At 35.6% G+C, this 144,179-nt stretch overlaps 2 protein-coding genes and 2 long non-coding RNA genes across 4 annotated transcripts; 2 read left to right on the forward strand and 2 right to left on the reverse strand.

Annotated features, from left to right (window-relative positions):
* The first annotated feature begins 36,292 nt into the window (after positions 1-36,292).
* On the forward strand, positions 36,293-38,546 carry LOC137406382 (uncharacterized). Its single transcript, XM_068092958.1, has 5 exons — positions 36,293-36,470; positions 37,264-37,332; positions 37,598-37,663; positions 37,957-38,016; positions 38,125-38,546. Exons 1-5 carry the CDS (start codon positions 36,318-36,320, stop codon positions 38,173-38,175), a joined length of 399 nt encoding a protein of 132 aa, XP_067949059.1. The 5' UTR covers positions 36,293-36,317; the 3' UTR covers positions 38,176-38,546.
* A 13,867-nt stretch (positions 38,547-52,413) lies between these two features.
* Positions 52,414-69,680, forward strand: LOC137406641 (uncharacterized). The gene is made up of 3 exons (XR_010979929.1): positions 52,414-52,471; positions 66,560-66,781; positions 69,345-69,680. It is a non-coding gene; the product is annotated as an uncharacterized lncRNA (long non-coding RNA).
* A 12,182-nt stretch (positions 69,681-81,862) lies between these two features.
* On the reverse strand, positions 81,863-114,777 carry LOC137406639 (uncharacterized). The gene is made up of 11 exons (XM_068093246.1): positions 114,622-114,777; positions 113,103-113,310; positions 107,466-107,581; positions 107,128-107,327; positions 99,696-99,867; positions 97,696-97,867; positions 92,737-92,837; positions 89,317-89,458; positions 89,101-89,183; positions 86,394-86,559; positions 81,863-82,173 (listed from the first exon to the last, which is right to left on the reverse strand). The coding sequence occupies exons 1-11, from the start codon at positions 114,706-114,708 to the stop codon at positions 82,052-82,054; spliced, it is 1,569 nt and encodes a 522-aa protein (XP_067949347.1). The 5' UTR covers positions 114,709-114,777; the 3' UTR covers positions 81,863-82,051.
* Positions 114,778-125,845: 11,068 nt separating this feature from the next.
* On the reverse strand, positions 125,846-130,711 carry LOC137406546 (uncharacterized). Its single transcript, XR_010979896.1, has 3 exons — positions 130,648-130,711; positions 127,624-127,722; positions 125,846-126,310 (listed from the first exon to the last, which is right to left on the reverse strand). It is a non-coding gene; the product is annotated as an uncharacterized lncRNA (long non-coding RNA).
* Between the last annotated feature and the right edge of the window lie 13,468 nt (positions 130,712-144,179).

Genomic DNA, 144,179 nt, shown 5'->3' on the forward strand with positions numbered 1-144,179 from the left:
TCACACCGTCTGCCCTTTCATTGCAAAGTTTCAGATTTACATTCCTTATTTTAATTCGCCTCTCATTACCTGGCTCTTTAGCACACTTGTGGTCATCTTTTGTTGTGGTTCAGTACCTGTTGTTGCCGTGCTTTGATGTGTGTTTTATCATCAGCTTAGATATTAATATGATTAGCATGGTAATATCTTAACATGCCAACTTTTACATGGTTTTGCATTCACCATGCCAGTTATAAAAAAAATTAATTGTTCGAACAAACGACATGAAAAAGTACTTGATACCGTACTTTATTTACATGAAAACATGCCATAAAACCTTGTAGAACATTTTTCAATTTATTTTTGTGCTTCATACCAGTAAATATACCGGCCTACCATGCAGAAACTTAACTTCTTGTAATTAGATTTAATAGAGTGAAAGTTTTATGAAGTCGAGGACACACAAAAAGAAGATATGAACACTCAGAAACATGCCTGTATATCACATAAATGTTAAAAAGCACAAAAGGGTCACACTTATCATAACAGTAATGAGTAGTTTTACACTGCTATATATTAATAACATAAAGTAGGGTGGTGAACCTTTAAAGTATTTTTATGCAGAGAGTGGATGCTCATGTTAATATACTTTGGTGTGCTCATGTATGTCTGTATAATTTTTCATCAATATTTTTAATAATCATCAACCAAATTATGTCTTCACTACATTCCAAAAAATGGTAGATGTAGTATGTTGGTGTCACAAAATAGTAAACTATGTCTGTTATGTGTGTGGAAAGATAAACACAACTATCCTGGGCCTAGTTTACGCAGAGTTTAGAAACCTGTGATACAATTTCAGTTTGTAATAAGCCAATTTGTTCAAAGATTTGGCGATGTGATTTGGGAAGTGTGGTAAGCTAGAAGATAGAATACTAGTAGGCCTATATTAGTCTAAGTTTAGGCATTTGTAAGAGGAATATCCTTTTCCGCTATCGAAATGGTGAGACAAACAATATATTTATCTCAAACAACAATAATATGACAATGGACAGCTTTAAAGTAAAACAGCAGTGCTGACTTTCTGTTTATGAAGTATCTGCATTGCCTCAAAAGAAATGTATTTGATGGAAGCTATCTGCAAACATGATTAATATATTTGGATCATGTAAGATCATTACTTATGATGAAGCCGAGTCATTTATTTGATCTACTTCATGAATGAATGTTATTTCTCAAACAGAAATTAGAAAATACGGTATTCACATTGAGATGAGAGAGCAACAAAGTGTCAATTTTGCATATTGATCTTCATATGATTGGTGGTATACCACTAAAGAATATTATTGATATCAGAATCAACCTCTCGTTTTAGCGAGGTGATGCAGTTGAATCTTCGGATGAAAACAGTGTATTATGAAATCAGTGTATGCATACAAGATGCAAGACAATGATATTGTAAGGAAGTTGTTCATGTACATTAGAAAGAGTGTAGGAGTAAGACAACGTATTACCTGTAGCAGGTAGTTTCACCTGACCTGATTTGGTTGAGGCGCAGAAGCAAATGAGGCTGGATGCACCTTCTAACACCACCAATGATTCTTGTATGACTAAAAACGCTGACCCACTGATCCTAAAACAGTATGCTAACCACTTATCACCCTTTCAGGTTATAGTCATAGTATGAATATTATTGTTTTATCATCACTCGACGCATTTTTTATGATAAAAGCTGAGAGTTTTTCATAAAAGCACATTTTTAATGCATTGCTTGCTCTTTGGGTGTTTTGCTCAGTCAGGTAGTATGCAGAGACACCAAATGAAAATTTAGGAATTATTTAAGGAATCACACATTCCAAGACTGACAGTTCTGTGGACAAAATATGAAATATCTAAAGCACTTTGGCTGAAACTAGGAGAACAGTGTAGACTTTAACGAGTCATGTGTACCTTTTGTTCTCAAATCAATTTTATCTCATTTTAAGGCTCCGTAAGTGTAACAACTTTTCTGGATTCATTTGGATTAAAACATAGCTAAAGTTTATCCTTCTTTTGTTTGCTAGTCATTTTCTCTCCTATTCTCTATTGGTAGCTATTGTAGATTGTCTTTGTCTGCTAGCTGGACATTGGTAGTTATCTGGTAATTACACATAGATTGTCCATGACTTGAGCTTACTAGTCTGAATATGTACTCAGCTTTTAACTCTGACTGCAATGTGACTGCAGTCAGTCTTCAATCAGTTTATGTCAGTAACTCATCCAATAGGAAGAAAAGTCCTTTACAATAGTGGGCTTTTACTAAGTCTTTATTGTTTTTTGCAAACTGAACTAGTTTTAATACAGTTCATGCACTTTTATTTATTATGTTTAAATTTTTTTTGGTCTATTCATCTATCGCCATAGTTTTAATGTTTTAAATGCTTGAATAATCTACTTTTTTCTGTGTAGATTGAGTCATTATATGTTTACTCTCTATTTTACAAGTCTGTTAAGTACAAAATAACCCTGTGGATGTCAAATTGTGTATTGATATAATTATGATTTTTTATTAAATCCAATGCATTGTTCTAAATTGTTTCCACTGTATTGCTGGTGTTGTAACACTTCACATTCAGAGCGGAAAGAGACGGGGGGTCTTCTTCAGTTGTCGACAGAGATTTGACCGGAATACCTGCTGTTGCTGCTGAGCTTGCTGATTTGAGTACATCAGACGAATAGATGGCAACACCTGTTGATGATACAATGGTGAGTGTGTATTAGCGTATCTTTAGGTCGTGTATGTTGGCTTTTGCCCTTTTATTTGGCGTTTCTGATGAATTATGTCGTACTGCGGAGAAACTAGGAGTATGAAGTTAATTACAAATATATGTTAACTCTAACCCATTTCGACCATCAAAATTTTCAAGTATTATATTCCTACACAATATGTATGATATAAGGCAGGCTAATTTTAGAATAGTCCATCGTCAGTTATAATATCTCCTAGGTTTTTATCAAGTGTTGTACAGAATCTTATGAGACAGAATTTATGAGACAGGAATAATGAAGAGTCATTTGTTATTGGGTGTAGTTGGCAATATGTGTTGGCATGGTGAATCACTTGTTATTAATCATGACAAGTGCTGTAAACCATTCCCGCTGCAATCATTTTCCTGCTGTAAGGAGATGTGAGAACTTTTTTGGGACTTAATTTTCCTTTTCAGGTTTATTAGTTTTGCCTAGTATTATAGTCTTCTTACAATCTTTGCACTTTCCAGTTGTCTTGTGTAAATAGTTTCATGTCTAGTGGCTTTTTCACCAGTTTCACTTTTTCCATAAAACTTTTGTTTTGCATCATCTGTTTATATTTTATTACCAGTTGGAAGAGCTAAGACTCTCTCACCATTGACAAATCTAGAATCTCATCAAATAGATATATTGTGCTGCAATCTAGCAAATGCCGTTGTATTTTTAGTCATTACAAGAACACGTGCCTGAGGTCTCTGCATCAGCTAGACAGCGACCTGAGCAAGCGGAGTCTACTCTAGAACAACTGCTGATCTCGCATAATAACATTTTATCACTCGTACATAACAGACGTTCTCGTGTCTCTCATAGTTCAACACGGTACCACATGCCAGAGCCTTACAGCCGAGTTGCTGGGTATGTTGTTTGACTCATTTCGTTGTGAATATAGTTGCAAAATAGAACAGAGACGCTTAACTCTCCAACAAACTCAATAGCCAATATGATCAATAGGTAGGCGTTTGCTTCATTGAAGCTTGCTTACAGAGTTGTGACAGTACCTACTAGTTATGATGTTACCAGCTGTTTTTGCCTTACCTCTGCAACAATTTTATGTGTGATATACAGAGAAGAGACTCTACAGGCACCGCAACAGCAGCATAGATATGTGGAAAGCTTACCCGCAGAGTATTTGAACCAGAGCCAAAACCATGATGATTGTTCAGGGCCCTGGTATATAGCATTTTCGATAATTTAAACATGTTTGGTAAATGGCTTTTTGACTTTGATCTTGCATTTTTACAGTTTTATGATTAGCAGTATCTCGAACAGGAGCTCAGTTTCTAGGCCATCCTTCACATCAAGACAGACAGTATTTGACAATCCAAACACTAATACCACAGCTGAAAGCACTCCTATTGGCTACTTCAATGCCGGACAGATGCCTATTACTATCAACCATGCTGTAAGCAGTACAACCCTCTCTCTTTTGTTAATTACCTACCTAGACCATATTACTCGATGTCACTTGTATATTTACTTGTGTATTTAACTCCATTCACTGAGCAATAATTTCATTTCAAACAGAAGTTGTTTTCAAATAATGCCGTCCAGAGTCATAAAAGAAAAAAAGAAAAAAAGAAAAACAGGACACAGTTCGCTTCTAAAGTTATATAAATGGTTCGATATATAGGTCGAGAATCATAAAAGAAAAAAGCCAACAGTTATAGCTACATGTACCAAAATCATATAAATGGTTCCATATATAGCGATTAAAATACCTTTTCTGCTAAGAGGACTGAAATTGTGTGGATGATTATTAAAGCCTTAACTTAAAGCCTCAAACTTATTGTTAGATGTCGTATGTAATCTGCTCAATTGGTTTGAAAACCTTTAACGTTCATGTGAAAAATGAAGACACAAACCATCATCACCTTTTATATCACCCTTTTCATCCATTTAGCCTCAGGCCTACCAGCCTGCTCAGCGAGGTCGGACTCACAATCATTTGATGGGCCTTCTACACTATTTCCATGTTCAACACCAGCAGCCCGTCCACCGTGCTCCAACCCACCCTTTATGGACAACTATTAACATAAATATAGGTGCCTCACAGGAGATGATAGATCGTTTGACATTTGCTTATCAATATAGTCAGAGGGTTGATAGTGACAGTGATCAGGGCAGCTCAGATGACAAGTGCACTATCTGCATCAGTGAATACAAATCAGGTGAACATGTTCGGTAAGTTACAGACTTCTATCACAACAGTAGCTTACATATTTGTGGTCCCTATTTAACACCTTGAAGTCTGGTCTAATATAACAAACAGGAAACTGGATCCTATTAACAAATTCTATTGACTGTGTAACCAGTATGTTATTAGAAACTAATCTCCTGCCTGCAGACAATTTTAATTTCTACACCTGTGTGAAATGCCTTCAGTATTTCAGTGTTACCTCACAAGTTAGGTATTCACTCAATATAAAACTTTGAAACTATGCTAATTAAAAATCAAACACAAAGGATTAGAATTTTTAAAATCTATAAAAACCAGAAGTTTTTCTTGACCATACAATAAAAACGGAAAACAGCTCCTTTTCTGATTTTATGCCACAGCTTCAAAGAGTTAAAACTTGCTTGCTAAATTTAATCACCACTATATATGATTCAAATTACATCATCATATACACCATTGTACCGTATATAATTCAAATTACTCATTCTTAAAATTTATCAGCTGACTTGCAGTTGTTTATATTTTCCATGCTTAGTATCGAGTAGCTTAAGCTAGCTATCTCTGCTAGCTAGCTTAGGCTAGCACCTTATGCTAGCCTAAGCTAGCTGCCAAATGCAGAGCTAGCTACGTTCTGCGAGCATGGCTAGCTCTGCATTTGTAATTGATATACATCCCTATTCACATGCCAACTTGCCAAATAATTGAAACATATGCAAAATTACAAGAAGGCTTTTTTGTTAATTATTTTCAGCAATTTTATGAACTTGCTCACTGACAAATCTCTTTAAAAGGCTTATTTATGATCGAGTCTCATTAGACAGCCATAAGTTTCTGATTTGCAACAGCTCATTAAAAACACCCGCGTACAAGAAAACATAAACCTTTGATAATTTTTAACTCATCATTGATTATGATGTACATCATGTTATAGTTAAGGTTTACTTGCAACAAAATTCAAATTACAGTTATTTGATATCAAAAGATTCACCATGTCTTACTTCGCTGTGTTGTAGGCTCAAAATATGTGAAAATGTGATTAAAAGCTTTAAAAAGCTCAAAAACGAACAGTTAATCGTAGCCATCATGAAAACACCGTAGATTGGAATATGTTTATTTCAATGACGTACTCTAACGTTTTGATTATTTTTTGTGGTTTGGTTATTAGAATTTTGTTGCAAGTTAACCTTTAAGAATGCACCTATCTTTTTTCACCTATTTTACCTTTTTGTAGACGACTGCCTTGTCTTCACCTTTTCCATCGTGACTGTCTCGATCGGTGGCTTAATTCTAACAAGAGGTGTCCGATGTGTCGCCTTGATATTGAGGCGACTACACTAGAGGGAACTGGGATTTCTACTTAGCACACTATTCAATTCTGACGTGTTGAGTTAACATTGAGGCAACTTTACTAGGGGCAGCTGGAATTTCTGCTTAGTACACTGGTCAATTCTGATGTCCCGCGTTGATACTGAGACGACTACAAAAGATGAAGCAAGGGTGTCGGTTCATGACAGTTTTTAAATAACAAAAACTTGAGATGTCTTGTCTCAGTTTTTATATATAGTGATATAACATTTTTATATTAAATTAATTTTTAAATATAGCGAACTTTTTATGGTACGTTGTTTCTCAATTAGTACTAGGTGCTCACTTTACTTTAAAGTGCAATAATTAATGCATTTCTACAGGTTTCCATTTTGTCGTATCATTTTCCATTTTGTAAAATTGTAGAGTTTGATTGTGTGTAATAAGTTTTATCACAGTAACAGCGTTAGAAAAAACAGCATTGCAGCAATATCTTGTAACTTTACTTTATACTGTTCACATACATAGCATACTTTTTAGGACTTTGTGTCGTATAATATAGATGGTACTTGTATAATCAAACAAACATTAATATACCATAATGAGAGATCCTAGAATCATCTGATATGAGAACAATTATTTGTTCAACATGGCAGAGTTTCAGAATATTTATAATTATAAAGTTGTTTTCAAAAAATCTACAGCTTGCGATTTTAAGCAGAAAAATTCCCACCGTGGTATGATTAGAAGCTGTCCTCGCATCGATGTCACCCGCTTCCATTACACACATTAGTTAGCCTCTGAGCACAGTTGTAGCTTAGTTCTTGAACCTAGTCATTCAGGGCATGGTATACCCACCCTCACACACTTAGAAGCAAAAATTCAACAATGACTGAAACAGCCGTTCACAGAGGCACACAAAGTTTGTGGTCAGTTTTGTTGACTAAAAGAGACGTTTGGACTAACTTTGTTTAAAATGATACGCTAAAGGTTTGCACTTGTCTAAAATTCATTCCACCAACATAATATCACTTATTGACTTGAAGCACCTCTAAAAACTCTAGATTGGTTTGACACAGAAGGTAACACTGTGGGCCATAACAAAAAAGATGGCAACAAGATTCTTGATAAAGGTTTCAGTATGAAGAAACATTAAGAAGTCATCAGTGAATATCAAATCATGATAAATGTAGCATGAAAACTAAAAAGACATGCAGTAAGACACTTTGACTGGCAAGAATCGTTGTAACTTGTGTCTGAAGGATGAGTTTGATATACAAACTATAGAGATCAAGCTTGAGCTCTGTGTAGCACAAGTACCTTGAACAACTAGAAGGTTATTTTATTATAACCAGAAAGAAATATGCACTGAAGTAAGGAAGTTTATTAAATCTCACTTAGTTTTTTGGTCAAAGTAATTTACTTTCCGGTATAATCCAAAAACTTCATTAAAATATTCTTACTATTGTTATTTAAACATTGTTGATGATTTGCAAGACTGCTGTCATTTGGTTTTTACTTAAATAATTTTAATAAAAACATTTACCAGCGAATTATGAAAGACGTCACAAATGAAAATGTAAAATTTGCTGTTTCGTTTGACTAGTTATTAAGGATTATTTTATCGTTGTTAGCGGACAACTTTTGACATTATTCTTTCAATAATGAAATGTTATGAAATTTTCATGAAAAGATGCCTTTTCTTACATTTTCATCATAATTACTGCAACTTATGATAAGCAGTTGCTTCATATTTGTACAAACCATTATTCAGGAGGTTTCATTCAAGGAGCCAACCATACAGCATCAGTTTGAAAATCTCATAACTGTCCATGTCATTCCCCTCTTTTACCAAGTATCAATTTTACTTCTCTAAACTCTCACCATGCCACTAGAATACTTTATTCTATTTCAGGAAACCCACAGATTTTAGAAGCACTCAATCCAATTCTATAGAGCAGCCGTGCTATCTGGTCATCTGGTCTTTAAATGTAGTCCGTTTTCGAACCAGCAGTAAAAGATGATGACAAGGCAGAGAAATGAAGTTTTAATTTCTGATTTATACAAACCTGAATAAAATAATCATGAGCTAACTTTCCTCAGGTATTATTCTACATGTAAAACTTGTTCAGTGTTAAGAAGTTATGTTATTTCATCTCTGTTTTAATATATTGTAAAAAATATGCTGCTCTATAACATATAACTTTTTTTAGATGATTTGCCTCGGCTGGTTTTTAGTTCTGGTTTTTAGTTATTTAGTTCTGCGCAAAGTATTAATAGTAGTTGTCCGAGATAGACTTTGTCAGAATTCTAGGAAGATTCTACAGTTGTTCAGATTCCTTTCTGTAGCATATTTGTATCTTAGCTTTGTAAATTCTATTTTTACTCTCTGAGTGGTGAAACTAGAGTATGAGCTCTGGTAGTCTAGTGTTATGCAATCTGTCAGCATGTTGAATGTTACATGTTGAATGCTGAATATTGGGAGGATTTATTTAGTTCTGTTCTAAAATGTTAAGATGTGTAGTATCAGTTACAGCTCTGTATGTTGGCAGGTATTTATTAGTGTTAGTTATTATTCTATTGCCAGCTAGGTTCAAAGAGTGCTTAAGAACACAGACCATGACTTGACTGTGGAAATTCCCAGTTCAGCCCATGATGCGACACTGAGTGATGGACCGCTAGGCTACAGTTATACTGTTTATAAGATAGTTATACACTTTGGCAGCAAGGACACTCAAGCAGCGAGCATAGAAAAGAAGGAAAAGCCTTTCCAGCTGAGGTATGTTTACTGATAACTCGTTCGTTAGTTTGATTCTTTTTTCAAATACTTATGACTGTCACTGTTGCTATTATTCATACTCATCTTTGCAAAAGGATTTATTTCCTCTACTTGTGAGTAGACAACTCTGTTTAATATTTATTTAATTTGTTTAAAATCTGCTACCATCCTAGCAATAATCTACTGTAATCCTCTTCTTTCTGACTTGTTGCTTAAATTGACTCAAGACTCATTACAAAACCAAAATTATGACTACAATAGCTTTGTGAGTTTTGAACGAGTTATCGACCCAATAGACCCACTGCTTTGAAGTCTCCATTGATATTCAGTAAAAACAACTGCTACATATAAATACATGCAAATAATTATTGCAGAGGTTGCTGCTTAAAAAGACTAAAGATCAAAATTAAGTTGAAATTTAAGGGTTAGTAAGTATATTCTTTTAAACATTGGTATACTCTGTCATGATTTTGTGATGGCCAAGTTTAATTTTCATGCTGAAGCATATCTCTTTGAAACAACTGTAGTTTGTTTACAGTGGATTGGTATCATTCATGCTATAGCTGTTTAGACTATTGCTAAATGTAAGTTTACTTCAGTATAAAATCACCCTGTAAATAACAGCGTTGGCATATCTTAATGCAGTTATATATATAAGCTCATTTCGCAATTTCATCTAAAGTTTCTTCTCAGGTCCAGATCGTAGCCTACAACAATGATCTCTATCCAAACTCAACATCAGCTGCGAATGTACATGCTGACCTTGCTATCTTGTCTCTGATGATCGAGCTCAACAAAAGCAGTGTGACCAACTTGGGAGACATAATTGAGAGTGCCTCCAGCGTATAATATAAAGGTAGACCTCTCAATTGCAGTTCACAGGATGTTAAATAAAAAACCAATAATACTCCAGAAACAAAAAGATTCAAAATGAGTCTTGCCTTTGACATTTACTGACATTTGCTTACATATATTTTGCAGACACGCTTTAAATCATTAGGAACATCATTTCGTGTAGAATTTGCAACAAATTTAAATAAACTGCTAAATGAAAAACTTGGTTTGAACTTTGCTCTATATATGTTTTTGCTATAGTATCAGTAGAGACTTCAATGTAGTGTCTTTCTCGTGACTAAAACCATCCCAAGATTTTGGACTTTGGTTTAAATTTGCAACAAATATCCCAAACAATTTTTGAGGATTTAAAAAGTTTATCTGTACGATATACATATGTTTTGAATCTTCAAAATTATCAAATACTTTAATTAATCGCATTAAATCATTAAAATATATATAATATAATAAGATATATATTAAATATATATATATTTAATATATATATTTAATATATATTGAATATATACATACATATATTAAACATATCTTATAAATTATAACATAATTAAATGATACAATTTATAATAATTTAATGTATATATTTACATAGATTATATCAAAATTAATATAAATATATTTAGGTATACATTTCACAGACAAATACTTTAAATAATCATAAGTCAAAAAGCTTTGGAATATTTGTTACAAATTTGAACTGAAACACAAAATCTTGAGTAGGTATTTGGTCTCCAGATTGAATAGGCAGGTTTTACCTCCATGGAAAACCCACACTTCACTCCTGTACTGCATGAATAGAAAAACCGATTTGGCCAATTAGAATGCACAATCATGATGTCAAAAGTTCTCATTAAATAACTAATTTTGCTTCAATGCTGCTACATCATCACTACACATGTAAATTTTCATTAGTTTGTTACTTGTAGCCAAGATTGAATTACAAGCAAATGGCATCATTTTGTATAATGGCTTTTAGTTTGTTTTAGTTTTGAAGGTCTACTAAAAAGGTTTGCCTTGATAAAAAGCTAGGCATAGTCTAAAATTACTATGTAACTTTTTTACCTCATTGCGGACAATAGAAAAGGTAACTGCATTTTATGAAAAAACGTATGCGAATATATTTCCAATGTATTAAGCAGCAAAATAATTCAGTAACAACTTTTCATTTTATCAAAATGCTTGTCAAAGTCTACATGTGTTTGCAGTAAAAAATCACATATGAAAAGCCTGAGGTTTTTTATCACTGAAAACCGCAAATTGCTCTTTGGAGATATCTGCAGCAGTGCCAAAAGTTTAAAATGATAAAATGGAGGATAAGAAGTGTTTAGGCTAACACAGCTTGTGAATATTGCTCCGCAGGTGAATCCAAGTCATTGGTTAAGTTTTTGGTACATGATCTCCTACCTGACACCGATAATTACATGACATACGAAGGATCAGTGACTTGGCCCGGATGTCTTGAGATTGTAACATGGATTATCATGAACAAGCCTGTCTACATTACTCCTGAACAGGTATGTCTGTCTACATTAAACTTAAATAGGTATATGTGCTGACAACCACAAAAGAGGTATGTGTGTCTAGGTCAACCCTCAACAGATAGACATGTGTCTACATCACCCCTGAATGGGTAAGTGTGTCTACATCGCCCCTGGAAAGGTAGGTGTCTCTACATTATCCCTGAACAGGTAGGTGTGTGTCTAAATTACCCCAGAACAGTTATGTGTGTCTATATCATTCCTGAACAGGTCTGTGCGTCCACATCACCACTGAACTAGTGTGTGTAGTGTGTGTGGTGTGTGTAGTGTGTGTGGGTGTGTTTGGTGTGTGTGTGTGTGTGGTGTGTGTGTGTGTGTGTGGTGTGTGTGCATGTAGTATGTGTGGTGAATGTGTGTCTTCATCACCTTAAAAAGGTATGTATGTTTACATTACGCCTGAACAAAAAGGGGTGTGTTCTACATTCCCTCTGAACAGTTATGTGTGTTTAGGTCACCCTTCAACAGATATGCATGTGTCTACACCATCCCTGAATGGGTATGTATTTCTTCTTTAGCCATGAGCAAGTGTGTGTGTCTTCATCCCATTTGAACAGGTATGTGTACACCTACATTATCCGTAAACAGGTATGTGTGCCAACATTACCCCTGAATAGGTAAGTGAGTGTCTACATTACCACTGATTAGTTTTGTGCGTCTATATCATCCCTGAGCAGGTATGCGCGTGTTTACATTACACTTGAACAGTTATGTGTGTCTACACCATTACTCAACAGGTAGGTGTGTGTCTATATCACCCCTGAACAGGTACTGGTTTTGTGGCAACACTGCATTCATAAATTTGTTATGTAATCTTATAAGAAATCTAAAAAATTTGTGTAAAGATAAAAAATTGAGATCTGAGAAAATTTGTTTTGTCTAAATCGTCACTTGAATATGAACTCAGCAAACAGAAAACAAGCAACAAGCATAGCAAGATTTTTGTAGTTATTCTGATGTATTACTAGTCCCAAACATGTGTTCAGTGTTAATGTGCTGCTTCGTTAGGAATTCCAGTCCAGAAGTTTTTGTCGGCACGTTGCAGACCGAGTGAGATTTTACTCAATCTGACAAGCTGAAACATGTGTCATTGTATGCTTGTGTTATTGTGAGTAACATGTATCAGTGTAAGTATACATGCTGCAATCTTGTACGGTACAACAGGCAGCAAACAGCTGAACAATAGCCAGGCCATGTTTAGTAAGTAACAATGTTTGCAGCTAGGACTGCTTCGGCAGACTGTAAACACGGAGAAGGACTCATCGGTGAAGTCATCACACTATGACAACTACAGACCAGTGCAAAGTGTTAACAGGAGGGCTGTAAGAACAAATATCAACTTTCCACAGCAGGTCTGTTTATGATTGATAACATAACGAAATTACATAACATGTGCTAGCTGATTAAACATGGAATAAGTTGTTGCTTATGATAGAGACATATTCAATATTTCTAAATCAAGGTTTCTCTGGCAAAATATTACAACTTGGGATTTATCTTTCCTTTAAAATTATAGTTCTAACGCTTTTTTAAGTACTGATAACTCTTAACAATGAATAACCACACCGCAAATCCAAAGGCCTAAGCACACAGAGCTACAGGCCAACTAATTCTCTGTTACGCCACTTAGGTGCCTCTTGAACAAGCGTTGATTATTTCTTCCAAATACCTCTGGACAAGTCCTGCAAGTGGAAACCTATTTTAAGAAGTATGCATATGGCACACCTAGATCTATATTTGCTGAAGCTCTGAGAGTTTGCAGATCCATACCATTCCTTTCCTTTTTTATTTAAGACCGTAGTTCATTGCATGAGTTATAATGTTTTGTGTCTGTAGACAAGCAAGGCAGGTGCTTTGCCAAGAAGAGTTGATGACATGCTAAGCGCATTAATTCCCTCCATAACTCACACACTCTCTGTTTTTGTTACGGAAATCTACAGCTTGCGATTTTAAGATGGAAAAGTCCTACACCAGTATGATTAGCAGCCTTCTTGCATCGTTGTCACCAGCTTCATTTACACACATTAGTTAGCCTCTGAGCACAGTTGTAGTTTAGTTTTGGAAACCTAGTCATTCAGGGCATAGTATAGCCACCCTCACACGCTTAGAGGCAATAATTAACCAGTTATTGAAACAGCCATTTACAGAGGCAAACAAAGTTCATTGTAGGTTTTGTTGAGTGAAGGAAATAATTTTACAAACTTTGTTTAAAATGATATGTTAAAGGTTTGCACTTGTCTAAAATTCATTCCACCAACATATTATCACCTATTGACTTGAAGCACTTCTATAAACTTTAGATTGGTTTGACACAGAAGGTAACACCGTGGCCATAACAAAAAAGGTGACAACAAGATTCTTGATAAAGGTTTCAGTATGAAGAAACATTAAGAAGTCATCGGTGAATATCAAGTCATGACAAATGTATCGAGACAGTTACAAGAAAAAAATTCAGTAAAATACTTTTACCACCAAGGATTCTTCTAACTTGTGTCTGAAGGATAAGCCTGATATACAAACTTTAGAGATCAAGCATGAGCTCTGTAGCTCAAGTACCTTCAACAACCAAAACGCTCTTTCATTATAAATAATAAAACAAATTCCTCAATATATCCTAGTTTATGTTGTGTATTCACTCACCACGACGTAACTCAAAAAGCAGGAAAAAGCATGCCCTCATATACACCCTTCTCGACATCTTTTTAGCTGTTCCTTAGCTTTATCAATAAGCTGAAAAACCTACATAATCCTGCAAGCCTGTGTGAGAGGCTTTGCCTCCCAAAGCCTATCTGGCTTTCTTAGCCCAAGTACCTGTAACATAGTCAGGCGCACAAGAGACGCCTGCATATACAACAGTTTATTACATGGAGATAAGTTCCTTGGCCAAAGGAATCTACTTCTCGATACAATCCTAAAATTCATCAAAACATTATTATTATTGTTGTTGTTATTCAACCTTATTGATGATATACAAGGCTGCTGTCATTTAGCTTTTACTTGAATAAATTTAATCAAAAACATTTACCAGTCATTTATGAAGTTATATGTGATATTGCTTTGCCAATGAGGAAATAATATTAAATTGTCATGAAAAGATGCCTTTTCCTACATTTTCATAATAATTACTGCAACTTATGATGAGCAGTTGCTTCATATTTGTACAAACCATTATTCAGGAGAAGGTTTCATTTAAGGAGCCAACCAGACAGAATCAGTTTGAAAATCTCACAACTGTCTATGCCATTCCCCTCTTTCACCAAGTATCAATTTTAGTTTTATAAACTCTCATCATGCCACTGAAATACCATATCCATGGTTTAGTTTATCTTCTGTAGGCGGTGTCATCGTGTGGAAGCATTTTTATAACTCAGATTTCTCTGAGAACTTTTCATTAAATATTAGCAGGTGAGATTATTACTAAGTGAAGACGACTTCTACTACAGCATTTAAAAAGCAGGCATGCATGTTAAAAATGCTAGTGATTAAAAAATAAACACAATCTATTTTTGTGTGGGAAAGCTTAAAAAATGTTTAACAATAAAATTCAGCCGTTCAAAACAATGCAAAAATATAAAAAATAAATATATGTATATGTTTGCTGTACATATAAATATAAAACATTGTAAAATAAATGGCTGCCATAATCTGTCAGCATTTGCAAGTAAAGCAAAGCTTAGCAGTACTCATCAAAAAACAAAAATATGTTTCTATTTCAGGAAACCCACAGATTTTAGAAGCACTCAATCCAATTCTATAGAGCAGCTTTGCTGTCCGCTCATCTGGTCTGCAAATTTAGTCCAAACTTGAACCAGCAGTAAAAGATGATGACAGGCCGAAGATAGGAAGTTTTATTTTCTGATATTTATGAAACCCGAATAAAATAATTATGATCGAACTAACTGTCCTCAGATATTATTTAACACATAGAATTTGTTCAGTATTAAGAAGTTATGTTATTTTTTCTCTATTTTAATATATTGTAAGCAATTGCTGCGCTATAGTATATACATTTAACTCTCTTTAGATGATTTGCTTCACCTGGTTTTTCCATGGTAGCACCGACTTTCTACTCAGTTTTATAAATTATCCAATATAATTTTAAAAAGGTCGTTACATACAAAAAACATTTGCAAAAAGTGAAATGAAATATAAAAGGGCTTGTTAGCAATCAGCCAAAATACAATACGCACAAAGGATTCTTGTTCAACTTAGAAATGACCATGAAAAGACGACATTTTTTATTAGTTGAGGACAGTTCTAACTTTTTACTTTAATTGTTTAAACAAACTACATAAAAGGTACTTGTTACCGTACTTTATTTACATGAAAACATGGCATAAAACCATGTGACACATTTTTCAATTTATTTTTGTGCTTCATAACAGTAAATATGCCGGCCTACCATGCAAAACTTTGCGTCTTGTAATCATAGATTTAATAGAGTGAGAGTTTTATGAAGACAAAACAACACAAAAACAAGATATGAACATTCAGAAACACACGTGTATGTCACATAAATATTAAAACAGAAAGAGGAGGCCACACTTACAATAATAGGCTATGGGCCGAGCAGGCAAAAAGAGCTCTAGAAATGATATTCCATTGGCACCTGCTTTCAGTGGCAGTTTATGCAGGGATTCCGACTAATTTTGGTATGGCGATTTCAAAACTGAAGAGTTGCCGCAGCTGTCATTCCAACTTCTATGAGAAATTTAATAAAAACTATATTTTAGAATTTATCTCCCCTGTAAATAATATTTGTTACATAGAAGCGTCAGATTTGCAATTTTTTATCATCGTTATTTTGCAGTGACTTAGGATGTCAGTGGTGAAATCAAAATTTATCTTCTTTCTATTTTCGAAAGTTCCATATCTTACGATTATTACAAACACATGTAAACTATATACATGTATTTACGTATATGTACATGTGTATATAAGTGTATGGTTCAATAGCTTTATTTTACAAAAAAGTGCGAAACACTGTAATTATTTTTTTATAACCTGACACTGACCAGATTCACAGAACATGCTATCGGAGACTGACTAACAACAACAAAATTAGGCTTGCTAGAAGCTAACACAGTGAGGTGAGTATTTTTTTAGACTTGAGATATTTTACCACTTAAAAATTTAAGGTGAGATAACGGGACGTATAATTATTCTATAAACCAAGTAATATGTAATTTAATTACATAATTATTAATTATGATTAAGATGAAAGGAATGCTGACATGGTAATGTGTACAAACCAATAGTGGTGGCTACTGATCAAGATGCTTGTATTCAGTTTAAAAAAATAACTAAATTTCCATCCAGCTAGGCATTAATCATTAGTCTTGCCCTTGTTTATCAAATGGAAAAATCATGCATGTATTCACTCTAGTTTATTGGTCTAAACTGACTAAGTGATTTCCCCAGTCAATGTTGTCCTGGAATTCATTTAGCTACCCTAGCACTTTTTTTCTTACTGGTGAACCGAACATGAGGAATCTAATTATGTTTGCTCTACTGCATTTATTTTCACATCACTATATTTTCGCAGTCATCAGAGCTGTGAAATTGAGTTGCAGCAAAACTTTATTCTGTATGCTACTCACGAAACTAAATACTAGCGAAATATAAGTGTCCTAGGGTACATGAAGAAAGTTGGAAACTTGCTACTCATGATACACCTTGTAAAGATGAAGACGAGCCAAAGAAAATCACAAGGTCCAATTCTGCTGTCCACTTATACATGTAGGCATCAAAACCTACATTTACACAAATAAGCATGGTTTGTGAAAATAAGGTGCAGTACTACTCACACAAATCAACTACTTGCGAAGCTGTCCTTCATGTGGCCAAAACTGTGTCTGCTGGTATGTTCACCTACACTGTAAATTAACCTAAGATATGATTTCTTCAGTTGCTTTGACTATGATGAAGTAATTGATAAGCAGTGCCCTGTATAGTTTGCAGACCAACTTGTACGAGTAGGGCACCAATGACCATATCCCCTACAAGCAACTATGGCCCTCACAACGGATTTAAACTCCTATTGACATCTTCAAGCATGGTTTCCAGTAAACAACTTGATAATTTTGAGAGCGGTGCACCTGTCTGCATATGCAGATAGATTGAAGAATGCTGCTACCATCAAACAGGAAGAAAGTGTACTTTGTAGAACTTTGATCAAGATGTGGTTGCTTTAGAGATGGCCTCTCATAACAAATGTTATGACGAGTATATCTGCGTAATTCTCGATACACAACTGCGTAAGTAATGAAAATGTTGATCAATCTTGCCTCAACAGAATCAATTAAGATCACTACTTACATTTGGTATCTTAAAACTTTTTATAAAGGAGACAAGCGGAGAGCTGTGCCTCTAGCTGCAGTTTGTGGATATTACAGTCCAGGTTCCTAGAGGGCAACTGAGTTAAAAACCTTCTCAAAGGACTAGTTCATATCTTTGGCAGCCATGATCAAACTACCATAAATGCAGCGACGCCAAGCTGTTGAGGATGTGGGGCCATTTTCATGGATGCCATAGGGCTTATCCAAACCCTGCTTGCCAGTGCCCTTCCTTCAATGTTCCCTCAACTTGCTGATACCATTCTTGATGTGCTTATTGCTGATGCTAAGAAGTACAAGGCTGCTTGTGTGGATTTTGTGATCGAAAACTATTGCAAGAATAGACCTATTAAAGCTACTAAGCTCGGAGATAAACTTCCATTGTGAAAGTCTCATAGGTTTGCACGGTTTCTCTAGCTGTGATGCAGTTTCATCCTTTGCAGGTAAACGAAAAAATATTCATAGGAAACTTATTGAAACAGAAGTCAACTTTCAGCAGGCAATGAAAGGACTGAGAATAATCTAAGTTTCGGGGCAACTTTATTCTCTCTGTGAGACTTACACATGCAGACTCTATGGCCAAGAAGATAGCACCCAGGAAAATAACACAGACCTAAACTGACTAAGGGACAGGCTTTTGGTGTCTAAGTCTAGGCCAGTCAGTCCCTTCCTCCCTTCAATAGCTGAAAAAACATGTGCGTTGTGTCAATTATATATGTAGCAGCTGCCTACATGTATATGGAAAGAGGCAACAATACAACTTGCCACTGCACCATTTCAATCTTTACACGGGTGGATACTGGGTAAGAAAAACGATGAGTATGCAATAAAGTGTCATACGAGAATCCTCACCCACCTGATATTCTACCAGCAGTTCTATGGAAGTGTCAAAAATATAGGTGGCGAGGAAACTGATGTGCCGGTATCATGGCAAAGCTGCCTCACACAGAGCTTTGCACATGCACTAAAGCAAAACTGAAGCAGGAGTAGAAGAGTATGTCGATAGTGAGGACAATGACTAAAAACTCAACATATTGAACAAATAGTTAGGATATGCAATATTTTGAAATATCCCAACTCGTTTTGTAAGACTGTTGATATTAGCTACTAATAATACTACTAATAATAATGCTAATAATAATCACCAATTATTATCTTCGATGTTTCATCAGTGTCAGGCTATAAAGCATAATTATAGTGTTTTGAATTTATTTGTACAATCAAACTATTAAACCATGTTCAATTACATACACATGTACACATACGCATTGACAAGTACAGTGAAACTCGGATAACTCAAACTTCAAGGGACCGAGCAAAAGTGTTCGAATTATCAGAGTGTTCAAGTTATCAGAGCACTGTCACAAGTCCATGTATTCACTTATTTATTAGTAGATACATGAACATATACAAACTATAATATAAATCAAAAGCACAAATGGCTTGTTTCAAATTAAATGCTTCTAATGTAAAGTTTAAAACGTTTTTATCAAATAGTATAGAGATTTTTCTATCACTTGAGATTGGTTTGTTGTTTGAGGTGATGTTATTGCCAGGACGTTTTTTAGATTGACATTGGCAAAACTTGATCGTTGCTGAAATGCTCAAAGAAAAGACATCTTTTTCTTTTGAGCGTTTACCCACGATCAATTTTGCCGATCTTTCTTGAAGTTTATGGAAAGATTACCTTACTTTACCTGGGATTCGTTAAGAGCAACACTCCGAGGCAGTTCAATTAAAAGTTTTACGAGGTTTTACGGTACATTGTATATCACTCACGCTTTTTGAATGAATACTTATTGAATGTACACACGTATTTTGTGTTTAGGTCAAACGATGAATAGTTTTTTTGAGCTAAGATAACGTATACGTTTGATTACAACATTTTTAAGACGTTTTAAACATTCAACATTCCGACGTTAATTCAACACGGAATCAACGTCGGAAAACTAATCATCACGGGTTAGCCGGGTCACGCACTCAAGGATTTTCGCCGCGCAAATACAAAACAAAAACAACATGCTGTTTTTGTTTTGTATGTGCGTGGCGAAAATCCTTGCGCCCGTGGCCGGGCCAGTCCGTGCTATTCATCGTATAGCAGTATAAATCAAATTTCACTAAACCTTTAGAACAGTCGTTGACAAAAATATTTTGCCGATGGAGGTAATAACGACGCTTATGAATTACGAAAAGTTGAGGTTTACCTCTATGGCTTGGAATAAAGTGATTTTCTAAAGCGATAGCAACCGTTTCGGTAGCCGTTGGGCAAAAAACAGTTCGTTATAACAGTGTTGAATTCGAGTTATATAGAGCCATTTATCATTGCGTGGGAACGGACCAAGCAAATCCAGTCGAGTTAACCATGTGTTCGCTATATCCGAGGGCGAGTTATCCATGTTTCACTGTATATAGTTTACATGTGCGAGCAACAATCGTAGGATATGGAATCTTCGAAAACAAATAAAAGATGAATTTTCACTTCACCGCTGAGATCTTCAATTACTGCAAAATAATTATGATGAAAAGTTGCAATCTGATGCTTCTAAGGAAGAAATCTCATTTACAGGGGGGATAAGTCCTAAAAATATTACTTTGATTAAATTTCTTGTACAAGTGGGAATGGCAGCTGCGGGAACACTTCAGTTTTGAATTCTGCATACTAAAACTAGTCAAAATCACTGCCGAATGTGCCTCTGAAAAGAGGCCAATGGAAATGCAAGATAAACTGCATTGGCCCACTGCCTATAATAGTAATGAGTAATTACACTGCTATATATCAATAACATGAAGTAGTGTGGTGAACTTTTAAAGTATTTTTATGCAAATAGTTGATGTTCATGTTAATATACTTTGGTGTGCTCAGGTATGTCTTTATAATTTTTCTTCGACATTTTTAATAACCATCAACAAAATTATGTCTTCACTACATTCCAAAAATGGTAGATGTAGTATGTCGGTGTCACAAAATAGTAAACTATGTCTGTTATGTGTGTGGAAGATGTCAATAATCTGACACTTCACAATTTCAAAGTGATATGTTTCAAAAGTTTCAACTTCACCAACGATTATATGACAATGTACAATTTTAAAGTAAAACAGCAGTGTTGTCTGTCTGTCTGTTTATGAAATATCTACGTTGCCTAATAAAAAGTATTTGATGAAAGCTTACTGCAAACATGATTAATATGTTTGGATCGTGTAAGATCATCACTTATGACAAAGCCGATTCATTTCTTTGATCTCCTTCATGACTGAATGTTATCTCCCTCATAGAAAGTAAAAAATGAGAGATCAACAAACTATAACTTTTGCATATTGATCTTCATATGATTGGTGGCATACCACTAAAAATATTATTGATATCAGAATCAACCTCTCATTTTAGCAAAGTGATGCCGTTGATTCTTCAGATGAAAACAGCAGGTACCAATAGAGAATAGGAGAGAAAATGACTTGCAGATCATGAAATCAGTGTATGCATACAAGATGCAAGACAATGATATTGTAAGGAAGTTGTTTATGTACATTAGAAAGAGTGTAGGAACAAGACTACATATTACCTGTAGCAGGTAGTTTCACCTGACCTGATTTGGTTGAGGCGCAGATGCAAATGAGGCTGAATGCACCTTCTAACACCACCAATGGTTCTTGTATGAGTAAAAACACTGACCCACTGACCATAAAGCAGTATACTAACCACTTATTACCCTTTCAGGTTAGATTCATGGTATGAATATTATTGTTTTATCATCAATCGACGCATTTTTATGAAAAAAGCGGAGAGTTTTTCATAAAAGCACATTTTAAGGCATTGCTTGCTCTTTGGGTTGTGTTTGCTCAGTCAGGTAGTATGCAGAGATACCAAATAAAAGTTTAGGAAGTATTTAAGGAATCACACATTCCCAGACTGACAGTTCTGTAGACAAATTATGAAATATCTAAAGCATTTTGGCTGAAACTAGGAGAACATTGTAGACGCTTAAAGACTTTAACGAGTCATGTGTAATTTTTGTTCTCAACTCAATTTTATCCCATTTTAAGGCTCCATAAGTGTAACAACTTCTCTGGATTCATTTTGATTAAAATATAGCTAAAGTTTATCCTTCTTTTGTTAGCAAGTCATTTTCTCTCCTATTCTCTATTGGTACCTATTGTTGATTGTCTTTGTCTGTTAGCTAGACATTGGTAGTTATCTGGTAATTATACAGAGATTGTCCATGACTTGAGTTTATGAGTCTGAATATCTACTCAGCTTTTAATTCCGACTGCAATGTGACTGCAGTCGGGTCTTCAATCAGTTTATGTCAGTAACTCATCCAATAGGAAGAAAAATCCCTTCACACTAGTGGACCTTTACTAAATCTTCATTGTTTTTTCCAAACTGAACTAGTTTTAATACAGTTCATGTACTTTTATTTAGTGTATTCAATTTATTTTTTGCTTGTTTGTCTATTTATCTATCACCATAGTTTTAATGTTTTAAATGCTGGAATAATCTACTTTTTCTGTGTAGATTGAGTCATTATACGTTTACTCTCTATTTTACAAATCTGTTAAGTACAAAATTACCCTGTGGATGTCAAATTGTGTATTGATATAATTATGATCCGTTATTAAATCCAATGCATTGTTCTAAATTGTTTACGCTGCAATGTTGGTGTTGTAACACTTCACACTGAGAGCGGAAAGAGACGGAGGTCTTCTTCAGTTGTCGAAATAGATTTGACCGGAATACCTGCTGTTGCTGCTGAGCTTGCTGATTTGACTACATCAGACGAATAGATGGCTACAGCTGTTGATAATACGATGGTGAGTGTGTGTCAGCGTATCTTTAGGTCATATATGTGGACCTTTGCGTTTTTATCTGGCAGTTCTGATTAATTCTGTCATTCTGTGGAGAAACTAGGAGTATAAAGTTAATTACACTTACATGTTAACTCTAACCGATTTCGAATATCAAAATTTTCAAGTATTATATTCCTACACAATATGTATGATATAAGGCAGGCTAATTTTAGAATAGTCCATCGTCAGTTATAATATCTCAATTAGGTTTTTATCAAGTGTTGTACAGAATCTAGTCATTTATGAGACGGGAATAATGTAGAGCCATTTGTGGTTGGTTGTAGTTAGCCATATTTGTTGGAATGGTGAGTCACTTGTTGTTAATCATGACGAGTGCTGTGAACCATTCATGCCATAATCATTATCTTGCTGTAAAGAGATGTGAGAACTTTTTTGGGACTTAATTTTTCTTTTCAGGTTTATTAGTCCTTGCCTAGTATTATAGTCTTTTTATAATCTTTAAGCATTCCAGTTGTCTTGTGTAAATAGTTTCATGTCTAGGTGCTTTTTCACCAGTTTCATTTTGATCATAAAACTTTTGTTTTGTATCATCTGTTTATATTTTATTACGAGTTGGAAGAGCTAAGACTTTCTCACCATTTATAAATCTAGAATTTCATCAAGTAGACATGTTGTGCTGCAATCTGACAAATGTCATTGGATTTCAGTCACCACAAGAGCATCTGCCTGAGGTCTCTGCATCAGCTAGACAGCGACCTGAACAAGCGGAGTCTTCACTAGAGCAACCGCTGACTTCACATAATAATACTTTATCACCCATACACAACAGATTTTCTGGTGTCTCTCATAGTTCAACATGGTACGACATGCCAGAGCCTTACATTCGAGTTGCTGGGTATGTTGTTTGACTCAATTTGTTGTGAATATACCTTAGGACACTTTAATTTTGCAGGTATTTAGTTTCGTGAGTGGCACACAGAATAAAATTTCGCTGCAACTTAATTTTGCGGCTCTGATGAGTGCGAAAATATAGTGATGTGGAAATAACTGCAGCGGAACAAATATTAGATTCCTCAGGTCCAGATCGCTAGTAACAAAAGATTTTCACTTTAGGACTAGTTTTCATTTTTAAACCGCAGGTAGAAATGTGTGGGTGAGAACGATAATTCCATTTGATCGATTGCTGCTATTTGTTTCTTGGCTATCAATGACGTCTAGGTTCCTCCCGCCGTGACTTTCACATGTCATTCACACTCAATTCCCAAGAAAAAAAGATAGATAACAACTAACTTCACAACCAGAACTGTATAACATGGTTAGACCTGGTGAAGGTTGTATTTGTTTTTGGTTGGTAATAAAATTCACCACTACAACAATTATTATTCAATTTTATGATTTCACCTACAAGACTTTCATTTTCATCAGTTACAAATTCGGTGGCTAAATAGATATCATCATCTTCTTCATTTGTCTTGGCTTTTCCAAAACAAACTTGTTATCTTAATTTGCTTTGCCATGCTGCTCATTCGGTATTAGCTATACCGAGTTTACCAGAAATTTCCCAGTGAGCCCAACCACACCCGAAAATTACCTGCATTTCTAATATGACGATTCTATTGTGGATATCAATGAACAAAGCCATTTAATTTCGCATTGTCATTCGTTCGTTACGATGGTTTAGTTTCGATCATAAGATTTTCTCGAGAGGATGACTCCGCGAAAATGCGAAAGTTAGATGACACGAATCCATAAGTGTCCTAGGGTGGATGCAAAATAGAACAGAGACGTTTAACTCTGCAACAAACACAATAGCCGATAATTTATGATCAATAGTAACAATGGCGACTAATGATGTCATTTTGGCGCATAGTTTTCTTCTGCGCTATTTAGCCCAACTAGTTTTTGTCAATTTCAATCTTGACACATCCTTCCGATCAAATCACTTAAAATATCAACAACAATCGCAAATGAGAGAAAGATATCATTAATTGATGATAAAATATACTAACACTTTTGTGTGAGGTAAACACACTGTTACTTTAACAAAATAATTGGCTAATAAGAATATGTTTCAGCCACTTTTGACCATTGAGTCTACTAAGTCAACTTGTGACGAATGTAATCTTTCTGCCACGTTTTCAACATTAACATGTATAAAGTGTGTTGGTTTCTAAGACTTTGATTCATTAGAGATGTCAGTCTAGAAATTTCTGTAGGCACCTTGCAGACCAAGTGAGAGTTTGCTCAATCTGATAAGCTGAAACATGTGTCATTGTAGGCAACAACAGAATCGTGACCTGAGACCAATCCACCACTATTTAGCCAGCAGTCAGAGCCATTTTCAACCAGAGTGGTTCTCCAATCCTAATCATGACCCAGTCTTGTACGCAGCTCCTCATCTTGGAAATCACTCAAGTCCAATGCTTCCTAATTATTCTCCTTTCCATTATCGCTACTACAGTCTTATTAGACCAGTCGCTAGCAATGATCATCGTGTGCACCATGGTTACTATGGTTACACTGAAGGTAAGTCAGTGGAGTATTTGTGTATGTACACTACAGGTATATGACTGTATGAAATACCCACATTAACAATCATGCTGTTGAGTTTGAGGACATTTAACTAGTTTTAAGACTTGTCTTCTCTTGACTAACCTCTACCATTAAATAAACAGCAAAGAGTCGTGCTAATTAAGGCTTATAAAAGTGTGAAGCGCCAAAAAATAAAAAACTTAGACCAACTTTAATAGTCATTATGTATTTTTTCTGGGAGCTTTTTTTAAAAATATTTGTAAGAGCTTTTTACATGAAATCCTTCAGTAGTTAGCAAACTCTATTTCAATAACAAACATACAACTGGCTTACTCTTTAGCATTAGAAGGTGCTTTTAACCAACATAGCTAACATGAATGCCTCAATGCTGACATGAATGTACACCTTGATGCACCAAATGTTTATATCTCTATTGCAGGACCACATTATGAAAGTGGAGAACAGAATCCTAGACGCAGTCCTAGTCCACGAAGACCGCTTGTGGAGCTATTTCCCGGCTCTCATTCTTCAACACTGGTATGTCGTTGAATTTTCTGCTTTTCATCATTTTTGTCTTCGCTTCCAACCAGGTTAGGTGACATAGAAAATGGCTTTAATTGTAGCAGCAACAGGGTGCAAGGAGGTCTACTGAAACTCACACCTTAAATGAACAGAGTCACCGTAGGACTGCTCCCCACTCCTCTTCTCATGCTGCCCCACCTAGAGTATCTAGGCCTACTTCTATATGTTACACTGTTGTCTGTGTTCCTTCTTGTTGATGCGTTGTCTTTACTAATGAGCTGTCACAACTGCAAGACTACCTAGCGCTGTAGTTGATTGTTCCTCACAGTTTTGTACTTGTTTAAATGGAGTGATATATACTTTCAGGAACCATTACCCAGGCTGAGAGAGCACATCAGACCATGGCATCTTGTGCAGCACGAAGATACATATTAATCTGATGACAGTCCAAGAAACAGTAGAGAGAGATCATGGCATAGCTTTGATACAAGGAGGCAGATGCATGAAAATCCTGACGATCATTATAACCAGTCTGTACGTGAAACTGAGCAATCTTGTACCAGAACAGAACCTTCAAGGTGAGGGTCTGTTTAATCTGATAAACACATGAACAATATAATTCATAGATGTGAGTTGAAGACTCACTATTCAAGTTTGTTTTTTAATAGCATGAATAAAATAATTTGTTTGTGCGGATCCATCTTTTCACCCAGATTGTCTAGTTTGGATTTTTACAGTCAAGCAAAATTTCATAATGCATTTGTGTGTGCTAAGTTAGAATAGCAAAACTAGAGATATGGTTATGTAAAAGCTGGCTGTTTCCATATCGACCTTTTTTTCTTTTTCATCATTAAGGCATGCTTACTTAGTACTGACAACACACACTATTTATGATGTTACCAGCGGGTTTTGCCTTATCACTGCAACAATTTTATGTGTGATATACAGAGAAGAGACTCTACAGGAATCGCAACGACAGCATAGAGATGTGGAAAGCTTACCCGCAGAGCCTTTGAACCGCAGCCAAAACCATGTTGATCGTTCAGGGCCCTGGTATGTAGCATTTCCGATCATTTAACCATATTTGGTACACAACTTTTCAACTTTCCTCTTTCATTTTTACAGTTTTATGATTAACAGTGTCTCGAACAGGAGCTCAGTGTCAAGGCCATCCTTCACATCAAGACAGACAGTATTTGACAATCCAAACACTAATACCACAGCTGAAAGCACTCCTCCTATTGGCTACTTCAATGTTGGACAGATGCATATTACTATCAACCATGCTGTAAGCAGTGCAACGCTCTCTCTGTTGATAATTACGTAACTAAACCATATTATTAATTATCTAACTAAACCATGTTACTCTATGTCAATTGTATATTTACTCGTGTATTTAACTCTATTCATTGGACAATAATTTCATTTCAAACAGAAGTTATTTTCGAATAATGCCATCGAGAATCATAATATAAAAAAAGAAAAAAAGGCAAGAGTTAGCTACTAAAGTTATATAAATGGTTCGATATTTAGAGATTAAACTACTTTTCTGTGCTAAGAGAACTGAAATTGCGTAGATGAATGTTAAAGCTTTAGCCTAAAGCCTCAAACCTATTGTTAGATGTTCTATCTAATCTGTTCAAACGATTTGTAAACATTTAACATTCACGTGAAGAATGAAGACATAAACCATCATCACCTTTTATATCACCTTTTTCATCCACTTAGCCTCAGGCCTACCAGCCTGCTCAGCGAGGTCGGACTCACAATCATCTGATGAGCCTTTTACACTCTTTCCATGTTCAACACCAGCAGCCCGTCCACCGTGCTCCAACCCAGCCTCCCTCGACGACTAATAACAGAAATATAAGTGCCTCACAGGAGACGATAGATCATATGACATTTGCTTATCAATATGGTCAGAGGGTTGATAGTGACAGTGATCAGGGCAGCTCAGATGACAAGTGCACTATCTGCATCAGTGAATACAAATCAGGTGAACATGTTCGGTAAGTTACAGACTTCTATCACAACAGTAGCTTACATATTTGTGGTCACTATTTAACGCAGTGAAGTCTGGTCTAATATATATACAAACAGGAAACTAAATCATATTAATAAATTCTATTGACTGTGTAACCAGTATGTTATTAGAAACTAATCTCCTGCCTGCAGACAGTTTTAATTTTTACACCTGGATGAAATGCCTTCAGTATTCCAGTGCTAACTCACAATTTAGTAATTCACTCAATTTAAAACCTTGGAACTACAGTAACTTAAAAATCAAATAAAAAGGGTAAAAATTTTCTAAATATACGTAAACCAGAAGTGCATAAGTTTTCTCGAGCATTAGATAAATAGGGAAAACAACTCCTTTGCTGATTTTATCCCACGGCTTTAGTGTTAAAACTAGCTTGTTAAATTTAATCACCATTATATATGATTCAAATTACATATTAAGTACACCGTTGTCCCGTATATAGATGGTAGTTCCAATTTCTTATTTTTAAAATTTTTCAGCTGACTTGCAGTTATTTTTATTTTCCATGCTTAGTATCGAGTACTTATTTGAGTCTAGTATTTATGTTTAGTTTTCATTATTGAGCAATTATATAGAAGTTTTTGCTAAGGCCTTGAACTACATGTAGAACATGGCATGGTAATATTGCGCTGCCAGTTGCATAGGGTCCTTCAGTTATCTCTGCATTTGTAATTGATATATATTGCTAGTAGTATATAGAGAGCAGATCTACACATAAAAGTGACGGATCCAGCGGGGGGATAGAAAAAGGGGGTTGTGAATTAAATTGGCTAGGGGTGTAGATTGAATCGTGTGGAGTTGAATGAGATGTTGGGGTTTGGGGGGAAATTGTGGTGTAGAGTAGGGGGTTGAATTCGAGGGGTTACGGATCCGCTCCTGGCGTAATCGGCGGATTATCTGTGGATGAGTCATCGGATTAGCGGGGGATGAGTCATCCGATTGAACGCGGATTATCGCGGGATTAGTCGGGGGAATCGTCGCGGATTAGTCGGGCGAATCGTCGCCGATTATCGGTGGAATAGTGGGGGTGAATATCTGGGACATCGAGGGCTGGATGGTTTTCCGGAGTGGATCTCGCGGATTATCGAGGAGAGCGAGAGATTACCTAGCGGATGAGTGAGGGGGTTAATATCTGGGACACCGAGTGGTTGATTTTCCGGAGATTGTTATATATTTGAAACATTGAATATATATGAGAAAGTGTTTATGTACAAAGTTATTTTTTGAAGATTTGATGATTTTGTAATGTTGAAGCTCTTGAATGGTTAAGAATTTTAAGGAATTTATTTTCGGTTTTTTTTTTTGTATTTTTTTTGTATGTAAGATTGAAATTTGTTGGAGAAATTAATATGTTGAATGAAAGATCAGTTTTATTACAAAATTATTCACTTTAAAAGATATATTTATATGTATTATTCATTATTTCCATCATCATTTTGTTTCAATAAAAATAAAATAGTTTATGTTTAACTTGAAATATATGAAAATATTCAAGTAGATAGGACACAATAAAGATAATATAGTATAAATGAAACATTGAATATATACATAAGAAAATGTTCATGTACAATCTTTATCAGTACTTTATAATAATTGTACATATACTTATTCTCTGTACTTTATTAACACACCTGATGATCTCTTACAGCACTTTATAATAATTGTACAAATACTTATTCTCAGTACTTTATTAACACTCCTAATGATCTCTTACAGCACTTTATAATAATTATACATATACTTATTCTCTGTACTTTATTAACACACCTGATGATCTCTTACAGCACTTTATAATAATTGTACATATACTTATTCTCAGTACTTTATTAACACACCTGATGATCTCTTACTACACTTTATAATAATTGTACACATACTTATTATCTGTACTTTGTTAACACACCTGGTGATCTCTTACAGCACTTTATAATAATTGTACACATACTTATTCTCTGTACTTTATTAACACTCTTGATGATCTCTTACTACACTTTATAATAATTGTACACATACTTATTATCTGTACTTTGTTAACACACCTGGTGATCTCTTACAGCACTTTATAATAAATGTACATATACTTATTCTCTGTACTTTATTAACACCCCTAATGATCTCTTACAGCACTTTATAATAATTGTACATATACTTATTCTCAGTACCTTATTAACACTCTTGATGATCTCTTACAGCACTTTATAGTAATTGTACATATACTTATTCTCTGTACTTTATTAACACTCCTGATGATCTCTTACAGCACTTTATAATAATTGTACATATACTTATTCTGAGTACTTTATTAACACTCTTGATGTTCTCTTACAGCACTTTATAATAATTGTACATATACTTATTCTCAGTACTTTATTAACACTCCTGATGATCTCTTACAGCACTCTACAATAATTGTACATATACTTATTCTCAGTACTTTATTAACACTCCTGATCATCTCTTACTACACTTTATAATAATTGTACATCTACTTATTCTCAGTACTTTATTAACACCCCTAATGATCTCTTACAGCACTTTATAATAATTGTACATATACTTAATATCTGTACTTTATTAACACTCTTGATGAACTCTTACAGTACTTTATAATAATTGTACATATACTTATTATCTGTACTTTGTTAACACACCTGATGATCTCTTACAGCACTTTATAATAATTGTACATATACTTATTCTCTGTACTTTATTAACACTCTTGATGATCTCTTACAGCACTTTATAATAATTGTACATATACTTATTCTCAGTACTTTATTAACACTCTTGATGTTCTCTTACAGCACTTTATAATAATTGTACATATACTTATTCTCAGTACTTTATTAACACTCCTGATGATCTCTTACATCACTCTATAATAATTGTACATATACTTATTCTCAGTACTTTATTAACACTCCTGATGATCTCATACAGCAATTTAGAATAATTGTACACATACTTATTCTCTGTACTTTATTAACACTCTTGATGATCTCATACAGCAATTTAGAATAATTGTACACATACTTATTTTCTGTACTTTATTAACACTCTTGATGATCTTTTACTACACTTTATAATAATTGTACATATACTTATTATCTGTACTTTGTTAACACACCTGATGATCTCTTACAGCACTTTATAATAATTGTACATATACTTATTCTCTGTACTTTATTAACACCCCTAATGATCTCTTACAGCACTTTATAATAATTGTACATATACTTAATATCTGTACTTTATTAACACTCTTGATGAACTCTTACAGCACTTTATAATAATTGTACATATACTTATTATCTGTACTTTGTTAACACACCTGATGATCTCTTACAGCACTTTATAATAATTGTACATATACTTATTCTCTGTACTTTATTAACACTCTTGATGATCTCTTACAGCACTTTATAATAATTGTACATATACTTATTCTCAGTACTTTATTAACACTCTTGATGTTCTCTTACAGCATTTTATAATAATTGTACATATACTTATTCTCAGTACTTTATTAACACTCCTGATGATCTCTTACAGCACTCTATAATAATTGTACATATACTTATTCTCTGTACTTTATTAACACACCTGATGATCTCTTACAGCACTTTATAATAATTGTACATATACTTATTCTCAGTACTTTATTAACACTCCTGATGATCTCATACAGCAATTTAGAATAATTGTACACATACTTATTCTCTGTACTTTATTAACACTCTTGATGATCTCTTACTACACTTTATAATAATTGTACATATACTTATTATCTGTACTTTGTTAACACACCTGATGATCTCTTACAGCACTTTATAATAATTGTACATATACTTATTCTCTGTACTTTATTAACACCCCTAATGATCTCTTACAGCACTTTATAATAATTGTACATATACTTAATATCTGTACTTTATTAACACTCTTGATGAACTCTTACAGCACTTTATAATAATTGTACATATACTTATTATCTGTACTTTGTTAAAACACCTGATGATCTCTTACAACACTTTATAATAATTGTACATATACTTATTCTCTGTACTTTATTAACACTCTTGATGATCTCTTACAGCACTTTATAATAATTGTACATATACTTAATATCTGTACTTTATTAACACTCTTGATGAACTCTTACAGAACTTTATAATAATTGTACATATACTTATTATCTGTACTTTAATAACACTCCTGATGATCTCTTACTACACTTTATAATAATTGTACATATACTTATTCTCTGTACTTTATTAACAATCCTGATGATCTCTGACAGCACTTTATAATAATTGTACATATACTTATTCTCTGTACTTTATTAACACTCTTGATGATCTCTTACCGCACTTTATAATAATTGTACATATACTTATTCTCTGTACTTTATTAATACTCCTGATGTTCTCTTACAACACTTTATAATAATTGTACACATACTTATTCTCAGTACTTTATTAACACTCCTGATGATCTTTTACAGCACTTTAGAATAATTGTACACATACTTATTCTCTGTACTTTATTAACACTCTTGATGATCTCTTACTACACTTTATAATAATTGTACACATACTTATTCTCTGTATTTTATTAACACTCTTGATGGTCTTTTACTACACTTTATAATAATTGTACACATACTTATTATCTGTACTTTTTTACCACACCTGATGATCTCTTACAGCACTTTATAATAATTGTACATATACTTATTCTCAGTACTTTATTAACACTCTTGATGATCTCTTACAGCACTTTATAATAATTGTACATATACTTATTCTCTGTATTTTATTAACACTCTTGATGGTCTTTTACTACACTTTATAATAATTGTACACATACTTATTATCTGTACTTTTTTACCACACCTGATGATCTCTTACAGCACTTTATAATAATTGTACATATACTTATTCTCAGTACTTTATTAACACTCTTGATGATCTCTTACAGCACTTTATAATAATTGTACATATACTTATTCTCTGTACTTTATTAACACTCTTGATGAACTCTTACAGAACTTTATAATAATTGTACATATACTTATTATCTGTACTTTAATAACACTCCTGATGATCTCTTACTACACTTTATAATAATTGTACATATACTTATTCTCTGTACTTTATTAACAATCCTGATGATCTCTGACAGCACTTTATAATAATTGTACATATACTTATTCTCTGTACTTTATTAACACCCTTGATGATCTCTTACAGCACTTTATAATAATTGTACATATACTTATTCTCTGTACTTTATTAATACTCCTGATGTTCTCTTACAGCACTTTATAATAATTGTACACATACTTATTCTCAGTACTTTATTAACACTCCTGATGATCTTTTACAGCACTTTAGAATAATTGATAAAAGCTACTGAAGATACAATAAACAAAGCTAGGATTGTGCTAGTCCATGTTGATATACAAGTGAGCAGTGATTATAAATGTATATATAATATTAAAATGTGAGTAAGATAAAAACTACTAAAGATACAATAAGCAAAACTAGGATTGTGCTAGGCCATGTTGATATACAAGTGAGCAATGATTATAAATGTATATATAATAATAAAATGTGAGTATGATAAAAGCTAGGGTTGTGCTAGTCCATTTTAATGTACAAGTGAGCAGTGATTATAAATGTATATATAATAATAAAATGTGAGTAAGATAAAAGCTACTCAAGATAGAATAAACAAAGCTAGGATTGTGCTAGTCCGTGTTAATATACAAGTGAGCAGTGATTATAAATGTATATATAATAATAAAATGTGAGTAAGATAAAAGTTACTGAAGATACAATAAACAGAGCTAGGATTGTGCTAGTCTATGTTAATATACAAGTGAGCAGCGAATATAAATGAATATATAATAATAAAACGTGAGTAAGATAAAAGATACTGAAGATACAATAAAACAAAGCTAGGATTGTGCTAGACCCTGTTGATGTACAAGTGAGCAATGATTTTAAATGTATATATAATAAAATGTGAGTAAGATAAAAGCTACTGAAGATACAATAAACAAAGTTAGGATTGTGCTAGGCCATGTTAATATACAAGTGAGCAGTGATTATAAATGTATATATAATAATAAAATGTGAGTAAGATAAAATCTACTAAAGATACAATAAGCAAAACTAGGATTGTGCTAGGCCATGCTGATATACAAGTGAGCAATGATTATAAATGTATATATAATAATAAAATGTGAGTAAGATAAAAGCTACTGAAGATACAATCAAAGCTAGGATTGTACTAGTCCATGATGATATACAAGGGAGCAGTGATTATAAATATATATAATAATAAAATGTGAGTAAGATAAAAGCTACTGAAGATACAATAAACAAAAACTAGGATTGTACTAATCTATGTTGGTGTACAAGTGAGCAATGATTATAAATGTATATATAATAATAAAATGTGAGTAAGATAAAAGCTACTGAAGATACAATAAACAAAGCTAGGACTGTGCTAGTCCATGTTAATATACAAGTGAGCAGTGATTATAATTATATATAATAATAAAATGTATTATTATATATACTCACATTACTCACTCTCATTTTATTATTATATATATATTTATAATCACTGCTCACTTGTATATTAACATGGACTAGTACAGTCCTAGCTTTGTTTATTGTATATTCAGTAGCTTTTATCTTACTCTCATTTTATTATTATATATATACATTTATAATCATTGCCCACTTGTACATCAACATAGACTAGTACAATTCTGCTTTGATTATTGTATCTTCAGTAGCTTTTATCTTACTCACGATTTATTATATATATATATTTATAATCACTGCTCCCTTGTATATCAACATGGACTAGCACAATCCTAGCTTTGTTTATTGTATCTTCAGTAGCTTTTATCTTACTCACATTTTATTATTATATATACATTTATAATCACTGCTCACTTGTATATTAACTCTTTCGCTACCACGTTAATTGTTGACCAAACGATTATTCTGCCCAAGTTAATTCAAACGGATTTTCTAAAAAATCCGATATACCGTTAGTATTTAAGCAATATCTCAAAAAATGAAAACATATATCGTTTTACTTTTAAATGTATCTTATTCAGAACAAAATTCTCCACAAGATAGGTGTAAAATTGTTTAGCAACTCTTACTCTCACAAAATTCCTGACGCTTTTCTTTGCGTTGAACAAACTCGGTGTGTTTCTTATTGTCATGACGATAACGGTCTGGTTTTACCGTTTTTGAAAAAATAATTAGAAATGGAATTGTTGAACCAAAAATTTAGTTGCACGTCATTGGCAACAAGGTTGTTTCATTGGAAACAATTATTTCAACAACATGTGGAGATTACTGTCTTCTCTTTGCAATATTTTGGAGCAGAGGATGTTCAATAGAAGATTTTCTAACAGTTATGCTAAAAATTTCTGAAACAGATACACGAGATCATGTAGTTCGAAAAACTATACTAGATAGATATGATTGGAATGAAAAAAAAAAATTAGTAAAAGTCTTAATAACGAAGAAAATGAAGGTGTTGACAATGTACATATTCAAGGAACTTCCCAAATTGTTAAATTACTAGAAGATCTGACATAAATTTTTTTTTTCTATATTTTACAATTGAATATACATATATACTTTATATCGAAATAAAGTTGGTAACAAATACAACCGAATATTATTTACTTTTTGATATAAGTTTTATATATTGATATACTCACACTGAGTTGGAGCTATCCTCAAAATAATCCACATATTAATCCATGTATGCCCCTTTACTAGTTCATCATCTTCATCTATTTACTGGTCGAGAAACTGTTATGGAATGGTTAAGCCAAACCAAACAGGAGAATTCCATAGGTAAACCTAGGAAAACAATCAAGTCGAATGCCAAGGCGCTTGTCCACACAACAGCCCCTGAAAACAGCGACACTCAACGAACTTAATCGCGAGTAGCCGGCTAACAGAATTCTAGCTGAAGCATACAAGCCTTATGGTATCAACACTCGATCGACCCAAATTCTCAAATATAAGTAGGTATCAAGAGATGGTTAATGAGGCAGAATATTCCATCAGATTATGCAACGCTTATATAGTGAATTGAAGAATGATGGGTGTGTCCAAAGGAATTAATGAAGCGAAAATAGTAAACAGATTTTCGCGAAATTGAATTTCGCGAAAGTGAATTTCGCGAAATTACACATTATATATATTATATAGTCAACTTTCGCGAAAGTGAATTTCGCGAAAGTGAATTTCGCGAAATTGGATTTCGCGAAATTACACATATATATTATATAGTCAACTTTCGCGAAATTGAATTTCGCGAAAGTGAATTTCGCGAAATTGGATTTCGCGAAATTACACATATATATTATATAGTCAACTTTCGCGAAATTGGATTTCGCGAAATTGGATTTCGCGAAATTACACATATATATTATATAGTCACCTTTCGCGAAATTGAATTTCGCGAAAGTGAATTTCGCGAAAACTGTTTAGCTGATTTTACAATTTCGTGAACATAAATTACACAAATTTAATGAACTATAACATTGCTTCTACTTACTATATAAGCAACGAGAAAGAATAAGTTTTTCATCTCATTTTATTTATAATAGTTTACAATGTGTGCTCGAGACAAAAACGTGGATAGACTCCTAACTCAGACAAATTGCATCGACACGTGTGTGGAGATATGGGGCTACTGCCCTTGGGGTAGAGAGGTAGATCCTGAAAAACAGAAGGCTTTTCGAAACAAGATCAAGCTTCAAAAGAAAGTAAGTATTACATTATAATATTTTACTAAATTATATTTTTGATTAACCCTTTCACTGCCGTAGACGCATTAATGCGACTTTCCCAGCCATTGCGTAGTTACCTCATTTTATTATTCGTTGACAGCATAACCCACGGTCTTTCAGACTTTTATGAAATTGACAGTGTTGTCTGAAGATTTGTCTATAAAATTAACCTAAAGTAACGAATCAATTTCAAACTTTTGTTAGAGAACTTCTAATTTTATAACGAACATTTTTTGTGTGAGTTCATTAATTACCGCGCGCGAGTCAGAAAACAGGTAATTAGTAATGTTGATGGCATTATAGCCATTTCAGATTCAGATTTTCGTGATTATACAGATAGTTAAAGCAGCAGCACTGTCTCTGAGAGTAGTGAAAGTAATAATTTTGTGAGAGTAAGAAACACGGAAGATCGTTTTAGCTTCGCATCGATCATAGCATCACACAGCTTTATCATCGCACAAAGTATAGATTCGTTGAATTTTTGCATAGCAATGATGGCTACAATGTTAGCAAATTAAAATATGTAACAAAATTGTTCTGAATAGAGATTGAAATTGGAAAAAATACTGTTTACATACCATGAAGCAATATCGGCAATTTTCGGTAAAATGGCTGGTACTTGGCAAATACCCAAATTTGTACATGCTCGGCAGTGAAAGGGTTAAAGGAAACTTGAGAATATAAACTACATATTAAATATATTTCGAATTATAGGGTTTGCTTAAATGAAACAATTAAATTATACAAAGTAATTTGGAAATTATTGTAGAAATCATTGGTCATGCAGCAGCAAAGAGAGGAGTTCTTTCGTAACTTCGATGTTACATTGACTTTAAAAGTAAGTATTACATTATATTTATTTCGTCTAATATCGTTGTATAATGATAAAACATGTAACTAAAGATCAAATACATTCAACAAAATTCACTCCAATTGGTATGTAGGAATGTTAAAATGAGTATCAATCTGTGAAAACAGTAATTAATATTTTGTATAACTCCACTTTAAAACAAAAGGAGTTGGAATTGAAATTCAAAGTAAGACCTGACTGTGTTTTAATTTGTCTGCATGTTCTACTCTGACTATAATCAATGCAATTGTAGGATCCTGGGCATCACCGAACTAAATATAGTCCTTTTCGGAGAAGGCTTTATGAATTTGAATCTTCAGTAAGTAGTACATTATATTTATTTCTTTATTTTAACTGAATATCCTCCTCTGTCTGTGTGTCCTAGTCTGACTATGTGATGTAACATATTTGTTTTTCTTATTGTCTGTATGTCCTACTCTAGCTGATTGCATATCCTATTCTGTTTGCATTACATCTTGCATATCATTCTATGATTCGATGACTAATGCAATTGAAATTTACAATTTAAGTTGGAGTCCATTGTGAATGTAGAGTCTACTATCTCAGCAAGGTTATAGTAATCCATCCTGACTGTAATCATTGCAATTGCAGGCTCCCGTATCTCAACAGGAAGATTCCATTCAGAAAAAGGATGGATCTTCTTCTTCTTCAGTAAGTATTACATTATATTTGATTTTTAGTTTGAATGAATGATCTAATCTGATTGTATGTCTTACTTTTACTATATCTCACTAAAAATAATGTATGTTTTGATTGTAGACAGTTCATTCTCATTCGACAATGAAAGAAGAAGAAGAAAATTGGGATTGAATGAAATTCAAGAAAGATGTATTCCAAAACTTTCCTTTTTAAAACGAATGACAGAATGATTTTGAATTTTTTGTAACATTTATAGTTTATATTTTATAATAAAAACTTATCTCTCATTCAACCAAATATATAACAATCTCCGGAAAATCAACCCCTCGGTGTCCCAGATATTAACCCCCTCACTCATCCGCTAGGTAATCTCTCGCTCTCCTCGATAATCCGCGAGATCCACTCCGGAAAACCATCCAGCCCTCGATGTCCCAGATATTCACCCCCACTATTCCACCGATAATCGGCGACGATTCGCCCGACTAATCCGCGACGATTCCCCCGACTAATCCCGCGATAATCCGCGTTCAATCGGATGACTCATCCCCCGCTAATCCGATGACTCATCCACAGATAATCCGCCGATTACGCCAGGAGCGGATCCGTAACCCCTCGAATTCAACCCCCTACTCTACACCACAATTTCCCCCCAAACCCCAACATCTCATTCAACTCCACACGATTCAATCTACACCCCTAGCCAATTTAATTCACAACCCCCTTTTTCTATCCCCCCGCTGGATCCGTCACTTTTATGTGTAGATCTGCTCTCTATATACTACTATTGCTATTCATATGCCAACTTACCAAATAATTGAAACATATTGTGCAGGATTTCAAAAAGGCTTATTCGTTAGTTATTTTTACCAAGTTTATGAACTTGCTCACTGACAAAATTCTTGAAAAGGCTTATTTATGATCGAGTCTCATTAGACAGCTATAAGTTTCTGATTTGCAACCGCTCATTAAAAACACCCGTGTACAGGAAAACATAAAGCTTTGATAATCTTTAATTAATCATTGATTATAATGTACACCGCGTTATAAATAAAGGTTTCTTTGCAACAAAATTTACATTACAGTTGTTTGGTATCAAAAGGTTGACCATGTCTTACTCCGCTGTGTTGTAGGTGCAAAATATGTGAAAATGTTATTAAAAGCTTTTAAAAGCTCAAAAGGGAATAGTTAATCACAGCCATCATGAAAACGTCGTAGATTGGGATATCTTTATTTCAATGACGTAATCTAATGGTTTGGTTATTGATTTTGTTTTGGTTATTGGAAATTTTTTGCAAGTAAACCTTTAAGAATGCATATTTCTATATTTTTACATTCGCACAAATATATTGATTATTCTACTTTTTTGTAGACGACTACCTTGTCTTCACCTTTTCCATCGTGACTGCGTCGATCGGTGGCTTAATTCTAACAAGCGGTGTCCGATGTGTCGCGTTGATATTGAGGCGACTATACCAGAGGGAACTGGGATTCCTACTTAGTACACTTGTCAGTTCTAACGTGTTGAGTTAACATTGAGGCAACTATACTAGAGGCAGCTGGAATTTCTACTTAGTACACTGGTCAATTCTGATGTGCCGTGTTGATACTGAGACGACTACAAAAGAGGAAGCAAGGGTCTCTGGTTAATACCTCGAGTACTGTTCATGACGGTTTTTAAATAACAAAAACTTGATATGTCTTATCTCAGTTTTTATATATATTGATATAATATTATTTTATTAAAGTGTATTTGAAATATAGTGACTTTTTTGTGGTTGGTTGTTTTTCAACTAGTACTAGATGCACACTTTGTATTAAGGTGCAATGATAAATGTATTTCTACGGGCTTCCATTTTCTCCTATCATTTTCCATTTTTAAAATTGTAAAGTTTGATTGTGTGTAATAAGTTTTATCACAGTTACAGTGTTAGAAAAAACAGCATTGCAGCAATATCTTGTAATTTTAATTTATACTGTTATATACATAGCATACTTTTTAGGACTTTGTGTTGTAAAATATAGACAGTACTTGTATAATCAAACAAACATTAGATATACCCTAATGAGAGATTCTAGAATCATCAGGTATGAGAAGAATTATTTGATAAATATGGCAGTTTCAGAATTTTCATAATTATAAAGTTGTTTTCAAAAAACCTATAACTTGCGATTTTAAGCAGAAAAGGTCCCACACTGGAATGATTAGAAGCTTTCGTCGCATCGTTGTCACCCGCTTCCATTACACACATAAGTTAGCCTCTGAGCACAGTTGTAGTTTAGTTCTTGAACCTAGTCATTCAGGGCGTGGTTTATCCACCCTCACACACTTAGAAGCAAAATTTCAAAAATTATTGAAACAGTCGTTCACAGATGCACAGAAAGTTTGTAGTCAGTTTTGTTGACTAAAGGAGACGTTTTGACAAACTTTGTTGAAAATGATATGTTAAAAGTTTGCACTTGTCTAAAGTTCATCCCACCAACATATTATCACTTATTGACTTGAAGCACCTCTATAAACTCTAGATTGGTTTGACACAGAAGGTAACACCATGGGCCATAACAAAAAATATGGCAACAAGATTCTTGATAAAGGTTTCAGTATGAAGAAACATTAAGAAGTCCATCAGTGAATATCAAATCATGATAAATGTAGCATGAAAACTAAAAAAACATTCAGTAAGACACTTCTACTGCCAATAATCGTTGTAACTTGTGTTTGAAGGAGAAGCTTGATATACAAGCTTTAGAGATCAAGCTTGAGCTCTATGTAGCACAAGTACTTTGAACAACTAGAAGGTTCTTTTATTATAACCAGTAAGGAAGATGCACCGAAGTAACGTAGTTTATTAAATCGCACTGAATTATCTGGTCAAAGTAATTTACTTTCCGGTATATTCCAAAAACTTCATTAAAAAATTATTACTATTGTTATTTAAACATGATTGATGACTTGCAAGACTGCTGTCATTTGGCTTTTACTTAACTAATCTCAAACAAAAACAATTACCAGTGAATTATGCAATTATGAAAGATGTCACAAATGAAAATGTGAAATTCGCTGTCATGTTTGACTATTTATTAAGGATTATCTTATAATTGTTAGCGGACAACTTTTGATATTGTTTCAATGTTGAATTGATATTAAATTGTCATGTAAAAATGCCTTTTCCTACATTTTCATCATAATTACTGCAACTTATGATGAGCAATTGCTTCATATTTGTACAAACCATTAATCAAGGGAAGGTTTCATTCAAGGAGCCAACCATACAGCATCAGTTTGAAAATCTCATAACTGTTCATGTCATTCCTCTCATTTACCAAGTATCAGTTTTACTTCTCTAAACTCTCACCATGCCACTAGAATACTTTATTATATTTCAGGAAACCCACAGATTTTAGAAGCACTCAATCCAATTCTATAGAGCAGCAGTGCTATCTGGTCATCTGGTCTTTAAATGTAGTCCATATTCAAACCAGCAGTGAAAGATGATGACAAGGCAAATAAATGAAGTTTGAATTTCTGATTTATACAAAACCTGAATAAAATAATAATGAGCTAACTTTTCTCAGATATTATTCTACATGTAAAGCTTGTTCAGTGTTAAGAAGTTATGTTGTTTCTTCTCTATTTTATTATACTGTAAACAATATGCTGCGCTATAATATATAACTCTTTTTAGATGATTTGCCTCGACTGGTTTTTCCATGGTAGTTGTGTTTTCCACCGACCTATTATTCAGTTTCAGAAATTATCCAATATATTTTTAAAAAGGTTGTTATATACAGACAAAATTTGAATAAAAGTAAAGCGAAATATATAAGGACTTGTTAGCAATCAGCCAAAATACAATACAAACAGAGGATTCTTGTTCAACTTGGAAATGACCCTGAAAAACGACAGTTTCTATTAGTCCAGGACAGCTCTAACTTTTTATCACTATTGGCGCTCTCTAGATATTGGTTCTTCATCTCTCCATTGTACTTATAAAGTATGCTAGTACTTTTCCTTTAGTGTTCTGGTTCAACTTAACAACATAACTTGTTTTCTTTTGTTTCTTTTCATGAGAAGGTTCCACAAGTACTCATTGTTGATGTCTCCTAGTCTGCTTTCCATCATTTAACTATTTCTGCTCCTGCTTCACACCATCTTTCCTCTCATTGCAATGTTTCAGATTTACATTCCTTATTTTAATTCGCCTCTCTTTACCTGGCTCTTTAGCACACTTGTGGTCATCTTTTGTGGTGGTTCAATACCTGTTGTTGCCGTGCTTTGATGTGTGTTTTATCATCAGCTTAGATATGATTAGCTGAAGGTTATTAAGGAATTATGCCCTCTTGTACACGGGTGTTCTTTAATGACCAGAGTCAAATGGTGACTTGTCTTTGGTTATTAAAGAGACAGATCACCATTTGTCTCTTTAATAACCATTGTGATAACTCATAGCTGTCCAATGAGATGCTATCAACAGAAGGACTTTTAAGACTTGGCAGTGGCACGAATTTGGTCACTGCCAGCGACCAGTCCAATAACTTAGTGAAAACTATTATGAAAAAATCACTTTCATTAATTCTGCGTAATATATTTTCATAAGTTGGTATGCTGGCACTTGAGTAATGACACAGACAAACTAAAAATCTAGAGCAAGGAGAAGAACCTTTTTTAATAGGCAGTGCAGTGCCATGTGCTTGATTAAGGCTTTAGCAAAATTTTATGTGAAATGGCTAAATATTTGCTATAAAATCAACTACAGCCATACTTCGACTTACGAGCTTGATGCGTTCCGAGACTGAGCTTGTATTTCAATTTACTCGCAAGTTGTTGCAATTTATTTATATATAGAACAATTAAATACATATTGATTGGTTTCCATACTCTAAAGAAATGCAAATAAAACACTCAAAACAGGATATTGTAACAGAAAGAACATGTTGGTTGGCTATTGTCCTAACTTACCACATACTTTCAAAAAGCAACAAATAAAAAATAATGCAAGGAAATGTGATTAATTAAAATGTAAAACCAAATACATACAGCAGCGGCTAACGCTAGCATTTGCCAGGGAGGGAGATATAACTGTTATCATTCATTACAACAGTTGAATTTAATAAATCTAGATTTTATCAGTCTTAAAAAAACAAACTAAGAAGCAAACCTAAAAGCAAACTTTCATTTTTAACTTAACGTAATTAAAATTTCTTTGGCGTTCATAGTTTGAAGTTTCTCGCTGGTTAGCTAATTTTTCCTTTGTTTCGCTTTCACGACTAGCCGGCCGTTTTAAGATAATCTTATCTAAGGACGTTTGTCTTTGTCGCCCTTTCAACCTGTTGCGATTAGACGAACACTGGTGTCGTCACAAAGGAATAATGTATGACCATTAGCCAACTTGTCCGACAGTCTATTTTTATAGTTTTGATAGATAGCACCGGCCTTTTAACATAGGCCTTTTCGCCACCGGCCTTTTTGCGTTTATTGAAAAAGCTTAAAAGCTGGCTCGTATCTCAAGTTTCTCGTATGTTGGAGCACTCGTAAGTTGAAGGTCACTGTACTGCTACCGATATAATTGTGGGTCATCTGCAAACACAACCAAATATTTTAATTACTTGTTGCTAGGATTTTTAAAGGATGACTTGCAACAAAATTCACATCACAGTTATTTGGTTAGTTAATATGATCTAGTTTCCTGTTTGTATACATCAATCAGACTTCAAGGTGATAAATAGTGACATATTTGTAAGCTACTGTTGTGATAGAAGTCTGTAACTTACCGAACATGTTCACCTGTCTTGTATTCACTGATGCAGATAGTGCACTTGTCATCTGAGCTGCCCTGATCACTGTCACTATCAACCATCTGACTATATTGATAAGCAAATGTCATACGATCTATCGTCTCCTGTGAGGCGCCTGTATTTCTGTTATTAGTCATCGAGGGGGGGGGGGGGGTGGGTTGGAGCACGGTGGAAGGGCTGCTGGTGTTGAACATGGAAAGAGTGTGGAAGGCTCATCAGATGATTGTGAGTCTGACCTCGCTGAGCAGGCTTGTTGGCGTGAGGCTAAGTGGATGAAAAAGGTGATATAAAAGGTGATGATAGTTTGTGTCTTCATTTTTCACATGAATGTTAAATGTTTTCAAATCATTTGCACAGATTACATCTAACAATAGGTTTGAGGCTTTAAGTTAAGGCTTTAATAATCATCCACCCAATTTCAGTCTTCTTAGCAGAGAAAGGTATTTTAATCGCTATATATAGAACCATTTATATAACTTTAGTAGCTAACCATTGGCCTTTTTCCTTTTTTTATGATTCTCGACGACATTAGAAAATAATTTCTGTTTGAAATGAAATCATTGCCCAATGAATAGAGTTAAATACACGAGTAAGTATACAATTGACATAGAGTAACATGGTTTAGTTAGATAATTAACAAAAGAGAGAGTTTTGTACTGCTTACGGCATGGTTGATAGTAATATGCATCTGTCCAACATTGAAGTAGCCAATAGGAGGAGTGCTTCCAGCTGTGGTATCAGTGTTTGGATTGTCAAATACTGTCTGTCTTGATGTGAAGGATGGCCTTGAAACTGAGCTCGTGTTCGAGATTCTGTAAGTTATAAAATTGTAAAAATGACAAAAAAAAGGTTGAAGGCCATTAACTTGAAAGATCTGCATGGTTTTGGCTCCAATTCAAAGAATCTGCAGATAAGCTTTCCACATATTCATGCTGCTGCTGTGAAGTCTGTAGAGTTTCTTCTCTGTGTATCACACATAATATTGTTGCTGAAACAAGGCAAATGCAATGGGTAACACCATAAGTAGTAGGTACTGTCAGTACTAGGTGAGCGAAATCCAATAGAATAAAAGAAAAAAAACTCCATATGTTATGTACTATATCGTGTGTATGTGTAATATGTACTATCAATCTACTACGTCTATGGTCACATGAACAGCTTTGGTTTACAACACAATACATTTTACCACTAAGCGCACTGGTTTTGCTTTGCTTTTATCAGTTCATGTCCACACTTGTTTAGAAATAAACGTAGTTCATATTCATCTGTATATTACCATCAAGATCTTAGAACAAAAACCATATATCCAGCTTTACTATTCTAACTTAACACACCCAAATGCATGAAGGAAAATTGCTCAGCTGTAAAACTCTAAACCAGACAGTGCGGGTGAAAACATTGATATGCAAAAATTAATTATTTTATTTAAACTATCAAAGATTAAACTCGAATAGTGCATCCTTAACTCGCATCCATGCATCACATTGTCTTTGGGTTTTTAGATTAGACAGACCCTCACCTTGTAGGATCTGCTCTGGTGTGCGAGTACTCAGTTTCACGTGGAGACCCGGTTATAATGATCATCAGGATTTTCATTCCTCTGCCTCGTTGTATCAAGGCTATGCCATGATCTCTCTACTGTTTCTTGAACCGTCATCAGATTCATATGTATCTTCATGCTGCACAAGATGACATGGTCTGATGTGCTCTCTCAACCTGGGTAATGGTTCCTGAAAATATATATAACTCAATTTAAATAAGTACAAAACTGTTAGGAGCAATCAACTACAGAGATAGGAATCCTCACAGTTGTGAAGGCTCATTAGTAAATACAACCCATCAACAAAAAGGAACACAGACAACAGTGTAACATATAGAAGTAGGCCTACATACTCTAGGTGGTGCAGCATGAGAAGAGGAGTGGGGAGCAGTCATACGGTGACTCTGGTCATTTAAGGTGTGAGTTTCAGTAGACCTTCTTGCACCCTGTTGCTGCTACAATTAGAGCCATTTTCTATGTCACCTAGACTGGTTGGAAGCAAACACAACAACGATGACAAGTGGAAATTTAAAAGACTCACCCATGTTGAAGAATGTGAGGCAGGGACCGGTTCTATAAGGCATCTTTGTGAATGAGGACTGAGCCATTGATTTTGCTCTATACTTTCACCGTGTGGTCCTACAATAGACATATAAACATATGGTGCATCATGATATATATATATATTTCCCATATAGGTATTTATGGAAGCCATATTGGTTGAAAATACCTTTTAATGGTAAAGAGCAAAACAGCTGTGTGTTTGTTACGGAAATAGATTTTGTTAAATATTAATGGATTTCATGTAAAAAGGTTTTAAAAAAAATTCACTAAAGATTCTGCTTCTACCGAACAAGATAGCAAAAAATCACAAACTATTAATATTCAATTTGCTCAAATTTTGTTTTTTTAATCAGTTTTCAATTTTGAAGCCATAATTAGCCTGAGTATTTGTTACTTATTTAATGGTAGAGATTAGTCAAGAGAAGACAAGTCCTACAGCCAGTAAAAATATCCTCAAACTCAGCATGATTGTTAATGCAGGTATTTCATACAGCCATATAACTCATAGTGTATATACACAGTTACTACATTGACTTACCTTCAGTGTAACCTTAGTAACCACGGTACAAAAAAGGATCCTTCCTAGCGACTCGGGAAAGTGGAAAGGAGAATAGTTAGGAGGTTGAAGATAGCTAGCAGGATGAAGAGTTGCAGACAAGACTAGATCATGGTTTTTCCTCAAGAGCTGCGCTGGTTGAAAAGGTCCTCGAGCACTGGCTGAAAAGTGATGAGTTTGTCTCTGCGCACAATTCTGTTGCTGCCTACAATGACACATCTAATGAATCACCACGTTAGTACTGAACACACCATATACATAGTATTGTTATAAATGGTGTCAAAAAATTCACATTAATATCAGTTTGACTTGTGTATACGTATAACCGTTAATTGGTAGTGGTAATCATCTACAGCATGATGTTTTTCTTTACATGCAAAAAGCAAGGAAAAAGTCAACACATGGAAATCATGAATTGTTGACCTATGCACTCAATTGCATTCAGTGGTAACCTCTCACACACTCGAACAATTTTACAAGCACAACATGTTAGGAAACTGTTACTATTTACATTAAAAGGGTGGCTACACATGGTGATAAAATGCTGCCACTATAGCTGTAATAATATTGGAAAACTCAGCAAGAGTGCAATATGGTGTCTGAGGACAATTATCATCAGTCAACTTTTTTAGGTTACAAGCTGTTTAAAGATAGACTTACACAACATTTTATTAAAATTTTCTCAGGAGGTATCAACATTTTTCTGTCATTTGCGATTGTTTTTGAAGTTTGAGGTGAGCTGACTGCCACAGTGTTTCAAAACTATAATCGAAAAAACTTGATAGCGATTAAAACGCTCAGAAAAAAAATGTGCGCCGAAATTATGTCACTAGCTGCTATCGTCGCTATAGTTTATATCTGCTATCACATTCAAGTTGCAGCTTTACGGATCTCTATTCTGTTGGTCTTTTTTTGCAACTATAGATGTCATTATTGTGCTTTCGCTTGATCTGATCAAGTTTTGTCAATTTTATTCCTAAAAAACCCTATGCAAAAATTTTGTGTAAGTTTGTTGTTAATAGTGTCGGTGTATGTAGCCTCAACTCATACTTAGACTGTGGGCAGACTACACATTTTCTCAATCTGTATCAGTAATCAGACATTGATTCTCATATATTAGGTAACAAGTCGAACAGCATACCCAGCAACTCTTCTGTAAGACTCTGACATGTGGTACCATGTTGAACTATGAGAGACACCCGAGTGTCTGTCATGTATGGGTGATAAAGTGTCATTACGTGAAGTTAGCAGTTGTTCTAGAGTGAACCCTGCTTGTTCAGGTTGCTGTCTAGCTGATCCAGAGACTTCCGGCAGGTGCTCTTGTGATGACTGAAATTATACAATGATATTTACTAGAATGCAGCACAATATGTCTACTAGATAAGACATTATTGATTGTATTTATATATATTTGAGAAAACATATATGCCTTATACATGCAAAGCGGTTTGATTATTTCTGGAGTAGTGTGGTAAACCTGTATATCGCAAAAAATACTCTAGCGAACAAACTCTAGAAATTAGTGATGGTGCTGAAAATGTCATAAGAAAGCAACTCAGCAGAGTAGACCAGACTAGATTGGGTGCCTCATGTCGCCACAATACAGTTGGCAGGGCGAGATGTCCAATGCAGGGAAGCACTCACTTCTAATGGACTAATGAAAAGACAAGGCGACCGAACAGTTATATATAAACTAATGACTTCTGTGACAGACGTTGAGCTATAAAAACAACAGATTTGCTGCAAATTATAGCATATTTTCGGCAACTGACAATCGCTAAAAAATTCATTCCTACAGCTTGCATGTTAGTGAAATCAATTTATGTTCATGAATGACTGTCAGATTATTATAGTTATATGTTCCGATTAGTTACTAGCTGCTCAAGCTTGTTTATGTAAGCTATAGCCTGCCTACGCAATATAAATACATATACTGCCGACATTTAATAGACAGGGCAGCTTGTGTTTGGATCTTGAAAGAGATGAATGATGTTATTACTATCATGAAATCGTTTATTTGTTGGAGAAATATTATTTCTGACCGTTATTAAAAGACTAGCATCAAGCTCAGACAGGATCTTAACAATATTTAGATAACTAAAGGGTTATTGTTTTTACAAAGAGTCGAGTTCTCCCTTGTTGGCTTCCGTGGATTGTATTTTAGGAAGTGTCAGGTTCACCGCACTCTGTTGGTTTTAGTAGGCACAAGTGACTTGTTTTTAGCTTCTTCCTTTTGATTTAGGCAAATTGTATTTTAGGAAGCATTTCATACAATGCATGCCGTCGGTTTCACCAGAGCACAAATGAGCACCATGGATGTATTATACATACGCCAAAAGTTAGAATTGTTTCCACCAAATGCCCGGCGTTGTACGGGTAATAGAATAATTACCTAATGAAGTTGAGTAACTTACCTAGAAAGCTAGATCTTTATTAAACCCTTTACTAAAACAATACCATCCTTTTGGGTCAGCATACCAATTGTTAAGCGTAACTGTCAACAGTCCTGGTTATTAACCCTAAGCAAGCGCTTCAGTGTGACTATCTTAACCAATGTAATGACTTTTGCCAGAAAAATCCTTCGTATTCCGTAATGCTAAGCTTCGTCGCCTGTACAGGTACTGAGATCAAATCTACTGCCACGAGTTTTTCATTGCTAGATTTTAATTACTAGAACTGGACCCGGAGTTTAACCAAAAACATTGAGGTTTACATAGACACATATATGTAGATGAATTACAATCATTGATTGAGCACGATAGACTTTTATGATTACGGTATTGTAGTGAAATTGCGAAAAAATTATGAAAAATATTTTTCACTACTAAAACGAAGGGACCACTCCTTATCAGATGTTGGGGGCCCTGAGAAGGGCCAAAAAGAGGATGGGAGCACATGCTAAAACTAAACTAGTAAATCAATATGGGCTCAAGTAACCAACTAGAGGATTCAAATTATGATGTGGTTCAATGGCTATCGGAGCGGCTGGGCTATAGAGTCTGATTTATTGGCTCCTGCTCTGCTGGAGTTGCATGATACATAGTCTGTTATCTGCTGTGATATATAGAGTATGTATTGTCAGGCCTTGATGGGGTTGCGTTAATATATCCACCATCTGCTATTTGCTGTGATATAAACTGATCCGTCTGATCTGAAATATGAATGAAATATGATGTCTGCTGTGATAAAAACTTTATCAGCTATTGCTAGAGTTGCGCTGGTATATATATACAGCGTGCTATCAGCTGTGCTATAGCGAGTCTGTATTAACGGCTCTTACAACGGTAGTGTCAAAGTGTGGTTAACTATCGGAGACGTCTCGGTTATCATAACAAGCGTCAGTTTCTGCTTGGACTGCTGATTCGAAGTTGCCCTGATTTTACTCCAGTACATATATTGGTAATTACCGGTATATTGAAAGAGGACTATAAACTCTCATCATTCTATGTGCAATAACATATTATCATTATTATTAAAAAACACGTTTATATAATTATATTAACATCGATTGAAGGGCTTAAGCCTATATCAATGTACATGTACTTTCAAACTCATTGCTTTAGTCACATTGGCATATTTAATGTGCGATGGCGAATGGTCACATTTTTAAGTCTACCATACCCAGATAACAATAAATATCTTAGTTGAGCGGTAACGATTTGCGGAGCATAGGGCTGCCGCCTAAATTCATCCCGACGCGAGACATCGCTGCTACTCGGTGAAATAGTTCTCGCGCACACTCAGCATAGTACGAGGATAGACATAGACGGGTGGCATGTAAAGCCAATCAAATTTATATATATATATCGTTTCGGTATCGGTATCGGTATAAATAGATCCTGCAGATATTCATATGAATATATTGTGCAGGCCTCAAGTTTGTACAATCAAAAGTATAGACTAAAATTACAACCTCAAAAACAAAAAATAAAAAAGCTTATTGTATGACATATATATCTCCGAGTTTCATATCTCGTATAGTTCTCGGAAGGAAGCTATTATGGTACTTGTTGTTATTTGCGGTTAAATTCATGGGCTGCGAGGCACGCTGACTTCTAGTGGTACAATGATCTTCATTTTTATTTTTACTAAAAAGCTCAGGAAACTTGTGTGATATTGCTCCTGGAGACTCGGAACAGGCGTCTCTGATCATTTTATATAACAAACATTTACGCAAGTTGGTTCTACGTTCCTCTAACGTCTCCAGGTTCATGTCTTTAATTAAGCCAGTTATACCAATATCGCGACCTTTAACATTGCAAATAAATCTTACAGCCTTTCTCTGAACCGCCTCAACCTGGTCAACCTCGTATCTCTTGTACGGGTCCCACACCTGGCATCCATACTCCAAAATAGGTCTAATAAAGGATTTATATGCAAGTAGTTTGAGAGCTTTAGGTGCACTAGATATAGATCTCCTTAAAAATCCTAGCATTTGACTGGCCTTTTTAACTTTGCAATCGATGTGATACTGCCACGAAAGGTCACTAGATAGCCACACTCCCAAGTATAGTGAATGGGTTTCAAACTGTAACAAACTTCCATTTAAAAAATATGGCAACTGGTCGTCAGAACATGCAGAACCTGAAAAACACATCACCTTACACTTTTCAATATTAAATTCTAGCTTCCACCTCTGAGACCAATCGAAGACAGCGTTTATGCTATTCTGAAAGTCGACAACAGTAAAGGAATTATCAATTGAGGCATAAACTATAGTGTCGTCCGCAAACAAACTAATATTACAATCAACACATTCAGACAAATCATTAATATACAATAAAAACAATTTAGGCCCCAAGACAGAACCCTGGGGTACCCCACTTGTAACACAACGACTCTCACTATTTACCCCTTTTATCGTAACTCTTTGAGTTCGCCCGGTTAAAAAATGTTTAATCCAGTCAACTAAAAAAGGACTAAGATTGTAGCGTTTCAGTTTATTAATTAAAAACATGTGAGGGACCTTGTCAAAGGCTTTTTTAAAATCTAAAATTAAAGCATGAGTTGGTACTTTTCTATCCAAAGCTTTTGCAATTGAGTGAATGGTAGATGTCAGTTGAGTCTCACAGGAGAGAGTTTCTTACTGCATCCGTCCATATCCTCTGCCACTCTGTAGCTTACCTGGTTCCCTGGAGGCTAACCAGCTCTCAGATAGTACACCTAAGAAATTGACACAGTAGGCAAAAATTAAACTCGTTCCAACGGGATTAACCACTGATAGCGTAGTGAAGTTTTGTGCTTGCATCTCGCTAGTATAGCAACTTACGGTACTTCCAAACACTACTATGTAGGATCTATTTCTAATTGGCTGATCTTACCAAGTTTGATTAAATAAATATGGCTGTATTAGTGTACTACGTGTTTTGATCAATTACGAAATAACACCTGTGATTAACTGTGAGTGCAAAAGTAAGCCGAGCTGTACACAAATACAAGACCGTATGCAGACCTACATAACAGCAACATATTATTTAGCAAAATACAACTTGCCAAAATAAGTAAATACAAACTCACGTAGTCAAACAAACGTACTCAAAGAAACTATTCGAATATCAATTTCAAGACAATTAATCAAATTAGCTACTATAGCCTGTCGTGTAACTAAATGGAACGACGAGACCTGTCCCGAAAGCTTTTTTAACATCTCGGCTTTTCCAAAAGAAAACGAAAAGCCAGCAATTTTCTAGTTACCTTAACCTTAGCTTTTTTTAAGCTGGTATTCACAGAGATTAATAGTTACATCAATGTTTACAGCGATCAAACACGTACGAAACAGAGGCTATCAATATTTTGGCAAGATTTCATGAGCAGCCAACTCTCAGGAAAGGCAGTGTTATATACTAACTTATATATTAAAGACTCGCTAATGAATAGCCTGACCACCTAGTTTTACCACATCAGCTATCGTAAACGTGTATTTACAAAAAGGCTTGCGCGCTAAGTCAAGGCTGTTTAATATTTTGTTGCATGGTTTGGTACAATCGCTGCGGGTTCGTTCAATATTAGTCAGCGTAAGCATTGCATGTTACCCGAATATCCATTTAGCTAAAATATGGATGCATTACCTTTTTATTGTCATAAAAAATAGGTTATAGTACATTTCAATCGCTTGCTGAAGTATTCGCAACGATATTATTAATTTAAAATAATTTGTTGCAGGCTTTAATCATATAAGCCGTAAGCTTTTCATTATCTGCTTGGTGATGAATAAGTATCTGTGGCAGATTTGTTACTACCCATATTATACAGTTCGGTTACAGTGCATGCTTACTCATATTCTTAGTCAACCCACGCGTCATTAATCCTTATATGGTCATTATTACCGTATATAGTCATTATGCCCTTACATGGGCGAGCTGCACGCTTGACATCACAACCTATATAAAGGAATGCACAGCCTGCAGTGGGGGCAGTTGTTTGTAAGATAGCCAATACAATTATACACATATACACACTCTCTCTTCATTTCTTGCTTGAGCAGTCAGTAAAAGAATTAATGCCGGTGTAATAAAAATGGATGATAAGTACGACACTGAGTTTCCGCCATTGTCGACGCAAAACAAAACCCTTAAAATGGAAATGGTGGCCCTGAGAAGGGCTGAGGTGGTTGGTAAGACTACTGGCACTCAGAAATCGATTTTGACTGGTGAGTCCAGTAGCCCGAGAGGGTCACTGTCGTCCCCGATAGGATCTACTGATGGGCGAATGGTCTTGGACCCCACTTCATGCTTGTAAAAGCGAATGAGCTGTCAATCAGTGTGTACCCGTAATTGTAGAGGTCATAATGCGCAAGAGTTGATGACGTCTTTTCTAAGCCTATAATCCGGCAGCTTCAAATTGCTAACTCAACGGATCTATATTACGCTCATCGCAATTCAGACAAATTTGAATAGTCATTTATAAGGCGCACGCTTAACACTTGTTCAATGTAGAGTGTATGTATGTGTGATACTAGCAATTTTTTTTATGTTAACCATTTATTACCATATTGTTCTAAGATTTGCATGTTACTATACAAACACACAAAAAATTATTAATAGTCGTATTGCGTGATTAGTTAGTGACAAATGTTATCGTTTTTGTATTCGAAATATGTTATTGTGGAATTGGTTGACCTGATTACTGTGCAGCCAATCAATTTGTGGATTTTTCTTGGGATTGCTATATAACCTGCCGGTTTGATCATTGTTGGTGTGTTACTGCTTGGTACTGAGAGATATAACACCAATAAAGATACTGCGTTCTTTATAATAAGCTCTGTTTGATTTTCAAAAGCAAATAGGGTATAAAATTCTTGTCACTGTTTCTGCCTTTAGCATTGTGATATTAGCCAGCGTATCATAGCTGCTTTCACTATAAATGCTATTGACCGAACATCAAGAATTATTGCGCTTGGCTTGCTAGGGTGTAACAATTGAGAGAAGTCGCCATTGAGTCTGTTTATCGGCTCACTCCCGAGTCTGTTTATCGGCTCACCCACGAGTCTGTTTATCGGCTCACCCCCGAGTCTGTTTATCGGCTCACCATCGAGTCTGTTTATCGGCTCACCCACGAGTCTGTTTATCGGCTCGCCATCGAGTCTGTTTATCGGCTCACCATTGAGTCTGTTTATCGGCTCACCATCGAGTCTGCTTATCGGCTCACCATCGAGTCTGTTTATCGGCTCGCCCTCCGAGTCTGTTAATCGGCTCACCCCCGAGTCTGTTTATCGGCTCACCCCCGAGTCTGTTTATCGGCTCGCCATCGAGTCTGTTTATCGGCTCACTTCCGAGTCTGTTTATCGGCTCACCCACAAGTCTGTTTATCGGCTCGCCATCGAGTCTGTTTATCGGCTCACCATCGAGTCTGTTTATCGGCTCGCCATCGAGTCTGTTTATTGGCTCACCCACGAGTCTGTTTATCGACTCGCCCACGAGTCTGTTCATCAACTCATGGAGTTTGCGTGAACTCGCTCTTGAGTTGGGAGTTGGCTATCCTCAACGACCAGAATTTACTTCACTGGTGGCAGCAGTGGGATATTCTGGTCCAAAATCAGAGCGAACATGGAGGATAACACACCTGTAGCACCGTATGCGACAAACTTAAATGATGCAGAGGCTGGGATGGCTGCTCAGGAGGATGTAGCCATGCGGCGCCCAGCCATGCGCCCTCAAAATGATGACATGAGGCATATGATGAATGAAGTCAGAGGCATGACTGAATTAGTGCGTACCAGGCATGCCCCGGCAATTGCTCCACCTGTTTTTGATGGCTCTACTGATGTGGAAGATTTTCTGGAGCTATTTGAGAACATAGCCATGCATAATGGCTGGTCTGTTGGGGAAATGGCTATTCGTCTCCGTCTGTCAGTGATGGGCTCAGCCGGTATAACTTTACATGGGAGTAACTACTTAGAGTTGAGGGACAGACTAGTGGCCAACCACTCTATTAGCATGGAAAAGGCAATGGCTGTGCTTAAAACGCTGCGGCTGAGGCCGGGGGATAATGTATTCTCTTTCTCAGACAAACTTTGTAAACTCGTTAGTAAGGCATTCCCTGAAATGGAACGTGAGTCGGTGGACCGACATGCCATGAGGGAGTTAATTGCTATGCTACCTCCAAGCTCTCAAGCAGCTTGGCTGTTTAAAGCGCAACCACCTCATAGTTTGGAAGAGGCTGTCCGTAGGATTCATGAAGCTAATCCAAGCGTTGAGCGAAAGATAAATCAACTGGATGCGACTGAGTCATCGTCGAACCTTTCTGACAAAATGATGGCCATGATGCAGGGCACACAGGCCAGCATGCAAACCCTAGTGCAGCAACTTGCAGAGAGACAGAAGCAAATTGCTGAAGGGCAAAAGCAGATGCTGGAAATGTTGGTACAACAAAGGCAGCGATGTGGGCCCCCTAATAATCGTTCAGAGCCTGATAATAGGAAGTGCTACACTTGCCAGGAGATTGGTCATATTGCTCGGAATTGTCCTACCAAAAGCTCCAACAAGGGTTCAATAGAGGGAAACTCCAAGGTCCAGGGGTCATAGGCCCAGAGCCCCCTGGACAGATACCTTTAAACCTGGGCAAATGCCAATTACATGGAGGCCATATGACCACTGCTTATTATGTGCCTGTCACTATAGATCAGGGAAAGAACGTTATGCTGTTGGACAGCGGGTGCACCCAGTCCGCATTTCCACTTAAAGAGTTCCAAAAACTTTCGGCCCAGAGCTGCACCAAACTCCAGCCCGTACTCGGGCAAGGTATTTTGGCAGATGGTACCGAGATTCAACTGCAGGGCTTAAGCTATATACAGTTTCAGTTGGGAACTCAGAAGATAAGTCACCAGTTTGTCATAGCGGATATCGACAATGCTATTCTGCTTGGATTGGACTTCTTCGAGCACCATCAGTGCCTTTTAGATTTTCAAAATGCTCAGCTGAAGATCAGAGATTCAGCGGTCAGGTGCTGTGACAGCCAGGGAAACCTATTGAAAGTGAATGTTCAGGTCCGCCAGGACACAGTGTTGCCTCCCCGCACAGAGAAGTTTAGCATGGCCCGGCTTAGCACTAAGTGGGTTCAAGGGACTGCTTGCATTGAATCAGCCGATAGGGTTCCAGGGGGGCTTGTCGCCACCACTGTTCAAGATCCTGATGAGCAACAAGTTCACCTGAGACTGATGAATTACACAGATCGGGAAATACGAATTCCAGCGGGGAAAATAGTGGCTACGTGTATGGCTGCTAATCTAACTAGACCGGCCCCTACAGAATCAGCTAGCCGTTGCCAGCTGCCTGAACACCTCAAGACGCTAGTAGAAGAGAGTTGTGAAGGGTTTAGCCTTGAGGAGAAGCAGAAAGTTCAGGCGCTGATAACAGAGCATCAGAGTGCGTTCAGTAGCTCCCAATATGACTTAGGCAAGACTAATGTGATTAAACATAGTATTCCGCTAGTGCCAGGAGCAAAACCTCTAAAACAGCGACCGTATCGACATGGGACGGCTCAGGAAGCCGAGATAGAAAAGCAAGTCAAGGAATTGCAAGGGCAGGGCCTGATCCGGGAAGGGCATGGTGCCTGGAGCTCCCCAGTGGTGTTAGTGCAAAAAAAGGACGGGAGCTGGCGATTTTGCGTTGACTACCGTAAGCTTAATGAGGTCACTCACAAGGATGCCTACCCGCTACCCCGAATAGATGACACCCTTGATGCTTTGGGGGGCAGCCGTCTTTTCAGCACCCTGGACCTCACTAGCGGCTACTGGCAAGTCGAAATGGAAGATGATGCAAAGGAAAAGGCTGCCTTCGCCACACGATCAGGGTTATGGGAGTGGCAAGTCCTCCCATTCGGTTTGACCTCAGCTCCGTCTACCTTTGAAAGGCTGATGGAGACTGTATTAAGAGGATTGCATTGGAAGACACTATTAATCTACCTTGATGACATTATTGTGTTCTCCAAGGATTTAGATAGCCATTTGGAGCGTCTAAAGGAGGTATTTGTAAGGCTACAAGAAGCTGGGCTGAAGCTAAAGCCCGCAAAGTGCAGATTGTTTGCTGATAGAGTCCACTACCTAGGGCATGTAGTAAGTGCTAGCGGGGTGGAGACTGAAGAGAGCAAGGTTTCTGCTGTAAAGGAATGGCCAGTACCTCGTCACAAAAAGGACGTGAGGGCTTTTTTAGGCACTTGCGGATATTATCGAAGGTTTATCCACAATTACTCTGACATCAGCCGACCATTGAGCCAGCTCAGTTCGAAACATGCAAGGTTTGAATGGACAGAGAAATGTAAGCTGGCGTTCCAAGAGCTTAAGGAGAGACTCACCTCTGCACCCATCCTTGCTTACCCGAACCATTCACTGCCCTTTCTCTTGGACACAGATGCCAGTGGAGTTGGCACTGGAGCAGTACTGTCACAAATCCAAGATGGCCACGAGCGAGTCATTGCCTATTTTTCTAAAATGTATACTAAAGAACAAAGGAACTACTGTGTCACGCGTCAGGAGCTTCTGGTCATCATTAACGCTGTGAAGCATTTTCGTCCTCTTTTGTTTGGAAGGGAATTCACCATTCGTACCGACCATGCCTCACTACCCTGGCTTCTCCGGATGCCCAATCCTGCAGGTCAGCTAGCACGGTGGCTGGAGATATTGACAGAGTATAACTTCCAACTGCTGCACCGCAAAGGTCTGAAACACTGCAATGCCGATGGACTCAGCCGGCAGGTCTGCCATGATTGCCAGCAGTGCCAAAGAATGTTCCCCGATCAGAAATCGATGATACGACAACTACAAGTTGATAGCCAACCTTTGGATTGTTCCACAGCTGCGTGTGCTACTCAGGGGAAGATTGATGTCGTTGATATTGCTCTGGCGCAGAAGGTAGATGAGCAAATCAAAGAGGTTTATCAGGCTGTGAAGGAACAGGCTACCATTTCTGGTTGAGAGCTTGGTTGGCATGCACACAAGCTGCTCAGACTTTGGGAGCATTTGAAATTGACTGAGGAGGGTGTGCTACAGGTAAATCTGCCTCAGAGGAGCTCGCGGACGTGGAGGACAGTCTGCCCTATGAGCATGAGGGCTGAAGTTATACAGGCCACTCATGCAGAAGCTCATCTAGGTTTCAACAAAACATTGGCGGTAGTGCGCCAAAGGTGGTATTGGCCAGGTATAAAAGGAGAAGGCATAAGCCAACTCTTTGGGATTCTGATTACGGATTTGATACTGTCAAGACGAAGTTGTACATGTACTGATATACGCTAAATACACTATACTTATTCTTATAGACTGCCTACGTTTGATGCCTGCCTGGTCGGCATAAGGATCCTTCCGCCAGAACTGCTCTGGCGTCGAACACGAACTGCTTTGGGGAGACACCTAAGGAAGGCTAGGGGTGGGCTACGTTACGATCGGACCTGATCAGAAATGCGATAGCATTGGAGATCAGGCCCTCCAGTAAGTAGCCGGAACCTAAACTAGCCAAGATAGGGTCTCAGAGAGCAGGCCGTGCTAGCCTTCCAAGTGAGCCTGAACTGAGGACACCCAGCCGCGGCCTGATCCGACCACTAGGTGTGTCAGGCAGGCCGACGAGGGGAAGGCCCAGTGTTCAGACTGCACTGCCTTGCTAGGAAAAGTAAAGCTGGCTCAGCTACCGGGGCCAGACCTTTACAATATGTATCACACACATAGTCAAACACACATCCCGTACAATGGTTTATTGTTATTGTCAGGGAAATGCACTGTCTTACTACATACTTATTTTATGACTGTAATCGCTTTAGTAGGCTGGATGCAAACTTTAATCAGAATCTTTCAAGACTCAAAACTTGATCAAAATGCTTATCATGACAAACTCATTATGTCTGAACTGTCCAAAATGAATTTGAAAGATTATTCTGCAGCTATTGTAAGTGAAAGTCGCATCGAGTTTAACAAACATTGATGGTGGAATAAGAACAATGAATAATAGTATCTCTTACAGCTCGAATGGTAACGGTGAAATAATAATACAGTCTAACATGGATAACTCGGCCATGGATATTTTGAGCACATTATTAACTCGAACAGATTTATTTGGTCCGCTCCTACGCAATGATACATTGCTTTAGATAACTCGAACTTAGCATCATTAACTCGAACAGTTTTTGGCCAAAGGAACAAACTTAAAGGTTGACTTGCAACAAAATTCACATTACAGTTATTTAATATGAAAAGATTCACCATGTCTTACTTTGTTGTGTTGTAGGTGCAAAATATGTGGGAATGTGATTACAAGCTCTTAAAAGCTCAAAAACGAACAGTTAATCGCAGCCACACGAAACCGCCGTAGTTTGGCTTTTCTTTTCAAAACGGCTCCAATGTGGCGTAGCTGTGTTAGATGGTTTCTGTTTACACTTTCAGGCAACCTTGTTTGTCGAAATACTTCACAAATATACTTCACGCATTCAATAAAACCATGTCTAAATTCTTACGCGTCTGTTTTATCGTCATTTTAATGCTGTCACTTTTAGCAGTGGTATCTTATAACTTACCGTAAAAATTCGTTTAATTTTTAGCCTTAGCTTGAAGGAGTACATATCACTGTTTGATAATCATGATGAGCCTGTTGGTCATTTGTAATAATCGAAAACTGCTGCAGAAATAGTTTGCGAAGTATTGGGTCACATGATCAGATTGCGACTTGCCGATTAGACCAAACCGAAACAAAACTGTAAAGTAGCGAGCATCTATATTTAATACGGGGTCTTCGGTAAAACCCTAAGTGTTTGTCATAAACTAGTGCTACAATAAGGTTTATATTGAGCTTTTTATTATCCTTTCAATTCACGGGAGAACATCACGTGACAAGACGATAACCAAATTTCATGACTACGTCAGAGAAATAAAGAGATTCCAATCTATGACAGCTTTTAGTTTTTGAGCTTTTAAGAGCTTGTAATCACATTTCTACATATGTGGCACCTACAACACAACATAGTAAGACATGGTGAATCTTTTGATGCCAAATAGCTGTAATGTGAATTTTGTTGCAAGTCAACCTTTAAAACAAACTAAAGTTGGTTTTAATCCGAAGGAATTTACATTACTCGCGGAGCTACGACTATTCTGCCTTCCTAGCAAGGAGGGCGCTCTCTATATGTATATAGTGTACATATATTTCCCCATACCGTATAATGGAACCGATTAGGAAACCGTATAAAACCTGATTAATAGGGTCGCTAATGCGTCGGCTAAGTTACGGCCAAACTAAAAACATTAAAAAGTATTAGTGATAAAAGTTTAAATAAGACCGACACAACATGGAAAATGCATATTGTAAGAGTGATTGTGTGCGGATATATAAGAATAAAATGTCAGAAATAGATTCATGGCCCGGCATCCACTATAGGGCAAGGCCAAGCATGGTGTCACATACAAAGGCGATTTTTTTTCTGCCTTTTGCAACCATAATTTCCAGTTAATTAGTGAGTAAACATGTTCAGACATGTGGAAACACAAAAGTTTTCATAATGAAATCTTCTCTCATGAAAATATTGGGCATACAAGTAGGATTTTACTGTATGGTGTGTGACGCGCGGGACAATTGATCATATCCTCTCAAACTTTGCAATTCATTCTGAAATAAATTTTGGTTTCATTTTATAATCAATACAAGGGTGGATTTTCTAGCCCAGGTGTTTTTTCCGAGCAAATGCAAATTTCTCCTTATAATTCAGGCGAGCAAAAATTAGTTTGTCCCGCGCGTCACAATTTTAGTGCATTTAGTTGCAGCCTGTTCTCCCTAAGCTATCTGAGATGAAAAATTCTTATCTACAATTCGATTTTAGGCTGCTATAGCTTAGCCAAAGTCGCCAATTTGCTAAAAATACTGCAAGTTTCTGTTTTATAGGTACATGGAAGTATTTGTGACGCGCGGGACATTTTTAATAATATGGTGATGTCTGCCTTTGTTTGGGAGTTCTTTTTGATACCCTGGCATGTGAAAGTAATGCTAGATACTCCAAGTTTATAATCCAGTTTCTTTGAGAAAAATAATGAATTAGAATTATTTTATGATGTTTTGTCACTCAGAATCTGGAGCGTGTCAATACTAGCCTACACTTCTGATACACACACCTAGTGTGCAAATCACGAGGTAATCTTTGAACCAAATGTGTATTTTTAAAGCACGGTCACAAAAATTCTCTTTCACTCACGCATTGAATTTTCAGTCAGTAGAGAAAGTAGGATTCCCTTCTAGATATGGTAAGACTTTTTTCTCAACTGGCATGTATTCTAATGACGGCCAAACTGCTGTTAACATCATGCCACACTTCCTGTCCATAAGCAACGAAAGCTTCGGAAACACCTGCTGAACTACACGTTGAGTAACATCTTTGAGATTTTCAAGGAGGAATATCTAGATGTCAAGGTGAGCCCTAGTAAATTTTAAAAGTTGGGCCCAGTAAATTGCAAGCCAGTTTCTAGACATGATCAAATTGTCTGTGCTTGCAAATACTGCGAAAATGCGGAATTAGCTCTACTGGGACTGCGGCAGACCAGTGTCTGTTCTTTGGAAATGCCTACTACTGTTCACGAGCTACTGAAAAGAACTGTGTGTAACATGGAAAATGAATCATGTGTAAAGAGGGAATGTGACTCTTGTGGCGCCAATCCAATCAATAGTTTGGTTGTTAGCGCTAAAGAACATTTGAATTTCTATCAGTGGAGAGATGGTGAAAACGGCTTCCTAAACCAGCTCGAAGGTCTGATGCCATCGTCTGACTTGCTTGTGCTGCTGAAATACCAACAGAAATCACTTTCCCTTCATATGTACACTTCAAACCGTCAACACAAACCAATCAGTTATCTCAAACAGAAATTGAAAAATGGGGAAGTGATCATTCACAAAGATTTCAGTGAGAACTTCAACTGTAAGCAAGAAACCGAAATCCAAAGCACCTACTAAACTACAATAGGGGTGACAGTATTCACTGTCATGATTTATTATAAGCTGATAGAGTCCTAGCCCAAAAATGCTGTGCAATAGCTAGTGATAGCCTAGAACACACTAAGGATGTTGTTTACACGTTCAATAGAGAACTTGTGAAATTTCTGAAAGCAGAAAATATTAATTGGCAACATATTCATTATGTAAGTGATGGATCAGCTTCGCAAATCAAAAATCGGCTCACAGTTTAAAACTTGATTGGCCATAAGGAAGAAATGGGTATGCCAGCTGACTGGAGTTTTTTTGAGACATCGCATGGCAAAGGTACAGTAGATGGTATTGGGGAAAGCATCAAACCACAGGTTCTAATGACAGTATATCGAGGATGGTTTGTCGTAAACTCGGCAAAGTCATTTGCAGAAGCTGCAACAATAATAACTTCAAATCAGTGAAACCAATGATGATTTTATACATCTCAGAAAATATGATCACTAAAACAGCAAGGATCTGCAAAGAATGCTGGTCCACTGCACCTCCAATTCATGGCATTCGATCTTGCCATCACACAGCAATTAATGAAGATGGGGATGTTACTCTGATTGAATGGTGTTCTTCCACTTGGCAGCCAGTTCCATTCACACCGAGCAGCAAACCTAATCAAAAGGTGACCACAGGAGATACTTCACAAACATTGACTCAGTTCTTACCACAAACGCTGGTCGCAGTGGCCTATGCCTCCGAAGTCAGCATTGGAGAAATTCTCACAGGGGAAGCTAATGAAGGTAGCTACACTATAAAGTACATACACCGTGCATGCAAGCCGTTCAAGTGGCCAAACCTCGACGACATAAGAACCGCCCACAGAAATTTTCTTCTTAAAGTATTTCCAGTTATTGTACCAGCAGCAACTACCAGGTCACTGAAACACTTTGTACTAAAAAATAAGGCAATCATAATAGCAGAATATTTTTTCAAGAAAAAATAGTCTACTGCATGAAAGTCTGACAATCTTCAAGTTATATGTGTTTTATGTTTAAATAAAATAGATACCATATGTAGCAATTTTAAACTATTGGTTGGTTTAGCACGAGTATATTCAATGTTACAACTGCAACTCATAACAATTTGTGGTATAACAACTACAAAACATAGAAGAATGCTTAATTTTTCATAGTTGTTATTTTTGTCCCGCGCGTCACAGTCCCGCGCGTCACAGGTGGTAGTCTTCTTTCAAACCTTACAGAATCATTTAACTTTGGCCTGAAAACAAAATGGTATGTGTTCCTAATAAAAAGACAATAGAGCTTTGATCCTGTCAAATAATAATGTTGTGAGTCCAAAATTTCAGAAGATTTTTCCAATTGAACAAAGAGTAGTTTTTCATGCCAAATTATGGTCCCGCGCGTCACAACAGCTTTAATGGTTCATAATTTGCTAATGCAATGCATGACAAAGATGAAATCTCATTCAGTGATAGTTGATGTCAAGTGCTTTCTCAAACAGTATGAATGACACCAGAATTTCGCATTTGAGCTGAGAAGTATGCGAGGAAGCGTTCAAATGTCCCGCGCGTCACAATCCCGCCAAAAACGGCCTTACCCTATACCATACATCCGCTTTGCATTGGCCTCACGAAAACCAGGAAAAGCGTGGAAACCTTTAGAAAAACTTAGAATAATCGAAGAAATTGAAGCAGGTCAAAAGCCATCTGCAATATCAAAAAGAGAAAATCTTCCAAAAAGTACAGTGCCAACATGGATTGTCATGCCAACAGAAAGAAAAGATAAGATTGTTATGTGACCAAAGTTCATCAAGGCTAAGAGATCGTTCAATGTCGCACGATGATTTGGATGGTGTGCTATTGACTTGGTTTAGACAAATGCGTGGTAAAGGCATACCTATCGATGGGCCAATTTTATTAGAAAAGGTTAACGAGTTTCTACAGGATTTAGGGAAAGATACTATTGTTTCTCGCGGTTGGATCGATAGGTGGAAGAAAAAGCATTCTATTGGCGATCAGAGAATTGTTGGAGAGTCAGCTGCAGTTAATGTTGGAGAGGTGAAAAAGTGGAAGGAGGAAGTGCTATCTCCATTACTCCAAACGTACACTTATGATGACATATTCAATATAGATGAAACCGGGTTGTTTTACAAGCTCATGGTTGGCAAAACGTCGCACTTTAAAAGGGAGAAGTTTAGTGGAGGGAAATTGTAAAAAGAAAGACTGACTGTGGCACTTTGCGCTAATATGTCGGGCAACGAGAAGGAAGTTCCTATTGTAATAGGAAAGTTTAGAAAACCCCGCTGTTTCAAAAATGTTACTAACCTTCCATGTCAGTATTACCACAACAAGAAGCCTTGGATGGTAAGTGACATCTTTCAAGCATGGGTGAAAGATTTTGATCGGCGAATGACCAGAAAAAACAGAAAAGTGCTTCTCATCACTGACAACTGTCCCAGCACACCCAACTATCAATAGGCTTATGTCAATCAGGCTTTTATTTACACCACCCAATACCACAAGTGTGCTGCAACCTATGGATCAAGGAAATATTTGGAATTTCAAATCTTACTATCGTCAGCAAGTTTTGCAATTCACTGTTGATTACATTGACACTTATGGAAAGAAGCCAGATACATTTATCAATGTCTTACAAGCTATACGCTGGGTGCACAGAGCATGGAACTGTGTCATGAAAGAAACCGTAGCCCGTTGTTTTCACCACGGGCTTGGTCATACCAACCTTGATCAAACAGATTTTACTTCAACTGTTGATGGTAAGGAAGAAGGTGACACAGTGAGAAATCTAAATCTGCTACTACATCCATAGATCCTACATCAAATGTGACAGCTGGTAGGTACTCTTGAAACAGCCTATGCTGTTAAATTATCGTGAATTTGACCCAATAAAGGGCTACATTTATGACCGTCAATGGTGCTTAACAAATGTTTTAAACATAGTGTTACTTTCCCTTAAATAGAGTTTTGTTTTGCAGATGAGCTTTTAGCGGTTGATGCAGACATCACTTTTGCTGAGCATTTGAGTGATGCAGAGATTGTGCAGTCTGTGACATCTTGGGGTACTCTGGAGGATTCAAATAGAGAGGATGAGGCTGAGATTGTTTGCCTACCATGGCTGATGCAAACAATGATTTAGATGTCCTCGGACATTTTATAGATACAAGAGAGTGGAAGGACTATAACTGCTTAAAATCTATATCTACACTCAGTTACACTGTTGATCTTTCTCAACAAAACATCTTTTCACCGACTACACTCGATAAGTATTTTAAATGAAACAACTGATCAGATGTAAAACATGCGTTTTTGCATTTGTCATAAATGTGTACTCCCGTGAAGTTTTAAAGATTATCCGAAAATTTAGATATTTTTTATCAGCTGAGATTTGTTTGTAGTTTTAGGTGATGTGACTGCCAGGATGTTTTAAAATTAAAATTGGCAAAAGTGATCTCTGTTAAACACTCAAAAGAAAAATATGGGTATTTTTTCTGAGTGTTTTAATGGCGACTAAGTTTTGCCTATTTTAATCTGAAAACGTCATGGCAGTACATCACCTAAAACAGCAAACAAATCTCAAGTGATAGAAAAATATCTTTACTTCCGGATAAATACTTTTGAAACTTTACATGAGAGGCCCTCTAAATTGCAACAAGCAACCTACGATTTTGCTTTATACTTAGTTTGTATATGTACATGTGTCTTCCGTTAAATACATGCTCTTGTGTCAGTGCTCTGATAACTAGAACGCTCTGATAACTCAAACACTTTCGCTCGGTCCCGGGAAGTTTGAGTTATCCATGTTTGACTGTATAATCAAATCACTGTGTTACAATTATAAAAATATTAAGGTTATGTTAATTCATTATCTATATATTCTTTATTTTCACCTAAATAGTTTTAAGTATTTTACTGCTATTCAAGGTTAATCTATTTAAAATAAAATAATATTTTTATCATTATCAAATTTTAAAAAGATTTTATCTAAAGAAGGCATTAGTTACTGGTAATGTTATGTTTATGCACCAAATAAATTGATGCCATTGTTTACAAGAGATAGTCATCACTTTGAACATTAATGATAAACTTACCACAAATTTTAGTAGATTTCATTAGAAAGTATCATTATTTTACTAGCATTTGCAGTTGTTTTTGATATTTGAGGTGATCTGGCTGCAAGGATGTTTCAAGGTTAACATTGACAATACTTGGTTACAGTTAAAAACCTTACAGAAATACGTGTGAAATGACGTCACTACTTACCATCGTTGCTATAGTTGATATTAGCTATTACATTCAGAGTTACCTGTCTCTATTCTGTCGGTCTCTGTGCAATTATAGGCATCATAATCACACTTTCGCTTGATCTAAGCTTTTAGCCATGATCAAGTTTTGTCGATTTTAATCTTGAAACATCCTGGCAGTCAGATAACCTCAAATATCCGGAACAGTTGCAAATAATAAAGAATACCCATGATTTCTAATAAAATCAACTGAAGTTTTGCGTAATTTCACCATTAAAAAGTGATTAAAGGATTAGGTTTATTGCCTGAGGCTAAGGTTCACAACGGGTAACAGTTTGTCATGGATGTTAATTCAAACATGCTTTAGTCAAGGTCTGCGTATGGAATCATTCACTCATTTGTTTACTGCTTACTTTTTTATTACCAATAATTATCTACATGTAGAATGGCTGAAGATGTTTATGGCAGATTGAACTATCTCTACCATGCTATCGAGCATTTGGCAAGCACAGATCTGTCCAACAATGCTCCTCTAATCCACAGCTACTGTCGTACATTCGCTCAAATAGTAGAAAAGAAGGTTCTCAGACTAGACCCACGAATGCGCAGGAAGATATGCAGGAACTGCAGTATGCTGCTGGTGCCTGGAGTAACGGCTACTGTCCGGTAAATAATTTGTGTATATCCCTTTCTGCGTGCACTTTCAGGGCTTCCCATTGCCAAATTTTCCTTGAGTGGACAACTCCCATTGCCTCGACAATTGAAATATTTAGTATTCAGATAGATTGGTCAAAGTTTTGGTATGCATACCAGTATTATGCAAAAGGGTTCTATGCCATATTACATGTATATGCAGTGATTTTTTTGTGTTTTGACAATAATTTATTGGTTTTTATGTACAGTAGACGCCCCTTCAACATAAATACTTTGTTCTGTGAATGTTTACATTAGAGGGTTTTTAGAGTATGCAAAGCGTAGAATTCATGTAAATAGCCTAATATGTTCCAAGATTGTCCCTAACTCACCCTTTTGGCCCTTTCAAATGGAGACAACTAAACTTATTTTTTTAATTTATTTAATGTAATTTAACTTCTTACTTCTTACACTTGGTTTATGGTCCATGATGACAATAGTTTTATGTTAAGTCAAGGAGAGCACACACCTTCAATATCCATTTTAATTGATTTTTTGACTTTTATTCTCCGCAACGAGATCCGTGATGCAAAAAATTAATGTCTAAAATATAGTTAAAATACATATATATAAAAGATGCTCTGAATAACCATCGTTTTCTCTCCCAAGTGCTGCAAGAGAAAACAATATTTTTAGGACAACTATAGGTTTTGTGTTATTCAAATCAAATTTGAAAACTTGATCCGATTTGATATTTTACGTTATATAGAATATCCTACATAATGTGCTACTAAAACTTCACATTAATTCTTCACATTCAGTATGTAAAAAAGATTTATGTTAAGCGAGATACTACTGTTTATCTGGTTAGCAATAGCATTAGATTTCACCTTGCTGAGTTATTGTGAACTATTGACCTTTTATTTTGTTTATTCTGTTTTTTTATCGTGGTAGAGTATGTATAGCAAGTTCATGTCAACCACCTTGATTATATTATGTCAGCTTTTGACAGGCTATTAACTCTTTCACTACCACAATCCGATGTATCAGCTCTGGTTACCTTCTCTTTATGGCCGGAAGCTGATACATCGAGACAGTGCGTTAGTTTATCTATGATTACTCAGCTTTCGTTTCTGATAGACCAATAAGATCTAGTTTCCATGAAAATAAGCTTGTTGCCAAAGATATAGACTAATCAGCTAGCTAGCAACTCTCACTAGCGGCTCACTGATTATCAAACGGAAAGTTCACCGCGTAAAAAGCACGGACAAAAAATGAATACGGCGATCGTTTACAGCTGTGGAAGCTTCTAACATTCTTAGCCATTGGGACTCCAGTAACTTTATATTGAGTGATTCTGACCCTTCTAGTGCATGAATTTCGTGTGAAAAATTGTAATAGTAACCGAATATTAAGGCGACAGTCAAAATACAACTGTCGAAGTTGCTGGCAAAATATTGTTGCTAAAGTTTGTAAAAAAATTTACAGCTTTATAATGAGGTTAATTTAAGATTTCTCTGAATTTACTTTTAATATACCTTCTTTTCAACAACCTGTTTCTAAATTAGGTGGATATATTAATTCTTTCTCAAGTTATCACAAAATTGGTGACGTTATGTCAGCATTTGAGTGAATAGAAAAAATAAATTCAGGCAAAGCTAGAAATAAATTTGTGAGCGAAAGAAAGTAAGATATATGATTCTTGCATCTGGGAAGACAACTCTTTATGCACATTAACTCTTACAACCATTAGGACCCTAAAAGTCTAGTGTTCTGTGAAAGTTTGTGAGGTGTGATCGTAGAGCACAGAGAATAACTATGCACACAATTGTTCTAAAATACCGGAAAGCTGTTGAATGGCGTGATGTTAGAATCACTGTTTTCAAGACGCTCATGATGCAGATTTGGAGTTGTTCGAACCTTGTGTTACCACGTGAATAGTGTTTCAATGTACATTGGCATGATGAAATGTGAATTTAATTATGTAGCATAATGTGGGTGATTTGTTTAAAAAGATAATGATTTCTATGCCAGAGATCATAGTGGCGCATTCGTTTTCATCCGTCTCCATCTTTGGAAAGACGGCAACCTTACGATTAACCGTGTCATGGAAACATAGTGTCGGTCTACCATGCTGAATGTTTTATCAACTTCCAGCTGTGACTTCTGACGAACTCACATGGATCTTATTATAGCAAATATTATGACCCTGACAGTGTAGTGTGCCTTGATAAACTTTCAGGTGTAATAAATATACATACAAATGATACAATTATTCCGGAATACCAGGGAGCAATCAATTAGTGCAGATGTTTGAGTGTCGGTCTATCATTCCAAAAGTCATGAGTTCAAATCTAATACGATGCAATTGCTTTTCTCAACATCCAGTCGTGGCGGGCAGCAGGATAGACAGACTGGCACAACCCTTATTATAGTAAAGAATGAGTCAATTATCTAGCTTAATAAATGTTGAGTAAAATTTGGTTTAGATCACCTGCCTGGACTATTCATTGTGAATCTTGATAGCCATTACCTTGGATATATGTGATCAGCTCTGATCTAAGGTGCTGTTGAATGATTGCATCCATGTTATTAGTTGTAGATCAAAGAGACAGCGACTCAAGGTGACTACATGTAATATCTGTGGCAAGCAGAGGAAACTAGTTCTTCCTACTAACCTTGAGGAATTACATGCTAATAGCTAACACGCTGCAAGTTTTATTAGCACTGTTTGCTGCAAATGATACTCTGTTGGAATATCAGATTGTTTTGACAGTTCTGGTTGTTTAGTTTTTGGAAAGACTCTTTGTTTTGTTATCTCTTTATTTTTTACTGTTTTTCATATAAAATTGGTGTGTACTTTTGTTGTCGACCAAAGTGTATTGCAAATATTATATTGACTTTGTCAGTCATGGGATAATAAAAGATGAGAAAATATTGGCTTCACTGCATTAACATTCATGTCATACACCCCAGGTATGTAAATGCTAGGTATTTACATACCCGAGATAGCGCAGCTGAAAAATGCAACGTGGTTTTCTAATTTTTATTCTTGTATTTTAGTATATTTTAAACAAATACAACAAACTAATAAACAAATCAAAGATATAAATTAGCAAATGTATTAGTCATCTCATGAAATCCTTGTTCACATCATTTTTTTTCAAAAACGTCTTTCTCCGTCCCAGCGCCATTTGTGGGTCGTGTATACAAAATTATGTTATGCCTAAAACCTCAAGAAGCATAAAAAATCACATGCAAATTTTTAGACAGATTGTTTAACTAGAAGTTAGTTTCTGTGGACGGCATACCCACGAAAAATGAAGACAAATATATTTGGAGATATGTACACCACTAGCCCTTCTTCCTAATACCAATTCTTACAACAAGCACTTCTTAATTCCTCCATGACCACTTTTTAGTTTGATACTTTCATTGACAAACCTAAGGATTATGTATTTCTTTTCAATTTTTGCTGGTATTGGCTGCCTTTCCGTTACCTGCCTGCGGCAGTAATTCATATTCATAACATTCAATATTTGTCTTGCCCTTATATCGGCTTCATGTACTCACTTTTGCCATACCAGCTTTGATGTTTTTATTGTCCCTTGGTTTTTTCATTTCAACCCGCTTTGCATATAAAAGAAATGTAACACCTGTGAGCGTGCCGGCAAATTGTATACACGCACAGTTTGGAGTTGAATCTTGAATCTGCAATGAGGCACACACACTATTTAGATCAACAGAGACTGGAAAACAGCTCAGCTGAAGTGACAATCATACCATCATCCATACTGTCCACTAGTCGGAGTTGAAACGAGAAGGTAAACAGATCAGCCGGATCATCGTGATGAAAAGCCACCCCAACATGCTAGCTCTTCTAGGTACCCAAGTTATTTTATCGATGTGTCTGATAGGTGTACTAGCACTGCTAAAATCTTTTAAAACCAGAGCCAACCAAAGTCTTCTGGAATTATTAGGGGGTTAGAATAACAGCATTCCACGTTGTCAGCTTGATGAGTAACTAGTTCTCGAGTTCATGCTAGTAACATCGGCACAAAATAAAAAGTCTGTAATACAATCTTTGAAGGTCGTATCGCAATCATTGTCTTTATACACTAACTTGCTTGTAAATAAGCCTCAGTAACTCTCTGTAATCACATGGACAACCAGTTTTTACAGAGTTGCGATATCGGTATTCATTTCAAACAATGGCATACGCTAAAGGCAGGTCTAAATGAGGAAGAGAATGCAGTTCGCACCTTTGATCCATAACATTATATGGCAGGGATCTTTATGATTATGTATTGTGATTCTTTCATGTAAAGTTTTTCTCACTACCACTTCTCATTACTACCACTTCTTATCACTACCACTTCTTACTAGTAGGATCTGTTAGTGTGACCATGTTCATAGTAAGAAATATAACGCTTATCAAAGTGGCAGACAAACAACTTATGCACACAATCAGTTTGTGCGCATCGACAAGAGATATACTTCACCTCTAACATCTCCAGATAACCCGCTCATGAATTAGTAAAATCTCATGCTTGTGTTAAGTACTACGCTTTGTTTGGTATAAAAAACACTAATTAAATTCATACATTGAATGTATTATTTAGCACACTACGAGATAAACCAATTACTGGAATGTCTAGCGATGAGAACAAACCGAATGGAATGGAAACTTCATGCCAGGTTTATGACGCTGATGAAGAATTGGAACCACAACCAAGTCCAGCTGGGTGTGTAACCATGTAATGCCTTTAATAAAGCTATACATACAGAGGTTCAGTTAAGTTCAAGAGGTAACTCGAAAGGCAGTCAGAGTTTAAGGGTGGGGATTTGGACAACCGTAATATAGTCTTTAATGTAATATTTTGCTGTTACTAGTTACTGCAATCTTTTAATGTTACTAGTTACTGTAATATTTTATTTTTACTAGCTACTGTAATCTTTTACAGGGTAAAGTTACTGTAACTTTTTACTGTTACTCGGGACTGTAATCTTTTACTGTTACTAGCTACTGCAATCTTTTACTGTTACTAGTTACTGTAATCTTTAACTGTTACTAGTTACTATAATATTTTACTGTTACTAGTTACTGTAATCTTTAACTGTTACTAGTTACTATAATATTTTACTGTTACTAGTTACTGTAATCTTTTACTGTTACTAGTTACTGTAATATTTTACTGTTACTAGTTACTGTAATATTTTACTGTTACTAGTTACTGTAATATTTTACTGTTACTAGTTACTGTAATATTTTACTGTTACTAGCTACTGTAATCTTTTACTGTTACTAGTTACTGTAATCTTTTACTGTTATTAGTTACTGTAATATTTTACTGTTACTAGCTACTGTAATCTTTTACTGTTACTAGTTACTGTAATCTTTTACTGTTACTAGTTACTGTAATATTTTACTGTTACTAGTTACTGTAATATTTTACTGTTACTAGTTACTGTAATCTTTAACTTTTATTATTTACTGTAATATTTTACTACTACTAGTTACTCTTACTAGTTACTGTAATACTTTACTGTTACTAGTTACTCTAATATTTTACTCCTACTGGTCACTGTAAACTTTTACTGTTACTAGTTACTACAATCTTTTACTGTTACTAGTCACTGTAATATTTTACTGTTACTAGTTACTGTAATCTTTTACTGTTACTAGTTACTGTAATATTTTACTGTTACTAGTTACTGAAATCATTTACTGTTACTAGTTACTGTAATCTTTAACTGTTACTAGTTACTGTAACCTTTTACTGTTATTAGTTACTGTAATCTTGTACTGTTACTAGTTACAGTAATCTTTTATTGTTACTAGTTACTGTAATCTTTTACTGTTACTAGTTACTGAAATCATTTACTGTTACTAGTTACTGTAATATTTAACTGTTACTAGTTACAGTAATCTTTTAATGTTACTAGTTACTGTAATCTTTTACTGTTACTAGTCACTATAATCTTTTACTGTTACTAGTTACTGTAACCTTTTACTGTTATTAGTTACTGTAATCTTGTACTGTTACTAGTTACAGTAATCTTTTATTGTTACTAGTTACTGTAGTCTTTCACTGTTACTAGTTACAGTAATCTTTTATTGTTACTAGTTACTGTAATCTTTTACTGTTACTAGTTACTGAAATCATTTACTGTTACTAGTTACTGTAATCTTTAACTGTTACTAGTTACAGTAATCTTTTAATGTTACTAGTTACTGTAATCTTTTACTGTTACTAGTTATTGTAATATTTTGCTGTTACTAGTCACTGTAATCTTTCACTGTTACTTGTTACGGTAATCTTTTACTGTTACTAGTTACTGTAGTCTTTCACTGTTACTAGTTACTGTAATCTTTCACTGTTACTAGTTACTGTAATCTTTTACTGTTACTAGTTATTGTAATATTTTGCTGTTACTAGTCACTGTAATCTTTCACTGTTACTTGTTACGGTAATCTTTTACTGTTACTAGTTACTTTAGTCTTTCACTGTTACTAGTTACTGTTATCTTTCACTGTTACTTGTTACGGTAATCTTTTACTGTTACTAGCTAATGTAATCTTTTACTGTTACTAGTTACTGTAGTCTTTCACTGTTACTAGTTACTGAAATCATTTACTGTTACTAGCTACTGTAATCTTTAACTGTTACTAGTTACTGTAACCTTTTACTGTTATTAGTTACTGTAATATTGTACTGTTACTAGTTACAGTAATCTTTTATTGTTACTAGTTACTGTAATCTTTTACTGTTACTAGTTACTGAAATCATTTACTGTTACTAGTTACTGTAATCTTTAACTGTTACTAGTTACTATAATCTTTTACTGTTACTAGTTACTGTAATCTTTTACTGTTACTAGTTATTGTAATATTTTGCTGTTACTAGTCACTGTAATCTTTCACTGTTACTTGTTACTGTAATATTTTACTGTTACTAGTCACTGTAATCTTTCACTGTTACTTGTTACGGTAATCTTTTACTGTTACTAGTTACTGTAGTCTTTCACTGTTACTAGTTACTGTAATCTTTCACTGTTACTAGTTACTGTAATCTTTTACTGTTACTAGTCACTATAATCTTTTACTGTTACTAATTATTTTAATCTTTTACTGTTACTACTTACTGTAATATTTTACTGTTACTAGTTACTGTAATCTTTCACTGTTAATATTTACTATAATCTTTTACTGTTACTAGTCACTATAATATTTTACTGTTACTAATTACTTTAATCTTTTACTGTTACTAGTTACTGCAATCTTTTACTGTTACTAGTTACTATAAACCTTTACTATTACTAGTTACTATAATATTTTGCGGGTACTAGTTACTATGACCTTTTCTTGTTACCAGTTACTAGAATCTTCAGTTACACACCAACTTCAATCTAATAATGGCTTATAATGCTCTATTGATGGCTCTTTTGTTGGCAGGTAAAGATCGCATCTACATTTACAACTTTTTCAGTAACTTTAATAGTTGCCAGTTCTTTAATTACCTTTGCAAAGAAATGGTTTGCTCTCACCTTGCAACTGTAAATGAATTGATGCTGACTGTTACATCATATCCATATGACGCATTATATGTTGCACAGAACAACCTGATTTGCAACAACTCAGGTAAGTTATTTGGGAAAAGGAGTATGAAAGAATATCTCAGTACGTTGAATGGCTAAATACGCCTGGAATAAAACGCCAGTTTATTGCCGAAGTAGATCAAGTTGATAAACACAGTGCCCTCCAAAAGGTCATTTACCTCATTGAAACAGGATAATCTCCTAACAATGAACACTTTCATAAACTGAAGGAGTTTTTAATCAAACTCGAACCTGGACTAGAAGATCCACAGAACAGAAATAAAATGGGAGAAACAGCTCTACAACGAGTTATACTGGGTCGTGAAAGATATGGTGTATGTTTGCCCGAATCAAATGGCAAATATTTCGTACATCATTTCTCAGCTAGAGGCTTTAGATGAGCAGTGTAGGAAAGCTATAAGTTTGGGTGAGGAGGAAGTCGGGAATGAAGGGTCTGGTATCAGTGAGGTACCGAATGCTGTATCAGTAGCAGCGAAGCACGACGATTGAGCAACCTTAGAAAGACTCAAAATTTGGTTGACTGCGAAATTCTTTAATAAATACATTTTTTTAGAAAATATATGTTTGGCAAGCCCCTTCAGTTGGATGGTGAAGGCAGAAGATGCTGTGATCTTGTTCAGTTTGCTGAGAGACACCAAACTCGACCTTGCAACAAAATTATCATGTCATAACTGGCTAAGTGCATTTTCACACTTAAAAATGTCTGGATGCTATAAATCGTTTTACTTGCCTGGGTTTTTGTGAAAAAGATTATTTATTGCCACAACCATGTGGTATACAAAAACTGAGCCATCCTCAGGCACTGATCCGCTACAATGAATTTTATTATTCTTATGAGCTAATATTGACCCAATCGAAAGTTGGTTCACAAGAAATCGGAAGAGCTCTGGATGCTTTTGGTTGGCCAACTGTAGAGGAAATAAAAAGCTGGACATTCCAGGAGCTAATCAAAAAGACCAAAGCCTTTCTCCAAAATAAAAACTTAGCATCAATTTATTTGCTCTGTGTAGCTACGCGTGGAGGGGATGACAGAATTTGCGGTCACAGAGACACACAAGTAGAACAGCAAGGGATTTTTACTAGAGGTGATATCAACAGGGTTACAGATGTGGTCGTGAGCAACACGGATCAAGACATGCCAAAGGCAAGTACTGCTATTGCACTATTTTCATTTGCCATATGATGGCAAGCGCGGTTTCTGTACACTCCAGACAGTTGTTCTATCCATATCTTATTAGTAGTACCCTGGTAGTCTCATACGTCCGAAGAAGTCATCATGCGTAATAAGTCTGTGCACAAATATTCTTTAGAAATGCAAAGGTGATCAAGTGGTGCAGTGGCTTTAAACTCAAATATTCGGGTTCCATTCACATGAATTGCAGTCATTTTTGCCCATCAATGGACAGACTCGGCTCTTATTGTAGTAAAGACTTGCTGAAGGCCCGGTGTTGCACGGGTAGTAAAGAAGTTCTTTGCACAGAAAATTCATTTTTACTCAACATATACAATATCTTCCATTCCAACATTCAAATGAATGTTTTGTTCATTTCTGTGTACTGTGTTTATTTTTGTGTACTTTATACTGTATCAGCTGCAGTACCTACTAAAGATCTATACTGTTGCAATATTCTCGTTGGCCATGTGAGTTTAAGACCTCTTCTTTACATATGGGCATACATTGTTCTTATGGCATGGCTTCACACATTACGCTAGTTATAGTGTTAAGCATGAAGCCATGACAGATTGGAATGTGTTATAAGTATGTACCCAAATTATTCTATAGTATATCCAGTTGGAGACAACATAATGCATTGGATAAATGCTGGCCTGCAGAGCTGGAGTCCAAAACTTGATCGCTATAACTGGGCATGCAGACAAACGTTGTCATTTATATACATGTATATATATATATATACAGTCAAACATGGATAACTCGAACTTCACGGGACCGAGCAAAAGTGTTCGAATTATCAGAGCGTTCAAGTTATCAGAGCACTGTCACAAGTCCATGTATTTACTTATTTATTAGTAGATACATGTACATATGCAAACTATAATATAAATCAAAGGCACAAATGGCTTGTTTCAAATTAAATGCTTCTAATGTAAAGTTTAAAACGTTTTTATCAAAAAGTATAGAGATTTTTCTATCACTTGAGATTGGTTTGTTGTTTGAGGTGATGTTATTGCCAGGACGTTTTTTAGATTGACATTGACAAAACTTGATCGTTGTTGAAATGCTCAAAAGAAAAGACATCTTTTTCTTTTGAGCGTTTTACCCACGATCAATTTTGCCCGATTTTTCTTGAAGTTTATGCAAAGATTACCTTACTTTAACTAGGATTCGTTAAGAGCAACACTCCGAGGCAGTTCAATTAAAGGTTTTACGAGGTTTTACGGTACATTGTATATCACTCACGCTTTTTGAATGGATACTTATTGAATGTACATACGTATTCTGTGTTTAGGTCAAACGATGAATAGTTTTTTTAGCTAAGACAACATATACGTTTAATTACAACCATTTTTAAAACGTTTTAAACATTCAACATTCCGACGTTGATTCAACACGGAATCAACGTCGGAAAACTATTCGTCACGGGCTAGCCGGGTCACGCACTCAAGGATTTTTGCCACGCACATACAAAACAACATGCTGTTTTTGTTTTGTTTGTGCGTGGCGAAAATCCTTGCGCGCGTGACTCGGCAAGCCCGTCCTATTCATCGTATAGCAGTATAAATCAAATTTGACCAAACCTTTAGAAAAGACGTTGACAAAAATATTTGGCCGATGGAGGTAATAACAACGCTTATGAATTACGAAAAGATGAGGTTTACCTCTATGGCTTTGAATAAAGTGATTTTCTAAAGCGATAACAACCGTTTCGGTAGCCGTTGAGCAAAAAAACAGTTCGAATTAACAGTGTTGAGTTCGAGTCATCTATAGCAATTTATCATTACGTGGGAACGGACCAAAGAAACCGTTCGAATTAACCATGTGTTCGAACTATCCGTGGACGAGTTATCCATGTTTGACTGTATATATATATATATATATACTAGACGAATGCCTGGCGTTGCACGGGTATTACCTCATAATTTAATACTGTAAATCATTATTAAACCAATGACATGTTTTAATCCTGCCTAACAACCATTACGTTAGGCGTAATGATCAACTGTGCTAGTTAATAACCGTAAGCTCTTAATGTGGAGTATTTTAATCAATGTAATTAATGTAATCAGAATCACTCATCGCTATGGCCAGTTGAATGGTCGCAGGATAGCGGTTTAGATCACTGGTTTTTATATCGGGAGCGACTGAGATCAATTTCTCTGCAAACCAGATTTTCTATTGCTAGATTTTTATGACTATAACTGGTCACAGGGATTACATATAAAAAGACAAACGCAGAGATTTATTTATATATATACATATACAAAATGTATTGAGAACTGTAAACTTTCAGTTTTACATAATGAATGGTAACAACCATAAAACTTCAAGCAGTAAATAGTTTTTAAAGTTTACAGTTCTTAATACATTTTATTTTATATAAATGCTCTATTTCAATATTGTGCACTCGGCTTCTAGAGAACTGCAACCTTCTTCTTCTTCATCAGTATATATGCATGTATATATATATAAATATATATTTATAAAACTGTATATATATATAAGAAACTGAATGGTATGTATATATATACTATACAGTATGTATATAAATACTATATAGTATATATGTATATATATACTATACAGTATGTATATATACTATACTATATAGTATATATATACTATATAGTATATATATACTATACTATATAGTATGTATGTATATTATACAATATATATATATTAGAGCTGCACAATGATCGCGTTAATTAAACGATTAACGCAACTATTACAAATAAACAATTAACTGAGTTGGGCCAAGTAATCTTCAATTAAAATGCAACCGAAGTGATGATCTTGATGTGGTTCCTTTCCTTTGTACTGTTTAATATCATACGTTATACTAACGTAGCAGGTTACTACCGTTTAATTTACTAAGAACTATTATGACAAGCAACACTTTCTTACCAATAAATTAAACCACAATTATTTTGCACTAGACTATGAAAACACAGTGAGTCGCTAACATTAAACTTGTTTATACAATACAATGCACAAGCGCTGTGCCGATCTAGCTGTAAGCGGCCATGTTGTTAGTTGTTTGAACATGTTTCTAGGTAACAGCAACAAAAGTGATTTCAGTATTATTTAATATCTTACAGTTTATTTTTGTTTATTTTTTAAATACTTCTTTAAGTAAATTATACATGTATTTTCATTTTTCAAAAAAATCACAATCATATTTCAGCTTCAGAATATTAGTAATATAAGATTGACACTTTATTGGAACATGAAAGCAGAAATATGTCTTCATACCTGCCAACTCTCACGCATTGGGCGTGAGAATCACGCAATCACCCCAAAGAAAAAATGAAAATGCGTGAGATTTTTGCCCCAATTTCCACAATTTTATATATACTATCATTGATACATCAATTGCCCCAAAACCAAATCTCACGCATTGTCCCACTCTTGGGTTGCCAGGTCTGTATGTCTTCCACCCTAGGTAGCGCATTTCTGTAAGTTGTTGGAAGCGTAAACAAAAAAGCGAAGTGCAGTCATACCTGCCAACTCTCACGCATTGGGCGTGAGACTCACGCAATCACCCCAAAGAAAAACTGAAAATGCGTGAGATTTTTGCCCCAATTTCCATAGTTTTATATATACTATCATTGATGCATCAATTGCCCCAAAACCAAATCTCACGCATTGCCCCACTCTTGGGTTGGCAGGTCTGAGTGCAGTATATGCCAGAAAGAATTTGCTTACCACCACAGCACATCATCATTAAGATATATTTTAACTAATTCTCATTCTACCGCGCAGAAATCATCACCAGCTGTCGCAGACAATAACTAATACTACTGACTACCGGCACTGCTGTCCCATGTGAGCGGCTATTCTCTAAAGCTGGCAATATCGTATGTAGGAAGAGGGCATCTCTTTATTCAGATAATGTGAATAAACTGGCTGTCTCAACTCTTGGCTCTAGACTTTCATAGACAGTTTTCATACTCATATTAATTATTACATTTTAACTTATGTACATTGTACATAACATGTACTACAGCTAACAATTGTTTAAAATATAATTAATCTATGTAGCTGCATTATTTGTCTTTGAATATGCAGGTTTTTGCAAGATTAATTCTAAGATTAATCGAAGATTAACTGGGTCAAACCAGTTATTAATCGCGATTAATTTTTTTAATCGTTGTGCAGCTGTAATATATATATATATATATACTATTCTATATAGTATGTATATTATACTATGTAGTATATATATACAATATATATACGGTATAGTATATATACTGTGTATATATAATATATTATATATATACTATACTATATAGCATATATATACTGTATAGTGTATATATACTATGTAGTATATCTATATAGTGTATATACTACACAGTATATATGTATATTTTATACATACTATATAGTAGGCTGTATACCATATATATATATACTATATAGTATAGTATTTATATATATATCTAGTATATATATATATAGTACATATAGTGTATATATAAACTAGCTAAATGCTCGGGGTTGCCAAGGCAATAAAAAGGTTTTTTCACAGAAAGTTTAATGTTTAACATAATTATTGCAAGAGAAGCTGTCGCTTCCTGTTACTCTCATGACAGGCAATAAACCATATTCAAAGCATGCAGAGAGGGTGCAGACCGCTCTGTGCACCCATCAAATCTTCTTCCTTACATACTTTTACTTTCTTGTTATGCAGTTGCGATAAGGATAAGTAAGATAATTAAAAATAAGTCGGTTGAGCTTGGTCAGGTGCGCTTGTTCGCAGGCATGCGATTTAAATGTCAAGATTTCAACTGCAGTGCCATTTTAAGGCTAGATTTTAATGGCTATAACTATACACAGAAACAGAAAACGCAAAACGAGCAACAGACAAGCGCTGAATATATATAGATGGATAGATAAATTAAGATTATAGTAAATATTAGACAGTTGAGATATTTTTATGCATAGGCTCAGTTGTAGACATTATAGAAGTGAAATTGTGTGAGCAAAATATAAAAAGAATAAAATGTAGTTGCAAAGTTGGTAAATTTTGTCATAATTTAATGTTCTAATGAATTTCAGGTACTGATCATTGAAGCCTGTCGAGGTTATGACCCTAGAACCGAGTGTAATCCAGTGACACTGAAAGATAGCAATGTCTTGTTGCTGCTTGCAACTAGCTTCCAAAAAAGGATATGCAGGTGTATATTTCACAAAACTTGCAAAATTGTTATGCTCAGCAGACGGAGCAAAAACTCTTGATGACATGCATCTCACAGCCAAAGGCGCTGTCCGACACAAACAAACACCTCAAAAGCTTGAAACAGTCAAAAAGATCGTTTTGCATAACTGGACATTTGGACATGAAAAGTGTAAGACATGTTACAACGAAGCTAAAGATGTTAGCGGGCACTGTGGTGACTGCTTGAAGCCGATTTGTGACGATTGCTTATTTGAGGGACTTAGAGAAAATGAAGATTTGCAAACTGATATACTGGCTGCTCCTTCTTTCCAACCTATTTGCGAGCAATGCAAATCTTCCAAAGAGGGGAAGGTTGCTGGATAGGACCAAAATTGAAGGCGATTAAGATAAATTAAGCAGTTTTACATTTTTTGAGTCCAAGAGTCATGTGTGATGGCAGGCAGCAACTGTAGAGAGACTGTTACCTTTCACCCTTTTGATTATATTTGCTGACTCTGTTATGTTTGCTGATTCTATTATACTATTTCTATATTTCAAGATTATATTCCTATATAATCAAGTTTGTATATATATAAGTAGGAAAATATAGTGATTATAAGAAAATCTTGTCACAAATAACCAGCACGGTCAACCAAAAGCAGAAAAATAGATGATTAAGTAATGCAAAACATTAAGAAAATATAGCATACAATTATATTCCAGCAATCAACATACACCTAGAGTTCATTTAACTGTCTAATAAAACGCTAGCCAGTCCTATTGAAAAACATTAACATGTAACAACTGGGATCACTAGATGATAGATAACAAAGAGATTGCTATTTAGCAAGAATAATGCTTTGTAATATGCAAGATGCCGTAAAACAGATATAATGTTACGCAGCAAGCGAAATAATGTGCAGCCAGCTTGATGTTACAATGCGTTCATAATGGTAATTAGCAAAGATGCTATATAGCAAAGATACAGTACAGCAAATATGTTATATAGCAAAAAGGCTGTATAGCATAGGCTATATAGCAAAAACGTTACATGGCAAAGAGGCTACATGTATATATCAAAGATCCTATGGAGCAAATGTAATACTAGATCAATAGGTAGCCTGTAATATGTTATGTAGCAAAATGGCCCTATGTAGCAATCATGACGGTGTTGAGCAAAAATAATGCAATGTAGCGAACATGATACTTGTACCAGAATGGCAGCAAACAAGAAATTATTACAGTAAAACCTTTTAACAATCTAAAGAGTTGCAAGACTGAAAGTAAATAAATTAGATAATATGAATAAGATATGAGAAGTAGTGGGAATAGAAGAGTGTCAGATGTCTTTCAACGCTTGATCCTTGAGAACTCTCCTCAAGATTTTACCTGATGCAGACTTTGGTATAGCGTCTATCATTCGTATTCCACCTCGCAACTGCTTGTGATTGGATGCCTTCTCTGTAATGAAGGATTCATGAAGTTGAGACCAAAGTTCATTTATGTCTATCAACTTGTGCTGTCGATAATAGGTAGTCCAGTAGCAGCGGAATGTACAGTCTTATCACACAGTATACAGTAGAACCAGACAATATACAGCAGTACAAGATTATACAGTAGTACCAGACTAGACAGTAGTACCAGACTATACAGTAGTATCAGGACTATATAGTAGTATCAGACTATACAGTAGTACCAGACAATGCGGTAGTACCAGACTATATAGTAGTACCAGACTATATAGTAGTACCAGACTATACAGTAGTACCAGACTATACAGTAGTAAAAGACTATACAGTAGTTCCAGACTATACAGTAGTATCAGACTATACAGTAGTATCAGACTATACAGTAGTACCAGATTATACAGTAGTATCAGACTATACAGTAGTACCAGTCTATACAGTAGTACCAGACTATACAGTTGTATCAGACTATACAGTAGTTCAGACTATACAGTAGTATCAGACTATACAGTAGTATCAGACTATACAGTAGTTCAGACTATACAGTAGTATCAGACTATACAGTAGTATCAGACTATACAGTAGCATCAGACTATACAGTAGTACCAGTTTATACAGTAGTACCAGTCTATACAGTAGTACCAGACTATACAGTAGTATCAGACTATACAGTAGTACCAGACTATACAGTAGTACCAGACTATACAGTAGTTCCAGACTATACAGTAGTATCAGACTATACAGTAGTATCAGACTATACAGTAGTACCAGATTATACAGTAGTATCAGACTATACAGTAGTACCAGTCTATACAGTAGCATCAGACTATACAGTAGTACCAGACTATACAGTAGTATCAGACTATACAGTAGTACCAGACTATACAGTAGTACCAGTCTATACAGTAGTACCAGTCTATACAGTAGTACCAGACTATACAGTAGTACCAGACTATTACACAGTAGTATCAGACTATACAGTAGTACCAGACTATACAGTCGTTCCAGATTATACAGTAGTATCAGACTATACAGTAGTACCAGTCTATACAGTAGTACCAGACTATACAGTAGTACCAGACTATACAGTAGTATCAGACTATTACACAGTAGTATCAGACTATACAGTAGTATCAGACTATACAGTAGTATCAGACTATACAGTAGTACCAGACTATACAGTAGTTCCAGACTATACAGTAGTACCAGTCTATACAGTAGTACCAGACTATACAATAGTATCGGACTATACAGTAGTATCAGACTATACAGTAGTTCAGACTATACAGTAGTATCAGACTATACAGTAGTATCAGACTATACAGTAGTACCAGATTATACAGTAGTACCAGATTATACAGTAGTAACAGACTATACAGTAGTACCAGACTATACAGTAGTACCAGACTATACAGTAGTACCACACTATACAGTAGTATCAGACTATACAGTAGTATCAGACTATACAGTAGTATCAGACTATACAGTAGTACCAGACTATACAGTAGTATCAGACTATACAGTAGTACTAGACTATACAGTAGTATCAGACTATATAGTACTATCAGACTATAAAGTAGTATCAGACTATACAGTAGTATGAGACTATACAGTAGTACCAGACTATACAGCAGTACCAGACTATACAGTAGTACCAGATTATACAGTAGTACCAGACTTTACAGTAATATCAGACAATACAGTAGTATCAGACTATACAGTAGTACCAGACTATACAGTAGTACCAGACTATACAGTAGTACCAGACTATACAGTAGTACCAGACTATACAGTAGTATCAGACTATACAGTAGTATCAGACTATAAAGTAGTATCATACTATACAGTAGTATCATACTATACAGTAGTATCAGACTATACAGTAGTATCAGACTATATAGTAGTACCAGACTATACAGTAGTACCAGACTATACAGTAATATCAGACTATACAGTAGTACCAGACTATACAGTAGTACCAGATTATACAGTAGTTCCAGACTATACAGTAATATCAGACAATACAGTAGTATCAGACTATACAGTAGTACCAGACTATACAGTAGTACCAGACTATACAGTAGTACCAGACTATACAGTAGTACCAGACTATACAGTAGTATCAGACTATACAGTAGTATCAGACTATACAGTAATATCAGACTATACAGTAGTATCAGACTATACAGTAGTACCAGACTATACAGTTGTATCAGACTATACAGTAGTTCAGACTATACAGTAGTATCAGACTATACAGTAGTATCAGACTATACAGTAGTTCAGACTATACAGTAGTATCAGACTATACAGTAGTATCAGACTATACAGTAGTATCAGACTATACAGTAGTACCAGTTTATACAGTAGTACCAGTCTATACAGTAGTACCAGACTATACAGTAGTATCAGACTATACAGTAGTACCAGACTATACAGTAGTACCAGACTATACAGTAGTTCCAGACTATACAGTAGTATCAGACTATACAGTAGTATCAGACTATACAGTAGTACCAGATTATACAGTAGTATCAGACTATACAGTAGTACCAGTCTATACAGTAGCATCAGACTATACAGTAGTACCAGACTATACAGTAGTATCAGACTATACAGTAGTACCAGACTATACAGTAGTACCAGTCTATACAGTAGTACCAGTCTATACAGTAGTACCAGACTATACAGTAGTACCAGACTATTACACAGTAGTATCAGACTATACAGTAGTACCAGACTATACAGTCGTTCCAGATTATACAGTAGTATCAGACTATACAGTAGTACCAGTCTATACAGTAGTACCAGACTATACAGTAGTACCAGACTATACAGTAGTATCAGACTATTACACAGTAGTATCAGACTATACAGTAGTATCAGACTATACAGTAGTATCAGACTATACAGTAGTACCAGACTATACAGTAGTTCCAGACTATACAGTAGTACCAGTCTATACAGTAGTACCAGACTATACAATAGTATCGGACTATACAGTAGTATCAGACTATACAGTAGTTCAGACTATACAGTAGTATCAGACTATACAGTAGTATCAGACTATACAGTAGTACCAGATTATACAGTAGTACCAGATTATACAGTAGTAACAGACTATACAGTAGTACCAGACTATACAGTAGTACCAGACTATACAGTAGTACCACACTATACAGTAGTATCAGACTATACAGTAGTATCAGACTATACAGTAGTATCAGACTATACAGTAGTACCAGACTATACAGTAGTATCAGACTATACAGTAGTACTAGACTATACAGTAGTATCAGACTATATAGTACTATCAGACTATAAAGTAGTATCAGACTATACAGTAGTATGAGACTATACAGTAGTACCAGACTATACAGCAGTACCAGACTATACAGTAGTACCAGATTATACAGTAGTACCAGACTTTACAGTAATATCAGACAATACAGTAGTATCAGACTATACAGTAGTACCAGACTATACAGTAGTACCAGACTATACAGTAGTACCAGACTATACAGTAGTACCAGACTATACAGTAGTATCAGACTATACAGTAGTATCAGACTATAAAGTAGTATCATACTATACAGTAGTATCATACTATACAGTAGTATCAGACTATACAGTAGTATCAGACTATATAGTAGTACCAGACTATACAGTAGTACCAGACTATACAGTAATATCAGACTATACAGTAGTACCAGACTATACAGTAGTACCAGATTATACAGTAGTTCCAGACTATACAGTAATATCAGACAATACAGTAGTATCAGACTATACAGTAGTACCAGACTATACAGTAGTACCAGACTATACAGTAGTACCAGACTATACAGTAGTACCAGACTATACAGTAGTATCAGACTATACAGTAGTATCAGACTATACAGTAATATCAGACTATACAGTAGTATCAGACTATACAGTAGTACCAGATTATACAGTAGTACCAGACTATACAGTAATATCAGACTATACAGTAGTATCAGACAATATACAGTAGTACCAGACTATACAGTAGTACCAGACTATACAGTAGTACCCGACTATACAGTAATATCAGACTATATAGTAGTACCAGACTATACAGTACCAGACTGTTTGACAATAACAGCAACTATGCAACAGTAGCATATAAGGAGAGAGTGCAGAGTTCCTTCATAACCACAGTGCGACGAGATGTAAAGGCTGTCAAACGCTAACCCTTCATGTAAGTGTGTATTTCCTCATCAGACACCGACTGACCAGGTTTAGCCACGATATAAGCTCTTGGAAGCTCACCGGCCTCATTGCAAGGCACACTTACAACAGCTGAGTCAAGGATCTTATGATGAGCCAATAAAAGAGCTTCCAACTCTGCTGGAGCAACCTATCACAGAGCAGGACACAACTGCAGTTCAACACAGACGCTAACTTTGTCTCAAAAAGGTGTTATTGGCATGTATTTACAAACCATGCATGCCTCACATCATGAGACAGTTACTTGTAGTGATAAACCAGCTGAATACCCGGCGTTGCACCAGTAGTAAAAAATGTTATTGAACAAAAAATTCATTTGTATTTAATAGAAATTATTTATCATTTTAACTTTTAAATTAAGGCATTTATTTGATCATTTTTGTACTTTGCCAGCGTGTTTGAACTGGCTGACACCTAGTTTTATAATTCCCACAACAGCAGGAGGTAGACAAATGATGCATCATACATTTTTAGGGTGCCGGGCTTCGCAGTAGCCAAATCAGCCACCAAAGTTTTATACAATTTTTAATATCTAAAACATTTGATTGCTGTACATGAACTTTATTGTATGAAAAAGGAAATATTAATCCTCTAAAACTTCAAAGAAATTGTGTTTTGTGCAGTTTAAGAACTACAGGAAAATAGGACAACTGTAAGTGTTTAAAGGTTGACTTGCAACAAATTTCACATTACAGTTATTTGGTATCAAAAGGCTCACCATGTTTTACTCTGCAGTTTTGTAGGTGCAAAATATGTGGAAATGTGATTACAAGCTCTTAACTCTTTCACTATCGCATTAAATTCACTACACTGACCAGATTAATTCAAACGGATTTTCGAAAAATCAATATACCGCTAGTATTTACACAATATATAGAGAATCAATGCAGATGTTGTTTAGAGGAATCAATGCAGGAATTATTTAGTTGGTGATTTGATTGTTTGATAGAGTACGAAGCATCTCAGGACATCGTATGTACAAAAGTTTGATTTAAAACTTATCAGCCAGCTTTTAACGATAAACTTGTTCGAAATTTTAGTAGATTTTATCAAAAATTATTGGTATTTTTCTTTCATTTTTGATTGTTTTTGATGGTTGAGGTGATCTGACTGCCAGGATGTTTCAAGATGAGAATCGACAAAACTTGATCACAGTTAAAATACTCACAAGAAAAAGACATGTGCAGACAAAAATGATGTCAATAGTCATATATATTGTTTATAAGTGATAAATATACTGTCTCATAGCATCGGTACCCATCGTTAATCAATGGAATAAATTCTAACCAACCTATCTTTACAACATTTAAACCATCTGTAGCAATATATCTGAAGGTATATTATAAGTTTTATTTCAATAATCATGAACAAATACCAAAGAAAATATATGCCAATAGAGAAGTGTAACGCTACAATTTGAATGCACTAGCCTGTGTCATAATTTAGTGTGAAAATGGGAAGTGCGACTATTGAAGTCATTTTTGGAAATCTCTTTTTTTCATGTTAAAGGCAATCCAAAGTTTTGTCGATTTTAATCTTGAAACATCCTGGCAGTCAGATCACCCAAAACGACGTCTAACAGTGGCGTGAGAGAGACTCGATGGCAACACGTTTGGTACGCTACACTTTTGCGACGCTACGTAAAAGAATCTAAAAAATATTCGTACTTTCTGAGAGAACCCTTTAAAATTTGACATGGTTGGTAATTGACATTTGACAGCGTTGTCTCATATTCAATATAACAGCCGACACAGTGGCTATTAAAGAACCTAAGTTACAGTTTTTAGGACAGCAACCTAAATGTACAAAGAGAAACCAATTTTCTCATTACTCATTATTTACCTGCACACTCATTATTTACCTGCACACTCATTATTTACCTGCACACTCATTATTTACCTGCACACTCATTATTTGCCTGCACACTCATTATTTTCCTGCACACTCATTATTTTCCTGCACACTCATTTACCTGTACACCCATTATTTGCCTGCACACCCATTATTTACCTGCACACTCATTATTTACCTGCACACTCATTATTTACCTGCACACTCATTATTTACCTGCACACTCATTATTTGCCTGCACACTCATTATTTTCCTGCACACTCATTATTTTCCTGCACACTCATTTACCTGTACACCCATTATTTGCCTGCACACCCATTATTTACCTGCACACTCATTATTTACCTGCACACTCATTATTTACCTGCACACTCATTATTTACCTGCCCACTCATTCTTGACCTGCACACTCATTCTTGACCTGCACAGTCATTATTGACACCTGCACTCATTATTTACCTGCACATTCATTATTTACCTGCGCACTCATGATTGAACTGCTGCACTCATGATTGACCTGCACACTCATTATTGACCTGCACACTCATTATTGACCTGCACACTCATTATTGACCTGCACACTCATTATTGACCTGCACACTCATTATTGACCTGCACACTCATTATTGACCTGCACACTCATTATTGACCTGCACACTCATTATTGACCTGCACACTCATTATTGACCTGCACACTCATTATTGACCTGCACTCGTTATTTACCTTCACACCCATTATTTACCTGCGCACTCATTATTTACCTACACACTCATTATTTACCCACACACTCATCATTTACCTGCACACTCATTATTTACCTGAAAGCCTTTATATTTGATGAGCTCCTTCAGTCTATCTACCACGTGGAAAAAGCCCTCCTCGTCATAGTACCCTATATCCCCTACCAAACAAACGGCATAAACATTGTGAACTGTAATTAATTTTACTAAATGATTGAATATAAAAAGGTTGTCTCTAATTCTACTAAAAAAAAGTGTAACTACGTAAAAGATCAGAGAATTTAGTAGCATTACCAGTTCTAAACCAATCGCCATCTAGGCAATCAAGAGTTGCCTCCTCATCCCTCCAATAGCCCTTCATTATGTTTGGACCATGGAAGTATAACTCCCCTTCCGTGTTTACTGGTAATGACTTCCCACTATCCAAATCAACTACCTATTGAAAAAACCAGAATATTCCAAAATGAACTTGAACTTTCATACAATGAAACAAAACATAATGGTATAGCAAATACTGTTTGCAACATTAAAATAATATTCAAGCAAATAGAAATTATTGAAATGCCAGCAGACTCATGCTGGAAGATAATTGAGTATGGAAGCAGCCCCAAAGTTCTTACAGATCCTGTTTACAGAGCATCAGGAGATATTATGGTATTGACCTTGATAAAATATTTGTAACAATATCATGAGGTGTTTCAATTAATTGTACTACAGTAGTCCCTCACTGCTTTGCTTCTCACCTTTCGAGGTTTCAGAACTTCGCGGTTAAAATTGGTCATTAAAAACCAAAAAAAAAAAAAAAAATTAAAGAAAACCATTAAAACAATTGAAATACATAAATATATATACGTAAAATACATTAATCTCATAAATTACAAATGTGTGACTTCCTTGTAACAGCGAACACAGTTAATCAAAAGTACAAACTTTTAGACCAAACTACACCCGTACTACGTAAGTTCAATCTCTGGCTTAACATACTGTAACTGAAGTGGAAATATAAACTGAAATTCAAAGAAGACAACTTCAATTTACTTATTTATTATATAGGAAATAAATACAGTAAGTTTAAAACTCAGTATAAGTGTTCTGGTATTAAAATTTGTTAAAATATACTTTAAAAAATTGGTTTGTAATTCACAGGTTTTCACTCATCGTGAGAATGTACGGTTCCCATCAACCACGAAAAGTGAGGGAATATGGTATATGCCACCAACATAATAATATTATTGCAACCTTCAGACTACAGTCCTGTTAGCGAGAGGAGAAACTCCAATGTCTCTGCAGAATTTAAATGAGCTAGTATGCAAACATTAAAACAATTTTGTGAAGCAAGATTTCGCAACGCTCAATGGACTAATGAAAAGTAAAAGAGAGTAATATTCACAATATAAGAATGATCATGAGAGACATAGTTGTAATGATGTTTCCAACCAATCAGAACCCTTCAAGTTATTGAGAACACAACTCTTGAGATTCTGATGACTAAACAAGTCACGAATATTATTTTTGTTGATGATTACTAATACGAATAAAAAATTATACATGCGTACGTTAAATAATATATGTATAAATAATAAATTTTTTATATACCGTATTAACTGCTGGATATTATATTTTCCGGTATGATAATGATAAAAATGATAACAAGATGATAAGACAGAAATCAGGAATCATTGAGTGAGCTGAACAGACGTGTTTTGAAAGTTGGTAATCTAATAGTCGGGATCGTGAATTGAAGGTTGTAGGAACAGAAAGTTCATAAACTGAAACATATGATGGTAGGTGTAGTACATTGGTGTCACGAAATAGAAATTGGTGTTGGTCATATGTGTGGAAGAATGAATATAACTACTCTGGGCATGGTTTATGAAGGATTTTGAAATACTGTAACACAAATGCAAAAGACAATAATTAATGTTCATATACAACATATTTCAATGAATGTTTAATGTTGGGAGGTACATTATCAAGATTTTGACACACAGAAATTTTACTTAAATGATGCATTACAAAAGTAATGCTTACAACTAGTTATTTGGAAATTGCTGTAGAGGTTTTGGATATTAGATATGAGTCAATCTATAAAGTAAGAATCAGAAATTGACAACTTTTAAATTTAATTCTTTCCAAACTGATACTGAATTAACGTGGAGAATGCATCCAGCCAGCTGACACTTTTTCATCAGCCTCACAGTAACAAAATGTCCATGACTGAGTGTTTTACTCTCACCAATTTTCTGTTATCAATATTACAATTAGCCTGTCTTGACAAACTGTTGTCTTTGTGGAGTTGTTCCCCCGTCGAGCCGGCGAGCAACACAACAGCTTGTCACAAGACGTACTGCACCTGATGCATCAGCTGCACTGAAAGGGAGTTGTTCACTTCCGTCTATGCGGCTTGGCTGCGATGTTATGGCGGTCGCTCCATTGGTAATCATAACGGATTTAGCGCAAAAATTTATGTAGACAAAAATAAAATTACAACGTTTAACCAGCGACCAGTCTCTGCAGTCAACTTTAGTAGAACTTGAGAACTTAATCAACAACAGCAACTAAACATGTCAGTATTTGTGCGCTCAGCCAGTTTTATTTCTATTTTTTTATCAGTCAGTTTTATTTGTTCTTATGGATTTTATTTTTAATTTATTTTATTCTTAAATTCTACTAACGTTTACAACAAAGACTGGTCTTTGGTTAAACGTTGTAATCTTATTTTTTTCTACATAAATTTTTGCGCGAAATCCGTTATGATTACCAATGGAGCGACCGCCATAACATCGCAGCCAAACCGCATAGACGGAAGAGAATAACTCCCTTTCAGTGCAGCTGATGCATCAGGTGCAGTCTGTCTTGTGACACGCGCCGTGTTGCTCGCCAGCTCTACGGGGGAACAACTCCGCAAAGACAACAGTTTGTCAAGACAGGCTATATTACAATATGAAAACACTAATGAGACTTTAAATATATATTAAATTCTAGTTTTGCTAACCAAGCACTAAACATTGATAGTATTTACCATTCTAACAAAAATACAACCAGTTTCACATTCTTCTCAAGGTTTCAAAGTTTTCAAGCTCCACCGTCCCATCACTAACAATGTGATATGTTAAAGTTCATGTTTCAAAGTTCTTGCAGCGGAGTAACCAAGCTCAGTATTTCAACAAGGCATGTCCTCAACAATGTCAGTTATTGATAAATGCATGTGCCTCAATGCATGCGCACTTCTGTTTCAATTCTTAATATTTTGTTACGGCTGTGATTATAACACTGTCGCAAGATCAGCAACGCAGTGCTATGTTCAAAATCTTTTCGGTTCATCAAGAGAATAATCATGTTACTTTAAGAACATTCAAAACCAGCAGTCTAAAATAATTCTCAAAAACCGTCACATTTTGGCTACGGCTGAATGTTCACTCTAACCAAATATTTGCTACAAATACAGCAATAGGACAACACTAATGACCATTTAAGTATCGATTATCAATACAGATTTCAACACGAAAGAAGAGTGTTGATGAAATAGACCGAGTTTTTAACTTGATATGAGAGCATTGGTGAGATAGACTGAGTTTCAACTTAATATGAGAGTTTAGATGAAATAGACCGAGTCCCTAACTTGAGAAAAAGTTCTTAGTTACCGGAAAAACGGCCTCACCTGATATGAGGCTGCTGTTAACACAGACGTTTCCACAAATGATGGTGCCTTACCTTGGCCTTGACATTAGGCAGCAACATCCCGGCCGAGCCATGCTTTAGTCTCCGTGGTGAGTTGAAGGTCACGGCTGGACTTGTCTCAGTCAGCCCATAGCCTAAAAAGGTCAACTATCAAAGTAATCTAGCCTCAGAACCTTTTACATCTGATCAGGAATGTGTACTTGATGCTAGCCATGCTTCCGGTAATTTGGACAGTCTTATATTTACATCACTTGTAGCTAGAACTTCACGACGTGGGGATTTAATTGCTTGATGACGATTTTTAAAATATGTGATTTGAAAACCGCCAACATTTAAAGAGATACCACCAATGGCATAATTGTGTAATGGTGGTTCATCTTACATCTGACGTTTTTCAGAGTGATACTGCAAATAAAATGTACAGGCCGTCCGGTCTTATAATAAGCTCATTCCATGGCCTTCCACTCACACATAAGTATTCATAAAATTAATTTTTCTACTAATCTCGAACACGAAACAGTATTTTTTTCAATTAAAATATTCAAAAAATTAACAAAAATTCACAAGTTGTTTTACATAATAATATTGCGATATATCGTGAATCATCGATTTGCACTATCAAGTAGTCTAGTGATTTTTGGAAACTGAAGATCAACTTGTAGCAGTGAAAGTGGTTATAGGAGGTAAATGCCACATCATACTGTGCGACAGATGCCATCGCAGCAAGGCTTATGCAAGACCCTTTCATTTGTGACCATTCTTTACAGTTATGGAAATACATGAACAACATATGCTGGTTGACGCTTTACTACTATCAGCTAAATGTGGCCGATCGCTTCTGTCAGAAGTCGACTCTTTAGGTAGTAATCCGATCAGAATGACTACAACCATTAAATAGGGAGACTTTAAGATGAGAAAAAAGATTTTCTGTTCCAATTAAAATGAATTTGGTACCATTACATAATTGCTCTCGGTCATAAATGGGGAACTTTCGCGGTCTACGTTATGTGATATGAAGTTTGATTGCAGGTAAAATGCTAGCTGAGGTTGCTCTATAAACAACAGTGGGGCTCTGCCTACTCAGCCCAATCTAGAGTAAAACGTTAAATAAGTGCAAAGAGTCAAGTCTGACTTTGCATGTTTTTTTAACAAAAATGTGTTTGTAAAATGAATGATATTATGGTATATATTATATTTTCATTTCATTTGTATGAACCGGTAAAGTTAAATGAATGAATAGAAGAAATAAAGTTACAGACATACTGCTGCCAGGACGGGAAGTACACTTACAATTAAGGTGAAATATAGAATGCACTTATTCTGTTCTGCTCTTGGCCTGTTCTGCTCTTGGTCAAAATGTACAACAATTCACGGAGGATCAGAGAACAAGAGATCTTGCCTACCCTTAAAATGTGAACTGTCAGCAGTCCTTCAACTACTGAAATGATAATTTTATAGCTTGTGGCATTCTACTGCTACATCTGCAACCTTCCCATAATTCTACTGATACGTCTGCATCCTTCCCATAATTCTACTGATACGTCTGCATCCTTCCCATAATTCTACTGATACGTCTGCATCCTTCCCATAATTCTACTGATACGTCTGCATCCTTCCCATAATTCTACTGATACGTCTGCATCCTTCCCATAATTCTACTGATACATCTGCATCCTCCCATAATTCTACTGATACGCCTGCATCCTTCCCATAATTCTACTGATACGTCTGCATCCTTCCCATAATTTTACCGATACGCCTGCATCCTTCCCATAATCCTACTGATACACCTGTATCCTTCCCATAATTTTACCGATACGCCTGCAACCTTCCCATAAGTCTACTGATATGTCTGCATCCTTCCCATAATTCTACTGATACACCTGCATCCTTCCCATAATTCTACTGATACGCCTGCATCCTTCCCATAATTCTACTGATGCACCTGCATCCTTCCCATAATTTTACCGATATGCCTGCAACCTTCCCATAAGTCTACTGATATGTCTGCACCCTTCCCATAATTCTACTGATACACCTGCATCCTTCCCATAATTCTACTGATACGCCTGCATCCTTCCCATAAATCTACTGATATGTCTGCATCCTTCCCATAATTCTACTGATACACCTGCATCCTTCCCATAATTCTACTGATACACCTGCATCCTTCCCATAAATCTACTGATACACCTGCATCCTTCCCATAATTCTACTGATACGTCTGCATCCTTCCCAAATTCTACTGACGTGTCTACTATCCTTCCAATAATTCTTCTGATACGCCTGCATCCATCCCATAATTCTACTGATACGTCTGCATCCTTCCCAAATTCTACTGACGTGTCTACTATCCTTCCAATAATTCTTCTGATACGCCTGCATCCTTTCCACAATTCAATCTTCGCAAAGGTTCACAGGCAACATTTTAAAATGCTTTCATCCAAAAAGCAGTTTGTTTCCATCTTATCTCTAAGCAAAGGTTTGCACAGCAAACTAAGCATCACTTGGGTATGTCATGGTTTTACTGATGGCCAGAAGTCTTTGTCGCCGTGCTGGAGTATTATATCAAAAGAGTCCATCATAAAAAGCTTAATTTACTAAAGCTCGGGCTTAATCTTCTTGCCAGCATTTAAACAGTGTGCATATTCTATGGCTTGTTAGAGTGTGCATATTCTATGGCTTGTTAGAGAGTGCATACTCTATGGCTTGTTAGAGTGTGCATATTCTATGGTTTGTTAGAGTGTGCATATTCTATGGCTAGTTAGAGTGTGCATATTCTATGGCTAGTTAGAGTGTGCATATTCTATGGCTAGTTAGAGTGTGCATATTCTATGGCTTGTTAGAGTGTGCTAGTCTATGACTTGTTAGAGTGTGCATATTCTATGGCTAGTTAGAGTGTGCGTATTCTATGGCTTGTTAGAGTGTGCATATTCTATGGCTTGTTAGAGTGTGCATATTCTATGGCTTGTTAGAGTGTGCATATTCAATGGCTTGTTAGAGTGTGCATATTCTATGGCTAGTTAGAGTGTGCATATTCTATGGCTTGTTAGAGTGTGCATATTCTATGGTTTGTTAGAGTGTGCATATTCTATGGCTCGGTAGTGTGCATATTCTATGGCTTGTTAGAGTGTGCATATTCTATGGTTTGTTAGAGTGTGCATATTCTATGGCTAGTTAGAGTGTGCATATTCTATGGCTTGTTAGAGTGTGCATATTCTATGGTTTGTTAGAGTGTGCATATTCTATGGCTTGTTAGAGTGTGCATATTCTATGGTTTGTTAGAGTGTGCATATTCTATGGCTAGTTAGAGTGTGCATATTCTATGGCTAGTTAGAGTGTGCATATTCTATGGCTTGTTAGAGTGTGCATATTCTATGGCTAGTTAGAGTGTGCATATTCTATGGCTTGTTAGAGTGTGCATATTCTATGGCTTGTTAGAGTGTGCATATTCTATGGCTTGTTAGAGTGTGCATATTCTATGGCTTGTTAGAGTGCGCATATTCTATGGCTAGTTAAAGTGTGCATATTCTATGGCTTGTTAGAGTGTGCATATTCTATGGCTTGTTAGAGTGTGCATATTCTATGGCTTGTTAGAGTGTGCATATTCTATGGTTTGTTAGAGTGTGCATATTCTATGGCTTGTTAGAGTGTGCATATTCTACGGCCTGTTAGAGTGTGCATATTCTATGGCTCGGTAGTGTGCATATTCTATGGCTTGGTAGAGTGTGCATATTCTATGACTTGTTAGAGTGTGCATATTCTATGGCTAGTTAGAGTGTGCATATTCTATGGCTTGTTAGAGTGTGCATATTCTATGGCTAGTTAGAGTGTGCATATTCTTTGACTTGTTAGAGTGTGCATATTCTATGGCTAGTTAGAGTGTGCATATTCTATGGCGTGTTAGAGTGTGCATATTCTATGGCTTGTTAGTGGCCTCATTAGTAATTTTATGCACATAAACATAAACTACTTAAAGGTTGACTTGCAACAAAATTCACCTTACAGTTATTTGGTATCAAAAAATTCACCATGTCTTACTCTGCTGTGTTGTAGGTGCAAAATATGTGGAAATGTGATTACAAGCTCTTAAAAGCTCAAAAACGAACAGTTAATCGCCGCCATCACGAAAACGCCGTAGATTAGAATCTTTCTAAAACGGCTCTAATGGGACGTAATTGAGCAAGATGGTTACTGTTTACACTTTCATGCAACCTCAATCATCGAAATATTTTCACAGATATACTTCACACATTCAATAAAACCATGTCTATTGTTCTTACGTAACTGTTTTATCATCATTGTAATGCTGTCACTTTGAGCAATGATATTTCAAAACCTACCGTAAAAATTTGTTTAATTTTTCAATCTTAGCTCGGAGGAGTGTATATCATCATCTGATAAACATGACGAGCCTGTTGGAAACCAGTGATAGTCGAAAAATGCTGCAGAAATTATTCGCGCTGTTTGGCAAGAAGTATGAGTCACATGATCAGATTACATGATGATGATGATGTATGATTAGACCAGGCCGAAACAAAACTGTAAAGTAGTGAGCATCTGTATTTGATATGGGATTTCTGTAGAACCCGAAGTGTTTGTCATAAACTAGTGCTACGAGAAGTTTTATATGGAGCCTTTTATTGGCCTTTCAATTCACAGGATAACATCACATGTCAAAACAATAACCGAAATGTTTAAGAGCGCCATCAAAATAAAGAGATTCCAAACTATGGAGTTTTCGTGATGGCTGCGATTAACTGTTCGTTTTTGAGCTTTTAAGAGCTTGTAATCACATTTCCACATATTTTGCACCTACAACACAGCAGAGTAAGACATAGTGAATTTTTCGATACTAAATAACTGTAATGTGAATTTTGTTGCAGTAAATCTTTAAGATTTCTATATAAAATCTATATGTACTACTAATAGTGGAGAAGCCTCACAATATAACGGCTCAAATTGGCTTAAAATGAGGAATATAAAACCGACCTTGTAGCAAGTGCACTTTAGAAAATTTCTGTGCAAACTCGAGCGATTGATCAATCTTGAGAGGGGCAGCTCCAACTGTAACGATCTGAAGGGACTCCAGGTCATACTTTTTTGTGAGGTCACTCTTGCTGAGCCCAAGGATTATTGGAGGAACCAAGTGACTGAGGGTGATCTGTAAAAAAACTCAGTAAAATAAATAACAATAGAAGAGAGTAAACAACCTCTATGTTTTCTCTTGTTTCATAAGATAATTTTAGACGTAAGTAAAACAAACAAAAAGCAACCATGTTTGTTCTGGCTACAAAAATGTGAGTAATATTGTGAAATGTCTTGTTCCTTTAGATTGTACAAACTCAGCTACAAATACTGCCTATATGCCTCATGACATCTTTTTGTCACTGAGAAAAAATGCTGTCTGCAATGTAAAGTCAGGAGCATACGATAGTAAAAGTCAATTTACTAGTGATTCAACAGAAAAATACCTTTTAAGTAAATGTATTTCAAATTTAGTAAAAAATGAGTAAAATGGTTGTTAAATGAGGTTGTAGCGGTTGCCTAGCAACTGAAGTAGAACACAACCTAAAGCAAAAGCTTCATTGTAAAGTTGCAGCATGCGAAAGAGAAGCTCATTTGAAGCAGAGAACCATCATGCAATATTTCACCACCACTAAAAAACAGATGCATGTTGCTTTTCAATACGTCTTCACTAGTATTACATTCCATAGACATAATAATGACCGAGGCATAATAATGACCGAGGTAAATGCTGAAGAGACATTTTACATGCCTGTATATATTACGAGATCTTGTCAGAGTACAAAGTTACCATCTGTAATTATACAGTGAAAGACTTGCTATTTTACTAGCACCCACGGCCAGAAATGTATTAACCTATAAAAAGCCCATAGATAACTCTATCCTGATGTCGATATCAGTATTAGCACAGATATGGAGGAAGTAACTGGAATGGTATTGCAGATCCTTTCTTCAATGAACCTGAAACCTCAGATACTTTCTATAAATCTGCTATTGAACCATTAATAGTATCACATTAGAAAATATCACATGCATATACTGACAGACACTGAATATCACATGTATATACTGACAGACACTGAATATCACATGTATATACTGACAGACACTGAATATCACATGTATATAGTGACAGACACTGAATGTCACATGTATATAGTGACCGGTGTTGAATGTTACATGTATATAGTGACAAGTGTTGAATGTGACATGTATATAGTGACAGACACTGAATGTCACATGTATATAGTGACAGGTGTTGAATGTGACATGTATATAGTGACAGGTGTTGAATGTCATATGTATATAGTGACAGACACTGAATGTCACATGTATATAGTGACAGGTGTTGCATGTTACATGTATATAGTGACAGGTGTTGAATGTCACATGTATATAGTGACAGGTGTTGAATGTTACATGTATATAGTGACAGACACTGATTATCACATGTATATAGAGACAGGTGTTGAATATCACATGTATATAGTGACAGGTGTTGAATATCACATGTATATAGTGACAGGTGTTGAATATCACATGCATATAGTGACAGGTGTTGAATGTTACATGTATATAGTGACAGACACTGATTATCACATGTATATAGTGACAGATATTGAATATCACATGTATATAGTCACAGATATTGAATATCACATGTATATAGTGAGAGACACTGAATATCACATGTATATAATAACAGACATTGAATACCACATGTATATAGTGAGAGACACTGAATTTCACATGTATATAGTGACAGGTGTTGAATGTGAGCGACAGGCAGTTAGTGTTGCGTATGTTTAGATGCAGTTTCACAAAGCGAATTATACTAAACTCACATCTCACAAAGTGAATTATACTAAACTCACATCTCAAAAAATGAATTATACTAAACTCACATCTCACAAAGTGAATTATACTAAACTCACATCTCACAAAGTGAATTATACTAAACTCACATTTTCCTTCTGAATCATCTCAAGGAAACCAACAAAATCAAACTTGCGCATGGTAACAGTCGTGGCGCCGACAGAGAGACCGAGAAGGAGAGTTGTAACCTGACCGTAGATGTGAAAGAATGGTAGAATTCCAGACAAAACATCATCATAGGAGACAGACATGTCAGAGTTACTAAAACATAAAAGGGATAGCCCAAAATAAGTAATTATCATATAATAATGCGTTGGACAGTCGCTGGTTTCCTCTGCTGTGACAATCAACCACAAAAAGTAGAATAAGTAACAAGGTCAAAACGCTTCGGTATGTTACAAAAGTCATAGACAAACATTGACTGTGCCTAGGTTATCCTAGGGTAGCTCAATCCTACCTGCAAATGGGCATTTCTATCTTACACCTATGATAGATCTTTAAGTTGAATTATTAAAATTATGGTGAAGCAACTGCTTGAAGCTAATTTGTAGAAAGGAAAGGACAACCCATAATAAGATGGAACTTTTTAGTGGGTATGTGCTGAATAGAGTTAAGGTCCAAACACACTAGGCGTCCTTGCGTCATGAGCGTGGAAATATCGTTGGCGTGTGCTTAAACACAATATAGCGCTTCACCAGCAAACAATAATGTGGGCACGCTCACAAACTGCACATGAAATTCTGTATCATCAGTTTCTTCCGAGTGGTTAATAAATTTAGGTAAGTCAATATGACACTGTCTGGGCAACGACGTGAACAACTTCCGCTTTTGTTATTATAGGTCTATCTCACTTTCACGGATTGTACGCTACAAGACATAAAAAACGGTTCTGGTATTTTTAACAGTGATATTTTACGATGTTTATATATAGTGTACTTTATAGTAGTTATTTTTATATTTAATATATTAAGAAGTTAAGCATACAAATTACAAGAAACCCAGTTGAAAACCATCATTTGGAGTCAATCGTTGCAGATTGACCATTTTGAGAATGGTTAATATTTAATATATGTCGTACAGGATTAGGAGTGCTTTTATTGAACTTATGAACAATTCAGTGTTCGTTCTAATGATGTTTCAATCATAACAAAATAGCAAAATGTTGCTGCTGTACATTGGTGAGCATCGATAAGAAATAATAACCTATCATAAAAGTGCATTCTGGGAAAAACCAATCAATCGAAATGCATCTCGCTAGCGATAAAGTTGTGATAGGGAATGTCTAGCTTTATCGCGCTGCATGAGCTCGCTGAGCGAGTTCCGGAGCAGATTAGCACTACGCAGCGCGATGTCGGGCTAAATATCGCCTAGCGTGTTTTCACCTTTAGGAAACAGTTAACGAACAATAACGGGAATTAGTAACCGACAAATGTGACAGCAATTCTCTTACCTTACAGCATTTTCAACGACCGATTAAACTCACTGGTCATGGTTGTTTTTTTATCTAGTTAATAAAAGAAGAATCATACATAAAGTAACACCAGCGTATGGCCATAGACTATCACTGCAACTAGATAAAAGACTTGATGGAGGTCCTACGGTATTTCCACCGTTCCTGCTGACTCAAAGCTTCCCCATTTGTCTGATGGTGTCAGGTGTTTTATTCCATGTTCGGACCCTTAACTATTTATTACCTGAACGTACTGAATGCACAATTTGCTAAAACAATTTTTCATACTAGTACACCTGCTACAGTATTGAAATAATTTCTATTCTACTTGCTCCTTCGCAGGAGTTTTGTTCCAGACCCACTGGCAATGCAGGAGTTTCCAACAGATAGAAACTAGAATTTTTTGAAGTGTGATCCATAATTTTAACATCAGAACTTTCAACTGATTGCCAAACTGTCCATAGTACTATAGATGTTATGTAACAGGACATGGAAATACGGGTGCTCTTGCATGAGGCATATAATTGTATGGTACATTGTATATACAGTACTAAAATCCCTAAAAGATTAACGAGAAGCCAAAAAGTTAATACTAAAGATTATTGAGCCAACTGTTGCCAGGATAGCAAAGTGATGGAAGGTGCTTAATGATGATTATTTGTAGAAGAAGAGATGGACAAATTTTATTCAATAGTTAGAAAGCGGTCTCGAGTTATTCTTGTAAGACATCCTCTTTTTATCGCTGGCATCAGCCAGCTCCTTGCTAGGGAACTTTTATATCAACAAAGCGAGCAGCCCGCAGTCTGCATTCATGCCATAGTGACAAGACTGACAGTGTATTGCTATATGTATCCAAATAAAGACCCTTCTAACAGAAAAACCCTGAACTCCCACAGTGACAATTAGGTACACTGTACTGACTCTTCAATTTATTTTAAAACCAGAAAATGACTTTTAAACATGAGTTATCGATATTAAATGAAAATGAAGAAACTCGACAGCCACGATTTCTGAAAACTCGCGATACAGCCGAGCAACGATAAATAAAGCCATCAAGTAGGATTACTGTGCATAAGTCTATTATCGTCATTTCTCCAGTTTGTCAGATCTTTTCTAATGGAACTTACTCTACAAGTTGGTGAGTAATTGTAAGCGGAAACAGTTTGTTGTATTATGTAGGCAATTTGACAATTTAACACACTAATTAATAGAACCGAAGACACCAGGAAATCCAGGGTGATAATGCTTTAGTACGGCACAGCAGAGTTATTGGATGGATGAAAGTATAAAGCAGCCGTGGGCACAGACAGAATCTGTATCTACATAAATCTCATTGTAGTTTGTCGGTCGTTCGTGTGTCCGGTTACAGCGATAAACTTATAAAAATGAAAAATCTGCTTCACATTGGAATTGAACTCATAATATCTAGTTATGCAGACAGGCGTACTAACCATTCCACTACGCATCAAACTGGCCAAACTATGGAATAATTATGCACATCATACTTATTACACCCGCCTTTCTTTCATGCCGATTGGTTAAGATTGCACGCTTCAGTAGCGTGTTTGAAGACTATGATTGCATGAGAGATCATAACGCAGTCTATTTCCTAACGTTGGCTTCGGAGGGACAGACAGTTCTTATTATAAACTAAGCTAGCTTAAGTTACTCAAATTCATTGGATAAAGAAACTTGGACAATTACAAATAAATTTTCCATGCACAAAACTTTTTTACTACCCGGGCTATGCCAGGCATTCATCTAGTACTATAGTAATGAGCATAAACATGTACATCAAATGGTGGTTCAGACTCACAGGTATGTTATCTACAAATACACTGTGTGTCAACAAATGATAAAAGACCTGCAACTATACGTGAAAGGAACTATGGCTTTATTACTGGAGATAAGGCTAAGGAAATCAACTTGAAGCTAATCACTAAGCTCCTAGCTACATGCTCCCAACTTTGGGTTAAAAGTAGTTCAAGTATAGTATGACACTTTCGGTTAGCAATAGTATCACACCCCTAAACAGAGATTCTTAAGTATAGGCCTAAGGCTATATCCTGAGAAAGTTTAACACACTAATAACATTCTCTTACATATGCTGTAGCTATTACCAAATCTCTAGCTGTTAAATTCTGGTGGACAGTACTCCTACTCCTCCTACAATTCAATCTTCCACCTAATATCCGTTCTCTTATCAGAAAAAGTTATTTCAAACACTCTGACAACATAATTCTGACAGCAAGACAAGTCTCTGACATGCCAATACACATGCATGTGCATACACACGCACGAACGCACACTAGTGTTGGGCCGGTATTTGGTTATCCGCTCTTACCAACACCGAGGGATTCTCGGTATCCGAAGAAACCAATCATTTTCGGTGACAGCTAATTATCCGCGGCCGGTTTGATATGATCGGTATTTATCCCTAAAAGCCTATCGGTAAATGGTTATCCGGATATCTGGATAGATTTTTGTTGCGCGGGAAAATCTTCGATTGTTATTGGATAATTGCAAAAACGCCTCTTTGACGAACATGCTAATCTCAGCGCGCATTGGCGAACGAATTCAACAAACAACCCACATCTGCGTATAATTATGTGATTACATTACCTGATTACAATACAGCAATACTTCAACTTACGAGTGGAGGAGTGCTCCAACGTACGAGAAACTTGAGATACGAGCCACCTTTCAAGCAAGTTTTAGCACTAACATACGAGCCATGTTTGAGATACGAGCACTTGAGTCAGTTGCCAAGTATGCCGGAGGTGTTTTATGAGAACAGCATCACTCTGTATTTTTCAACTGCTCAGGTTATACTGTTGTACCGTGTTTTTTTTGTGCACGATTTTCTGTGCAGAATTATGTGAATTAAACGTACTGTGCGTAGACCGAAAGTTTGCCAGTAAAATGAAAGATAATACAAAGAAAAAGCAAATGATAACAATTGATATTAAACGGAAAAATATTGAAAAATATGCGAAATGTGTACGCGTGATTGAGCTAGCTCGGCAATATGACAGAAATACATTCATAATTATCAAACAGAAGGATTATATTCAGGGCATTTAGTTCGCAAAAGGACTAACCATAGTTTCTAAACGGTGCAGCGATCTTCACGACCGCTGATGGCATTGGACAAACAATTGGCCGGTGACAGCGTAACTGAAACGATGCTATGTGAAAAGGCCGGCGCCATCTATCCAAACTGTTTAATAGACATTTGGACAAGCTGGCTAGTTGACAAGTCGTGCATTAACCATTTGTGACGACACCTGTGTTCGTCCTAATCGCAACATGTTGCAAGGGCAACAAAGGCAAACGTCCTTAGATAGGTTTATCTTAAAACGGCCGGGTAGTCGTGAAAGCGAAAGAAAAATTTCTCGCTAACCAGCGAGAAACTTCAAACTATGAACGCCGAAGAAATTTTAATTACGTTTAGTTGAAAATGAAAGTTTGCTTTTAGGTTTGCTTCTAAGTTTGTCTTTTAACACTTTGATAAAATTCAAATTTATCAAAGTCAACTGTTGTAACGAAGGATAACTTATATCTCCCTCCCTGGCAAATGCGAGTGTTAACTGCTATTGTATGTATTTAATTTTACATTTTAATTAATCACATTTCCTTGCATTATTTTTTATTTGTTGCTTTTTGAAAGCATGTAGTACCTCAGGACAATAACCAACATGTTCTTTCTGTTACAATATCTTGTTTTGAGTGTTTTATTTGCTTTTTTAGAGTATGGAAACCAATCAATATATATTTAATTGTTCTATATACATGTATATATAAATTGCACCAACATGCGAGTAAATTGACATACGAGCTCAGTCTCGGAACGCATTAAGCTCGTAAGTTGAAGTATGACTGTATGTGATAGTAAGATTTATGTAAACTGTTTCAGTATATTAAACAAAAAGAGCCCCTTGCCATTATCTATCTGTTCTCTATTATACACAATGTTTGTATCAATAACTATACTTTTTAATAAAATAAACAGTAAAAACATCTATCATGAAACAATTATATTTCCATCTTTCTTTTCTTTTTTGGCTTGCTAAAACAAGGAGTCTCCTTGCCGTAACAATATACTGCTGACTAAAGAATGTTTTTGCACAGGCTACTAAATGTTATTCCAAACTTTTGATTAGGTTTCTGGTTAGTTCTCTAGTTAAAATATTCGGTTCAGTCATTGAGTGAGTAAAAAGCTATAGTTTCTGTCTGAAGTATTCCTCACAGGTAGGACATGGTCTCAATCAACTTCCAAGCATAGATATGTGTTAAGAGTATTTCTGGAGTCAAATTGCAGAAACGGGTGGATCCTATAACCAGTGTACTCAAACAGGGTGGGTTGATGCCGTAACCTAGCTTTTTAGTAACATAAGTTGGAGATATTTAGTTCGATTTAGAATGATAGAGATGAGTGCCTCAAAACGCATTTTTATCTAAGTTCAGCCTTCAAAATCTTCTCAGTTTTTGTGAAAGGTAGATAAAACATTAAAACAATTTAAAAGCTCAAAAAGCGTGATTTTATCACAGGCTAGCGTTGTTATCACGCTTTTTTGAGCTCATTTTTCTCAGCGTTCAGCTCATTAAACAGTCTGTAACAAGCTACGAGCCATTTTAAACAGGTTATCTACTTTTCAAAAAATACTGAGATTATTTTCGGGCTGGATTTAGAGAATAATGGGTTTTAAGACACCCATCGCTATCGCTCTAAATCGGACTAAACATTCCCAACTTCCGTTTCTACAAAAGCTAGGACACGTCACATATCTATGGGCGGAGCTTGTTGTGCCGACCGTGTTGTTTTTGAGACGGAAATTGAAACGCTGTAAATAAGCCTTTATGAATTTGAAAGTTAGTAGACCAATCTTTATTTTGAGTACAAAATCGGAATCAGCGTGTTTGATTTACCTAACAACAACGATAAAAGTTGTTCGTGACAGTTATGGTTTAAAGTTTAAACCATTAAACTTTAAACCATTTAAAGTTTAAACACACACTGAAAACCATATACCGAATGACAATACCGAATTTTCTTACTTGGCAAAGGATACCAAAGATGGTAAATACCGAGGATACCGATACCGGAAAAACCGATAAAAAAGTGCAAGGATATCCGATCCGGCACTAAATTAGATAGCGGCCCAACACTAACGCACACACGCACGCACACACACAAATGCGGTCATACCAGCAAACATGCACACAAAAACAGCACGCACAAGGTCATGAGTCTCTAGTCGCTTCTGAAACATTTTATAAGTGTCAAAGTTGAAAAATATAGACATTCAAATGAGCAGGAAGTAACAAAACAAATCAAGCTCACGGACTAGCCAGGAATGGCGAGTAATTAAGAGTCAGAAACACATACTGCAACTGAAGAAGGTTGGACTAGCCCGGAATGGCGAGTAATTAAGAGTCAGAAACACATACTGCAACTGAAGAAGGTTGGACTAGCCCGGAATGGCGAGTAATTAAGAGTCAGAAACACATACTGCAACTGAAGAAGGTTGGACTAGCCCGGAATGGCGAGTAATTAAGAGTCAGAAACACATACTGCAACTGAAGAAGGTCGGACTAGCCCGGAATGGCGAGTAATTAAGAGTCAGAAACACATACTGCAACTGAAGAAGGTCGGACTAGCCCGGAATGGCGAGTAATTAAGAGTCAGAAACACATACTGCAACTGAAGAAGGTCGGACTAGCCCGGAATGGCGAGTAATTAAGAGTCAGAAACACATACTGCAACTGAAGAAGGTTGGACTAGCCCGGAATGGCGAGTAATTAAGAGTCAGAAACACATACTGCAACTGAAGAAGGTTGGACTAGCCCGGAATGGCGAGTAATTAAGAGTCAGAAACACATACTGCAACTGAAGAAGGTTGGACTAGCCCGGAATGGCGAGTAATTAAGAGTCAGAAACACATACTGCAACTGAAGAAGGTCGGACTAGCCCGGAATGGCGAGTAATTAAGAGTCAGAAACACATACTGCAACTGAAGAAGGTCGGACTAGCCCGGAATGGCGAGTAATTAAGAGTCAGAAACACATACTGCAACTGAAGGAGGTTGGATAGAATGTTGGTGTGGGTGAGCATAACTCCTTTAGGCAGGCCGGTTGTACCGCTACTGAACGGTAGGGCAGCTACATGACTGGTATAATCAAGGTCAAGGAGGTCTCGCTGATACTCTTCACCAGAAAGCAATGAAGATAGAGGTCGATATCCTACCATTTCACCGATCACTATGGTTTCCTACAGCGAATATAACAGAACATCCTCTCATGCAGTGCTGTAACCTTCAAAATTGAGAATCTGGAAAACCTCAGTTTTCACCATCAGCCCATCTCTTCAAAAAGCGCATGTTCATAGCAGCAGGTAGAAATAACTCACCTGCACGCGATGTTTACCCTCGAGCAAATGAAGAGCTTGAGCAACTGTGGTCAAATTGTCCGGTGAGGCAAACACTAACTTGGCTCCACTTAGTGCTATGGCTTTGGATACCTCAGCTGTGGATATAATAGTAGTATAGAATCAGCCAGAGGTTCAACTAGTACAATCCACTGTTAATAACATACATCAGTGTAAAGACTGATAATTCTAGAAAAGTAAGAAATGGACTTGTCAGCAAAAATAATGAATAATGTGAGCCACAAATGTTTAAAGATGGCTTCGATAAGCCGTGGAGTCCGTCTATAAGTATAGATTGTGAGTCACAACTAATATACCATCGGTAGACTGTGTGCCATGAGAGATCATCAGAAATGTAACTATAATAAAATTACAGTCTCAAATTCCAGGTGAGGTGGATTGGTGTAGTTACTAGAGTGTTGGTTTACCGTGCGGAAAGCTCTAAGTTCAAATCCTGAAGGATGCAATGGTTTTTCCTAAAGTAAAACCATGGCTTAAAATGGACAGACAGACAGCTCTTATTATAGCAAAGATTGTCAGGCAAGTTTTTTTTTAATAATCAACCAGAAAAATAGGTAGCCATTGTTGTGCCACAAGGTTTGCCAGACATGCCTGTTAATGATCAATAGACAAAGAGAAAGTCACACGAGGGTTATCAGACATGATAACCCTCAGCCTCATTTTTAGACTACTAGTGATGATGGAGGTCAAAGCAGCTTGAAGGTCGACTTGCAACAAAATTCACATTACAGTTATTCGGTAGCAAATGATTCACCATGTCTTACTCTGCTGTGTTGTAGGTGCAAGATACGTAGAAATGTGATTACAAGCTCTTAAAAGCTAAAAAACAGAACTGTTAATCGCAGCCGTTAATCTGTTAATATGTTAATTGTTAATCCCATATCAAATATAGATGCTCGTTTCTTTACAGTTTCGCTTCAGCCTGGTTTAATCATCTAGTCGTAATCTGATCATGTGACGCATAGTTCCTGCCAAATGGCGCGAACAATTTATGCAGCATTTGTCGACTATCACAGGTGACCAGGCTACTCATGTTTGTCAGATGATGATATGCGCTCCTTCGAGCTGAGGTTAAAAAATTAAACAAATTTTTATGGTAGGTTTTGAGATATCGGTGCTCAAAGTGACAGCATTACAATCATAATGAAATAGATGCGTAAGGACAGTAGACATGGTTTTATTGAATGCGTGAAGTACATTTGTGAAAATATTTTGACAAATGAGGTTGCATGAAAGTGTAAACAGAAGCCATCTTGTTTAACTACAGCCCATTTGAGCCGTTTTGGAGAGAAAGTCCAATCTACGGCGTTTTCGTGATGGCTGCGATTAACTGTTCGTTTTTTAGCTTTTAAGAGCTTGTAATCACATTTCCACATATTTTGCACTTACAACACAGCAGTGTAAGACATGGTGAATCTTTTGATACCAAATAACTGTAATGTGAATTTTGTTGCAAGTCAACCTTTGAAGGAATCATTGAAGACAATGAGTTTTGTTCTCATCTTCTCAAGGTTTTTTTGGGGAATCTTATACGATTTTATTTATATTTAGGAATAATTGAGTTTATTATCTGCCAGTATTGCAACAAAAGTATCTTTTAAGAATAAAAACATGATTCAGTGTTTAGGGCGGAGCAACTCGTGATCAGTAGGCTAGTGGTCGAGTCACGCAAGGACCATTTTGGTAGCTTTAGGAAGGGTGTATAACCACCATTGCTCCTGTGTTCCAAAGTCTGTAGACTTTGCTCAACGAAACACCGGGGGGGGGGGGGGGGCGCTGTCACAGGATATTAGACTATAATTAATATGTGACTTATTTGCTGTTATAAATTTCCCATGCTCCCTCTGATGAGTGCATAAAAAGGAGAGGCAGGGCCACATTATATTCGACAAATAGCGCAATAATTTACAAGTGAGGAGGCAGATTATTGAAAGATATGTAAAATCATCTGTTCTCAAAATAATATTAGCTTGTTCAAGTTGGAACGGTAAAAAGTTCAATAAATGCTGGTGAACGTGTCGGCATTATATGCATCACATTCGATTGTGATCAAACAACTCCTAAGATTTCTATTCCCAGCACGATGCTAGACAAATCTTTTGATACAGTGTAAGACATCAACATATAAAACTTGTGAATACAATTGTTAAGTTGAAGAGGTTGTGACAGCGGTAAAGATTATTACGGGTTGGACCAAGTAGTAGGCTACTACTCATGAGTGACTTAACCATGGCAGGGTTTGTAACTAGCCTATTCATAAGGACACAAAAGGTCAATCTCGTGCAAATTGTTATTATTATACTTTCAACAAATTGAAAATATTTTTGCTATAAGCAACCGTTATTCCTTCAAAGCTTTTGCAGCAACTGTTAAACTTTGTATAAGATGGTCAAATACCAGTATTAGAATAATCAATATAACATAACTATGGCAGCATTGTTATTGAATGAAATTTTTAGGCCGCCATTTGAAGAATTCAACCCTTTAAAATAACATAATAAAACAAGTAAATCATAATAAATACAATAATGCCAAAATAATTACAAGTAATAGATAAATAAAATAATCAATAATAAAAAAATAAACTAAGGAATTCGAAGTCACCTAAGTACTGCTGTGTATCAATATACTGTAACGGTATCATACCACGATTGCATTAAAAAATCATATATTTCCAATATGCTCAAACCACGAAATTGTGCTAATTCAAAAAAATTTAATGAGCCTGTATGGTTCACTGTGCCCCTGTCTTTGTTTATAGTAGACCAATTTTCCTCGACACGAGAATTTGCAGCATTTTTCCCAAATGTAGTAATTATTAATAGAGAGATAAAATATTCACACATGTATATCAATTCATATTTATTAAAGAACATATTTACCTTGCAACTTGTGACTTTCAAGTTCTTAGATCAGTCTAAACTTTTAAAATATAGAAAAGTATTAAAAATGAGTCCACTGTGCCCCCCCCCCCCCCCCCCCATCACCACTACATGAAAGTCTGCAAAGCTTGCTCTTTCTCAATATTGTGGTTTGATATCCAAATCATTTAAATATTGCAAAGAGTGTACATGCAGGATATTCTTTTTTGCCACACTATATACAGGAAACATCCCATTGTTAGAAATTTTCACTACAAAGACCTATATGAAGGCAGCAGAGATAGTGCCATTGAATTTACTGTAGAGTACAGAGAGAGGGAGACAACCAAATTTGGTTTCAAAATACATGTACAATGTACATCTACTGTAAGTATAAAAGTTATCTTATTGCATAGTTAATAAAATTCTTCTGTCAGATCCATTTCAGGTCTTAGCTTCAAACCAAAAGTAGAGCAAATGAGGTCACTTCCGCAGTAGGAGTGTATTTACTGGTCCAAAGTGTGTCAATCATACTGTCGGCAATAGTTAGTTTAACCACTGGTATGCCGGGCACAGGTCAAATACATGAACGTGGTTGAACTTTGATCGGAAGATAAGGAGGCTTGGCTGGGGCAGATAACAAACTGCCTGAATATTTCTTAGTAGGAGATAATCGCTCGCTGGAGGAGTAATGCTATACCATTCCTGTAGTGACCCCAGACGATAAGGCATCATCTCATTGTGATAGCCACTACTGATAGCGACCGATAGGGTCAGTTAACAATTCTACAGCTAGATGTGCCAAGTGATGTGGACATTTGTATAGCTAAATCAATCGATGACAACAAACAACAGTCAAGAAAAAATCCGTTTAAATTGAAGGAATCGGACCATATCCACGTCTAGAGTTTTGAGAACAAAACGATATATTTTAAAGCAAATTTGAAATAGAGCAGCTTTTGGAATGAGAGTAAGAGCAGCAGCCAACTCCAGGCATCTCTGAAGATGACTATTAAACTGATGATTGAGTCATAGTTGTTAGTCACTTGAGTACTTGTAGGAGAGTTCGTTTACCATGTGGCATGCATATTCTCAACCAGTCAGGAAATCTTTCATATCTGGTACCTTCATGGAGCCTTGTTTATAATTATTAGATGTCACAAACTGTCAATGGAATCACTAGTAAATAAAACTATTTGGTCCAACAAACATAGAATAATGAGCTTTTCTTTTTCACATGTAATAAACATATCCAAAAGAACTGCGCTGAACTTGAACCGAATTAGCAAATGAGAAATAAGTGACTCAAATACTAGCATAATGAACTTCAGGAGAGTTTCATTAGAAGTACGCTCTGAATGTCAAACACCAAGATATATAAATCTAAGTGTCTGTTGGTTTGATAGTTATATTGATAAAATACACAAGAACGAAAAAACTGCTTTACACCCGAATTGAACTGGAAAACACAAGTTTTTTTCAGACAGGTGCGCTAATCACTATTCGTAAGGCCACCTTGCCATGCTATGGAATAATTGTGGACATACTTATTACTCCAGCCAAGTTTTAACAGCGCACAGGGCTGCCAGTGAACTAGCAAAAAAATGTGTTCAGACTTCCCCAAAATGCTATAAATATATGTATAGATATAAAGATAATGCATAAACTTAATTAAACTTATAGCACACACTGAAACAATAATTATTCAAACAGCTCCATTTAAAAGTTAGATAAATGTTGAAAATGTCGATTAAAAATATTGTTTCTGTGCAAAAAAACATTTTTATTACCTGTGCAACATCGTGCATTCACCTAGTATTTCTATATATTAACACAAAACCTCACTTTGTGTATACTAATGCTAACAAAGGTAATTTTTACAATTTTTATGATCTGTTCATGCAATGCATTTGAAAATATAGTTCCGCGGTAAAACATCAACACAGTACATATGGTAATGCAAACGGATGCACTCTAAATTGCGAAGAAACTTCTTACCAGAAATTCCATTTTGATTAATCTAATGCTACAATGATTCAAGTTTGTTCATTTTTTCAATTAATATTTACTGACATTCATAAAATAAAAAAATTATTTCTTGAATGTAAAAAGTATTAAATTCATTCATTTTCGCAGAAGACAAATAAAAGGATATAAAGTCCAGTTCGGCATAAGGCGAACATCTAAATGTCAACATTGGGGAGTAAAGCTTCACGATTTCTAAAAATCTCCAGATGGTTTGATATTGCAAACTTGCAATATTGGATCGCGATATATCACGATAGTATTATTATTAAAAAAGCTTATGATTATGTAAGAAAGCTTATAATTTTTGTAAATATTTATTTGCATATTTTAACTTAAAAACAAACTGCTTTGTGTTTATAATAATTAAAAACATTTATTACATGAATTATATTTTATTTCCTGTCGCGTACGTGGAGGGTCATAGAACAAGCGTAGTATAAGACGAGAAGGCTGGTGCATTTTAGTTGTAGTGTCGCACGTTCTGAAAATTGTCAAGTGTGAGACAATCATTATTTCGCTATTACATAGCTTATACAATTGACGATACCTTTTTAAATGGTAGCAATTTTCAAATCGGCTTTTTTTCAAAATCGCCACCAATCAATTAAATCGCACCATATAGCGAAGCTCTGCTAGTGAGTTGTGATGTAGAGCTAAATCATTTCATGCACCTTCATATATTACATACATAACAGGAAGTTAGACTTACACGGGGTATAAGCAGGGTTATTTGTAGTGACGATGGCCCCAATCAACACTGTAGCTAGGTAGATTGTAGCATACTCTGGTAGGTTTGGGCTTAAAAGGAAGACTACATCTCCTTTTTGAATGCCCATTTTGGTAAGACTAGAGGCGAGGCGGTGAACGTAATCATTCAATTGATTAAAGCTTTGCGTCTGCCCAGTCTCACTGCTTTTCTGTAAAAAGAATATGACAGGACGATGTTTATTGAATTGTTACATACAGTAAAAAACCTTGATTACGATTACAGTCAAACCTATATTATGATTACAGTCAAACCTCAATTATGATCACCTCTACAAGAGAAACATTCAACACATGATATCAATTTTGAGCATATATCTGTTTGCACATGCGAAGCAGTTTCCGCCATCTTAAATTTCTCAAAACAATAGTTTTGTGAGTATAAGCGAAAACATAAAAACAAAAATAACACCATACATAAAATTATTAACTGAAACACATTCAATATAAAATATTACCTCCATAAGCGACCACCTTTTTGAAAAAACTAGATTCCTAAAACCTTTACCGACAGGTCACTAGTCTACATACCGAATTATAAACGATTGTGTACACATGAAACCGGTTATGTACATAGAAGATAGAGCTCATACACTCATCACCAGTATGGTTAACGTGACGATACACATATCTACGACTAAAAGTGTGCAATTACTGTGAGCGAGCGCACACTATTAGCACAGGATAAAATGATAATATTTGTGTACTAGCGGTCAAGTAGGCCTGGCAAACCCATTAAGCATTCTAAACAGACCAATGACCTCGCAAAGTTCACAGCAAATGATGATAATTATGTTTATATTTATAGGCAGGTTCTCGCTGTACTGAGCACGACCACTTCGTAGTGCTAGTACATAGTAGGTTTACCTGTTGACATCTTATTTCCACTACGTATGAATTCACAATATATAAACTTGTTTCAGTTCTTTAATAAAAATTCTTCATTCTTGCATAGCCATAAACAACTGCAAGGGTGGCAGGGTCTTTCCCCTTATATCTATTCAAAAAATCTGGAACTAAGCCTTATTTTAAGGGATGATTGCCTGCTTATTCAGCACATAAAATACTTGTTATGCTTGTAAGTTGGTTTGGCTAAGATGACATTAAAGTCTTCTAAACTTTGTAAACCAAGATTTCTCAACTTATAAACTTATCCCCTTGGCACTTCTACTGGCAGTTTCAGTTCTCACCTGCAAAATGACAAGATATTTCAAAAACCATTGAGGCTTTTGTGCTGAGGCAGACACAAAATAAAACTGTATTGCACTTTGGCCTTTCAAAAACTCTTTGAGTTCGAACTACAGTGGAACCTCGGTTCTCTGTATATATGACTATATATGAATAGTCTAGAATATGACTATACATATTCTTAGATATTATAGTTTTATATACATAATTTATAGTGAAATACTAATGCACAGGAAGCTTTATGATCAAGTCATTCAGAAATGCGGAGAGCTTACCAAGGCAATCTTATCTCCAAACTTTGACCAATCTCTCATAACATACTCAGCGAGGTTGCCCGAAGGAATGGCCACATCCGAGTACATGCTTGGCACGACATGATTCTGGCACTGCGAGATTGCTCGACATGACCGTAAGGAGAAGTTATTTCCATTCCTTCTGCAACCAAAGAATTTTAGATATTCTAACACGTTTGCGCATGATTTTACAAAGAGATTGTGACCAGAAGTCAGAAAGAAAACTGAAGAAATTTTTAAACATCTGAAACAATGAAAAAAGATGATAAACGACAAATGCTAATCTTTTCTAGACACATTTGCTGATTGGCTAAGAACAATGCTGGTCTCTTCTAGAACATTTGAAAATACAAAAATCTATATTTTAGTCTCAGTAAAAATTATTCAATATATATTCAAGTAGTTGACTGGAATAAATCTCCTTCGATAAGCATGTTTCACTGATATATATAAATTTGTAATTTGAAGCAAAATAAGATAGTCTAAAAATGATCGGTTTTTGCCTTTTTGGGTTCAACGAAATCTTTCCAACTCGAACTTATGTACTTGAAAGAATAAAATATTGTGGTGGACGCCGGGCCATGACTTTGTAATTCCTGCAAATATTTTATGTGTATGTGGTGTAGTTATCTTTATGTCATCATTGTTATTTGTTTGTTATACTATACCGCTATGCCTTCGTTTTATGTTGCATCGCTGTTGTAACACATTGTAACTATGCCAACGAATTGGCAGTTCTACTCATTTCCATTATTAGCTGGTTTTCTCCCTTGGTTCCGTTAGCCGGAATGGATGAGCTTATTGTATATAAAGGAGCGCTCACTCAGTTGAGGAGAGCATATAGTCGTACGCTCCTCGACTAATGGTGTTCCCTTTCTTAATAAAAATTGAACGGAATAACCATATGCATTCTCTCTATTCTTCATGTAATACTCTAGATCGTGCCAAGTAAAGGCCGGCAAATTTCTTTACAATATAACTGCTACAAATCTCAAGATGTGTGTTTTGCAAACACGCGCATCTTATGATCTTTGTAACTAAGAGTTGCAATTTTCCAAATACAACTCCTAAGATTTTACAAAACAACACTTAGTAGTGAACTCATTGAGATAACAGAAAGTACCACATATTGAAGAAGACACTCATAGTGACTGGAGCTGCCATAAAAACTTTCGAAATTAGCAACTTAGAGTAGGGCTACCATAAACCCTGTCTTCCATAAAATACAACACAGGGCATTTTGTGACAATAAATTTTGTGTCATACTTAAAATGACAGTCAAGCATTTGATGCATGGCCTATGTGGCTCACATATAAAAAAACAATGAAAAAATATCTCATATCTCCAATATCCCCATTTTTGACTTGAATAATAAAGGCTTTAGAAGCTGTTAAAAAGCAAATTTATAATGATTTACAGGTTTAACTGTACTTTCCTTTAGAAAATTTGAAAATTACGAAAGTTAGGTGGATGAAATTGCAGGCTATTTATCAGTTATACCTTTGTCTTATGAAAATTACAAAATTGAGCATTTGTAACATATCTGTTAATAATAAAGAACGGCTTAAAGTTGCTTTAAAAAATAAATTTGCTCGTTGAAGTTACGGTATGCAGAGGACTGATTATGTGTTGAGTTTCTACAAAAGTTCGAGCCTCCTGATCTGCAAATAACTTCTAATAATATTAGATATTATGCCCAAGAACTATATGAAAGGGTACGATATGCTAATTACAATAGAAATTATTAAGATGCAATCCCAATTACGCAAGGAATTGCGTTAAAAAAAGAGTTGGTGCGTTCAAACAGTCACTTTAATCTTTCAAACTTTAATAATGCCTCATCAATAATTTCTAATCATATGCAAATTAAGGATGCTGAAATTATCCAATATAAATGTGAAATACCTGCCTTTTCAATGATCCAATGAATTGTAGACATGCTTTCTTGGCTAAAGGCATTCTGGTTTAAAAGGAAACGACCGTCAAAATAATAACGTGATCAATTGCAACTGAACTGGCTGCCTTATTTAGGCATACATTTAAAAATAATACAAGTGACCTGTAAAAATAAATAAAACAGCAACACAAAACTGCTTATATTTCGTGTATCATACGGGATCAGTTGTAACTATTGTATGCAACGTATCTGCGCTTCTTCTCTCGATTGGTTCCCGCAATATGTACATAGTTCACTTTTGCAAATATACTGCGCTTTACAGTTGACTTTGCTTTTCGGCCGCCAGGCCATTCTCGCAGACTTCTACACAGAATTTGTAAGACGGCGAAAAATTGCACGTCTGTGCCGTAAGAATTTCAATAAAGCATTCCGTTGCAAAGTTGTTAGGCAAAACACTCGTAGATTTTGGGCGTTGTAGAGGTGCAACGAAAAAAATCCTCTTCGTCAATGACCCACGCCCCTTCATTTCAATTTTCTCTCCGCCCGTAAATTCCTAAAACAATAGACACCCGCGTCACGCCGAGTTTGCATGAAAGAGTCTGGAGTTTGGATTCAAGAATAAATTATTGGAACTTCGGCGAGCAGCCAAGGCAACAGAAAATGAAGGAGCAGTCTGCATTGATTAGCAACTCGCGAATGGGTTCTTAATCGAAGTTGTCTTACTCGTAATATATATATCATGAAAACTATATCTGCTGCTAACTGCTCTGACTGCCATCGCTTTCTATTGCCCGACAATTACTGTACTGTAATGCCAATTTTGGCAAGTACGCAAGTTTGGCAAGTATTTTCAGTACGCGGTGGTCGGACATTGGCCAACTTCTAGATATATTTGAAAAGTTGCCAATATGGTGTTGTGGAAGTCAGCGCTGACTAACCACCCCCTAACCTCTTGCAAGTGGGTTCTGCCTACAAGTTGTCTTACACCGATTGAGTAATAGCTCTCATGCACAACTGTAATTGTAGCAAGCAAGATTACTGGTGAACGAGTGTGGTTCTTTATTAAACAAGCATGAAAATACAGAACAATTAAAATACAATTCAATACAATCAAGCGTAATGCTGAATTGAGTTCACAAATAATAAATACTTGAACAGTTACTCTTGGAAATGTAAGAATGTCAAAATATACATGTATACACAACGCTGCACAGAGATAAGTTAATGTTGCCACGCTGTTCTTAATGATCCGTAACTCTTCGTATTCTCAGTCCTTAGTTTTGTCACTCATAGCCTTTATCGATTGCTTTGTGCTCGTTGTGCTCATTAGGTCTATGTGCCTGTTGTGCTCGTTGTGCTTATTGCTCTGTGCCCCTCCCCCCAAACACTGGAAGCACTTTTGCTTATATAGCAAGAGCTGAGTGTTAATCTACGGGCTTTCCACGCAAGCTGACTTTTAAATTACAGAGATAATCTGAGAATAGCTGAACACTTATGGCCACTTATGGTCATTAAAGAGCTTAGCAAATCCATCACAATGGTTCCATTACTCATTACCAGTACTCAATCCCTCCTTGCTATTTGTTTGTATTAATGACTTTTCAGACATCCTCAAATCATCCTCGAATAAATTCTTTGCGGACAATGCTTTACTTTTTTACCATTTCCATTCCAATTTTAAGAGGATTTAACTCTGCTTAATCATCGGATTACTAATTGGAAAATGAATTTCAATACTGACAAAATGCCAAATTGTTTGGTTTGCCAAGAAGGTCAATTGCAGTCTAAGTTTCATATATCACCTAAATGACAAACCATTAACATTACTAAACAGTTTTAAATACTTACAAGTTTTCAATTCAGTTATTTTTTGTTGGGATATACATGTACATCGTAATAATGACATCTAAGGTTAGTCGGAGGTTGGTGATGATGAGACTCGTTCTGTTTAACGCTCCGATAAGGATAAGTTGAGTTGCATACCTCACTTTGTGTGACCACTACTGGAATACGTGAACGAGATCTCGGACTCTTATATGGTACGCCAAGTAAGAGTTGGTAGAGCGTGTCAAAAGAAAGGCAGTAGATTTATAACAAGGATAAGGGGTAGGCAGAGCATTACGGAGGAAAGAATGTACAGTGTATTTAAAAATGAATCCCTTGAAGTCGAGACACTAAAATGCCAAAATGTCTCGGATGCTAGGGCTTTTGTTGAATGGTAGTTAACCTTCCTTTATTAATAGATTTGACACCACATTCAGGATCATGAGACTATTGGTTGCAGCTGGTGCTCTGGTGGTAGTGAGCGCAAACACCAGATTGTACTATCATAGTTTTGTACATGAAAAGTCGCGTGATTTTAATAATTATTTTAAAGATATTTATTTCATCATTTTTAACATTATGGCCTCTTTTACCCATTAAGGGGTCTATAGGCTCTCGATATATCTTGACCTAAATAAGACAAGTTTCTCATTTTCATACAAAGTAACCGGCGCTGCAACAAGAAGAGCATTCTCCTTCTTTGCACACTGACATTTCTCATAAGTGGTAACTTGCTTTAATCAGTAATGTGGTTGGGAATTTCATATATGCTGATCAAGTGGAGGTGCGATTATGATGTCTATAGTAGCGAAGAGACTGAAAGAGTAGAGACACGGAACGATGTAACTTGAACGCAATAGCCGATATCAACTAAAGCAACGATAACAACCAGTGATATCATTTCGCACATACTATTTTTCTGATCGTTTTAACAGAGATCGGGTGAAGTGGATTTTAATTTTTAAACATCCTGGCGGTCAGATCACTTCAAACATCAAAAAACAATCGCAACTGGTTGAACAATTTTGAAACTTTCTGACTACGAAATCTACTAAAAACTATTAAAAACTTTTGTAATTTTGTTTTTACATTCCCTTACAATTTTAAACTACCCCATTGAAGGCATACAGCGGACTAGATAAGGGTTGGGCTGGATAATGCTGGGTTCTTTAATAAGCTGTAAAGCAGATTTTCAGGTGCGCTAATAACATGAAGAATGTCAGACCTTTTGTTTAGTTAGTGTTGTACAGCTAGTACAGCACTAAAGGTTAACTAAAAAGTACAAAATATTATTGTATTAGCAGAAAGATTTGCGGTATTTGCAAAATATTGACGAAAGACCGCTGCGCGGCTTATATAATTATGGTAAAATTGGTCCCTTGGTGAATTAGATTATCCCTAAACCATTTGTTCAAATTCCTCATTTATGAAAGGGGAGCATATGTAAATAGGTTTAAACAGATTGTTAGGATTTCCCAGACGATACGCTTCATGGAAACATACTGATGCACTATGTTTCCATGACGCGCATCTGGAGTTATGCACGAGTCGAGTTACCGTGCAATTATGCCGTTTCCAGGATGAGGATAACTTGTGGATTGGCTCAAACTTGCGCATACGCTCGTGATGGAAACATAGAGCTAACATTCAAACCTCTCTACAGTGAACTGATTACCTAACTAGTTATACAAGCTTTTCCTGAAGTACACAATTATTTATGATTGTTCCCTGCTTAACGCTTTTGTTTTCTTATGTGGCTATTGTGAAGGAACCATATAACTAGAGGGTCAAAATGAATGGCTGTCAGTCTATACTGGTTATTCTACAATAACAATTTCTACTTCACCCCAAGTTTCATGTCTACAACTTCTGTGAACACAACTCAGATGACATCGACAAGTAGTTAACTCTGACGGACAACTCTTTAAATTTTCTATCCGTCTGAAGTGAGACCTTCTCTCTAGTATACCCTACAACATGAAATGAAGAAGCTAATTAGTGTAATTCTATAATCACCGCTTAAAAGTTAATGTAAAACATCTAATACGGAACATATAATATGTATTATAATATATTTGTATAATCTGCTCCAACGTTGCATAATTTTGCATTAACAATCGGTACCTAATTGCAAGAAACAATTGAGTGGTTAATGTTTAGCCGGCACAAGGTTTAATCCACAACAATGCAGACAGTTTTTACCATAGTAACTTTCAGCTCCCAAGCAATGAGGTTTCATTTGTGGTAAACTGAAATGGTAAAAAAGTGTTTTCCGTCAAACCGAAGTTCATAGCCAGTCTTCATGAGCAATTCGAAAAAAGAGCTCTTGAAGTGCCTCTTTTTGTCTCATTTAGAGCCTGCACCAGTGTGGAATCTCCCTGATATATTTTGTGATTCCAGATCAGAAGGCAATCAGATTTGCTCTCGCCATGGTAACACCAGCCAGAGGTTCAACTAACACAATCCACTGTTGACAACATACAACTACAAGAAAAAAACTAAGGCGGCTTCAAAAAGGCTAAATACTGCGAAGCACAAATGTGTGAAGATGGTTTCAATAATCAAGGAATTTAGTCTATAAGGATAGAGTATGAGTAAGTAATACACAAGTAATACAGAGCCACAATTAATACAGCAAAGTTAAAACTGGACTTCACGTTGAAAAGTTAAAGGTTTCCTTGTAACAAAATTCACAGTACAGTTATTTGGTATCATAAGATTTACCATGTCTTACTCTGTTGTGTTGTAGGTGCAAAATATGTGGAGATGTGATTACAAGCTTTTAAAAGCTCAAAAACAAACAGTTAATTGCAGCCATCACAAAAACGGCGTAGTTTGGAATCTCTTTATTTCGATGAAGCACTTAACTCGACCTGGTTATTGTTTTGATGCGTGATGTTATCACGTAAATTGAAAGGCCCATAAAAGGCTCAATATAAAATGTCTCGTAGCACTAGCTTATGACAAACACTTCAGGTTCTACCCAAAAGCCCATATCAAATATAAATGCTCGCTACTTTACAGTTTTGTTTCAGTTTGGTCTAATCATCTGACCATGTCTGACTTTTGATCATGTGACCCATACTTTCTGCTAAACAGCGCAAACAATTTCTGCAGCATTTTTCGGCTGTCACAGGTGACCAACAGGCTCCTCACGTTTATCGGAAGGTGGTATGCACGCTTTTGAGCTAACAAATTAAACTTAATTTGTTAGCTCTAATTAAACTTAACTTAACGTTAAAAAAATTAAACGAATCTTTACGGTAGGTTTTGAGATTTCAGTGCTCAAAGTGATAGCATTACAATGATGATGAAATGGTCGCGTAAGGACAATAGACATGGTTTTATTGAATGCGTGAAGTATATTTGTGAAAATATTTTGACGCATGAGGTTGCATGAAAGTGTAAACAGAAGCACATAATGTATGTTCAACTACGTCCCATTTGAGCTGTTTTGAGAGAGATTCCACTCTATGGCGTTTCGTGATGGCTGTGATTAACTGTTCGTTTTGAGCTTTTAAGAGCTTGCAATCACATTCCCACATATTTTGCACCTACAACACAGCAAAGTAAAACATAGTAAATCTTTTGATATCAAATAACTGTAATGGGAAATTTGTTGTAAGTCAACCCTGTAATGTAATGGCATCCCTGTCATTTGCTCACATTCTGGCAGCACTAGGAACTAATAATCGCCATTGAAATTTGTGCCCTCCACAACTGTGACGCTGTCTCTCCTATGAAACAGAAATTTTAGAATCTGATCCACTGCTGATAGCTTGGCCATCTACCTTGAACAAAAGTCTCCAAAATGTCATATCTAACATCTTTGGCTTCTTGAAGGTAAACTCTTCTGGCCGCAAATATAACCAATTGTCACATCAATTCTTACCACAATATTCAGTATGGTTCCGGCTACCAGCTTTGGGCAGGTGTGTACAAGGCTTTAAACATTTGGCCCACAATTTTTGGGAGAAAATGCAGGACCTGCAATGACAACTTTAGAAAAAAAATTTCTCTTTGGACAGCTACTAAAAGCTTATGGTCAGCCTTCACAACTCTCCGCTAGATAAATAGAAGTGAAATTAAACAGTTGCCCAGCATTATCCAGACGCTTCCATAAGGAAATTTACCTGTTAATATGATGGTTCCAGACTCCGAGAGAATTGTACTAGACGACATTTTCGTTTTTACTGACTTGAACAACATTGGTGGTTTTTTTCTGTGCAACGGACTTATCTGGAGAGTGTCCACAGCAAGTGACGACTGAAATTTTTCCGCTTGGTGATGGTGCTAGCACACCTCCTGAACACGTATGCCTTCTTGTCTATTGGGGCTAAAACTTAGTGGTAAAACCGTGCTAGAGTCAAGATGAATACCATGAGCATTAACAACATGACCTTAAAAATGAAATTGTTTCTTGAATAACTCACATTAATTGCTGGTGAGGCTGCTATAACAATTAGTGATGCCAGTCTGCACCACTTTAGAAAGCATTCAGTCAAACTGTTCCTGCTGAGTTGTCAGTTATTCTTAAAAACCAGGATATCATCCATATAACATTCCATCCCTAGCAGGTAACCAAAAGTTTCTTCATTTCACGCTGAAAATTTTTAGCAAGTAATTTAATCTTGAAAAGCAGATTTTTACGTATGTATCAGTTGAATAGTGTGATAAATACCATCAACTCGCAGCTTTAAAATGTAGATTAAATCTGCCTTTATCTAAAATGGGTATTCAATTTGTAAAAACAGACACACCACGATACATGGTCAGTCTCGCATCGAAGGCATGAATGCTGAGCACAGTCCGTTGACGAGAAGTTCTTCTAATGATGAGCTGGTTGATTGCCCACTCTCTACTGAGATTAGCTCAAGACAACTTTCTGACTAATAAATTGACTTTGACCAATTTTCTTCCTTCATCCACAAAAAAACTCCAACTTTTCTACCCTGACTCTCTAGAGTCATGCTTTGCTGCTCAGTTTTCATCAATCTCTCATGAGTTTCAGTGTTGTCTATACAGTGTACTGTAGAAGAATGCCGAATGCAGAAGATGTGCACCTGTACTTACTTGGGTAGTAATTGTGAAAGTTTAGAAAGCATTTTAAGTTATCTGAAGTGTTAAAATCATGGCTCACATTTTGGAGCATCTAGTTTATGTTTAATAGAAATCCCCATTTTGAGGGTGAGTTCGTAATGTAACCCCGCGCATTAGGCAGGATTACTGTATATATACATTCGGCTTATATAGTTCCATAACGTTTTGTGAAATCGTTGTAAGCCTATCTAATGCAATAAATCAATAATCATGTTGCATAGACTCAACAGCGACAAGATGAGTATGCTGTCATGTAACACTGTTTTGAGCTGTTATGTGTATCTAGGCTGTGTGTAAAGGTGAAAACACACTAGGCAATATTTAGAGCAAATCGCGCTGCTGGGTGCTAATCTGCGCTAGAATTCTCTCAGCGTGCTCATGCAGAGCGATAACGTTAGACTTTCTCTAGACAACATTATCGCTAGCGAGATGCATTTCGATTGGTTGGATTTTACCAGAATGCAATTTTATGGCGGGTAATTATTTCTTATCGATGTTCACCAACATACAGCAGCGACAATTTGCTATTTTGTTAATATTGAAACATCTTCAGAACGAACACTGAATTGTTCATAAATTTAATAATAGCACTCTCAGTCCTGTGCACCATAACAAACAAAAATTACAAAAACTCGAGTTGAAAACCAACATTTGGAGTCAATCGTTGAGCAGGTTGACCATCTTGAGAACGGTAAATACTTAATATATTAAATATAAAAAACCACTACAAAATAAAATATGTATAAAAATTGTAAAAATATTACAGTTAAAAATACAATAATCGTTTTTTCTTATGTCTTGTTGTAGTGTAGGCAGTGTACAATCCGTGAAAGTGAGATAGGTTTAATAACAAATGCGGAAGTTGTTTACGTTGTCGCCTAAACGGCGCGATATTGACTTACCTAAATTTATTAACGGCTTCGAAGAATCTAATGATACGGAATTTTATTGGCAGTCTGTGAGCATGCCCATTATATCGTTTGCTAGTGAATCGCTCAAGTGTGTTTATGCAAACGCCAGCGATATCTCCGCCCTCCTCATGACGCTCGCGATAAAATCGCCTAGTGTGTTTGGACCTTAAGACAATGGGACTTTGGTGTTCACTGTTGCTTACTACCGCCAACAATGTCTCAGAAGCAATGGATTTTTATTGATTGATGGGTCAATAGTAGATAATGCATACTATTTGTGCCATTCACCATGGAATGAAAGATTACCTAATTGGACATTATGGTTCTTGTGTTATTAAGGAGACAACTCCTTAAGTTGCGCAAATATCATTAAAGATGAACGTGCACAATATCTTAGTAAATTTTATCAGAAATTATTGATATTTTTTGTCGTTCATGATGATTTTTGATGTTTGAGGTGATCTGAGTGACAGCATGTTTCAAGATTAAAATCGCCAAAACTTGATCGTGATTAAAACTTGCACACGGTTAAACACTTATTCAAGCAAGTGTGATTATGTTGCAGAAGCACTGACAGAAACGAAACGCATAATGTTGCAACTTGTACACAATAACTGATCAACTATAGCAACCAGTGATGTCATTTCGGCCCATATTTTTCCCCCGAGCGTTATAACTGCAAGTTTTGTCGATTTTATTTTTGAAACATCCTCAAAAACCAAAAACAATCGCAAATGTTAAAAAAATACCAGTACTTTCTGATAAAACCTACTAAAATTTGTCTAAGGTCATCTTCAAGCATACATGTAGTTTATGCAGAAACTGCCCTTAATGAAGCAGCGAAATAAGAAATGTTATGTCTGTGTTACAATGTTAATTGGTACAGTTAATTTGTATGACACTGAGAAAGAATTATCATGCATGAAGTTTCCTCCTGCCTAATTTTAATACATTTATGTAAAAAGAATCTGATCAAACTAAACAATGGCACATGTCTGTCATACTATTTTTAATTGTGGATACAATAGAGCAGTGAGCTCTCTATTTAAGTCAGCTATATGTGTTTATATTTTGCCCTGCCTTGGTAAATATGGGTTCTTTTATTTGTAGTTGTTTTGTAATTTTGTACTATATTATGATAATTACATAAGACAACTAAACGTATATTTAACTATACAAGGCCAAATCGCTGTCACAATATTTTTAATTCTGAAAACAATTGTGCTTATATTTTGCCACCACCTGAGTAAGGAGGGGTTCTACTGTTTGAATATAATCGACGACTTCACAAAGTGAGCATGAGAGACCTGTTCACTCAAAGTGCTAGTTACATGAGTTATGAGTAAACGACAGACTTACTCGTAAGTTTTAATGAGTATCTGTACTCAAACGCAAAGGAATGAATGTACGAGGTAACACGTATCGTTGTTAGAAGCAAATCACAAAAATAAGGCAAATACACTTCAAGGTCATCATAAACTTGTTTTAGAAAACTTATAAATTTCTGTAATGAGATGAAAAATAAAATTTACAAAACATTAAAAAGGATATATATTAAAACATTAATATATATCCTTATATGACCTTATATAACTTATGTATGTGCTACCACCCATTCCAAATTCTTCCTTTTTAATAATGTTTTTTGCTAAAAAATCTGAATCGAAAGATTTGGTGTTTGCAAAGCATACAAAAATTATTTTGACATATCTTTATGAAAAAAGCGTACTCCAAGAATTAATCACAGCAGAATCATTTAAAAATAGATATATATGATTATTAATTACATAAAAACATTTTATTGAAGATTGTATTTATGATCCAACTGTAGATGCTTTTCGGGAGCTGATACTCAAATCTTCACTTTGACCGTAGCCTGGACAGGTTTCGAACACAGATGACAATTATTCATCACGATCTCACAATGGCTGCAGGTAGCTGTCAAAGTAAAATAAGATAAACAACCAGCAAATAGTTAAAAGAGGAATACGGCGATTTCAAACAGCTTTAACATTGCTTTCGATATTCTAGTGTCCAACTATTTTAAACTTTAAAAAAACCTTTTCAACTTTTAAAAAGTATGAAAAAGTCATAAAAGCATGAAAATGCGCAAAATATATTAAGCATTTGTCTATAATGGTAGTATGCACTCCCTTCTAATGATTCTATTGGGGTGTGTACTTGTGTGTGACATCATTTATTGTCTGTATAGCAGAAGTAACAATTATAACGCTATATCTCAATTTTACTTTTTTTATTAAAATTTTTAATTTTTAATAATGTTCTTAATGTGTTTGTTTCTACATTAAAGATGAATTTAAACAAAATTTTAGTATATTTTATTACAAAGTAACATTATTTTTTTATCATTTTAGATCGTTTTTTATGCTTGAGGTGATCGGACTGCCTGGATGTTTCAAGATTAAAATCAATAAAACTTGATTAAAAAGCTCATAAGAAAGTTATATGTGAAAGGACGTCACTAGTTGCTATTGTTGCTATAGTTGATATCAGCTACTGCGCTCAAGTTGCAGCATTACATCCCTCTATTCCTATTCTATTCCCTCATAATCGCACTTTTGCTTGATCTGAGTGTTTAAACTGCCATCCTGTTTTATTGACTTTCATCTTGAAACATCCTGGCAACCAGAACAGCTCAAGTATCAAAAACAATCACAAATGATAAAAAAATATTGACAATTTTTGATAAAATTTACTAAGGTTTTGTGCAAGTTCATCTTCAAGTTAAGTTTTTGTGGTGGAATGACACGAAATGAATTAGAAAAATTTAGCAATTATTCCGAGTTGTGATGAAAATGAAATAAAATTGGGAAAGATTTCCTCAGAAACTCCTTCAAAGCTGGTCGCAGAGCCATTGTGAACAGAGATGCAAGGCAAAACATTTAAAGCAAACTTTTCAATAATCAGGATAAGAATTGTTTTAGCTAAATGCATTTTAAGAAAAAGGATAAACAACCAATTAGAACAGCTCACACGCTAATCCTATAAACAGGTCCATACAACTTATAGATACCTGTAGAATTACAACGAGTGCTTTATTTCTTAACGATAATAGGCCACTGACAAAGCATTGTTGCAGGGTCCTTTTCATTTATTATATTTAGGAATTTAGAGAAGATTTTAGGGCTGTAGGTGAGTTTTTAGTATGTAATAGTTACATGTAATATGTAATAGTTACATGTAATATGTAATAGTTGGTATGTAATATTTTTGCTTCTCATCAGACTTACCAAGGTGTTTGCATGGAAGGTTTAACACTTCTGCAGGTCTTGTTTGACACTTTCGGCATCTTAACCTTCGTATAAACTCCTCATCAGTTATTGCCACATCTGAAATAATTAAAAAAAATTTGCGATCGGTATAAGCGCTCTTTTATGTGATTTTGAACTCCTTTTATGTATACCAAAATGTGTACATCAGAGGAATTCGAAAATCCAAAATCAGTTCAGAATCAATTCCTACATACATTCTTTAATCAAAATTCCGAAATTAACATACTATAAAATGGTAAGCGTGATGAAATATAAAAAAGAATATATGTACTTGTTGGTACATGATAAACATTCATAAAATAACATTGTTTGTTAGTAGAATAAATTTATTTAAATTTTTGACTTGAAAAAGATTAGAAAAATCTAGCAGCTGATGAAAGCAAAAATTTCAATGGCCGCAGTGCTGGTTAACACTGATTTTGTACTACTGAACTTTGCCTGGCCAACAGAGGGTAGCAGCAAAGCAAATAGTTTGCAAACTAAAAAAACAAAAGAGAAAACTGCATCACATCTGCACAAAACGACAAAGAGAAACTAGAGAATGAGGAAAAAGATTAGAAAGAATTAAACCTAAACTAAAAGCTATTATAGACTTACATAATTTTTCATTCAAAATATGTCAAACTGTGAAACCTTTGCGTTTGTGTTACACAAACATTAAAATTCGTTTTGGCATAGCATAGAAAGGCCGACCAAAGTGTTTTTCACTTGATATGAGAGCTTATATCTTATAAAAACTCGATATGAGCGCTTCTGCATGTGTGGCTGCAAAGCAGTAGGAAGTCTTATTTACAGTAAAGCATTTATGAGTGGCTGAAAATTTTTAGCATAAATACATCTGCTGCTACTTAAGGGCTGTCTTTTTTGCTCTGACTCTTCACTTGGGCCAGGAGCTTTAATTGGCTCTGTGTGAGAAACATTTATAATTCTCTACCTACATGAACCACATTGTATTTTTGAAAAATTACATTATATCATAATATATTATAAATTATACATTATAAAAATATATAATTTATAATATGTTGTATATAATACATTATTATATATGATAAATATATATAATATATTTAATATTAATACATATATGATGATATATATATTATTATATATATATACACCGATATAAATAGAGTGTATATTTGTTATGAAGAGAAAAAAAATTTAGTAGCTCTTTTTGCCGAGGAAAAAAAGCTTTCTAGCTTTTACTATATTTTACTCAAAATTACTAAGAATTTTAATCAGTATGTCAATAGAAACTAATATTCTGTTAGCAGCAGTTTTCCATTTTTCGATCAGTTGGAAATGTTCTCAGTATTTTGGCAATACCTCAAAAACTAATAATCTTATCAACTTGAAACTTCGGCATGCTCGAAACACATTCCACAAAAAGCACCAAAATTCTCGTAATCTTATATAAACCGAAAATACAGAAAATCAACATGAAACTATGAAGCTGAGTTTTCTCTGGGCTTAGGGAAAACAATTCCCCGGATTATCTCAGGTCCAGGTTTCAGTGTTATTGATTTTAGTTATCAAAAATGTCTGACACCAAAAGATTTAAATCCTAAACTTCCTTTAATTTTCTGACTAATCAAATCAAGTGATTGATGAGCTGAGATTAAATAGTTTTTCATTCAACTTTATCAACATTGTTGAAAGCAATGCTAGGTTGAAATACACTTGAACTTTTCAAAGATACAACATACCATTTATACTTATAAAAAACTCCTAATAAAGCTAAGTGTACCGCCATTTGTAAAGATTGCTCATCGATCAATATACGCCTCATGAGTTATTTAGGCTTCCTTATAATAAAATGGCTATGAACAGGAAATATTACTCAATGAGTAGCATTGACTAACGATGAGGTTACTAACGCTATTCCACTATTTATGCAAGAAATGACTTGCCCTGCTAGACTGCTAAATGCTAGAGAGATCCACAGACTTTTCAAAGCAAATAATTTGAATATTAAAAACATGGACAGACTCTTCCAACTGAACACCAAAGATTGAAACAGGTTTTTCTAAATATAAATGCAGCTAAAGGCTAAGGAGTGGAGACATGGACCAAATTTTCCAGCTACAAAACGGAATGATGGATAGACTTTTCTAACTTGAGAGTTGAGCGCTAAATATATAGACAGTCTAGACAAAATGTTAGCAAAATTCCAACCAGACAATTTGAACAATAAAGACAGAAACTTTTTGAACTAAACAACCTATTACTAAAGCTTAACGGTTGACTTGCAACAAAATTCACATTACAGTTATTTGGTATCAACAGATTCACCATGTCTTCCTCTGTTGTGTTGTAGGTGCCAAATATGTGGAAATGTTCTTACAAGTTCTTAAAGCTCAAAAACGAACAGTTAATCGCAGCTATCACGAAAATAAAATGCCGTAGTTTGGAATCCAATTCAAAACTACGACTCAAATGAGACCAATGATATACAGCCTGTATATCAGGGCTGTATATCATAGATGAGACGTAACTGAACATGATGGCTTCTGTTTGAAGTTTACTAGTGAAGTCCACAACGTTTATAGACTGAGACTCTACTACAGAACTTCCGGCAACCTGCCATAAGAAAGCTATTAATGGTCTTTTACCAAGTCTGTCTGAATCAGAAACCCTTGAATCCATTTCCAGATGGCTCTGTTCTTTTACAGCATAATAAAGATGATGAAGAAGTAGTGATAAGACGCAACAAGATGGTATGAGCTCACAGTTTTTCATAGCTGAACGGACATTGAAATCCGCCAGTAAATAGTATAGCTATTAACAAGAACTTTGCTAAAGTTTTACCATTGTTTCATAATACAGAATATGACTCGTGCAGGCATCTCATATATAGCCTTCTTTAAGCATTTTGTTGAATTGCTAATATAGACCTACAAAGTTTTTCAAACATCTGTTTAAAAGACAGAACAGCTTGTCAAATCGCTCTAAACCGACTAGAAACGCCCACATTCTTACCTGCCATAGTTGCTTTGCCTGTCGCGTTAAAGAGAAACTGTACACTAACTACTATAGCTCATCGTCTTGGCGCATCGTTCTAAGGCGGCGGTGCATTCTTGGAAATTCCATTTTCCTAATGCAAGGTTAGTTTGCAGTTTGTTGGAATTCCCAATTTCCTTAGTGGGAATTTTGATTAGCGTATACGCGTATATAGTGTGCATACGTGACATTGCTTATGACAAGGCCAATCTCTAGTGAATTGTTACAAACTGAGAAACATTGTAAAAGCCCAAATATGAGCTGGCTCCTAAATACCATGTCACGTTGTTTAAGCTAATAATTAGACAGTATTGATGAAGGTTTACTAAAGCATGGTTGAATGCCTGTGAATTTTACTACTATTAGTTTCATCTGGCTAACGTTAGTGAAAAAGTCAATCTATTCCCATTAACCATGGTCAGGTGATTAAAAAAAATGACTATCCCTATGATAAACGCAAAATGCTTAAAGCTGAACCTATGCAACATTTTAGTAGGTTGCATCTGAACGTATCGGTGTTGTGCTATTATTTGCAATTGTTTTTAATGTTTGAGATGATCTGACTGCTAGGATGTTTTTTATTGAAATTGACAAAAATTGAAATTGACAAAACTTGATCGCAGTTAATACGCTTAGAAGAAAAATATGTACGAAAAGGTGTGGCTAGTTGCTATCATTGCTATAGTTGATATCTGCTATTGTGTTCAAGTTGTAGCGTTATGTGCCTCAATTTTGTCAGTCTGTTTACAACTATAGACGTTATAAACCCGCTTCCGTTTGATCTGACATTTTTAAATTGAATAAAGTTTTGCCAATTTTAATCTTGATACATGTTGGCAGTCAGATCACCTCAAACATCAAAAACAATCGCAAATGATAAAAAATACCGATACTGTTTAATAAAATCTACAAATATTGTGTGTAAGTTCATATTTAATCAAGTGTGATTATGCTGTGTTTCATTTGAATGTAGCAATATTATTGAGTTTTATTTAGTTGGAATTAATTTTATATAGTCCTATCACAATTCTTTCTGATTGCATGTACGAGGGAATGATAATATTGATGATAGTGCATTATGTAACACCACACCATTTTACTCGTAGGATATCATATTTATTTGTGCCCAAGTATGTTCTAATGAAGATCTTTGTCACTTGCAAATGCCTGTCAATACGCAAGACTATACGATAAAAAGGCACAGTGCTAGTCAAAGAATGCACTGTCTAAACACTCTTCACAAAGCAAACATCCTATCATTAGGCTAGGCAATGTTTTTCATGAAAATGCCTTTTGATTAAACTCGAGACAAAGACTTCACTTGAGTCAAAACTATGTTTGTTTCTTGAAACTGAATGCTTAGATTTAAATGGTTCAACTAACCCTTTGTTAGCATAATCACTTCAGTGTATAGTTGACACTGTGGCCTGGCCAACATACCTCCTTTATCTCTAAGTATACTCAGTCTTGAGCCATCGCTAGTAATCAATTACACTTTGTCATTGCATGTCTATTTGTGGTGTATGTGTGTGCTCTTGCTTGCGTGTGTGTTAGTTTGCATAAGTGCTATACATTTTTACATTGTTGGGCGATTGCGTAAAAAATTCACACACATATGCTTCGTGGCTTCCGCCAAGTCACCAAAAATATTTTGTTTCAAAACCTAGTCTGGCTCCAGAGAAACAGCCTCTTAAACACCCACCTGATTAGAAACTCATGAATGTACCTTCACATGCATCAAGAACAATTGCTTTCAATGAATCCTCTATACATTGTTGTCAAGGAGACAGTGTAACATTTGCCTTCAAGGAATCCTCCATACATTGTTGGCAAGGAAACAGTGTAACATTTGCCCTCAATGAATCCTCCATACATTGTTGGCAAGGAAACACTGTAACATTTGCCCTCAAGGAATCCTCCATACATTGTTGTCAAGGAGACAGTGTAACATTTGCCTTCAAGGAATCCTCCATACATTGTTGGCAAGGAAACAATGTAACATTTGCCCTCAAGGAATCCTCCATACATTGTTGGCAAGGAAACAGTGTAACATTTGCCCTCAAGGAATCCTCTATACATTGTTGTCAAGGAAACAGTGTAACAATTTGCATCGATAATCTACACACACAAGCTGCTGACTATCTGATTGAAAATGAAAGAATTCTAAGATGATGCCGAGCTTTTCACTAGTCTACTAATAAAATTTTATTCAACTTAAAATATCATCAATCAGCTCGAGGAGTCAGTCAACCAATGAGCTTTAAGTAACCCATAGAATAACCAGAACGGTAAAACTTGTATTATAGTATAACTTTTAACTGTGCAGATTGCACATCATGTGCTAGTCATAGTTTCATATGAGAGTGCATTGGGATTCTCTGACATACCCTTAAATTATACACCTGACCAATTAAAAAAAAATCTTTAATGTAAATTAAATTTAATATGGCACATACCTGTTCAGGGATGATATAGACACACATAACTGTTCTGGGGTAATGTAGGCACACACTTACCTGTTCGGAGATGATGTAGAAACACCTACCTTTTCAGGGGTGATGTAGACACACGTACCCATTCAAGGGTAATGTAAACAACTTTCTATCTGTTGAGGGTTGACCTAGACACACATACCTGTTTTGTGGTTGTTGGCACATATACCTATTTAAGGAAATGCAGACAGACATACCTGTTCACGGGAAATGTAGACAGGCTTGTTCATGATAATCCATGTTACAATCTCAAGACATCCAGGTCGCGACATTGACTCCACGTATGTCATGTAATTATGGGTAACAGGACGAAGATCATGTGAGAAAAACTTAACCAATGACTTGGATTCACCTGCGGAGCAATATTCACAAGCTGTGTTAGCCTAAACACTTCTTATCTTTTCATTTTATCATTTTAAACTTTTGGCACTATTGCAGATATCTCTAAAGAGCAATTTGCGGTTTTCAATGATAAAAAACCTCAGGCTTTTCATATGTGATTTTTGACTGCAAATACGTGTAGACTTTGACGAACATTTTGATAAAATGGAAAGTTGTTACTGAGCTATTTTGCTGCTTAATACAGTTGAAATATAATTGCATACATATTTAATAAAATGCTGTTACCTTTTTTATTGTCCTCAATGAGGTAAAAAAGTTACATAGTCATTTTAGACTATGTCTAGCTTTTTATCATTGCAAACCTTTTTAGTAGACCTCCAAAACTAAAACAAACTAAAAGCCATTATACAAAATGATGCCATTTGCTTGTAATTCAATCTTGGCTACAAATTACAAACTAATGAAAATTTACATGTGTAGTGGTGATGTAGCAGCATTGAAGCAAAATTATTTACCCAATGAAAACTTTTGACATCGTGATCGTGCATTCTAATTGGCCAAGTCGGCTTCTCTATTCGTACAGTGCAGGAGTGAAGCGTGGGTTTTCCGTGGCGGTAAAACCTGCCCGTTCTAGCAACCAAAAACCACCTCAAGATTTTGCATTTTAGTTCAAATTTGTAACAAATATCTCAACAATTTTTTATTAATGATTATTTAAAAGGTTTGTCTGTGAAATGTATACCAAAATATATTTATATAAATTTTGATATGATAAATGTAAATATATACATTCAATTATTATAAATGGTACTATATATATTATAAAATATTACACTATACATATCATTTATATTATTATATGTTAAATATATGTGTATCTTATTATATTGTATGTATTTTGATGATTTGACAAGATTATTTAAAATATTTGATAATTTTAAAGAATTAAAAAATATGTATATTTTACATAAAAATGTTTTAAATCCTCAAAAATCAAAATTGTTTGGGATATTTGTTGCAAATATAGTGATAGACACCATAATCAAGTGTGCATCAGGTAAGATCCTCAGGAGATTTCTCAAGGATCAAGCATTGAAAGACATCTGACACACTTCTATTCCCACTACTTCCGGTATCTTATTTATATTATCTAATTTATTTATTTTCAGTCTTGCAACTCTGTAGATTGTTAAAAGGTTTTGCTGTAATAATTTCTTGTTTGCTGCCATTCTAGTACAAGTATCATGTTCGCTACCATTGCATTATGTTTGCTCTACACCATCATGATTGCTACATAGGGCCATTTTTGCTACATAACATATTACAGGCTACCTATTGATGTAGTATTACACTTGCTCCATAGGATCTTTGATATATAGCATCTTTGCTATATAGCCTCCGCTATATAGCCTCTTTACAGTATTGCATCATTGCTTCATCGCATCTTTGCTATATTGCATCTTTTTATAGAGCATTCTGAATGCAATGTAGCATCAACTGGCTGCACAACATTATGCTTGCTACATAGCATAATGCCTGTTTTACAGCATCTTGCCTGTTATGTACAACACATTATCCCTGCTAAATAGCAATGTCTTTGTTATGTATCATTCAATGATCCCCGATTGTTACATATTAATGTTTTTCTATAGAATTGACTAGCGTTTTATCAGACAGTTAAATAAACTCTAGGCGTATGTTGATTGCTGGAATATAATTGTATGCTATATTTTCTTAATGTTTTGCATTAGTAAATCATTTATTTTTGATTTTAGCTCTTTCTTAGTTGACCATTCTGGTTATTTGTGACAAGATTTTCTTTTAATCATTATAACTCTCTATCTATATTTTTTTTCAAAGATTGTCTTCTATCTGCTTTCTGTTTTCTTTATTCAGTATGTCCAGCTGTAGCAATTAAAATTTAGGACTTAAAATTCACATTATGCTGGACTTGAACTCACGTAGAGCACAAATGCAAGTTTGCATTCCAATTCTCTAACCACGAGACCCCGAAAGCTTTTGCCATACATAGCACATACTACATAACGTATACATCCTTTCCCATTTTCACACAAAAATGACTTATTTATTGAAGCTCTACCAACTCTTTTAGCTGTATGAAACGCGGTGCTTTTTCATCTTCGCGGTACTAGGGCTAACTTGCTTTTAGAAAACCGGTATCAACAATAGGTTCTCTTGAAATTAGAATTTGCCGATTTGTGTACTGATTATATACAGTAGAACTTCGGTTCTCAAATGCTTCGGCTCTCGACCAACTTGGTTGTCGACCAAAGATTTTGAGATTTGTTCGTCTCAGATCTTGAACATAAAATTGGTTCTAGACCAAGCAGGAACATGCGCATTGGAATTGGAACAGCTCTGGAGACAGCATGGAAACATTCGTTAACAAACTGAGAGGCGATTTACGCTTCATAAAGTCTTTACAAAAGGGAGGAACCATCAGGGATGACCTCTCCTTTACTAAAGAGATTGGCTAGGGAGATAACTCCTCTAGCCGAGTTTTATTTTGGAGGAGGATTCTTCTTCAAAGATGTGAAGTAAACATGCCATCGCTGTTTATATTTTGTTTTTCCTACGATTTTTGATGCAACTGATCTGTTGCATTTTTTTGCTGTTTCAGTATCAATTTCTGCAATTTTTGTTATTGTATCTTAGTCTTTAAGGTTTATTGATGTTTTAAGAGTAAAACATACAAAATGTTTACTTGTGTTTTCTTTTTCCGTCATCATAAATAGAAAACCTTTAATTAAAGTTGAACACGATCTATATCTACCTGTTTTTATTTATAGTATGCAGTATACACTAGAGTTTATGGTGTAAAATGTAAAATAATTTACCGAAGTTGTTTTCTCACTTTGAAACAGATTAAAATTTACATACATTTATTCAAATGGGAAAAATCGTTTCGGATCGCGAACAACTCGGTTTTCTAACAGCGTTCTGGAACAGATTATGTTTGAAAACCGAAGTTCCACTGTAAATTATTAAAATATATACGTCGCCGACAATTACAAATTTTTAACTTTACGGTAGTTTGAAAGCTTTTAAAGTCGTTTTATATTATTTATTTGACCTGCACAAATTCATTTTCTCATGATATGAGGTTTGAAAGTTACAGATGTTTGACAAAGTTTGAAAACCTTTTTAGTTGTTTTCATTATCTCTCTTAATTTATTTCAATTACAAAAAACACTTTTTTCATGATATATAGTTTGAAAGTTAGAATGCCAAATGTTATTATACATGTATATGTTAAATACAAATCAATTTTCTGTCCAAAGACATTTTTTATTTCCCGGGCAACGCCGGGTAATACAGCTAGTTTATATATATATGAACTTGATTGAATATAAATATAGTTTAAGAATAGAAATTATATAATAGGATCAGCAAACATAATAAAGTCAGCAATTACCATCAATAATTTGAAAGGTAGCAGGCTCTTTACAACTGTTGTACGACCATCACACATGACACCTTGACTAAAAACTGTAAAACTGTCTCTTAGTTCATCTTTCTCGTCTTTGATCTTGGTCATATCCAGCAACCCTCCCTTCTTTGGAAGATTTGCATTGCTTGCAAATAGGTTGAAAAGAGGGAGCGGCCAGTATATCAGTTTGCAAATCTTTATACTTCATATCTTTATAGTTCAAATCTTTATATTTTTCTAGCCCGATGAATAAGAATTTGTTAAAAATCAGCTGTAAGCAATCACGGCAGTGCGCGCTACCTTCCTCGACTTGGTCATAACATGTCTTACACTTTTTATGTTCAAGTGTCCAGTTTTGCAAAACGATCCTTTTGACTGTCTCAAGCTTTTGAGGCATTTGATCGGGTTGCACAGTGGCTTTAGCCATGAGATGCATGTCGTCAAGAGTTTTAGCTCCGTCTGCTGAGAGCAAAATTTCTGCAAGTTTCGAGATATATTCACCCGCCTCTGCTTTTTCTTTGAAGCTAGTTGCAAACAGCAACAAGACATTGTTATCTTCCAGCCTCACTGGATGCCACTTGTCTGAAGAGTCATAATCTCGACCGGTTTCAATGATCAGCACCTACAAGTCATTAGTACATGTAGGTCATCATGTATTCACTAATTTTACTTGACTTAATTGTTACTTGACCTAATTATTATAGACTGACAGAATCATAGTTGGGTACTTATATGTTTAGACAGCATTTAGAGAAAACTAATAGGACAAATTTGAATTAACTTGTTTGAAAGTGGTCGTTCTTAGGGAATGACCTTTTTTCAATCAGGTCAATGAGCTTTTGTAAGGCATTGCTTTTGTCATCTTGATCCACTTCGGCAATCAACAGGGGTGTTATTTCAAGGCAGTTCGTATTCAGCCGTTCAACATACTGGGATAATGTTTCGTACTGGTTTTCATGAATAACTCGCCACAGTTGTTGCAATTCAGACTGAATTGTGCCTGTTTGTTCTTTGCAACATTAAATACGTTATATGGATATGATGTAACAGTCAACATCAACTCATTTGCAGTTGCAAGGTGGCAGCAAACCATTGCTCAAAAATCAGTCTTACAGCATATTGTAGCTGTAAGACAGACTGGCTGAAGTAGTTTGTAGAAGCATAAGATAGCTAAACTCTATGTTAGCTATCAAAATAACTAGTAATATAAAAAAATTACAGTGATTAATAGTAGTACAAAATTACTAACAATATTGTTATTAATAATAGAAATATTATTAATAATATTAATAATAATACTATATTTATATTAATAATATTATTATTAATAATGCAGCTGTGAGACAGGCTGGCTGCACAAAATTTAGTGCATGGAAACATATAACAACTAAGTTTCTTGTTAGAAAACAAATAAAATAAAGAAGTGGTTTTTATTGTCGCAATGACTTTTTATTGAATTCACGTAAATTAGAGTATAAACTTGTGATACAGGTGATTAAAAGTGCGTTGACAGTGATTGCAGATCTAGTGAAGCTTGCACTTTGTTAAAATGAATTCGATACAATTGTTGAAAAAAACTGAATTGTACATTGTTATACTTATATATTTAATATATTTATAAAATTTTAGGCTTGAAGGTCATGACCAGCTCTTCTACTTTCACTTGTTTCAGTGGTTCTTTTCTTCACAGCAATTCTTCTTTTTATGAATATCAGGCAGCACAAATAATTTCTTTGAAAAATCGATTTCAAAATGCTTGCTCATATTATTTTGTTTTTTTGGTTTTAATTTTGGAAAAATTTCCCTTCGTGTTTTTTACCATTATCTAACGCTGTTATTATAAAATACATGACTGTAAAACTAAAAAGAGAGGTAAGAAGCTTAATATTATTTGAGTAACACAAAACCATTCTACTGCTTTCATATGTAATGATTTACGAAATTGAGATGTTACAAGACGCTGCAACCGTCATACTCTGAAAATTTTTTCACTTCGAAATAAATATTGATTTATATATTTTTATTTGAAAACCAAAATTAGAAATTTTGATTGAAGGTGTGCTCCAGTGTTGGTTTGTCAGGGCAGCATCAAAATGGTCTTAAGGTTATTCATACAATGTATATGTTATACTTGTCTACATTGGATATTTAATTACAAAAAACATAGAGGTTGTGGAATGTTGGTTTGAATTGGTGTAGTTGGTTGAAATTGTGATAGCAGTAGGATATAGCAACAATAAAGAGTTCTCTTGTATACATTTAAGAAAGTGCTTCAGAATATAGCTAATGAACGTTTGTGAAAATATTTATTATCAACAGGTACCCGATGTACCTGACTTCTCAACCTGCCAACAATAGAGCCATTAAGAGAGCCATCAATAGAGCAATATAAGCCACCATTGTAATAATCTTTGTGTGTAAGCTAAGATTCTAGCAATCAGTAATAATACAAAGTCATAGTAACTAGTAACAGTGACTAGTAACAGTATAAGATTACAGTAACTAGTAACAGTAAAATATTATAGTAACTAGTAACAGTAAAAGATTACAATAACTAGTAACAGTAAAATATTAAGGTAACTAGTAACAGTAAAGGATTACAGTAACTAGTAACAGTAAGAGATTACAGTAACTAGTAACAGTAAAAGAGTACAGTAACTAGTAACAGTAAAAGATTAGAGTAACTAGTAACAGTAAAAGACTACAGAAACTAGTAACAGTAAAATATTATAGTAACTAGTAACAGTAAAATATTAAGGTAACTAGTAACAGTAAAGGATTACAGTAACTAGTAACAGTAAGAGATTACAGTAACTAGTAACAGTAAAAGAGTACAGTAACTGGTAACAGTAAAAGATTACATTAACAACTAAAAGTATAATATTACATTGAAGACTATATTACGGTTGTCCAAATCCCCACACTTAAACGCCGACTGTCTTTCCAGCCACCTGTTAAACTTAACTAAACCTTTGTATCTATTGCTTTATGAAAAGCATTACATAGTTACATACCTAACTGGAATTGCTTGTGGTTCCATGTCTTCATCAGCGTCATAAACCTGGCATGAAGTTTCCATTCCATTCTGTTTGTTCTCATCACTAAACATCCCAGAAGTTGTAGTATCTTGTAGTGTGCTAAATCATACATACAATGTATGAATTTATTTATTGTTTTATGGCAAACAAAGCGTAGTACTGAACACACGCATGAGATTTTACTAATTCATGAGCAGGTTATCTGGAGATGTTAGAGGTTAAGTATATCTTTTGTCAATGGGTGCAAACTAATTGTGTACATATGTTGTTTTTATAACAATTTTGTAAGTGTCATATTTCTTACTATAAACACGTGTGGTCACACTAACAGACCCAAGTAGTAAAAAGGGATAGTGATTTGAAGTGTTAATAGTAAAGATTGATAGTGACAAGAACTTTTCATGAAAGGAATGCGATACATAATAATAAAGAACACAGCCATATACTGTTAGGAGAAACGATGCGAACTCATTTTTCTTCCTCACTTAGACCTGCACTTAGTGTATGCCATAGTTTGTAATGAATACCGTTTGTCCAGTTATAGCCATCAAGTTCTAGACACGAAAAATGCACTTCTCACAGGTTTTTAACTTGGAACCTCCAGATCTGCAGACAGGCATACTAAACCACTACACCATGAAGCTAAAATACTATACTATGGAATATTTGTGCGCATCATACTTATTACACCAGTCAATCTTTATCGCTGATTGGTTAAAATACTCACACTTCATCTACATGTATCACACTTAAAGATCATGATTGCTTGAAACCATTATGCAATTTTTTCTCAACACTGGCCTAAGTTGTAATAACGACCATTATTATAGTAAGATAAACTACCTAAATTACTCAAAATCTTTGGGTAAAAAACATAGAAAGTAAAAAATGAAATTTTTACGCACAAAAATTGTTATTACTCATGCAAAGCCGAGAATTCAGTAGAATCTATATATATTTGGCTTCAAGTGACCGTGGGTATGTCCTTTACAGGAACTAAGTTCTACTTATACAATCTGTCTGAAATTTTACTTGTAGCTTTAGGCTTTAGGTCGAAAATAGTTTGGTATACATCACTCACAAATGGCACTAAGGCCAAAAAGACATTTGTGAATACCAAATGGTACGATTGATTTTATAATATAAGAAGACTAATATACTTGCCGATGCGGGGCTCAAACCTATGACCGTCTTTTTATTAGACTGATGCTCTGACCAACTGAGCTAAGATGACCAACCGTCATCGTTCAAAGCCTTAGAACAAGCGTACCAACCATAAAACAAACATTATTTTTATTTTTGATACATTTATTGGTTTGTTGGGTTTGCTTAGAAATTACTAGCATAAATCAATAAAAATTAGAAACTCACAGAGTATTTTTCACCCGGGCATTCACATGCAACCCGGGTATGTGAATGTCCGGCATTTACATACCCGGGTTGTATACATCTATGAATGCTAATGCAGTGAAGTCCATCTTTTCTCGTATTTTATTGTTCCTAATTTTACTAACAAAGTGAATATTACTCTGTCAATACACTTTGGCCAACAACCAAAGTAAACAATAATTTTATATGAAAATCATGGAAAATGGTAAAAACGAAAAAAAACGTAGAGACTTTCCATAAACTAAACAATTCAAACTGTCTGAACAAACTGATATTACAACAGAACATCATTTTTAGCAAACGGCGCTTATAAAACTTACAGTATGTTAGCTATTAGTATGTAATTGCTCAAGGTTAGTAGGAAGAACTATATAGTTTCCTCTGCTTGCCACAGATATTACATGTAGTCACTTTGAGTCGCTGCCTCTTTGATCTAGAACTAATAACATGAATGCAATCATTCAAAAGCACTTTAGATCAGAGCCAATCACTAATATCCAAGGTAATGGCTATCAAGATTCACAATGAATGGTTCAGGCAGGTAAGCTAGCCCAAGTTTTACTCAAGATCCATTTGGCTAGATGATTGACTTAGTCTTTACTATAATAAGGGCCATGTCAGTCAGTCCATCCGTCTGCCCATCCTGAATTTATCAGAACATTGGCATCGTGCAAGATTTGAACTCACGACATTTGCCATCGTAAACCAATACTCAAACATCTGCACCAATTGATTGCTTCCTGGTATTCTGGAATGATTGTACGTATAATTGTTGCACCCGAAAGTCTATCACAGACACTAGACTGCTAGGGTAATAATATTTGCTATAATAAGAGCCATGTGAGCTCATCAGAAGTCACTGAAAGATAAACTCAATGAGTAGGTCTTCAATTCACATACACGAATCACATTGTTTAAGGATTTTCAGATTAGACTGGTCCTCACCTTGTAGGTTCTGGTCTGATGTAGGAGTGCTCAGTTTTACACAAATATTTATTATAAGGACGATCAGGATTTTCATGCCTCTGCCTCCTTGTATCAAGGCTATGCCATGATCTCTATCTCTCTACTGTTTTTTAGACAATCATCAGGTTTATATGTACCCTCATTCTGTACAAGGTCCAATGACCTGATGCACTATCTCGGCCTGGGTAATGGTTCCTGAAAGTACATATTACTCCATTTAAACAAGTACAAAACTGTGAGGAGCAATCAACTACAGTGATAGGTATCCTTGCAGTTGTAAAAGCTCATTAGTAAATACAACGCTTCAACAAGAAGAAACCCAGACAACAGTGTAACATATAGAAGTAGGCCTACATACTCAAGGTAGGGAAGTATGAGAAGAGGAGTGGTGAGCAGTTATATGGTGACTCTGGTCATCTAAGTTGTGAGTTTCAGTAGACCTTCTTGCACCCTGTTGCTGCTACAGTTAGAGCCATTTTCTATGTCACTTAAACAGTTCAGAAGCAAAAATGAAAATGATTACAAGCAGACATTCAAACACTGTACCAATGTTGAAGAATGGGAGCTGGGAAATAATTCCACCTGTCGTCTTCGTAGACTAAGACTGCGTCGTTGATTTTGTTCACCACTTTCATAATGTGGTCCTGCAATCGACATATAAACATATGATGGATCAAAATATACGTGTATTTCATCTTCCGGGCATTCATGAGAGCCATATTGGTTAAAAGTACTTGCTATTGCTAAAGGGCAAGCCAGCAGTGTGTCTGTTGTAGAAATATATTTTTCTAACTACTAAAGGATTTCATGCAGAAAGCTCTTCAAAATAATCCCTAAAAATCTACGAAAAAACAATACAGAATAAACTATTAATATTAAGTTTGCTCTAAAATCTTTATTTTTAAGTACATTACAATTTTTGAAACCCTAATTAGCCAAAATCTGTGTTGCCTATTCAATAGTAGAAATCAGTCAGGAGTACACAAGTCCTACAGCTAGTAAAAATGTTCTAAAACTCAACATCATGATAGTCAATGCAGGTATTTCATACCGCCATACAAATCATAGTATATATACACAGTTATTACCCTGACTTACCTTCAAAGCTGTCATAGCAACCATGGTGCACACAAGGATCTTTTCTAGTGACTCGTCTAAGATGGCTGTAGTAAGGAGGATGGAAAGGAGAATAGTCAGGAGGTATTAGACTTGAGTAACTTCCAAGATGAGGAGCTGCGGACCAGACTGGATCATGATTGGGACTGGAGAACTGCGCTGGTTGAAAAGGCCTTGACCACTGGCTGAATGGTGATGAGTTTGTCTCTGCATACAGTTCTGCTGCTGCCTACAATGATACATGTTTCAGCTTGTCCAATTGAGCAAACTCTCCCTTGGTCTGCAAGATGTTAACGGGAACTTCCAGACCGACATTTTTAATGAACCAACTCGCTAGAACAGAACACACTTTGTACGTGTTAGAGTTTAAAATGGTAGAAGAAAGCTTACATTAATGCCATGTTGATTTAGGAACCTCATTGGTTATTGGTGGCTGAGGCATATTCCCATTGGCCAATTATTTTGCCTACGTAACAGATTGTTCAACTTACACAAAAGTTTTAGAAAATTTTATCCAAAAATTGCAAAATTTTTCTATCACTTTCAATTATTGTTGATGTTTGAAGTGATTTGATTGGCTGGATGTTTCAACAATAATATTGACAAAACTTGATCAGGGTAAAACGCTAAGAAGATAAAATATGTCCCTAAATTACATCACTAGTTAAAATCATTACTATAGATCATATCAGCTATTGTGTTCAAGTTGCAGAGTTA

This window comes from Watersipora subatra, chromosome 10, assembly GCF_963576615.1.
Source record: "Watersipora subatra chromosome 10, tzWatSuba1.1, whole genome shotgun sequence".
Classification (NCBI taxonomy): Eukaryota; Metazoa; Bryozoa; class Gymnolaemata; order Cheilostomatida; family Watersiporidae; genus Watersipora; species Watersipora subatra.

Excerpts from the sequence above, each read along its gene's own strand:
- LOC137406382 (XM_068092958.1), top strand. The coding sequence starts at position 36,318 with ATGTGTGCTCGAGACAAAAACGTGGATAGACTCCTAACTCAGACAAAT. Across the intron at positions 36,471-37,263 it reads AGATCAAGCTTCAAAAGAAA|AAATCATTGGTCATGCAGCA; the intron begins GTAAGTATTACA and ends AAATTATTGTAG. Across the intron at positions 37,333-37,597 it reads ATGTTACATTGACTTTAAAA|GATCCTGGGCATCACCGAAC; the intron begins GTAAGTATTACA and ends ATGCAATTGTAG.
- LOC137406639 (XM_068093246.1), bottom strand. The coding sequence starts at position 114,708 with ATGTACTCGGATGTGGCCATTCCTTCGGGCAACCTCGCTGAGTATGTT. Across the intron at positions 113,311-114,621 it reads TTGGAGATAAGATTGCCTTG|AAAAGCAGTGAGACTGGGCA; the intron begins GTAAGCTCTCCG and ends TTCTTTTTACAG. Across the intron at positions 99,868-107,127 it reads TCCAACCTCCTTCAGTTGCA|TAACTCTGACATGTCTGTCT; the intron begins GTATGTGTTTCT and ends TTTATGTTTTAG.